Source organism: Schistocerca americana, chromosome X, assembly GCF_021461395.2.
Source record: "Schistocerca americana isolate TAMUIC-IGC-003095 chromosome X, iqSchAmer2.1, whole genome shotgun sequence".
NCBI lineage: Eukaryota > Metazoa > Arthropoda > Insecta > Orthoptera > Acrididae > Schistocerca > Schistocerca americana.
In genome coordinates this window covers 117,893,908-118,038,086 of record NC_060130.1, presented here as the reverse complement: position 1 = coordinate 118,038,086, position 144,179 = coordinate 117,893,908, and the positions used below count along the sequence as shown (strand labels likewise).

Here is a 144,179-nt window from a genome sequence, read left to right as displayed (position 1 = left end):
GAGGAGCACAGAAAACTTTTATTACACCGTCCTACGGGAATGTCTTGCTTTGGAGCCCTCATCTGGCAGGCAGATCATTGTCAATCGCGCGAAAGCGCAGCTCGTCTCCTTAGCACGCCATCATTTACAGGGCGCAGGGCGCTGTTATACGCTCGTGTGCTCCAGACACGCTACAATCAGAAAGGCCATCTATGCACCACGTGCTCTTAGAGTGCAGGAGGCGCCGTAGGACGCAGGTAACCGACATGTTAACGGACGACGGTCGACACGTGGTAGAACAAGCAGACATAGCAGAAGTCTTCTATGGGCATTACGTTCACCTTTATTCAGCACTACTCCCTGATATGGCGACGGTAGACACCGTTTCTGCACATGTCCATGGTCCAGTTCCACCAGACAAGGTACCGATTTTACTGGGAGAAGTGACAGAAGAGGAAGTGCTCGACGCCATTGGTAAAGGTGTTCCCCGCAAATCACCAGGAATCGAGGGACTACCATTAGAGTTCCATCGAGCCTTTAAACAGCTGTTGGTATCGTGTTGGGTTGAAATTTGTCAGGAATTGATGTCTCCAGGTATACCGTTGCCTGCACCGCTCTTGAAAGGACTGATTGTTCCCATCCATAAGCCGATAAGCCGAAGGGACCGAATTATGTCCGCGATTATCGCCCCTTAACGTTACTGAACAGCGACTTCAAGATCTCTTCGAGGCTGCTATCAGAACGTATTCGCGGCACACTATTGCACGTCCTGTCCAGCGATCAAACGTCCTTGGGGGGGGGGGGGGGGGGGGGGACACAACAACATCAGAACTGCAGAACTGCGTTATGTCGTTACTGAGATCTCATCTCCCTTGCACGGGTGAGACGTTTGCCGGCATCCCTGGCGTCTATCGACTTTAGCCAGGCTTTTGGCCCTGTGGGCCACACTTTCCTCACGGCCATTCTAGGGCGTATGGAATACCGCGACCCCTTTATCACAGTGTTGACACGCCTTCTGCATGGTGCTTCTTCTCGAGTTCTGGTTAATGGAAGAATGACGGCACCCATGCCGATCCGCCGATCAGTACGACAGGGATGTCTATTATCTACATTGTTATTTTCATTGGCCTTAGAATCTTTGTTGTGTGGTCTCCGAGACAGGCTCACTCGGATACAGTTTGGCGGCTCCATCTATCGCTGCACCGCATATGCGGATGATTTGATGATTGTCATACGTGGACTGGATTGCAACCTACGGTAGCTAAATCAACGTTGACAAGTCCGTCGCCTTGAGCATCGGGATTGGGCTACCGCAGGAACACATTCCCCCTTACGCTTCAGTGACACTGTCTTCTGCTTGGGCTTAGATTTCATGAACAACATGCGACGCGCGACGATGCTCAATAACCGACGCCGGAATTGTATATCAGCGCTTGCGGCCCCTCAACATCGTTCAGCGGGCGCATTATGCCAATGTATACCTTGCAAATGGTGGTTCAAATGGCTCTGAGCACTATGGGACTCAACTGCTGTGGTCATAAGTCCCCTAGAACTTAGAACTACTTAAACCTAACTAACCTAAGGACAGCACACAACACCCAGCCATCACGAGGCAGAGAAAATCCCTGACCCCGCCGGGAATCGAACCCGGGAACCTGGGCGTGGGAAGCGAGGACGCTACCGCACGACCACGAGACACGGGCTATATACCTTGCGTCCCGCATACCGCATGTCGCCCAAACGCTACCCATTCGGAACGCCTTGGCCCGTAGCATTTTGGCAGCGCCGGTATGTTACTGGACATCAGATACGTATCTCTTACCATTCCCAAGGAAAAAGGTGGTCTCGGCCTAGTTAACGTCCATGACAGGGCCATTGCCCTCTATCTTAGCTCACATTTATGTCTGCTGCGCCGTTGTCCTACAAGCCTCAGGAGTTTGCTTCTGACGGCGATACGACCTGCTTCATTAAGAGCGCCGGTGCCGCTACAGGACATCCCAGCGACCCTCTTCTATATAGGACGTTTCTATTTAGAACAAAGTTATTCCAGAGTAGCGCTCACGACACCACGACTGACCACAACTCGACGCCTATATCACGACATGCTGCAACGCCGTCCCCTAAATGTGGTCGAACTAAAATATCCTGATGTACGGTGGCGCGTGGTGTGGGAGACTGTACACGATGCCATGCTTGATTCCGATGTTGTTTCCCAATGGTACGTAGTCGTCAATGGGAAGCTGGTGACGCAAGAACGTCTCTATAATATCCACATGGCAGAATCTCCCTATTGTGTGGGTTGTAATACAGTAGATTCTGATGTGCACCGCCTCAGCTGTGGAGAGGTGGAGTCGGTTTGGCACCTAGTGCGGGAGATGCTGGCTTATCTCTTGCGCGTTACGCCGCAGCATATATCTGCACGCACGTTATTGTTTCCGGATGAGACATTTTACCCCAAGACTCGGACCAACTCCGTCACCTGGATACGTGGACATGCGGTCCATTACCTCTATTGTGACGGACACAAGAATTTACTTGACTTCTGGCTCTATTTGCAAGAAAGACATCATGTTATTGCCGGGCATGCGAGATATCGACGATGCTTCGCAAACTACCTATGGAGTGCCTTTCACAGCCTGCCGTGTAGTTGGAATGTTCTAGGCAGTGGTAGATGAGGTCGGAACGAAGTGCAAACGATCATACATTGAACTATCTTTATCAGCGGTCACAGTCGCTCGAAAGCCTGACTACGAAGTGGTAGCTTTATTTTCATCTTATTTATGTCTACTATCTTCGATGGTGTCTTCATTCTGTTTTAGTTTTCCAGGCTTGAGTGTCTATTACTGTTCGCACATTGATATCTAAATAACGAGAAAAAAAAAGAAAAAAGCCACCCTACTAGAATTACCCTTCCCCCCTTCCTTTCATCGTGTTTTTGTGGGTTGGCGCACACACGTTAGTCCCGTATAGTATAGTTTCCTCACATTTTAGATTGGGGAAGGGGGGGGGGGTTGGTTACGTATAGTTAGGAAGGCAACGCCCGAAGAGCTAAGAGTTCATTTTTGTTTGGCAGGGACGCAAGTGGCGGTGCCCCATAGGGATGGATATGATTTTGTTTTATTTATTTTTGTTAGATACCCAACAAAAAAATGGTAAAAAAAAAACAAAAAAAGAAAACAAAAAATAAAGAAAAAAGGGTAAGGCGACCGTTGCCACAAGCGGGAAATCCGGGTTCGAGTCCCGGCTCGGTAAAAATTTTTATGTTGTCATTCCATTATATAGCTGATGGTCGTCCATATTCGCAACTGTGAATGTATTTCATAACGGCTGCAGTCGCCGCACTACCTGTTCCTACAAACATGCATGTCCGAAGGTACATTGCATCATAATTCGTATCGTATCTAATCTTTAAATTCAGAATATGAAAAATACCCAGAATCGTATGACATTACGTCATTATGTTAGGTGGTATGTGTTATACTGTACTCTAGCTGCTATGGTTTCCTGTGTGATTTGCTTCAGAGGTCGTATTCATGAAATAGGACTACAGTAGAGCCCCTCTAATCCGTCACCTGTGGGACCGGGACCATGGTCGGAACGAAAAAAGGTCGGATTATACGAAAAATCTAATATTTATTGCAAAAAATATAAAAAGACACTTAGTACAAAAAATTAAACGATTTAAGAACTAAAAGACATCTATAATAATATTAAAAGATGTTTTTTACACAGTGTTAAACAATACATTAACTAAAAAAGTCTACACACATTATAATATGTATTGGTTTTAAAATGAAAAACGACAAACAAATTACAGTACTGTACTGTACTTAATAACGTATAAACGATATATACTGTAAACTAAAAAATGTTTCTAGCACTGTATATAAAAAAGAAATTTCTTACAAAGAAATAAACTACTATATGTATAAACTAAGAAATGATTACACTGTATGCATTGTTTTTACAGTAAAAACGAAAACAAATTACTTGGAAAAAATTCAGTGATACATTTTTGTTTAGCATATGTTATTCTAGATTTAGCTGCAGTGTCCCTCCATTTTTTTTTTTCCACAAAACGTCCATCGGAGTTGAAGTTGGATTCTGCTCGATGTATTGAAGGACGATGTGAAAAGCGTTTTTTGAGTCGTTGTGTGAAATCCGGGTGGGGGGTTCGTCTTCGTTCGATAACGCCCTGATCCATTGGTTGAATGAGTGAGGTCACATTAGGAGGCAGAAAGAGGGCTTTTATGTCCCCTTTCACCAAATCTTCATCAGATGGATGTGATGGTGCGTTATCCAACAGCAGTAGAGCACGCACAGGCAAATTTTTTTGCTTCAAGTGTTTTTCGACCGATGGCACAAACTCGTCGAAGAACCAGGGTTTAAAAAGGTTGCAGTCCATCCAAGGAGATTTTTGATTGCGGTAATAAACCGTCAAGGAAGATAAGTTTATATTTTTGAATGCCCTTGGCTTCTTAGATTTGCCAATGACGAACAAGCGGAGCTTGTGGGTACCATCTGCGTTGCTTCAAGGAATGACTGTTATTCTGTCTTTTATAAGTTTCGTTCCTACCACGGATTCATTTGAAGCTGCGAGCGTTTTCGTTGGCAACATTTTAAAGTTCAGCCCTGTCTCATCGATATTATACACTTGGCAAGGTAACAGTTCATTTTCTTCTACAATTTCTTGAAACTTAACAGAAAACTCCTTAGCAGCTGCGGCATCGGCAGATAGTTTTTCACAGGAAATAGAAACAAATCGGACACCATGACAAGTTTTCCAGCGATCAATCCAGCCTTCACTGGCACCAAATTTACTTTCGGCTTCCAGTTTTTTTGTGCAAAACTATCGCTTTTTCTTTGAGAATTGGCCCGGATATTGGAGTTCCTTTCCTTCTTTCTTGACATCCACAATGCGTTATCAAGCAGGTCAAGTTTAGGCTTTTTAAATGTTTTGCGATTCTTCAGAGTGTTTTCACCATCAATCGTGACTGTATAGGATTCAATGTCTTTCCGATTCTTCCTCCAATCCTTAATTGTCGTAACACCTACATTCAGTTCCTTTGCAATTTTTTGGAGCGATTCTCGTTCGTCCAGTCTTTGTAGCACTGCTAATTTTTCATTTAGTGAAAGAGTTACGTGTTTACGTTTGAATTCAGACATGTTGAAAAACAGACAACTGTACACACAATAAATGTACAGTAATAAGTACTATAAAGAACACGGAGGAAAGCAAACAACGACGTTTTTTAACCCCAACAAAGGATAAAACTGCACAATAACGTACAGTATAACAATATGCACAGCTATAGGCATCGCAACAATGGCCCGACAGGCGTCCAGTCAGTGACAAGTCGGCACAGGCTCGCGAGACTGAGAATGGTCAGACTAACCGGAGTGACGGACCATCCAAGGTCGGATTAGAGAGGTTCTACTGTATTTCTATGTTACACCGTATTCTGGCCGTGTTTTAAGGGAAAACGTAAAAAGCAAGCTCCAGCTACCGAAGCCCAGTACATTGATAGCCATGGAGAGAGTCATCGTGTAGGAGGAACGAGGTGCGATTTTCTCATAGAGTACTTGCACTACACATGTTCTTATTGGTTTGGCTCAGCATGGCGTAGCACGACAATCACTGCTAAAAGGCTATGGTGCATACAGGTATTTTATGTCTTAGATCGCAAATATTGGGAATGGCCAGGCATTAAATGCTCGTCGCATAAAGTCGGATACCTACTTGTTTCAGCAGATCCAGAACTAAGAAGATCTCGTTGAAGGTGCTGTGAGCAAAGAATGCTACGCCGAGGGCACATATATTGTAGTGTGTGTAATATCTCTTTATATTCGATGAATTATTCTGATACAATTCTACCCTTGAATGACGCTTACAAATTTTCTATCTTCATACTCGCAGAATCCATGCGCAAAATAGTTCCATACAATAGCTATGCCATGAGCACATAATTATTCCTGGTAGTACTCTCTCTGGTGGTTGTTAGAAGAAAAAGCTTCCGAGATTGTCTTCGTGCCGATTAGCCTGAGCTTTGTTTTGAAGAACTGTAATCTGATTATTGAGATTTATGACAGAAGATAACTGATACGAACTATACTATTAAAAGGGAAATATATATATATTGCTCCTTCATAAAAAGGTATGTATTTGACATTTGAGAATTAATTATATTCATCGATATATTGCGTAGTTGTTAATCAGAAGAGAACTTCCGAAAGACTGGATACGAACCTGCATTTAACAATCCAAGAGCTCCATTACTTCTTCGGAAGGTTAAGCTTCATCAAAGCCAAATATCCGCTTGATCTGAGGTTTCCCGACTGATTATACAACGCTCCCAAAAATTACGAGGCATTTTATTTGTACAGATTAGCAGACTGCCGCAAAGCACGAGCCTCCAGAGAAGAAGAATCATCGCCTGATTTCATTCTAACAAGTAAAATTTCTGAATCATTTTGAGTGAATGAGCTATGACTGTGTTTCATATTATGAATGACTGATTGTTCGAACGAATTGAGAGCTACATAATCACGTAGATAGGAGGAAAAATTACATGTGATTTGTCTTATGATCATCGAACTATGATACATACAGATGGTTGGTTGGTTGTTTGGGGGAAGAGACCAAACAGCGAGGTTATCGGTCTCATAGGATTAGGGAAGGATGGGGAAGGAAGTCGGCCGTGCCCTTTGAAAGGAACTATCCCGGCATTTGCCTGGAGCGATTTAGGGAAATCACGGAAAACCTAAATCAGGATGGCCGGTCGCGGGATTGAACCGTCGTCCTTCCGAATGCAAATCCAGTGTGCTAACCGATACCTACAGACAAAATGGCTCTGAGCACTATGGGACTTAACATCTGAGGTCATCAGTCCCCTAGACTTAGAACTACTTAAACCTAACTAATCTAAGGACATCACACACATCCATGCCCGAGGCAGGATTCGAACCTGCGACCGTAGCAGCAGCGCGGTTCCGGACTGAAGCACCTAGAACCGCTCGGCCAGAACGGCCGGCCCTACGGACATGGAAAAAGTATCGATACTGTTTGGTATCGAGTATTTTTATCTCGATATGATACTTTTTTATTAGATACTTTTCAACTGATACATGTACTCATATTAGTACTTTGTAGCAGATAATGTGTCGAATGATCCTAGTAATGATTTATTACATTTTTGTTATATACCCAAAAGTTTAGCTGCGCGACTAAGTACCAAGACATTCAACAATTGAAGATATGAACACCAACATGCCAACAACTGATTTTGAAATATCCTGCTTGCTTCACTCAAGAATCAAAAATATACATATTCAGGATCTATGAGTTTGTACTAGAGCAGTATCTTAAGTAAGGAGTTCATCACCAACTAATCTTGCTGCTTCCATGGCAGCAGCAACAGCAAACCAGATTGTGATCTTCTCTTGGAACAGTATATGACTTTCGGAGTCATCTCAAGATATTAGCAAACAGCAAGCAAAAGAAAAAGTATGGAGCAATCGTCTCTTTCGAACTTTCTCTGGATGACATGGACTGAGCTTTTATTTGGCAACACCCAAATTCTCATTGTGGACTAATTCTTTAGAGCAATGAGAGGACATGGAAGTTGTATTCCCAGTTGTATTAGCTTTAGGGGAATTCTGTATCCACTTGTAATACACACAACTATGATAGAAGTAAACACTTTATTGTATTTACTGACTATACATGCGATACTCACCCAACATACACAACAGAAATCGCAACGCCAGTTATAACCAAAGAACATAAAACATTAGCCACATTGTCCAATACAAAGAAAATTTAGTTTTTATATCACAGCTATCCATGAATCAATGATTGCGCTTGGTACGTATCGATTGTCCATTTTAGTCAGCCATATTAGCCCCCCTCCCCCATTTGGGAGAGCTGTAACTCAGCAGTTCATATGTGTAGCATATTTACCGACATGGTCTATCGATTCTTCAAGTGGACTGAACTTGAAAACCCAGGGCTCCCTGGACCATGGTGTGTCGACAAAGTATTTGTCTGCCAGACTGCATAATCGCAATTGGCTTTTTGGTCTGTTCAGGGAGATGAATCTCTCTATCCTTGTCTGACAAGTCATGAGGAGAATATAACAACTGGACTCTTTTATTGCATGATTCATCCAGACATGTTTCGGGTTATGCTGGCTTAAGGCGGTCAACTGACACTATGTCATGTTTACCATTTTTTTCAACTACAAATGTTTTGCCACATCTGTTAATGACCCTTTCCCCTCATCTGTTGAGGGGAAAGAGGCGTTCTAGCAGCGTCGTCTCTTATGCATATAAACTCACATTTCAACAAGTTTGTCTGGATGAAAATTTTGCCTCTCTTCGTGTCACGATTGATTGCTAGATCTGACGATTGCATGTGCGTTTGTAGAGTGAGTAAGAATGTGGCATATTCCCTAACCGAAAACCTGGAACGGGGAGAGGCGGAGAAAAATTTACCCGGTACTTTCAGTTGCTCTCCATAGACTAATCGAGCAGAGAAACGCCGTAAGTGTTTTTTAATTACTGTACGCAGGCCTAGAAGTACAGCAGGCCAAGGCAGCTTTCAGGGTGCAGTGCATCATTGCGGGCGGAATGGTAGCTCGTAGTTCATATGTGTTTGCATCCACATAATCTCAAGAGCTCCTCAAACAGCTGGTATTCAAACTGCCTACTCGTCAATAGTGATAATTTGAGGAATGCCAAACCTGGCGAACAAGTAAAGCTCAATGCGCAGGCGACAGACACTGATGAAATATTCAGTACGGGGACAGCCTCGGGCCACCTAGTAAATCTATCAGCCATGGTAACCAGAAAACGAAAGCCGTCTGAAGGGGTAACAGGACCTACAATATCCAAATGGCAGTGTGAGAATCTCCTTGAAGGGAAACGGAAGTCATCCACAAGAGCAAAACTGGGGCGAGAGATTTTACAGCTTTGACATCGCTTGCAACTTTGAGCCCATCAACGGCAATCCCTTTGTATACCCAGCCAAACAACTCTGTCTCATACTAACTTAGAAGTAGCTCTTATCCCCAGGTGTGTTAGGTTGTGAACGACGTGGAACACTGAGCGGTGCCACTTTGCTAGGATAAATTGATGTAACTTGCTTCCTGAAATGTCACACCAACTCCCTTGTCTCGTGTCGTGTAGTGGCAGGTGCTCAAGATGTAGGCCCATCGATGCAGGATCTGCCTGGCATTGCTGAAGGAAGCTGTCCGCATCTTGTTCTGCTGCCATGTCAGACCAGTTAATGATGGAAAATGCAGCCCAGTTGCACGACAAGCAATCAGCCACAACGTTATACTGCCCTGCGATGTGTTGCACGTCTGTGGAAAATTGGGCAATGAACTGTGCTTGGCGAATGTGACATGGTGAGTTGAGGTCAGTAACATGATGGAATATGGATGTTAGAGGTTTATGGCATATGAAAACTGTAAATACTTGTCCCTCTAGGAATGGTCGGAAATGTTTGACAGCTAGATATATGGCTGCATCAACAGGCTTTTGAAAAAAAAAACACAGGTTGCCATTTCGCTACGACATGTTGTAACACTGCACCCAGTGCTGTCTGACTTGCGTCAACCCATAAAGCGACTGGTGCTTTCTGAACAGGATGTACCAACAAAGAAGCATTCGCGAATGCAATGTTAACTTGCTATATGCAGCTGTAGATTCAAGAGTCCATGGAACCTTCCTGCTACCGGATGTGTTTTTACCAGTGAGCGGTTTGTTAAGCGGCTGCTGCAGCTCTGCAAAATGTGGCAAGTGTCTTCCGTAATAGTTCAGCATTCCCAGGAAACGTGTAAGGCCTTTAAACGTAGAAGGAGGGGGCATGTTTACAATATCTGTCACTTTTTCGGAAGTAGTGAGATACCATTACGTGGTATGGTGTAGCCAATAAACTTCACGTCTTCTCTTGCAAAAACACGTTTGTCCTTATTAATGACAATACTGTAGCAATCTAGTCTTTTGAACAAAGTATACAGAAGCCTAACGTGCTTCTCTTTGGTTTTTTAAAACACTAACACGTTGTCCATGTACCAGAACACAAATGGAAGGCCATGTGGGACCTCATGCATAAAATGCTGCCAAGTTTGCAACTTTGTACAGCGTTTCACAGGCCAAAAGGCATAGTATTGTGTTCAAGAACACCAAAGGGTGTAGTCACGTTTGTCTTTTTTTGTAGAGGCATAGGTATTTGTGAGAGCGCCTTAGCGCAGTCGACAACACGGTCTGAGGTAGTGGAGGCCTCTGTTGTCACCGCCTACTCTCCATGATCTGTTTTTCTTCCTTACCATTTGCAATGGAGCCGCCCACGGACTACGTCATCTTGATATGGCTCCATCAGCAAACATGTGATCGAATTCATGTTTTGCTGCGGATAATTTATCGGGAGGCAAGCGCCGAGGTCGGAAGGCTACCGGTGATCCAGTGTTGTCCTAATAAAACGTTGAGTGGCGTTGCTCTCGGTCAACATTGGATCCGTCAGTGCAGGAAACCCACGCATCAGCCAAAGTTGCCCGACGCACAGGCGGGCTTGGAGGAAGGAGAGGGGGAAGAAGCTTGGCTGCCATGGGCAGCGCAGGCGCCCTCGTTGTTCACGAGTACCTTCCAACTCTTGCGATACAGAAATTTTCCTCCACAGTTTATCGTTTTCGTCTAGTAATTCACGAGAGGTCGATCTTTCCGCAGAACACAGTCGCTGTATTTCAGAAATTTGTGCTTCAAGTACCTCTCAGGTGTCCCTCAACTGCGAATGTTCGGTTGATTCGTGGGAATAGTTGACCGGTGTCTTCTCACGTAATGCACACGTGTGCACTCTGCATTGAGACTGTAGGGATCTCGACTGTTGTGTAACCAACGCGGAAGACGCGCGTAGCCCGGAAATCTTCGCGTGACCGAATGCAGCGGAGTCGCGCAGCACGTATCCAGACGTGGTAGTGAGTTCGAGAGAGAGAGGTATTGGCACTAAGCATCGCTGCACTAAATCTGACACAATCGAAAAATATCGGAGAAAATCAGCTCCTAAAATTGACTCAGTCATTTAAGTTATGATAAATGTCCATGTAGGACGGAAGTTGTCATCTACTTCTAGAGTTAGTGTTTTCTTCTCGTATGTTCAGATTGCAGAATTGCTGGCAGCTGTGAGAACAGGAACATCTTCACTTTTACCAGAATCGTTTGGCATTTTTGGTTAAAAGCTGATTTCTGAACTAGTGTCCACTACAAAAAGTGCGTCAGACTTTCTGTTTTTGATAAATAATCGAGTGGAGTCCGTAAGAGCTGAAACCGTTGCATTCTTTCTGTCCTGTAGACGCTGTGAAGAATTCTGAAAATTGCGCACGCCTACCAGCACCCGTCGCTTCAACTTTGGTACGCGCAGGGGCTTGTACTCTACCTCACTGCGTCAGCAAAACGCCTGTGCCGCGCGGGGTAGCGCCAGGCCACGGTTCGCGTGGCTCCCCCCGTCGGAGGTTCGAGTCCTCCCTTGGGCGTGGCTGTGAGTGTTCTCCCTAGCGTAAGTTACTTTAATTTAGATTGAGTAGTGTGCAAGCCTTGGGACTTACGACCTCAGCAATTTGGTCCCATAGGAACTAACCACAAACTTCCAATTTTCAAAACACCTGTCTAACCAACACCAGTTTCCGCTTTGCTGCCCGGCCAGGGTGGTCGAGCGGTTCTAGGCGCTACAGTCTGGAATCGTGCGAGCGCTACGGTCTCAGGTTCGAATCCTGCCTCGGGCTTGGATGTGTGTAATGTCCTTAGGTTAGTTAGGTTTAAGTAGTTCTAAGTTCTATGGGACTGATGACCTCAGCAGTTAAGTCCCATAGTGCTCAGAGCCATTTTTTTAACCGCTTTGCTGGTTGTTTTCGCTTTGAACCCCATTGTTGTCGGTATGCCTTTGTAGCCTAGAACTTAGTCTGGCTAGTTCGTTCATCATCACAGATGGCTCTGCCTTGGAGCCTGAGTCCGTGCCACCGCAATGCATGTATCGGGGCTCTCTGTGGTAACTGTAGTCACCTCCATAACCTCATTCACAGCGGCACAGCTTGTACTATCCGTGCATGCAATTGTGACTATATTCACTTCACATCCCAATTCGTCACGGGAGAGATCTGTAAAAGCACAAAGAATGGTCCTTACGTTTTGTGGCAATCTTCGAAGTCAGAAAATTTTTAAAGCCTGTTCTGATAGCAGTTTGTTACCCGCCATTGCACGAAACGAGTGAAGTGCTTGGGATGGGGAATCACTGGCACACACTAAGTCTCAATAATCCACTGTAATCTCGGTTCTGACGGCAGGAAAAAAGCCTGGAGTACAGTTCCATTACACTCAGCATAAGATTGTTGATGTAAAATATCGTCTAACTGTTCGATCACATTTAGCTCCAACTCTAAGATAATCAATGGAAACTGTTCCATATCAGATATGAGTCCATGAAATCGGAAAATGGCCTCCACTTGTGTTAACCAAAGTTGCACCCTAGTAGGCCAGAAAGCCGGGATGTTCATATTGTAGTTCTTGTTGCTAGTGCTTAAGCCTGTGCTGATACCCTGAGCAGTTGTCTGCGGCATAATGTTGTTGGCAAATGATGGGTTGTGGCACTCCGTCTTCATGTCTGTTGTGTTGGGTTCTATTGTGTTGCACACTCGGTTGAGGAGAATGTTCCGTATTGTTGCAGACGAGGTCACCACTTTAAGGGAATTCTGCACCCACTTGTAATATGTACGACTTTGATAGTAATCATTACTTTATTGTTCACACATCAAAAAAAGTTTCGCATCATCGCAGTTCCCGGAACTCCTGAAGATAGACGTTGACTGAAGATATTGTATCACAGACAGTCCTTTTGACTGTTCACAGATGTCACTAAACCCGCCAGATGTAAAAACCATGCATGAGCAGCGCCTATTAGACAGAGGGGGTCCAACAGCCGATCAGTTCCAGTAATTCCACCAGGAAGGAGGTACATGGCTCGTATTGTCTGTAGTTCAACCATGCCTAGACGGTGAATACCACGGTTTGATAGTGCCTGCACTTTGTGCCAGGAAGGGCTCTCAACAAGGGAAGTGTCCAGGAGTCTCAGTGTGAACCAAAGCAATGTTGTTCGGACATGGAGAAGATACAGAGGGACAGGAACTGTCAATGACATGCCTCGCTCGGGCCGCCCAAGGGCTACTACTGCAATGGATGACAGCTACCTATGGATTATGGCTCAGAGGAACCCTGACGGCAATGCCACCATGTTGAACAATGCTTTTCGCACAGCCACATGACGTCGTGGTATGACTCAAACTGTGCACAGTAAGCTGTGTGATGCCCAACTTCAATCCCGACGTCCATGGCGAGGTCCATCTTTGCAACCACACCAAGCAGCGCAGTACAGATGAGCCCAGCAACATGCCAAATGGATCGCTCAAGACTGGCATCACGCCTCTTCACCGATGAGTGTCGCATATGCCTTCAACCAGAAAATCGTCGGAGACGTGTTGGAAGCAACCCGGTCAGGCCGAACGCCTTAGTCACACTGTCCAGCGCGTGCAGCAAGGTGGAGCTTCCCTGCTGTTTTCGGGTGGCATTATGTGGGGATGACGTACACTGCTGGTGGCCATGGACGGCACTATAACGACTGTAAGACATGTGAATGCCATTCTGTGTCTGACAGTGCAACCATATCGGCTACATACTGGCGAGGCATTCGTCTTCATGGACGACAATTCGTGCCCCCATCGTGCACATCTTGTGAATAACTTACTTCAGTATAACGACGTCGCCCGATTATAGTGGCCAGCATGTTCTCCAGACATGAAGCCTATCGAAAATGCCTGGGATACACTGAAAAGGGCTGTTTATGGACGACGTAACCCACCAACCAAGCTGAGGGAACTCCGCCGAATCGCTGTTGAGGAGTGGGACAATTTGGACCAACAGTGCCTTGATGAACTTGTGGATAGTATGCCAAGACGAATACAGGCATGATCAATGCAAGAGGACGTGTTACTGGGTATTAGAGGTACCGGTGTATACAGCAATCTGGACCACCAGCTCTGCACGTCTCGCTGTATGGTGGTAAACATGCAATGTGTGGTTTTAATGAGCAATAAAAAGGGCGGAAATGATATTTATGTTGATCTCTATACCAATTTTTTGTACAGGTTCCGGAACTCTCGGAACCGAGGTGATGCAAAACTTTTTTGATGTGTGTATTTACTCACTATACCTTGAATACTCATCCAACATCCACAATATAAACTCATCACCATAGTCATTACCAAAGAACATAAAAACATTAGTCATATTGTCCAGTGCAAAGATAAATTTAGTTTTTATATCACAGCTATTCATGAAACAATGATTTCATTTGCTACATATAGAGGATAGACAAAATAATGTGAACAGTGATAGTAATGGTTGTATTTGACTGTCAACATCGCACGTAAGGAACGTGTCACGCTGGACTGTGCTAGTTCAGTACAGACTAGGTATCAGCGCAGGTTGTTTGCGAGTAGTGCACACTTAGTATTTGCATTCAGAGGCTGAGGTCGACGTGCAATGAAAGACCTAACAGAGTTCCAGAGAGGGCAGATTGCGGGGGCCCAATTAGCTGGAGCATCAGTAACCAAGACACTAACTGACTGAATGTTTTAAGAACAACTGTTTCAACAATCTTGCCAGCCTACACAAAATATGGAAAGACATCACCGTTTTAAACGTAATAGTGGGCGCAAATCAAAACTAAATGACTGAGATCATCGTACACTAATACGGATTGTGTCAAAACAACAAAAAACTAGGGCAGCTAAAGTGATTGCAACCGTATGGGATTAGCCGAGCAGTCTAAGGCGCTGCAGTTATGGACTGTGCGGCTGGTCCCGGCGGAGGTTCGAGTCCTCCATCGGGCATGGGTGTGTGTGTTTGTCCTTAGGATAATTTAGGTTAAGTAGTGTGTAAGCATAGGGACTGATGACCTTAGCAGTTAAGTCCCATAAGATTTCACACACATTTGAACATTCTGAAAGTGATTGCAGAGCTCAACAACCATCTTCAGGACCCCGTGTCTATTGACACTGTCCACCAATAACTCCACAAAGCGAATATTCATGGACGAGCTGCTATGCCGAAACAATTAGTGATGACAATCAACGCAAAGAAACATAAAACATGGTGTCAGGTGCATAAATCCTAGACGGATGATCAGTGGAAATACGTTATATGGTCCGACGAGTCAACGTTTTCATGATTTCCAACATCAGGCCAGGTTTACGTCTGGAGAACGCCAAAAGAAGCGTACAATCCTGATTGCTTGATTCTAACGGTTAAGCATGGAGGTGGAAGTGTGATGGTGTAGGCAGTGTCCCATAATTACTCTCCAAGGCCATGTTACAGCCAACGATTATGTGTACATTTTACGCGTTCAGGTGCACCCCATGATTCAAATGTTGTTCCCCAACAATGTTGCCATATTTCAGGACAATAATGCACCCATTCACACAGCCAGGACAGTATAATCGTGGTATGAGGAGCATGCAACTGAACTGCAGCGTCTTCCTTGGCCAGCACAGTCCCTGGACTTGAATATTTTCGAACGCTTGTGGGTGGTAATGGAGCACATACTCCGGAGCAGAGATTATGCTTACCTCGTCACTACAGGAGTTACAAGATGTTTTGATCAGAGAGTGGCATAACATTCCATTGGAGACTATACAGTCATTATGTGCCAGTATTCCAAAGAGAATCGCAGCTGTATTATGGGCAAATGGGGATCCATCCCCTTATTAATACACCATTCCCAACCAAGTACTAGTCATGGACTGTGCGGCTAGTCCCGGCGGAGGTTCTAGTCCTCCCTCAGGCATGGGTGTGTGTGTGTGTCCTTAGGATAATTTAGGTTAAGTAGTGTGTCAGCTTAGGTACTGATGACCTTAGCAGCTAAGTTCCATAAGATTTCACACACATTTTTTGAACCAAGTACTGGTGTTCACATTATTTTGCCTATCCCTGCACGAATGTCTATTTTAGTCCGTCACATAGCCGATTAGAACCTGAAAATTGCAGCAACATCTTTGCCCCCCGAATGTTTATTTTCAAAGGCAAGCAGGATATCTTCAAAGTCAGGTAACAGATTATCAGCGAAATTATTGTATAAAACATTGTTTGTGAATGACTGTACTGAAGAAAAATAGAAAGTTTAGGTAAGATTTAATTTATTTACCTTTGGGCACTAATGAAAATAAAACATTGCTTGAATAAATTGAGCCGTGGCGCGGCTGTCGGGCGCAAGACGCTATCGATTACTCCTCTGGTTGAGGTTGGCACTATGTGCGATCGCGAGCGCCTCCTGCCGGAGCGGGTCCTAACGAGGGAGTGAGTGCGAGTACGAGAGTCTGGGGCGGAGAGCAGGGCAGAACGGAGATTGCGGCCCCACTCTGAGGCGACAAGAGAAGAGTTGTTGTGCACGGCCGAGAAGGGAGCGTTGAGCAAGGCGGCAGTCAGCATCGCTTTCCGGCGGACAGAGAGTTGTAGCAGTCCAGCCAGCAGACACCAGCTCCGGGAGCAGTGCTCCGGTTTGTGGACGTGACGTGGTTCGTATTTTGGCGCAGTATAGTTTGCTTGGTACGCATCTGCTGCTACCTTTATGCCCACGTGTGTTGTTCTGTCCGTATGTGCATTGAAAAGGTTACGCTCTGGCTGGAATAGTGGCTTGTGCTTTACGTTCATGTACCCTGACTCATTTGCTTTGCTGCAGGCAGCTGTAATTTCAGAGATTTTTTTTTTTGTCGCGATTGTCTTGGCCCGGTGCTGCCTAGTATCCGAGAACAAGAAAGCTAACATGTGACCTGTTGTTTTGGGTTTTGGAGTCCTGTTTGGACAACCTAGTTATCACGCACACAAAAGAATTGCTGCCGAGTGAGGTCAGTCCTAATCTTTTGGAACTGAGCTTTCAGAGACTGGCTCGTCTGCAAATTAATTAATTTAACCTTTGTGGTGTGTTGTTTTTTGCTTTCAATGCTGAATTTCTTGTCATTCATTTGTGTATGTTTCGCCATTAATGATAACTGTGAGTAAGATAGCAAGGTCTTGAAGGGCTTGCGTATCGTGACTGTATTTTTGCAACTGTTTATCGGTCTGGTGAAAACTTATGCCAAGTTTACTAATTTCCGCCTGTGGTCCGGAAGTTGGTTTGAAGGTAAATCCATTGGTAAATCTTTACTGGTCCTAACTGTTACTGATCTTCTGTTGAACTAATGCCATTATTAAATCTTTTCTTGTGTACTATAAATTGTATTACCATAGACAAGGAGACAGGGCACATTCTGTGGTCGAGGGGTAGGCACGGTTGCTGCTTTGCGCGTGGCGTCTTGTCGCTCGCTATCATTTCCCGCGTTAGTACGGGCGGTGTGAGATTTGTTTGCTCGCGGTTGTATGGCCGCTAGTCAGCTGTGCCTGCTCCCACTTCAGGGTGTGCCGTGTTTCGTAAGGCGTACGCAGACTTTCAGTCACTGTTACTCCTGTGTTGCTGTCGGTCGCTTACCAAAACGTTAGTCTGTTTTAGCACGGTGGCCACTGGGCCGTGACAATGTCGGTTGATGACCAGCGTTGGGGCGGTCATCCGCTCTGAGTGGCTTTGGTTGCTTGGACTTGGCAGTTACCTTCTGGTTAAACAGATCAAACTTGTTTATTTGCTGTAAATTCCTAAGTAGTTTGTGAGAATAGTTGTAACCCAGCTTTTCATGATTTTACACAATTCAAGCATTTTGGTAAGGCATTTTCCTATCTATGTTTTATTTAAATGAGAATTCTTTATTGGGGTTATTCACCTGTCGAAGCTTAACATAAAATTTGTAACTTATCTTTCATGATTTTACTTAATTTAAGCATTCTTGTAAAGCAGTCCTTTATCTACGTTTTATTGATTGGTAATTCTTTATTGGGGTTATTCACTGGTTGAAGGTTAACATATGTTTGTGACCAAGTTTATGTCGTTGCTTAATTGAGATTTGTTAAGAGCCTCTATTGCGAGAAGATCATTAAAGCTTGGGTGCTTGTAATTGTGAATACTGTTGTCTGTCTATGTTGTGGGCTACCCTTCCACTTCCACAGCCAAGCTGTCCTATCTACCAGTTCATAAATGATCGCATTATCACGTTTAATAGATGTGAAAGTCGAATATCTCTCTCTATTTTAGATAGATTTTTGAAAAGAAGATGGAGATATAGGAGCATTTGTCGCTGTTTATATATATTTTGCAAGTGGCTCTTTAGCTTCCTCAAAGGTAGCGATAGATGTCGCTGTCATCACGATATCGTGAGTAGTAGGACAAGGGTGATGCCAGTCCAATTTGTTAGTGCAGGTTGCCTACATCAGAGGCAGGTATGCACTCAAGGGGCAAACCTATTCTCCTTTGATTGACAGGTACTTAACCTATTGTTCTCCTTTGATTGACAGGTACTTAACCTATTGTTCTCCTTTGATTGACAGGTACTTAACCTATTGTTCTCCTTTGATTGACAGGTACTTAACATATTGTTCTCCTTTGATTGACAGGTACTTAACATATTGTTCTCCTTTGATTCACAGGTCCTTAACCTGTTGTTCCATTAAGTTCTTTTCCATGTCACCACTATTTAGTTTTGATTGACAGATACTTAACCTATTGTCCACAACTGTCTATTAGGAACATTACGAATGTCGGTTGTGGACAGTTGGGAATGTGGGTCTCATGGGAGGCGTGCAAGGGATAAGTCACTACAGTCCCGCTGTCCTCTGTGCCCTCAGTAGCTCAGATGGATAGAGTGTTTGCCATGTAAGTAGGAGATCCCGGGTTCATGTACTGGTCGGGCCACACATTTTCAGCTGTCCCCATTGAGGTATATCAACAACTGTTGGCAGTTGAGGGTTTCGAATAATTTATAGGGTTTTTGGTAGGTATTAGGAAAATAAGACGCATTAAGCCATGTGTTCTCTCAAACCACCTATCACCAATCAGTATTGTGTCATCAGTTACAGTTATAGGATGCATACCCAACGTGTATGGTCTTCCCCTGTAACGCCGAATGTTCTATCTATCTGACCAGGGTCGTTAATTTCTTCAGTTAATTCAGCTACTTTCTTACCGACTTCATTAACTAACTCATTTAACGCATTCACCATTCTCAGAAGAGTCTGGTAATACGCCTCTAGTTCCCTGCGCATACCTCCAACTTAATGCACAATAGGCTGAATTTTCGCATCCACGTACAGGCGAAAGTTGTATCTGTGTACACCCATTCTCTGATTGAAAGGTAGACATACGCGTGAATTTGTCCATGGTGTGGCCTTTACTGATGTATTATCCTCTCTTAACATGCTATATATGCAAAAACTTTTGAAAGTTTTGCCTGTACCTACCATCACTCAGTTTTCTTGTTTTATCAATAACGAGAAACCCATACTGTGAATGAGTCAAGCAATTAGCACGTATCTTTACAAAATCATTTAACGACATGTCAGTTCCGACATGTGCCTAGTAAATGTGTTTTAAATTCAGATTGTCTTGTCTGAAGGCTATAATGAGGTTTGCATTATCCCCAACCAACTGTTTCAGGGTTCTGGAATATGTTTGGCGTAGATAAAATACATCAGCAACCATATGACGACCAAAACAGAAATATTTTCGAATTTGGTCTTGGTTTTCCACAGCAACATCATCAAATATGAAGACAGTGTTTGGCTTTGCTTTTCCAGATGGAGAGATATCAGCACTTTCACAGAATGTCGTGTATGTAACACCATCTACACCATGCAATATCTCATGTAATAGCTGACACTTGGGTTGAAAGTGTTTTTGAGAATAGCCGGCCGAAGTGGCCGTGCGGTTAAAGGGGCTGCAGTCTGGAACTGCAAGACCGCTACGGTCGCAGGTTCGAATCCTGCCTCGGGCATAGATGTTTGTGATGTCCTTAGGTTAGTTAGGTTTAACTAGTTCTAAGTTCTAGGGGACTAATGACCTCAGCAGTTGAGTCCCATAGTGCTCAGAGCCATTTGAACCATTTTGTTTTTGAGAATACACAAACATGTTCAAATCCGACTCCATCTACATGTGTTAGCAGCGTCATGAAGACATCAGTCTTCCTGTAATTGGATGGACGTACAATAATTGCTTGTATATTATCAGGAAGGAGAATTCTGTTCTTCTTCTTCTTCAGGTTCAAAAACGGTTCAAATGGTTCTGAGCACAATGGGACTCAACTGCTGAGGTCATTAGTCCCCTAGAACTTAGAACTAGTTAAACCTAACTAACCTAAGGACATCACAAACATCCATGCCCGAGGCAGGATTCGAACCTGCGACCGTAGCGGTCTTGCGGTTCCAGACTGCAGCGCCTTTAACCGCACGGCCACTTCGGCCGGCCTTCTTCAGGTGTTCTTCTGTTCACAGGACGAGTCACCGACGACAAAGTCCTTGTGAGGAGGATGTTTCACCCACTCTACCATGATACTAACTATGCCAGGTACTGGCAAGTAGGTGGCATATACAGAAAGATACACTTGAAGGGACAGTAATAGTATGTGTAGCCAATATAACTCAGTTCAAATGCACTGATCAGGAGGTGTACTCAATTGTTTCCAGTCACCTCCACATTTGGAGAGCGTTTACTCGGTTGTCTATATGGCTGTGTATATTCATGTGTCACGGATGGCTCCCAGGACCCTGTCCCCCTGCTGGTGCACCAAACTTCAAAAGAAAACTGAATGATAGTAATTACAGGCGAAATTTTCAAGAGTTTTTGGATATATAGCACAGTAAGAGAGGTTAGTACATCAGTATACGCTGCACCATGGACAAATTCGCGCGTATGTCTATCTCTCAACCTGAGAGAATGGGTGTACACAGACAGAACATTCGCCTGCACATGTATGCGAAAATTCAGGCTATTGTGCATTAAGTCAGAGGTATACACAGGGAACTAGAGACGTATTACCAGACTCTATTGAGAGTGGTGAATGCGTTGAATTTGTTAGTTAATGAAGTTGGTAACAAAGTAGCCAACTTAACTGAAGAAGTCGAGGCTATTGAAGGGAAAATGGATGTAGAGTTTCTTGTTGTTGAGAAGGGGGAGCAGGTACATAGTAAGAGGAAGAAGAAAATGAGTGGATATATAAAGCCTAACGCTGCAGAGATGTCTGATTAGTACACACCGAGATGTCAACAAAGCAGAAATTGATTCATGTGTGGAAAGCAGTTCGTGAGAAATTACGGTTGCTGAGGTTAGGGTATATGGATCGACAGCAAACACTAAGAGAGACCTTTAAGCCGGTTATTGAATCTCTCTGACAGCTTTCAGCAAAAACACACGATAACGACGGTGTCGCCATTGAGGAATTGAATTATCCGTCATGCCCCTGGTCAGATAGATAGAACATTAGGCGTTAGCAGGGGAAGACTATACATGTTGGGTATGCATCCTATAACTGTAACTGATGACACAATACAGATTGGTGATAGGTGGTTTGAGAGAACACCCGGCATAATGAATCTTATTTTCCTAAGACCTACCAAAAACCCTTTAAATTATTCAGTTAATGATAGGGAAATGTGTCGTGAAATAATGCACATGATTGATGTACATAAGATCGCGAAAAGCCTGAGCAACAAGAAATATAAAACCATTATAAAACCAATACTTGAAGGCGAAAACGGCAGCAACAACAGCAGCAGCAGCAGCGGTGGTGGTATTGACATTGAGCATGAAGCAGTGAACAATCGAATCCTGCAGTATATATATTATGACGACCCCAACGAACTAATAGATCGACTACAGCTGCTCATGGCATCAGCTGTTGCAGGTAATACAGCTCATTCGAATGAGGTTGCTTCAGTAATCTCTGGGCTTAGAGATAGAGGTATCATCAAATGAGTATGGAGACAGTAGTTCGAGAACTGCACAAAGCAGCATGAAAAACATATCCTCGTAGGCATGTTATGATTAAGGGTTCGGATGACTTATGGCAAGCTGATCTTGTAAATGTGAGTGAATATTCACATGAGAATAATGGATTCAAATATATTTTAATGGTTATTGACACATACTCCAAATTTGCTTTCACATTACCTGTTAAAAAACAAAAACGGGTAGAAATGTCGCAGATGTTTTTGAGCGTTTGCTACAGACAGGGACGAATCGATGCCCAGACAACCTACAGACCGATCACGGCGGAGAGTTTTACAATAGATATTTCAAGACCGTGATGCAGCGGTATGGAATACATCACTACTCAACATTCACTCACCTGAAGGCAAGTATTGTGGAGCATCTGAGCAGAACAACAAAAGGTCGAATATGGATGCGTCTTAACCTTCACGGCTCATACAAATGGACAGATATCCTCCCAGAAATAATTGCTCAGTATTAGCGAAACAAACATACCACAATAAAAACGAGACCAATCGATGTTCATGATAATGGACTCATGGATACGGTGTACTATCGCAATAAAATGCTGGATCCACGCAGACAGAAACTTAATGTAGGTGATTTGGTGCATATCTCAAAACACTAGGTGACATTTGAGAGATCATACCTACCAAACGGGTCAACAGAAATATTTAGTTTCAAAGGGGCAAAGAACGAATCCTAGAACTTATATATTGAAGGATTGTAAAGGTGAAGAAATTGCAGGCTACTTCTACACCGAGGCGTTGCAGAAAATCTCAGAACTGGATTTTTTCTCGTGGAGAGAATCATAAGACGTCGGGGAAATAAAGCACTAGTCAAATGGCTTGGTTTTCCTGCTACAAAAAACAGCTGGATTGCTGCTGACGATTTGCTATATAATGGAGGTGCATAGTTCACAACAAATGCAGTAGCATAACCCTTTGATGCACATAAGATTAAACTTTCCTCAAAATCAGCAACTCTTCAACACAAAGTAATAAAAAAGACCACTAATGCTTATATGAAAGTTTATTTTCAGACATTAATTTCACATAATTACAAAAGTGTAGGTGGTATTCTCACAATACCACTATGGCATAAATGCCTTAAAATGCTACACTTGCACACAAACATATGCCATACCATATTATAATCTGAAGTGCAATGTCACTGCTTCCAAAAAAAAAATGTAAAAATAGTTTATTGCCTGTGATAATCTAAAAAACAGTTTTTCTTGTCTCGGAGACACAATGCAACACCACATGTTTCACAAGACCACCATGAAAGCTGCTGATTTGATGATGAACTGCAGTTGGCAAATCTTTTCCATGTTTCTCTGACTGGTAGGTGCTTATTCTCTGTAATCGCACTTCCTGCGGAATCTTGAGCTTAAATTTGTTGATTGTTGCCTTGAACTTTTGCCTCTGTTTTGGTGTGTTCGGTGGCAGAAGTCCATCGACCACATTTAATCTAATGTCTTTCAGGCTCATCAAGTTTCCGTCACTTCTTTCAGAAAATATTATATATGAGTTGAGAACTGCTACATCCACAAAGTGCCAGAATATACGTAATACGATCTCTTACTCTTCCTCTTCAACCCATAGCAAGATTTCAGCATATCACTTTTGTCTACATACTCCATATGGTCTTTGACAAGCACTGGGCAGTTCACTGACAGCTCTGTTCCATCCTTCTGTCGTCTGGTTGTAGTACACTTTTCATCCGGTGCATGAAAATTGCTCAAGAAATGTATCCCTTTCCTATCCATCCATTTGAGACAGAGAATTCCTCTTGGGTTACTCAGGCAATCTGAATCTCCTCTTTGTATTCTTCCCAATAGTTTTTGTTTTAAATATTCCATCAATGGAACTGAGGTAAAGTAATTGCCGAAGTACACCTCATAACCTATCATTTATAAGTCTTTGCAGAGTGTTTTTACAGCTCGTCCTCCTATGTCTTTCTCAGTGGCCTCTCCTAATTTACCAGCTTAAATTTCGAACTGACACACATACTCTCTTTGGTCTGCACGCAACCAGACTTTATAAACTCTCTTGATAGACTTAGCTGGCATGTATTGCTTCAAGGACGATCTGCCCTTGAATTTAATCATTCCTTCGTCAATGGACTGTTGTTAAGTGGGCTTGTAGTAATCCCTGAATGTTTTCGATAAGACGTCAAGAACAGGTCTCACTTTATACGGTTTGTCATAGTTATGAGAGCCTTTCTGAAGTTGTGTATTTGAATCATTAAAATGAATGTGGGATAGGAGCCATGAAAATCTGTTGACAGACATGTAACTGCTAATTTACGAGTCTCGGAATTTCATGTTAGTCGACCAGTAATCTCTGAAACTAGGTAACCTTTACATTTCCATAAGAATATTAATTGTCAAAAATGATGTTATTTCAGTACAGTTTGTGGGAACTCGATTTATGCCACCACTCTTCTGCGTTGCATACAGATTGGTTTCGTACACAATTCTTTTATCTAGGATGTCAGGAAAGAGCAAACGAAAAATTTCAGCAGGATATTCTATGTCATCAGACTTATGGCCCAGTCCGTTCTGCAAAAAGGAATTTCTGTTTTGTACTGTTTACTTGCGCTCATATTTTATCACTATCTATCCTGTATATTAGTGGCGAATCATCTAAGTCAGACTCCGAATCATCTGTCATGTCTAGAGGCACATGAACAGTAGTGTTACCCACTGAGTTATTGTGATTTACAATAACTGGAATGCATGGAACTGGATCACCTAGACCTAAATCACCAACAGAGATGGATGTATCACCACTTATTGCTTCAGGGTTCTCATCAAAACTCAAAGGTGATGAAACTGCTTCATTCGTTTTAGCAGTTTCTTCATCATCAGATGATAACAGATCATCATCTTATTCCTCGCTGGGTATATTTGCGAAGAGTTCCTCCACAAAGGCTTCATCAATTTCACAAAATTTCCAAAATGTTCTCTTTAGCTTCGCCATATCTAACAATGATATACAAAATAATTACAGTTATGTAATACACACATACATATATTAACTAAGTTGTACATATTGTTTGTATGATACTTTGTAAATGATCAAAAACATGATACATCGTAAATCTTATTTTTGGAAAATACTGTTGATAGTTGTAACAGGTTATACCGATACTGGTATTGTAGCGATAGCACCCATGATTCCTAACATAAAACAAAATGCGTTCATAAATTCTAAATATCAGTGTTGGATATTATTCTTGTGTATATTAACAATAAATAATGCAAACCACTTACATTTAGCAGTATTAACAACAGATATATAGGTATTTATTCCACGTGACATCAACAGCTGCAGGCATAGCACTCACTAGTAACGCACACTTCAGAACAACTGCTAAGAGAACAGCAGCCATGAAATTTACGATGTAGTTCCAAGAAACACCGCTAGATGGCACCTGCTGGCAGCTACTGAACGTGGTAGCCAGGCAATAACACTATTTTGAAAAGGCACAGAAGCTTATAAAATGGTGGTATTGTAAGAATACCACTGTGGAGCAAAGAGATAACTTTCATGCTAGGAGACACATTAGAGGAGGTGGTGGTATTGTAGACAAACTGCCAGTGGAATTACACATCCCTGGGTATAACTACTGTGGACCTGGGAAAAATCTTCAGAAACGCTTGGCATGAGGTGATGAGGGGGTTAATCTGCTTGATTGAAGAGTGTATGGAACACGACATTGCATACACTGCAAATGAAGATCTATCAACGATACGGAGAAGAAAGGATAGTGATATAGGTCAACGCATCGTGGCATTTGCAGTTGATAAAACCATGTGAGGAAAAATTAAGTTGGGTTTAGAAGTGATGAATTTCAAGCGAGTTATGAATGCTGCTTGTTGTGCACTAAACAAGAACAAGGACAAGGGTGGGAAGCAGAACTGTTTGAAGAACTGTATCCTGACAGCGATGTATGCAGCTAAAAATGTACTGAAGCAGAAAGATGCGAAAAGCAGAGAAGCACCTAGATTTCTACCAATACCCAAGACATCTGGCGGTTTTATTTCATTTTTCATCCCGGTCCTCTCCGCGCTCTCAGTAGTAGGCTCCCTAGCTGGTGGTACTCCAGCTATTGCTCGAACTGTCAAGAATGCACAAAACTCCCAAGAGCAGTTAGAAGAGGCAAGAAGATATAACCGCATGATGGAAGCCGTAGCCATCGGAAAAGGACTATACTTGAAACAATACAGAGAAGGGCTTGGTCTATTCATAAATTTAAAGTCTATTAGCAGTCCTACCAGATCGACCACTCACAAATACCGATCTTCTTAAGTTTGATAGAAACAAATTCAACGTACCAAGATTCTGTGGTGCGTTTATGCGGGATACACTACCAAAGACTATGTGGAAAACTGGTAAATGTGGCATTGTGAATTTAGATGTTGCTGGAGGCCCCGGTACCCATTGGGTATTATATATTATGAAAAATGTGGATACCGTCTACTATTTTCACCTACTTCTTTACGCGGCTCTGACGGTGTACATGGGAGCAGGCGGGCCACGTGTGGACCTTGGGACAGGAGAGCACGTGGTGTGGGAGTGTTTCCAGCTGTCTTGGACATCTAGTCATGACAACTACTGCTATGGACTGGATCGTGATTCAAGTGTGTCATATTTAGTGCTTCTCGATACACTGTAGTGGACTCTGTCTTGCAGTGTTATTTGCTGTTATGTCTATCCTATCATACAGTAGGCCTTACTCCTTCAGAATGTAGCAGAGAGAACAAATTTAGGAATCCTATAGTGCTTGAAAAAACCAGTCGCGGTGCCAAATTTCTGACTGATAACAATCTCAGACGTCTAGCCATGACAACTATACAGATTGGAAGTAGTAAGGCTACATATGTGCAGCCCCACTCTCCATTGTGGCCAGATGTAGCCAAGATGGCAGCGATGACGTCATCCAAGATGGCGGCCTGTAGACTTGGCAACAGCGCATGATGTCAGCTGATGACTCAAGTACTGTTATCAAAGATGACGGCTTTTGGAAGGAAAGTGCCACGCCCCCCTGCGATGCCCCACTGGTGGGAAGTTCAAATTCCATCAGGACAATGCAACCTCTACTAACCTACGAAAATGGCGGGAAGATAGGTCACTTGAGCTACCTCCACTAACCTAAGTCACTCGACTGCTACGTCTTCCTAGGAATTGAGGGAAGTTTGAATTTTGGAGGGAAGGTAAGTCAATTGGTCTACCTCTACTAACCTAAGAAAATGGCAGGAAAGAAAGGTCACTTGGGCTACCTCCAATAACCTGTCACTCGACCACCACCTCTTCCTAGGAATTGGCAGGAAGTTTGAATTTTGGAGGCAAGATAGGTGAATTGGGCTATCTCTACTAACCTAAGAAAATGGCGGGATAGAAAGGGCACTTGTGCTACCTCCACTAACCTAAGTCATCCGACCACCACTGCTTCCTAGGAAATGGTGGCAAGAAGACTATCTGTGCTGGACCTCAATATTTATTTTGCATGCACTATTTATTTAGACAATTGGAGGTAGTACCAGTAGTCACCATGGGGTCCAGAGTCCAACTGACCTAGTACACAGTACTGGCACCAGAGGGCACTGTGGTCCGATCTGTGACATAATTCAAGATGGCGGGGGAAAATGGAGGGAAACAGTGTGGTCGCCATGAGGTCCGGAGTCCAACTGATCTAGTACACAGTACCGCCACCAGAAGGTGCTGTTGTCTATACCGAGACGTAACCCAAGATGGCTGTTTGGAGGGGAAAATGACTCACCCTGCGCCGGGCTGCTAGAGAGAGGAAGGATTATACTTTATTTTATTATTTATTTTTGGAACAATTTATTTTAAGGATGCATTTTAGATAGTATATTTATCACAATGATACAAAACACATGCTCTGACATGCTTGGGGTCACGCCACACAGCTCACAGACCTGTAAACTCCTAAATAACCGTCTGCAGACACGCAAACAACGCCTAAATTAACCAAATAATTTCAGTAGACAGCACACAGACATGCAAACTCCACCTAAATAATGCAGTACACTGATGTGCAGACACGAAATCAACTCTTAAACTGTCCAAACTGTTAATATTCCAGTGTAAGAAATATATTTCCAGCGCATGACAGACATCCTTCTTGCAAGTTTCTCTACGATAAATTATGTTATCAAACCGTAAAACGAGAAAACTACATCCTTAAAACAGTGGCTCTGTGTGATACATGCACAGTATAGCTTTCCAGATATGTATAGCGTCAACTGTCCACATCCGATCACGGTTCAGAAATTATACTATGCCCACATCAGTCCTATATAAAATGATCGTTAGAATGCAATGGAGAATACCTCTTACAAGGAAACAGATAAACGCTTAGTAGCGGCGTCCGACATGTGAAATTACAAGTAATAGCGCCACTAACTTTGTAAACAGCACATCTGTCAAGCAGATGTATACACAGGGGATTGCAGTATCTCACAAACATCTATCGCTAACTTAGTTATGAAACTGAAGTATCAATTTTACACTCAAGATGCGACAGGGGAATGGAGTACATCGCATAAATCTTCGTTCGTTCAGAGGTATGCGTCACGTGAGATGGAAGTCCTCTGATGACCGAATGGTTTACTGTTAACGATTGCAAGTAGACACTGCTCTAAGATCCACATAGGAAAAGGGGTTGTATACGAATCGAACGCAGGCTATGTCACACATCTGATGCATCCTGACGGAACATCAGGAAAACAATGGTCAAATGACCTGTAGCAACTTTCCCCTCTCTTGCCGAATGTGGTAGATATAGCTTTCTCCGACTTCTACTCAGTTCCCACTTACATTGGAACAATCACATGCACAAAGCTGTAGGAACGGTAGTGCAGAGTCTGAGGGGTAGTTGCAAGACACATAGGGGCTACCTAAAACCATGTTGGAATTATACTGTAACAGATAGGTTCGAGAAAGGTGGCTCGTTTCGAGATATGAGAGTGCCAGAAATATGATATGGCATCGAGACAGAATGCGTTACAAATACTGGAGAAATATCGAGTGGCGGTGGCGTGAGGGGGTTGCAAATATCTGTTTCATACCACGCTCCTTATCCGCATCAATTTCAAAATTCGATAATTTTATTATAAGGGTGCACCATTGGAGACGTGTAACTGAACTGCTGGTGCGATAATATACACTCCAGCGATCACCATCTTTATTCAGTTCGTGGTATTTGTCTGGAAAAACCAATTCATTCGCAGGTAATGCCATACCTCGATTTATAAAGTCAGTATAGCTTTTAGCATGGGTACTTGTGTGCACCTGTAGAACCAAGACCGCTTGTGATGGTAATGTTCCTTTTTTTTGTTTTTTTAACATATAGCGATTTGTAAGACGATTACGCTTCTCTTTCTAATACATGGTGGTAGCATTCGCAAGAAAAACTTATGAGACATGTCCACCCATCGCTGATTTTCTCTCCGTATTATTTTGAATCGTCTGCAATCATTTATCGGTGATTTATTATACTTAGAGGCAGGCGGTGTATGATAGGTTCGCCTTGAGTATCAAACGTATAAAGCATGTGTTTGTGTTCTGAGATGTGCAAAGGAAATGACTACGCCCAGTCGTACAGAAGGTATGGATTTGACGTGGAGTACTGTGACAGCAAAGGTAAGAGTATGTCAAGTCAAAAGTATGATACAGATATTTCTTTTTCCAGAGGCACAGCCGTCAGCAGGGTGTATTTACGATACTTCGCTCATTGTCATATGTCGTTCAACAGAGACCGAAATTGTAACATTTAGTTGTAAGTACCATGATAAAACATATGTGACCGGTTTTTTTTTTCCTAGGGCGATTCCGTCTACGTGTGCTTGGTGTGTGGTGCCGGTGACCTGTGCAGGAATGATTCACATTTATCATTAATGGTAGGAGCCGTCTGAATGGAGAGAACTGGTGGAGTGTAGGAATGTAGCTGACTTAACCGTCTTGTCCTCTAGACAGCCGATTAGCGAACTAATACGGAGTATGTGTTGGATAGCTTTTGTTATCAGCTGGAAATTTGAGAAGATTCAATATGGACATGTTTGCGCTGGGCCATTATTCCCTCCCATGTAAACTGTTTGGTTGACTGCTTATTCGCATTTGACTTCTTTATTTAGTTGAGGGAACATCGCTTGTGGTGCCTGCATCTAGGAGGTGAAAGACACGTTTGCCGGTTCTCTAGACATGGGAAACACTTTAGCTGATTTGGAATCTGTTACAACACTGACATCACTATTTTTGAGTGGAAATATCATTTTCCTTTACTTGTTTCGAGTTCTCACATAAAGGTCTTAGCAGACGGGATAAGTTTCTAGTTACTCAGTGGTCTAGAGCACGCTGCACCTCGCTGAAGTTTGGGTTTTGTAGAGAAATAATTACCAGTCTATATCTTCGGAATTATGTTGCCCAAGCGATCGGTAGGGTACTGCTGTGTGCTTGATATCGAGAAGTACCGAGAAAATGGTATAATATTACGGCAAACCATGCGAAAATACATGTGTTCTTGTAATCCCAGAGTCGAGATGGCTGTATAAAAGCAAGCAAGCAGATCTGGGCCAGAAACAGTAACGCGTTTGTGCCAATCGGGAACGAAATTTGTAGAACAGTTCTGAGAGTGACTTTGGTCCACTGAGGACGCACTGGTCACCAGTTGGGAGTGGATGACCTACCTCGCAGGGAATATCTAGTGCCGCGAGTATAAATACTGTGCTGTCTGTCATTGTGGTATGTGTACAAATGATGTAAAAGGGGCGATTTTTGTATGGTGTAGGACATGAATCGTATGTTTACTTCATCGACATGGTATGCGGTGATACGTTGCTGGCTTTGAGGTCAGTTTCATGCTCTAATATTGAAGCTCATGTCCTCAGTGGGAGAGCAGTGTAACTGAGAGAGTCTTTCTGTATTTGACGATCTGTAGGTCCCTTTGCAAGATTTAATTGTTGGTGCAATATGGCGATCTGTGTACAATAGTTTTTTTGCCACTGAAAGCCACATCTGCAGAAAGAAAAAGAAAAGGTAGACGGTGCTTCCACACTGGCGGCATCAGTAATTCGGGGGGGTAAATTTGATAAGAACCAATCATTATGCCCAATTCATTCAGAAGACATCCTTTGTGCCAGGATGTAGGAGCATCTACAAACTGATTTGAACAAGATGGAGGCAAGGTATGTACGGAAAGTTCTGAGAAAGCAAGTGTTCAAAGACAAGTTGAAGCACACCACCTGTCTCTGGTTGGGATGCCGTCATTCATCCACCACTGTGGCATTAGGGCATCTCCAGATCTGTAACTGTAAGATACCGAAAATTTTGGCCATATTTTTCTCTTCTGTAAGATAGTGCTTCGAATTCTGTTTGCATAATTCTTCTGATTCCCCCTCTCCTCATCTATACTTAGAGAGTGCTCTCTTTCCAAACAACAAGAATGCTTTTATGATTAACAGTGTTTTTGCAACCGTGCACAGGCTTTTGGCGGTGAGAATGTTTAACGTTTCTGAGATATATATTGATAGCAAGACAAACATTTCACGCAATGCATCAGCCACACTGGGTACGCGTGCATGGATAGACGCAGCTCGGATGTCCTGCTAGGATCGCTACGAACAATGCACCCTGTGCTATTCTGTGATGTCAGTATCTGCAGGTATCGCATGAGCAATGATAAACACACTTGCTGCCCAGAGGCATCTCACATGTGGGACAGGCGTGAGTGTGCCTTGGAGTTCTGTGACGTCAGTGTAAGACTCGAAGAACTCTAACTGTATACCCAAAAATAGACCCAACTTTCACCTACATCGGCGTTAGAGCGGTGGCGGCTTGTGGCGGTAGTCTGCAAATAGGTCTTCGTTCCCATCCAGTCGCGTCAGCATAGGTGCCTAGATGATCACGTATTGTGTGAGGAATTTCTGAGGTGTCAATTATGAAAGGGATGCCGCCGCCTCATGCTTGAGGGGCCCGAACAGGCACCTGTGTGTGGCTTGCCAGCTGATGGCCGCATCACTTCACACAACCCATGTGCCACCTGTTTGGTAGTAGTCGTGTCCTCCATTATGATGCTACCTGGATGAAACGATGCTATGAGAATAGTATTCATTGCCGAACCCTGCATTTAGTCTCGGACCGAGGGAAAGGCTTTTTATTGCACGCAGAGGATAGGAACATGAGTGTAGGAGAACTCGTATGCATTGTCCGGTTAATTCTTAAATTGTGTTCCCTTTTTGTTTTTTCAGTCAGTTTCTGTACCCCTTTTGTGTCTACGCCACTGGCGGCAGCCTATCTCACCGTGGCATTGGTGCGGCACTGTGTGTAAGCAGAGTCCATGAACCACAGAAGCAATCTGCAGTTCTAAACAGGTATGCTTGCAGTGCTTCTGCAGCTGTGTGTTGTGTAAAGTGTCCCCTATGGTAGAGATGGTGAAAGAAGAAAACTGACAACTGGCAGTGCTGTTAACAGCTTTCAGCTGTGAAGTGCAAACAGCCGCAGGCAAAACGACAGTTGTCTATACAGCTGCAGCAACACAGATTACACAAAATTGTATTACATGATTGGTTGAGGTAGACACGTGAAGTAGGCATGCCAAGCCCACTGCAGCTGTCAGGGATCTTTTTTCACTGATTATGCTATAGACTATCATATTACGCAATATTATTTATTGCCTACTGATAATGTGACATGGCAAGTAAACCGAGAACTTTTTATGCAAGGACTTCATTGCAAAAGACTTCATAGTTACCAATAGACAAAACTGAAGGTTGTCCATTATATTGACAGATCTACTGAAATTAGTTTCTTATTGTACAAACTGGTTGGACTGTAGTCTCTGATTAATACTGCATGTCTTTGTCATCATGTATGTTGAACCATTTATTTTGCATGACTTCTTGTGTTGTGTAAACAGAATTGTAGAAATGGCTTCGAGATCAATGGAAAGGGTGTTTATTTTAGAATTATTAGAAGTGTATAGGGTCTGCCGGTCTTATGGTGTATAAGATCAAATGAGTATAGTAACCATCAGACGAAAACCGACCAGTACAGTCAGCTGTTGTCAAAATAAAGGGAAGTGTGTATAGAAGCAGATAAACTTCAATTAGTAAAGAAATTGAATTCATTGTGGATGAATTACAGGGAGGGACTTAAACGAATTACCAACGCAACAAAAGGTGGAGCTGCAGCTGACACGTTCATGGATCCAACATTGATACTTTGTTGACATTAACTTTTCACATGGGCAAGAAATCCATTATGATTCAAATATAACCACAATTTCAGCTTTAAATTCATTCATACCCCTTTCTTTCCTTGTTTGTAATGTTTAAAGCTTTATATAATAGCTGCACATTTCCATCATGATTGGGATTTAGGATGTAGTGATATTTTTTGTCTGGAAATGAATTTCCTTCTTAAATCACTCTTTCTTCCACCTCCACCTTCACTTTTCTTTCTGCGAGCACAAAGTCTGCCCAAGGTCCAAATAACTGCTGCAGTCCATACCTGCCACATTTGCACTTTTCAGGTTTGAAATGAAGTTTGCGCAGTATCATTTTGTTTTCTGGTGGCAACCATCAATATATCCTACAATATTATCAATATACACTCAATCTTGTTAATAAAGATAAGTATTGACAGCTGAAGGTATTCATACTTTTCTTACGATACCACTCACGAGTAAAGTATCGATATGCAAATATTCTTTGTTTGATACTGTGTTCCTAATGGTATCCAATGAATAAAGTGAAGCAGAATTATGAAGAAGTTGCCAACTTTCTAACATATAGTTTGTTTACAAATCCTGAATGAGAGCTGTCTAGGTCTGGATCGTCTCGCGCCAGTAGAAGTTGGTTGACTCTGGCCACAATTGTGTTGTACCTGGCCCTTGACATCACTGGGGACATAAAAATGCAGTACCTGTGTGTGTTGGTGTCTTCAGTCCAAAGGTTGGTTCAAAGCAGCTCTCCACACTTGCCCACCCTTTGCAAGCCTCATCATCTCCAGATAACATCCATTTATTTGCTACTTACTTGATGCCTCAGAATGTATCCTTTCCAAGCTATTCCTTGTTTTAGTCAGACTGTGCCATAAATTTCTTTCTTCTCCCAATTCAGTTCAGTATCTCCTCTCTTGTTTGAACTGTGTACCATCCACATTTCACTTGTGTACAAGGCTTTATTCCAGAAATATACCTTCAGAAAAGATTTCATAAACTTTAATTTACATTCAGTGTTAACAAATTCCTCTTTTTCAGAAACGCTTCCCTTGCAATAGCCAGTCTGAATTATATATCCCTTCTACTTTGGCCATCATGTTATTTTACTGCCCAAATCGCAAAACTCATCTACTATTATTTGTGTTCTCATTTCCTAATATCACCTCCACAGCATCGCCTGATTTAATTCAACTACATTCTGTTACTGCTTATTTTACTTTTCTTGATGCTCATCTTATAACCTCTTTTCAAGACACTCTCTAATCCATTCAACTGTTCTTTGGCATCCCCGGCAAAACCTCAATTTTTTTTATGTCCCCTCCCTCAACTGCAATTACTTTTCCCTATGTCTCATTTACTAATTGTTGAATGTACAAATCAGGGATAGGCAACAACCCTTCTAAACTACTGCTTTCCTTTCGTGTCCTTCGACTCTCATAACTGCAATCTGGTTGTTGTACAAGCTATATATAACCAATCACTCCCTATGCTACCTTCAGAATTTCAAATATTGTTTTCCCATAAGCATTATCAAAAGTTTGCAAATGCTATAAAAGTGTTTGCTTTTCTCTAATCTGTCTTCTAATATAAGTCGTATGTTCAGTATTGACTCGCTTGTTCTTATATTTCTCCAGAACACAAACTGATCCCTGAAATTGGCTTCTATCAGTTTTCTCATTCTTCTGTAAATGATTGGTGTCAGTATTTTGCAATGATGACTCATTAAGATGATAGGTAATATTGACACCTGTCAGCACCTGCTTTCTTTGGAATGAGAATTACTACACTCTTCCTGTGGCCTGAGGGTATTTTGCCTAGTTACTGTATCTTGCACAGCAGGATATCAATAATTATGAGCAAAAATTATCTACTCCGAGTGCCTTGTTGCCATTTTGTAGTTTCTGCCAATCTCATTTTTTACATCTTCATTCCATTTCACTTGCTTCATTTGTTGCATTTTCATCAGTTAAATTCAATATCTCCTGGGTTATCCAAGGCTTTCTATTAGCTCTTGTCTTTTTACCAATTTGATCATCAACTGCTTTCATCATTTCATCTCTCAAAGCTACTCATTCATCTTCTTCCGTATTTCTTTTCCCCGTTTTAGTGAACCAGTGCCTAATGTTCCCTAATTTCTTACCTTTCTGCAATGTATTAGGTTTTAATCTACGGTCCATGACCAATAAGTTGTGGCTGGAGTTCATATCTTCTCCTGCAAACATCTTACAGTTTAGAGTTTGGTTTCTAAATCTCTACCTTACCATTATACACCGGTGCACAGAACTTAAGGGTGAAAGTAACATATGCATGATTTGTCACTACCAAGTAAATATGGCCAGTATCAGTAACATGGGAAAGGTGATTGCAGCTTATTTCCATTTTGGGATGCCTAGCAAAAAAACTATCTGCCTGCAGGACATCACAGGTCCAATTTGAACCAGTGCATGCACACTACGAGTCTGACGAATATAGAAACAGTAAACAAAGCCAGAAATGACTTAAATTTATTCTTAAGGAAATTATATTTGGACATATAATTAGTTAGGCTGTTAAATAATTTAACTTATAACTACTCAGGAGGACATCGTTATCAGGAGAAAGAAAACTGGCATTCTACGGATCGGAGGAGCATGGAATGTCAGATCCCTTAATCGGGCAGGTAGGTTGGAAAATTTAAAAAGGGAAATGGATAGGTTAAAGTTAGATATAGTGGGAATTAGTGAAGTTCAGTGGCAGGAGGAACAAGACTTTTGGTCAGGTGAATACAGGGTTATAAATACAAAATCAAATAGGGGTAATTCAGGAGTAGGTTTAATAATGAATACAAAAATAGGAGTTCGGGTAAGCTACTACAAACAACATAGTGAACGCATTATTGTGGCCAAGATAGACACGAAGCCCATGCCTACAACAGTAGTACAAGTTTATATGCCAACTAGCTCTGCAGATGATGAATAAATTGACGAAATGTATGATGAGATAAAAGAAATTATTCAGGTAGTGAAGGGAGACGAAAATTTAATAGTCACGGGTGACTGGAATTCGAGAGTAGGAAAAGGGAGAGAAGGAAACATAGTGGGTTAATATGGATTGGGGGAAAGAAATGAAAGAGGAAGCTGTCTGGTAAAATTTTGCTCAGAGCATAACTTAATCATAGCTAACACTTGGTTCAAGAATCATAAAAGAAGGTTGTATACATGGAAGAATCCTGGAGATACTAGAAGGTATCAGGTAGATTATATAACGGTAAGACAGAGATTTAGGAACCAGGTTTTAAATTGTAAGACATTTCCAGGGGCAGATGTGGACTCTGACCACAGTCTATTGGTTATGAACTGTAGATTGAAACTGAAGAAACTGCAGAAAGGTGGGAATTTGAGGAGATGGGACCTGGATAAACTAAACCAGAGGTTGTGCAGAGTTTCAGGGAGAGCATAAGGGAACAATTGACAGGAATGGGGGAAACAAAAACAGTAGAAGAAGAATGGGTAGCTCTGAGGGATGAAGTAGTGAAGGCAGCAGAGGATCAAGTAGGTAAAAAGACGAGGGCTAGTAGAAATCCTTGGGTAACAGAAGAAATATTGAATTAAATTGATGAAAGGGGGAAGCATAAAAACAAAGTAAATGAAGCAGGCAAAAAGGAATACAAACATCTCAAAAATGAGATCGACAGGAAGTGCAAAATGGCTAAGCAGGGATGGCTAGAGGACAAATGTATAGATGTAGAGGCTTATCTCACTAGGGGTAAGATAGATAGATACCGCCTACAGGAAAATTAAAGAGACCTTTGAAGAAAAGAGAACCACTTGTATGAATATCAAGAGCTCAGATGAAAACCCAGTTCTAACCAAAGAAGGGAAAGCAGAAAGGTGGAAGTAGTATATAGAGGGTCTATACAAGGGCGGTGTACTTGAGGACAATATTATGGAAATGGAAGAGGATGTAGATGAAGATGAAATGGGAGATACGATACTGCATGATGAGTTTGACAGAGCACTGAAAGACCTGAGTCGAAACAAGGTCCCTGGAGTAGACAACATTCCATTGGAACTACTGATGGCCTTGGGAGAGCCAGCCCTGACAAAACTCTACCATCTGGTGAGCAAGATGTATGAGACAGGCGAAATACCCTCAGCCTTCAAGAAGAATATAATAATTCCAATCCCAAAGAAAGCAGGTGTTGACAGATGTGAAAATTACCGAACTATCAGTTTAATAAGTCACAGCTGCAAAATACTAATGCGAATTCTTTACAGACGAATGGAAAAATTGGTAGAATCTGACCTCGGCGAAGATCAGTTTGGATTCCGCAGAAATGTTGGAACACGTGAGGCAATACTGACCCTACGACTTATCTTACAAAATAGATTAAGGAAAGGCAAACCTACATTTCTAGCATTTGTAGACTTAGAGAAAGCTTTTGACAATGCTAACTAGAATACTCTTTCAAATTCTAAGGGTGGCTGGGGTAAAATACAGGGAGTGAAAGGCCATTTACAATTTGTACAGAAACCAGATGGCATTTATAAGAGTCGAGGGGGCATGAAAGGAAGCAGCGGTTGGGAAGGGAGTGAGACAGGGTTGTATCCTGTCCCCGATGTTGTTCAATCTGTATATTGAGCAAGTAGTAAAGGAAACAAAAGAAAAATTTGGAGTAGGTATTAAAGTCCATGGAGAAGAAATAAAAATGTTGAGGTTCGCCGATGACATTGTAATTCTGTCAGACAGCAAAGGACTTGGAAGAGCAGTTGAACGGAATGGACAGTGTCTTGAAAGGAGGATATAAGATGAACATCAACAAAAGCAAAATGAGGATAATGGAATGTAGTCGAATTAAGTCGGGTGATGCTGAGGGAATTAGATTAGGAAATGAGACAATTACAGTAGTAAAGGAGTTTTGCTATTTGGGGAGCAAAATAACTGATGATGGTCGAAGTAGAGGATATAAAATGTAGACTGGCAATGGCAAGAAAAGCGTTTCTGAAGAAGAGAAATTTGTTATCATGGAGTATAGATTTAAGTGTCAGGAAGTCATTTCTGAAAGTATTTGTATGGAGTGTAGCCATGTATGGAAGTGAAACATGGACAATAAATACTTTGGACAAGAAGAAAATAGAAGCTTTCGAAATGTGGTGCTACAGAAGAATGCTGAAGATCAGATGGGTAGATCACATAACTAGTGAAGAGGTATTGAATAGAATTGGGGAGAAGAGGAGTTTGTGGCACAACTTGACAAGAAGAAGGGACCGGTTGGTAGGACATGTTCTGAGGCATCAAGGGATCACAACTTTAGCATTGGAGGGCAGCGTGGAGGGTAAAAATCATAGAGGGAGACCAAGAGATGAATACACCAAGCAGATTCAGAAGGATGTAGGCTGCAGTAGGTACTGGGAGATGAAGAAGCTTGCACAGGATAGAGTAGCATGGAGAGCTGCATCAAACCAGTCTCAGGACTGGAGACAACAACAACAACAACAACAATGGATGGAAAAACTTAAGCAATGCTGTTCTGTAATAAATAGTGTGGATATTACAGGTGTTTTATGGGTGTTAGCTGTGAGCATATTACAAGCACACTAGAGGCCTTATTGGCCGCTATTGGTATGGTCAATGCACGACCTTAACTGTTGGCTTGTCTCATTATCAGAGGGGTGGTACATGCACTGTAACTTTAAAGGCAACACTTGTAATGTACAATTAATTCTAAATCCTTTTAAGTAAATACACAAGTCACCGAATAATATTATATATTACTAAAATGGTTGGAAAAGTCCACAAGATTAATGATATTGATGAAACCAGAGTGTTATATTTTAAATCAAATACATATTTATTGAATGCTTGTCATTCAGGTGTGAATGGTGGGGGAAAAAGCAGTTAAACAGTAATTACTATATGTAGTGTGAGCAGAGCACTGAATACAGAAACATGGGCAAACAAAGTTCATTTAACTGCACATTAATTCACAAAACTGAAAAAACACTCAAAGGCCGAAAGTGCAGATCCTCACTATCAGTCATGATTTTTGTTGTCCTGAATACACATTAATACAAATATGTAAATGATTATAGTTCACACAGTCAAATACTGTAAACAAAGTTCTTAAAGTCATGTAAAATCAGTCACTGAAAACACAGTCAAAGACTCTAAGTCCAGTGAAAAGTTCAAGTCTCACTCATGCTCCCAACAGTTATTCCAAGTCCAATGAAATCTACATGGCTACTCAACCATACAACCTCTCAACACACACACACACACACACCAACAGATGCACAAAAGATTTAGTTCTCTCCCTACTCCCCCTCAAGTACTCTGTGATGGCACACACCACTGAATGATAACCACCATTTACATCTAAATATAATTATACATACATGGAAGATACTTAAAAACAGAAAATTATGTTTATTTAGTGACCTCTTGTTAAGATAAGACACTACTGAACATGTGGTGGAAAAAAGGTTCACACAGCTTACTTTCATCTGGTTTTACAGTTGACAAAACCTGCATAAAATTATAAATAAATATGAAATAGTAAATTGTGAGTACCAGTCCACTAGGAATAATAGTTAAGGATCTGGGAAACTCGTGCGGCCTTCATACTATCTGTAACTATGGACAATTTACAGTACTGTCACATTTGCAAGTAAACTTTTAATGAACTTGTCTAATTCCTTGTACTTGCGCACAATTTGTAAAGTGGCTTGTTGTGGTGTTTACATTTCATATGATCATATTGTTCCACTGGTTCACTTGTCACTAATTTTATAATCTATTGTAATTAAAATAATTTCAACGATCTTATTATTTATCCTAGAATTGTGCTTGAGGTTGCAATGAGTTTGCCTCATCACTTCAAGTTTTCTGGTGAACTTGTTTTTTCTGAACCATGTTTGTCAGGTCAATAACATCCACTGTCTGACAAGGAAGTCAAGCACCTAGAAGACATGTTTGAATGTGAATGTAACTTCATACATGTACGCACCATTGTGGGTATATAAAAATTAGTTTCAAATCTCTCCGACAGGAAAAACGACCACCAGAATGCATTAATGTTGTTCGTGCTCAATGTGCTTCACTTTTTTGTCAGGCAGTGTACTTTCACTAAAATTAAAATATGCATCTTTCATTTCATACATCTTAGTGACAGTTCTGCTGTGTCCGCCCCCAGTCAAGCAAACACTCTCCAGCCTCGGGAAAATCTGCTTCTGACACTCAGACATCAGCTTACCTGCATGCCTTGTTTGTTCAGATAGCCACCGCAAGCTTTCAAAACACTCATCACCACCTCTCAAATGTCACAACATTTATTCATGCTTATTGTGTCACATTTCCAAGTGCAGTTTGCAAGGAAGTCATTAGCAAACAGGATGTTCTCACAAATATGAACACTGGGTAACTTTTTTAAACTGAATGGGAATATGACCTAATTTCTTCTAGCTACAAAAGTACTGGCAGCCTTTTTGGTGTGTCCTACAGAGTTTTTTGCTAGTGGTTGAATTTATTTGCTGGATTAATTCACATTCAATCACAGAACTGAAGTATGTAAAAAGCTCAACTCACTGTTGACATGTATGTAATTTGGTGAAGCTCACACAAAGCATAGCGGTCTTTTTTCAAGACCCAGTATTGCATCACATTCTTGCAAGGAGGGGGGGGGGGGGAGGGGGGTGCATTTCATAGTAACAGTTTCCTCTTTTCCTTATTTTGTCTAAAGCTCATAATCATATTTATTGAAGTATCTACTACTGAGACTTTGGACATTCTATTGGCATGCGTCATTAAAATGCTGGTGATATCTGCAAAATTAGCCCCCTTGGTCCTTCCCCTACTTTGTTGTAGGGTCATTCCATTTCGCTTTTGTTGAAATTTATAGAGAATGTACCTAATGGACCTGCATTAACTTCAGATCAATCTGTGACTTGGTGTAAGTACTAGAGCAGATTTTACAAGGGCCACTTTCTTCAGAAATGTAAACACATGATAAAAAATCAAGTCTGGCAAGCCATTGTTACTGATCTAACAGAGGTATGATCATGTAACTTCTCATGTTTATACCTTTTGTGCTTAACACAGAAATAATATTACTGAAGATCGGAAAGCAATGCCCATGGTACAATCTCTCTTCAAACTCGCCAAAGAATTCTTCTGCAACAAATTTTTCCCACATCTGAAAAAGGAATAGGTAGTGAATAAAATGCACTGGAACTGTACTTGTCAATGCATTGACTGTAAGCCTGTCAGAAAATTCCCACTCTAAAGTTATCAAAAGTACAAAATTTTGCATTTACTTGACACAACATTTCTTAAAATGTCAATCATTTGTCATGAGGGTTGGAGACAGGCAACTCCACTAATGCACTGCAGATGGCATGATGTGCATATCGACACCCCTCGTGTAAATATCTATGACTACAGTCAGTCCATGTGTGGTCACCTAAGCCTAGTGTAATGGTATTGTACTGTTACTGAGTTGGCAGACATGGTTTTGTGTGTAGAAAAGCAAATGTAAACTACAGAATCTGATAGGCTACATCACGCCAAGTATCCACATATGAGACATCAAATGCACACCATGTTTCCAAGACAGTTAATAAATGCACACTGTGGTGTCACTGCCAGACACCACACTTGCTAGATGGTAGCCTTTAAATCGGCCGCGGTCCGGTAGTATACGTCGGACCCGCGTGTCGCCACTGTCAGTGATTGCAGATCGAGTGCCGCCACACGGCAGGTCTAGAGAGATGTCCTAGCACTCGCCCCAGTTGTACAGCCGACTTTGCTAGCGATGGTTCACTGACAAATTACGCTCTCATTTGCCGAGACGATAGTTAGCATAGCCTTCAGCTACTTCATTTGCTACGACCTAGCAAGGCGCCATTATCATTTGCTATTTATCTTGTGATGCACGTACCGTCAGACCGATGTTCACCAATTATGGATTAAAGTTAAGTATTCCAGCAGCTACGTAGTTTTCTTGCTAGTATAACTCCTTTAACTGTTCCAGACCTCACGCCAGCCTGCGTGAGCTTAAACGCGTGCCTTTCGGCTACCCGTCATTGTGGATTGGCTGTCTTGCCAGTCCGCAACACACACCATGTTTCCAAGACAGTTAACACACCTGTGTGATTCAACAGCACCCGTGTACACTGTATTTCTGAGAAACAAACTGCTCATGTTAGTGGAAATGTGCAACTTGATCTTCATGTGTCTATGTCATTCCATTACGGAGCCTCAACTCAATTCACACACTGTTCGTTAAATGTTGGATTGAACATTTCCTAAAATATGTATAGGAAAAGAGGACACCATTTTATGACCAGTTCGTTCATCCAGTCTGACATTTTATTCCCTCTAGTGTGATAAACCTTAAACAAGGCACATGAAAAGAATTCTCACTGCCCACGATATTGCTCAAACAGATACTATAGAACTTTGTGTAACAATGTCATGCCTGTGTATAATCTGGTGGATGCCACTTTGAACACTTTTGTGATTGTAACACCTTGTGCAGATCAATAAGTTTATTATAAAAAAACGTGATCACTTGAATAATAATAATAATAATTATTATTATTATTACTATTATTATTATTATTATTATTACTATTATTATTATTATTACTATTACTATTATTATTATTAAATCATCCTCCTCGTCCTCCTCCTCCCTCGTCGTCGTCGTCATCCAACTGGTTCAGTTGGACCAGAGGACCCAGTCCGTTCCATGTAAACACAGCCCACACCATTATTTGGAGCTACCGCCATCTTGTAAAGTGCTAGTTGATAACTTTGGTTCATGGCTTTGTGGCAGCTGCATTACATTCAGACCCCACCATCAGCTCTTACCAACTGAAATCAAGTCTCATCGGACCAGGCCATGGTTTTCCAGTTGTCCAGGACAGAGAGAGAGAGAGAGAGAGAGAGAGAGAGAGAGAGAGAGAGAGAGAGAGAGAGAGAGACACCTCCTTGAAAGAAATGAGTGTACAACAGTTTTGTTAACTTATTCCTTTATTCTCATAACTATTTCTCACAATTTGGAAGATTGTAGGCAACATTCAGCCCCTACATCCCTAATCAAATTGGAGCACAGAAGGCACTAACAAAATTAACATCATGTCTACATAATTACTCTGCAAGCCGCCATGTGATGTCTGGCATAGGATTCTTTATACCAATACTAGTCATTTAATTTCTCTTATCTTCAGGGTCCTTATGCGAAATGTGTATTGGTGGCAGCAGACTCTTTCTACAGTCAGCTTCAAATGCCGGTTCTCTAATTTTCTCAATAATGTTCCTAAGAAAGAACTTCGCCTTCCTTTCATGGCTTCCTATTTGAGTTCCTGAAGTATCTCTGTAATACACTCTAAGACAAAGAAAACAATCTGCCACAAAAAATTTTCCTGATAGGATGTAAATCAGTACGCATAAAAACAAAAGATTACAATTTCAGAAAATTTGGATGATTTATTCCAGTGAAAGAGCTTCACAAATTGAAAACATCAACATGTTGGTCCACTTCTGGTCCTTATGCAAACAGTTATTTGGCTTGGGATTGATTCATAGAGTTGTTTAATGTTTTCCTAAGGGATATTGTGCCAAATTCTTTCCAATTGGTGTGTTAGATCATCAAAATACCAACATGGTTGGAGGGGCCTGCCCATAATGCTCCAAACATTCTTGATTTGGGAGAGATATGACGACCTTACTGGCCACAGTAGAATTTGGCAAGTACAAAGACAAGAAGTAGAAACAATCACCATGCGCGGGTGCACATTATTTTGCTGAAATGTAAACTCAGGATGGCTTGTCATGAGGGGCAACAAAATGAGGCATAGAACATTGTTGACATACCGCTGAGCTGTAAGGGTGCAGCAGATGACAACCAAAGGGGTCTCGCTCTGAAAAGAAATGGCACCCGAGACTATTACTCTTGGGTGTCAGGCTGTATGGCAGGCGACAGTCAGTCAGGTTGCTACCCCACTGCTGCCTGGGGCATATGAAGACACATCTTCACTGGTCATCAGTGCTCAATTCAAAGTGGGACTGACCAATTAAGACAATTTTACTTCAGTCCATGAGACTCCAGGCTGAAGAGATGTCTGGGGACACCCAGGACCATTGTGGGATACCAACCTGACTACCTTGGCCAGCAAGGTCATCAGATCCCTCCCCAATTGATAATATATGGAGCATTATGGGCAACATCCTCCAACCATCTCAGGATTTTGTTGATCTAATGCACCAACTGGACTGAATTTGGCCAATATGTCAGGAGGGCACCCAATATCTCTATCAATCAATGCCAAGCCAAAGAACTTCTTGCGTAACATGTTATTGGCTTGCCCAATTTGTGAAGCTCTTTCTGTTGAATAAATCATCCAATTTTTTGAAACTGTAATCACTTGTTTGTCTGTAAATGTACATAACATCTACAGATTTCCATCCCATTTGGATAATTCCTTCCTGGTGTGTTATCTTTCTGTCTTAGAGTGTACTTGCATTTTAATCAAACTACCCAATAAAAAATCTAGCAGCTCACCTCTGCATTACTTTGATTCTTTCTTTAATGCAAGCTGGTGGAGATTCCACTGGAGCAGTACTCAACAATAGGTCACTCTAGTCTGCCCGGTTAGCCGTTCGGTCTAACACACTGCTTTACGGGTGGGAAGGCGTGCTGGTCCTCAGCACAAATCCGCATGATGGATTAGTGTCGAGGTCCAGCGTGCCGGCCAGTCTGTGGGTGGTTTTCCATCTGCCTTGGCAAGTGCACACTGGTTCCCCTTATTCCACCTCAGTTACACTATTTTGGCAATTGCTGCACAAACACTGTCTCCACATATGCGTACACCATAATTACTCTACCATGCTCACATTTGGCATTATACTCATCGGGTGTTAGGCGTTCCTGGAGGGGGGGGGTCCACTGTCGGCTGAACTGCACAATAACCCTGGATTGTGTGTGGGGCGGCAGTGGGGTGAGTGGACTGCTGTAGCCTGTTGTGGGGTTATGAACCACTGAGGGCTATGGCGTGGACGAAGCCTCTGTCATTTCTAGGTCCCCAGTTCAATGCAATGCAATAGGCCACTCTAGTGTTTTATAGTTCGTCTCTATTACAGAAGAGCTACACTTTCCTAAAATTTTCTCAATAAACTGAAGTAAACCATTCACCTTCACTACTAACATCCTTACATGTTCATTCCCTTTTGTATTACTTTGCAATGTTATGCCTAGACATTTGTATCAAGCAGTGCACTACTAACACTGTATTTGAACATTATGGGAATTTTTTCCCCACTCATTTGCTTTAACTTACACTTGTTAACATTTGGAGCAAGATGCCATTCATACACAAACTACAAGTCACCTCTTATCCTCCTACCCATTTAATGACGACATCTTCCCAAACACCACAGCCGTAAATTGCTACTCACCATCTGTCAGATAATTTTTGTGTATAGATAACAATACCAGTTTTATCACACTTCCCTGGTGCACTCTTGTTGACGCCCTTGTCTCTGGTGAACACTTGCCATTGAGCAAACATATGGGTTTTATTACTTAAGAAGTCTTTCAGCATTCACATATCTGGGAACCTATTCCATATGCTTGTACTGTCATTAACAGTCTTCAGTGGGACACCTTGTCAAATGCTTTCCAGATATCTGGGAATACGCAATCTGTCTGTCACTCTTCATCCATGGTTCACAGATTATTATGTGAGAAAAGAGCAAGCTAAGTTTTGCACAAGTGATGCATTCTAAATCTGTGTTTATTTGTGGACAAAAGCTTTCCTGTTTGAAGGAAATTTATTATACTCGCACTCAAAATATGTTTACGAATACTGTAGCAAAACAATGTTGTCGATACTGATCTGTAATTTTGTGTGTGTATTCTTTTATCCTTCTTATACAAAGGAGTCACCTACACTTTTTTCCAGTCACTTGGTATGACTGTGCTGGGAGAGAGATGAATCATAAATGCAAGCTAAGTAAATCACCAATACCATAGAGCATGCTCTTGATAACTCAATTGGGGTTTCGTTTGGTCCTGGTGACATTTGTTTCCAGCTACTTCAGCTGCTTCTCTATGCCCAGGGAGCCTATTACTGTGCCCTTCATACAAGAGTGTGTGTGACTGTCAACTGTTTGTGTGTTTGTCCTCTCCTCCTGTGTGTGTGTGTGTGTGTGTGTGTGAGAGAGAGAGAGAGAGAGAGAGAGAGAGAGAGAGAGAGAGAGAGAGAGAGAGAGAGAGAGAGAGATCTTGAATGTGAAATTTAAAACTTCAGCTTTCCTTTTGCTGTCTTCTATTGCCACATCAGCCTGGAAAACATGACCTGCACACAAGAAGAATGTCACTAATTGTAAATTTTTTTGTACCTGCATTATTTATCAGTTACAGTCATTCCATTATATTGTTGCTGACTGCCATCTGGAGATGTGAGACTGTATGAGCTTGTGATTGTGCACATTTGTCCATAAATGTTGTCTATATGTATTTGTTTTCATTACACAATAAAAAATAAATGTAGCAGTTAATCTATGCTATTTATGAAAAACGTGACATCAATTTAAGTTATTGCCAGAATTCTCATCATTTTCTAGAGTCATTAATTCCATTAGTTATGAGGTCAAAGCACTGATGACAAAGTTTGGTGTACTGCAAATCCTGCCTGCATCAAAGCACAAGACAGGGTCTACACATTACTTGGCATCATAATGTGATAACGGAACCACACTGAAGTTCTGTTAATTTCCTGTGGATAACAATCAATTTCAAACAGTCTTGGTATAATCAGATTGAGAAATGGTATGTAAAATGAGTAAAGGCATATTTTCTGAGGAAATAATGCCTCTGTTAGGATCCCTATGCTCAAAGTAGCTTATGCCAGGATACAGTCATACAGCATATGACAACATACTGTGGTGCCACCAATAGGGTGCAATCTGTTTTTAAGCCACAAAAAGCACAGTGTGAATAACACACAACATGGCACCCAGAGCTCATTGTGGACCCATCTTTTAAAAACCTTCAAATTATAACGCTGCCACAATTTATTCCATAGTTTGTGATGCCTGTCAAGGGAAACTATCACAGCTACTAATAGTATGATATGTGCTACAAGTACAATACAGTAATTAACATGACCTACTAAAATAACATAGAAGTGTTTTCTGTACTAACTGATTAAACTCTTCAATGTTATATTTCAGTTTACTGGAGAACCACCACTTCTAATAGGGAAATTCCAAATTTTGGAATTGTGTGCTTATGAAGCACATGGATTTTCAGTTGAGGCAAAGACAGTGGTGTGACTGAAAAATGTACTGATGAAATTTAGGAACTGTGAGCATTAGAATAATCCATACAATACTTAAACAATTGTTAATTTGTTGTATTGTTTATACCAGTAGTGTATTTGCACTTTAAATGCCTCTGATAATCTTCGATGTTTCTATAAAGAGAAAAATTCATTCATTCAAAAAACCCACCATTTCTTGTATTTTCTTTCAAATTTTTTATTTTCAGTACCAAGTAAACCTTGGCAAGTTCAAGTGTAGATCTCATGTTTATATGGATAAGAACCTACTTGTTCTTCAGTTCAGATTTAAAGTGCTCGAGTCATCTAATGAAATCAGTCTCTCATATTGTTCTGCAATGAGATCTGGAGCCAAGTCTGTAAAAAAGTAACTTGGGGTGGTACTTAGTTCACTGACGTGTTCCATGAAAGATAGTTGATTAAAGATTTATGTACAACCTACAGGGTATTTATAATTAAACTTTTGCTAGTTAAGAGGACCTCCATGGTAAAAAAATGATTGTAATCCAATGAAACTTCGTGAAAACATTTTTAAGGACATGTGGAAGAGAAATAAGCAATAAACTACTGAGAGAAACCCATTTTTATTTCCACATAGGAAGGTAGCATCTATTAATGGTGTACCATATTTACATTCCAGGTTACAAACGTTGCTCAGTGTCACGACAGCCTGGAAGTTTGTACGGATACCATTTCCAAACTGTTCATAGCATTTTTTGAATGGTGGACCATGGAATGTTCTACTGTCATGACACAGCTTGGGTACTGATTGGAGGTCACACAATCTGTGGCACAATTGGCTATTGGCCTCTCCCAGGATTAATTCCCAAATAGCCAGTTAATTCTAACTTCTGAATCCTGTTCTTCAACCCCAGTGCAGAAAGAGGACCTCTGCATATTCCTTTAAGGGGCTCCGGAAAGGCTCAAAATCATGAAAAGTTCAATTTTTACTTTTTGCGTTTTCTGAATCTGCAGACTATTACCTTTTAATAGATATATAATTTATTAAATTCCGAAGACTACAACTATTTTTAATTTTTTTTTTTTGAAATGTGTTCTACATGGGTGTGACCCACTGTGGCGCTGTTAAACTGCTGTCAAATGGTGTTATTATTAATATCCGTGTTCATCAGGTACATTTTAGTGATGTGAGATAAAGTATGTGTTGTGGCTAACCTGTGATGGTTCAATATATATCGCTGGTGTGATTGTCGATTGTTTCATGTTTATTTACTCTGTTGTTATCTCGAAAATATTCGTAATTAATTCTGTTTCTTGAGTCTCTGTTTTGTTGAAGTATAATAATGAGTAAAAGTAAAGTTATTAGAAATCCTCTGAAGGCTTTTAAGAAAAGGAGAAATGTTGGAAAGCCAAAGGTATGTGTTATTACTGTAAACTATAAAGACGATAACCAAGTGAGTGAACCTAACCTCTCAAGTACACCTGCCCATAGCAGTCAAAGTGGGAAAGAAAATACTTCACAGAAGAAGCTTGGTTCAATGAGTGAAAACTATGAATGTTTTATGGGCGAATCGGATGTGAATGAAATATTTGATGTGTCTGTTCTCAAAGGAATTTTTTCAAACTGTATAAGATGTATTCATTGTAGTGAAGTTGGTCTGGAACTCTCCATAATAAAGCACGTAGGACTTGCTAGTGAAATACAACTGAAATGTGATAAGTGTTCATACATGACCACCTTTTGGAACAGTGTTGCAGTAACTGCAACTGAAGAAAATGGTAGCAAAATCTACGAACACAACATTAGATTTGTTTATTCCTTGCGTTCAGTTGGTAAGGGTGCTACTGCAGGTGCAATTTTCTGTGGCATCATGAATCTTCCAAATCCCCCAACCAAGTTTACGACCTATAATAAATTAATAGGGTCTAAAGTAGATGATGTCTGTATAGAATCTATGAAGAACGCTGTGGAAGAGGCAGTAATGGAAAATAATGGTAACAGAGATTTGACTGCAGCGTTCGATGGTACCTGGCATAAACGGGGACTTACATCTCTTCATGGCGTAGTATCTGCCACTAGTATGTATACAGGGAAAGTTTTAGATGTAGCAGTAATATCAAAGTATTGTAGATGCCCACAAAAATATAAAGGTACACATGAAAATAATTGCAAAGCTAACTATAGTGGCAGTAGTGGAGGAATGGAAGTGGCTGGTGTTGCCAGTATATTCCAGCGTTCTGAGGCGTGTGATAAAGTGCGATATGTTAATTACCTTGGTGACGGTGATTCTAAAAGTTTCAAACATGTTCAAGGACTGAAGCCTTATGGTGATGATGTTGTAGTGCAGAAATTTGAGTGTATTGGACATGTACAGAAGCGAATGGGAACAAGACTTCGGCGACTGAAAGCTTTGTACAAAAAACAAAAACTCAGTGATAGTAAAGGGTTGGATGGGAAGGGAAGGTTGACAGTGTAATTGACAAAATACAGAACTATTATGGAATGGCTATTAGGCAAAATACACAAAGTGTCGACGAAATGAAGAAGGCTGTTTGGGCTCTTTTTTTCATACTTCTTCAACCGATGAAAATCCCCAACATAGCTTGTGTCCCAAAGAAGAAGACAGTTGGTGTAAATATAACAAAGGATTGCTAACTGGTGAAGTGTACACTCATAAGCATAGTCTGCCTCATGCAATAATGGAGGTGATAAAACCTATTTTCAGAGACTTAGCAGCACCTGAACTGTTGAAAAAGTGTATTCACGGAAAAACTCAAAACCCCAATGAAAGTGTAAATAGTGTTATATGGTCGAGAATCCCCAAGACTGTATTTGTTGGAATAGAAACACTTCACTTTGGTGTGTATGATGCTGTTGCGACTTTCAATGATGGCAACATTGTAAGGTGCAAGGTATTTAGAAATATGGGAATGAAGATAGGTTCTAACATGGTACGAGCGATGCTTGCTTTAGACAAGGAACGCCTTCGGGCTGCAGACAGGGCTGTAAAGAGTCTAGAAATACAAGCAAGAGTAAACAGGAGGAGGAACAAGAGGAAGCTGGAGGAGGAGTTTGCAGAGGATGAAGATAATCCATCCTATGGACCTGGAATGCACTAAAAAGTTAATCCAGTCTTTGTCGCTCGATTCCCAAAACTTTTATTTTCTCATACTAATTACATGTTTTTTTAAGGATCTTCCAAACATATTTGTTTCAAACTTTCAGTAAATGTTACACAGTACCTTCTGCATAATTTAACACAGCCTTTTTCCAAAAAACTGTATATTTTTGAATATATAAATAAAAAATTGCAAAAAAATGTTGTGAATTTTCATTACAATTGAAAAAAAATCATCTTTAATAACTGAACTAAAATTTTGTAATATCCCTGTGTTAAGTTGTAGCCCATATTCCAATAAATAATCTGTAAAAAGTTCAACTTCCTACCTCAAATACTTTGTGAGGAAAGATGTAATTTATAAGCGTTATTTTAACATTGCAAGTATAGGGTGTTCCGGAGCCCCTTAACGTGTTCATTCCGTTCCTCCAGTCCATGTTCTCCTGCTATTTTTCCTTCTTTTCTACTATTGAATTCCAGTCTCACATCACAACATTTTCGTCTCCCTTAAATGAACAATTTCTTTCATCTCATACTTTTTCCAATTTCTTCCTGATCTGCAAAATTAGTAATCATGTACACTTTTACTATTGTGGTAGGTAGTCGATTTGTCTATGTTGACTACGATAATCCATTCACTACTGTACACATGGTAGGTTACTTGCAATTTCATTTCCTTGTTCTTTTTTAGATCTATTCCTGTATTTGGTTTTGTGTTGATAATACTGTACTCACAAACCAGACATTCTGTCCTTCCTACCACCATACTTTAACAGTTCCCTCTACACCTAACCTCAACCTACCTTTTTCTCTTTTCAAGTTCCGTAACATAGCTACATGATTAAGGGATCTGACATTTCACCCACTGACCTATCCAACACCAAATCCATTTTATTTCTGTAAATTTCCCCCCCGACACCATCCTTTTGTAATTCCAATCTTGAGAATTCTCCAACAGCTTCTGCAACCTCTTTAGACCACTGATGCATAGTTTTTCAAGTATAATGACCCTAAGAGAACGTAACTGTCTTCTGCTGCAAGTATAATCATCTTGGAGATCTTCCAAACAATATCAAATCCCAGATCCTCAGTCAACTTTTGAAACAACTCTGAAGACAAAAGGTAGCCAACATACTCTACTGATCATTGTTAAGAAGAGAGAGGCTATTGGAAAACAGCCACAGTCACAGTGTTCATCAAGGACAATCCACTGCAACAGGAGGAGAAAGACAGTGGGAGCTCGACAACAGATTGTGAGGTCTATGTGAAAGTATGTACTGTGAGCTGTGCTGCTTAAATGCATTGGTTCTCCAACACTAAAAAGGAAACGGTCCAGTCCGGCATTTCGAAATCTGCCCTGGAAATTTTTATACAGGATGAATACACCAAAATAGACACAATGTCAAAATTTTAGCTGCTAAGAAACACACAGTATTTTTTAAAAAGTTCAAAATTGCCAAACTGGTGGCTCACCTGATGGCTGGAGAAATGTATACCCGTGCTGTAGCTGTTGCAGATAGGGAATACACAAGGCGGGCACATATCCTTGGTTGAGGGCACACTGATTGTAGTTTCTCTTACACAAGTGTTCACAGTTGCCATTCGATCGAATTTGCAACTCATTTAATATCCATAATAATTAGCAGTTGGCTTTGAGGTATTGCTAAATGTTACCGATGGAAATAAAACTGAATTAATTTTCTTTGTGATTTCTTCATATATGCTTCCTAATAGTATCTGCGTGTGCATATTCCAGAGTTTCACAGTAATGTGGAATCTAATTAATTTTTTTAACCTTGGAAAAATAGAATATGGAGAACGTGGTGTGCCATCAAAATCACCTTGTGTTATTCATTAGTTAATTTCTTGGACATTCATTCAAATGCTGTTGACATTTTGTTAGAAATTGTTGAAATACAAATATTAGAAGACACAGGAAATAACTCTGATTCTGTGAATTTTGTTCAAACGATGATTGTTGAGCTAATTAAAAATCTAGAACATAAATAACTTACCTTCCAAGCCCACAGAAAACATTGCGTAATAGCTTTCAGTGACAAAGAAAAAGCTGTCAGTTTTTTTGTTAAATGAAGGGGGAAGAAAATGCTTGAAGTTAAGTAGTGTGCAAAGCTAGTTTCATTTCATAAAATCTGAACACGAATTGTGTAACTGGAAGATAGATTTATATGAAGTACAAAAAATGCACCAAAATGAAACTCGAAAAAGTGTGAAATAACAACTATTTGAAAGATTTAGAACTACTTGTGAGAACCTGTGCACTGTTACCCACAGAGATCTATGAGATTGGGCACTCTGAATTACACGTGAGATGAACATTATGGATTTACAGGCTTCTTCAAGCTCGGTAAACACATTCAGGAAATTATATGAAAAGAAAGACACAAAATTACAAAGTGTATCTCAAGAGGTCGTCAACAGGTAACTGTATCTGTATTCAGGAACCTCAAGGCAAATTAGGACCAATAATTAAAAAATAGCCTTTAGTTGCAAAAATCTTAATTGATGTCCCAAAATCTGGAAAAATGGGAGAGAATAATTTTCTGTGTTCCATCCAAAACACCTTCTTACCAGTTGTAGAAATTAATCTGTTGTTTTTGTTGCACTCTTCACCTGGGCATCATAACAGCTTTGTCTTTAGAAAGATGACAAAAAGACTGTTAATGTAATTCAGATTCCACCCAGAAATAATAGTGGAATTCAGCCTCCTGATAAAGCATTTTTCAGAAAATGCTATTGAAAATGTGCACACAATATGAAAATGTAGAAGCTGTTGATCTCAGTGGTATAGGATGTAGATTTCACACTAAACATGGACTACACTTAAATGGGCTAAAGGGGCAGCTTGTGGTGGAAAATATAAGCAGACATATTGTCAAGAAATGGGGGACTAGACATACAATATTGAAGAAAACAGATCCACCTTCCCATTTTCTCTGTTCACCAAAACTTCAATCATCTCCCTCTTATGCAGAAGTGGTCCACAGCTCACTGAAAAACAAGATTCAGACTCCAACAACTCAAAAGACGACTTCAGGCTCCTATACAAATATTTTTATGGACAAATCCTTACCAAGCAAGAATGAGGTTAGTGAAGTAATAAAAACGCCTTTAGGGATCTGTAATATTAACATAAAAAAAAATCAGTACTGGTAATCAAATTGCAGCAACAAAGGTCTTTCTGTTTGCCATCAAAATATTCAGTCAATACGAAACAACATTTTATATGTAGAGATTTCACTGAATACAGAACTCCACTTCATCAATGTTCTATGCATTACAGAGCACTGGCTAAATATTGACCAAATTGTCTTTGTCTATACCAAGGCACATACTAGCAAATTATTTCTGTAAAAACAGTTATAAAAATGGATGTACTGTAATTTTCTTCAAGCAAGGTCTAAAATATAAATCTATTAATGAGTTTCAGCATCTCAACACAAAATGGGACTTTGAGCTGGCATTCATTGAAGTCAGTGAGGCATATCAGTTGTAGCTTGTATTTATCACTCCCCAAATGGAAATCTGAGTCATTCCTAAATAAGCTTAAATATGTGCTAAACAGAAGCCGTCTAGAAAAGAAATCAGTAGTGCTGTGTAGGGACTTAAACAGATTTTCTTGGAACCAGCAGAAGAAAAGAGCTATTCCTCAACCTCGCAGATACTTTCAACTTAAAACAGGCTATGACAACCCCACCAAGAGCCACAAAAACTACCCTGGATCAGATATTTGTGAATACAAACTGTACTGCAAAATGTATAAGTACAAGACTTAGTGACCATGAAGCTCAAGTTGTTACCCTCCAAAGATACTTGTCCACAACTCATGGTCAAACACCCACCACCACCACCACCACCACCACCACCACCACCACCACCACAAGAAGCTACCTGCTGTCCACCCAGAACTACAAAAGAACTGTGACAGCAAGAAGTTTGAACACATATAATATTGAAACCTTCAATTCCCTACTATCAGGAGAAAGGTGGGAATAAATTTACAAATATGACACCAATAAAAAGTTCAACAAATTCTCTAGAATCTTCAGTGATTGCATCCTTCCTCAAAATATACGTAATAAGAGACACTACTCCAAAAGCAAAGAGATGGATAACAACAGGCATCAAAATCTCAAGTATGAAGAAAAGAGAATTACTCATATACAGAAAAACAATAACAACTAGATTCAGAAATATCTTCAAATCTGCAAAAGAGTTACATGCCAGAGGGGTAAAAACCTGATAAGGTCACAGCAGGGTCAGAAAATAAAATGCAAACAGTATGAAAAGTAATATACAGAAGGAAGTCAATAAAGTGTCCCCTAAAATGGAAAATACCACTCTGAACCATGAGAACAAGAGTGTAACTGATCCCCAACACATTTCAAATCTTTTCAGGTGTTACTATGTAGATATCACAAATAATTTAATAGTCAGTGACAAAAAGGATGCTAGAAAGAAACAGAAAACCAAAGTGCAGACATGTTTGTCTTCAATCTATGTTTGCCGAACAACTCCAGACGAAATTATTTGTGCTGCATCAACTTTTAAGAAAAATGTCATTAGGAATTGACAGTATTCCTGATTGCATCATAAGGCAATGTATTACAAGCATTTCTCTGGCTCTTGCAGATATAGTCAAGTCATCTTTTCTGACAGGCACATTTCCAGACTGTTTAAAAATTGCTAAAGTGGTCCCTGTTCATAAGAAATGAGACAAATCAAACATAGAAAACTATGGACCAGTTGCCTTACTATCGGGCTTTAGTAAAATCATACAAAAAGTAATGTTTAATAGGTTAATGACATTTTTAAAAGAAAAAATTCTCACTGATACTCAGCATGTATTTAGGAAAAATAAATCAACAACTAGTGCCACCTATGATGTTATACACAATGCCTTGCAAACACTGGACAAAAATGTGCCCCTGGAATTTTTTTTAAGGTTTAAATAAAGCCCTTAACATACTGGAGCACAACATACTGTTGGACAAACTCCAAGTATATGGGCATTACAGGAATTGCACTAAAACGGTTCACATTGTACCTGACACTGACAAACAGGAAACAGAAAATACAAATAAAACATGAACTAAAGGAAAATACTAGGCTATGTTTCTCTGATGCAGAAATTCTAAAAAAGAGAGAGAGAGAGAGAGAGAGAGAGAGAGAGAGAGAGAGAGAGAGAGAGAGAGTGTGAGTCCCTCTGGTATCCATTCTTGGGCCAATCCTCATTCTCCCACATAGAAACAATTTAGACCTAAACATTGAGTTCAAACAAATACTTTTTTTGCAGATGACACAAACATCCTGATTATAGGAAACACATCAAGTCAGCTTCAAGCAATTGTAAATAAAACTACAGCACAGCTAAACAGGCGGTTTGAAGGGAATAAACTACTGATAAAGACATACAAAAAAATCCTAAATTTCTGTTTAAAAGGTGATTCAAACAACCTTTAACAAAATTTCATCTTCTATTGAAACAAAGTTTCTAGGCATATTGCTTCAAAATAACTTCAAGTAGCATGCACATAGACACAAAACAAATGGAACAGTAAATAAAATATGTTATAGTCTACAGATACTCTCTGTTAAAGCAAGTTTTATCACTGTCTGAATTACCTACATTGCTCAATTCCATAGCATCCTACTGTACAGAATTATATTCTGGGGTAAGACCATCTAGTTCACTTATTTTCCTAACCCAGAAAAGAACTGTAACAGCAATGCAACATGCTCGACAAACAAATTCTCACAAATCCCTCTTTCAAAAGTTGTCTGTCCTCCCTCTTCCCTGTATGTACATAGTTGAAATGTGTAAGTATGTTAGAAAGAATTTAAAAGACAAATGAAAATTTTAACACCCATGAGCATGACAAAAGACAAAAGGAAAAACTACATCTTCAGTCAGTAAGGACATCAACCTACAAAACTTCCACAATAAACAGTGATATATTAATTTATAATAGTCTTCCACATCATATCATCATTCATACTCTTTTGTAAAACCATAAGAATGTTCCTATTAGATGATTGTGTCTATTCAATAGCAGAATTTTTAGAACATTTGAAATAAAAGACTGGAAACAAGACAATGCAGCTGCTGCAAGTAGCACACGCTCTTTTGTGGATAAAGTTAAAATTTATGTATCTACTGAGATAATACTGTATTTCTACTGTGTTGTGTTGTGTTTGTTCTGTGTTCTACAATTTGGAAAGATGTTTTTGATGAATGAAAAAAATGGTCAAACAATATAATTTCCAATACCTCTTTGTTATTTCAGATTCATCAGTGGTTCAGTATTGTTCAACTTCAGTCATTTCTGCAATGTCAATCTGCATCACCACATGTCACAAATTTGATCAAGTATGCCTGGTATGTAGCAAATATGCAGAACAATTGTCACAACCATTTCTTACACCAGTTCAGTTCCATATAAATGAAACTAGTAATTACTGTGATGTTCCTCAATGAATTAATATTTCGTTAGTTGTGCCTAGTCTATGGAAAACATTTGTTTTCATCACCCAGTAAACAATGGACATTTTTGTGATTATTACAGGGAGTAAACAAGGAACTGTTTCATAGTTAGTAAAATATACATTATTCAAAAATCATAAGAACTGTGCTACAGGAATTGTTATAAGATACTTAATGTCAACAAATGAAAGTCCTAATCGATGGAAGCCATCTGTAATGTAACATCATACACTGCCTTTATTTTGTTTCCTCTGCTAATAACTTGTGTAACAAATACACTTGCAACTGTTTAACTGTCAATATGAACTGCAAGTTATTCAAAACACTAATGATTTGAGATAGGTTTGGTATGGTTTAAGTGCTGCAAGTTTGTGTGTATGCAATGTGGACTTCACACTACATTGCATTATGTTCTTATTTCATGGCTGCATCTGCTTATTTGCCAATCCGCACTAGGAAGGAAGGGCTGTACAAACCATTGTTATAAGCAGTTCTTTGTATGGCAAAAGTGAGCAGCTTTAATACTATATCTCTAAACATTTGCAGTGCACCTTAGCAACTAAAATTTTGACAGTGCATTTTTTCATTGTATTCTTTCTGTGTGAAAAATTTCTGGATAGGTTTTGACATTTCAGATTGGACCATTCCCCTGTACTCAGAGAGAAGTTGAGCTCTGTTGTTAATCATCTACTGGACTTGTTTGTGCAGCACCAGAGCAGGTTGTGTACATTGAAGTCTCCCAATAGTTGAAAAAGGTGGAAGCAACTGGTCCACTGTTTGAACTAATTCTGGTAAATGTCTTGTGAGAAACTGATGTTGCATATTGTTACGAGTTTCTTATCAATACATGTTTTTATAGCATTAATGAATTCCTTTCAGAGGAGTAGAATACTTTTGTTTGCACAAATAGTATTTATATGTACTTGTAATCTATATACATTTTTGTTTACAATTTTTTGAACAAAGTTATGAGAGGAAGTGCAAAATATGTACACAATCCAACACAAATCCTTGTGTTTGTCTATGGAGAATAAATATATTGGTACATAAACTGCAACTGGTTCTGATCAGTGTCTAGAAGAACATTTCATGTTAGACAGGGGCCTACCAGTGTGTAGACATATCTACAGAGCTTGTAGTTTCTAATGGGAGAATGGTGATCTGGAAACTGTCTCCTGTAATACAACAAAGTCAACACGACAGGTTGCAGTCAGTCAGTTTAATTCTGGTAAGTGACAATAGTAGCTACTAAAGTTCCAGTGTAGTGTTGGCACTGTTTTGGCATATGGTCATTTGGATGAAACTGGGGAGAATATAGACTCTGGGAATATTTTATAGGCATTTTTATGCAACCTACATTGGAAGTGCAAAATTTGTTTGTTTTCTGGTTGTCAGGTGGGGTAAGGTTGGAATTAGGTGATGGCCACTGAGGCAAATTTCAACTTGTGATTTTTCATTTTATTCTGGTATGGCACAGGCTCATAGGACACTCCTTCTGCCTTATGCTCAGGGACAGAAGATGTGCACATTGATTTGCATCCTGCAGACTGTGGCTCTTTTAGTCAGTTTGCCAGTCCACGTACATCTCTGCCACAAGCACTCGGCTGCCCACAGGCGGGCACTGGATGTGCAACACAGTGATATGAGGCATCCCTCCCCAGACAATCCACACTTCTATTAAATTTGGAAAAATACTGTGGTTCCACACTGAAGGGAACTACTGATGCTTTAAACTGAAAGACGTGTTGTGGTATTTTAGCCAAATCATAATGCCAACTTTGGGAGCCAGTTTTGGGTGAGACAATCCTCATGTCTAGTCGCCTTTTATGAGAGGCAAGAGTTACCACAGATTTATTGTAACCTTCAACTTCACAGGGAGATCTACTGCAGAGTGGAAGTTCCATTCCATCAAACAAAATTTTAAGAGCCTTCTGCCAGCTAGCTACCATTATGGTGAAGCCTTTCAATACATCTGAGAGAGAGGGGGAGAGAGAGAGAGAGAGAGAGAGAGAGAGAGAGAGAGAGAGAGAGAGAGAGAGAGAGAGAGAGGGGGTAGGCCCAGAAAGTTAAGAGTACTGAACCTCTGATGCTCAAAGCGATTTCTTTTCTGATAAAGTTGGCAGCACTGGACTCAAAGACAAGGTGTTGGTAATAGAATGCATGTATACTTGTCTCAGTCAACTGGAAACTTTTGTTGTAATGTCGTGTTGAACTGAATGTGTGTATTCCAAATTCCACCAGCTAAGAGGTGAGGCACATAAACCCATTTCTTCTTACCAAGAGAAATGCACTGTGTAATGGGACACCCTTTTCTAACATTACCTTTATTTTTATAGAAATAACCTATTCCATTTATACTATCTATTCTTGTATAGGTGAACATTATCTCAATTGTTTAAATAAAAGAATTTCATATAATTTTATATACAATGTATTATATTTCAGGCTAAAATGTATAAAAAGAAATTAATTTGGCAGTACTATGTATGTACTCTTCTTTTAGAAATATTTGAAATTACAAAATATCAGGCATACTTAAAATTCATATTATTAATTGCACAATCTAACACTAATAATTAAATTTATTTCTGGATTCATTTATACGATAATGATATAACTTGGTTATGATTCTTCTTTCGTCAAGAAATTTTGTAAGCTCTTTTAATTTGTAAACTCTTTGGAATATTGTGAGTACTGCAGAATGTGAGGAGTTGTGGGCATGCCTCTGATGGAAACAGATGTATTTATATTGAAGTGTTGGCAGAAGAGCCAACACTGTGTTGCTAGAGGAGGCCGAAATGCACGCGTTTAATTACACGCTGACTGGCGTGAGGTCTGGAACAGTTAAGGGAATTAATACTAGCAAATAAAGTACGTAGTTGATATAATACTTAACTTTAATCCACAATTTGTGTACATTGCTCTTGACGGTACATGTTATAATCTCAATATCAAATGCTATGGCGCCTTGCTAGGTTGTAGCAAATGACATAGCTGAAGGCTATGCTAACTATCATCTCGGCAAATGAGAGCGTAGTTGTCAGTGATCCATCTCTGGCTAAGTCGGCTGTACAACTGGGGCGAGTGCCAGGGCGTCTCTCTAGACCTGCCGTGTGGTGGCGCTCGGTCTGCAATCACTGACAGTGGTGACACGCAGGTCCGACGTATACTAACGGACCGCGGCCGATTTAAAGGCTACTAGCTAGCAAGTGTGGTGTCTGGTGGTGACACCACATATATGATCGACACTAACAATGTAATTTGTAATATTAAGTGGAAATTGTAAAAACAGTGTGATATTTAATAAACTGACAAAAAACAAAATTCAAGAAATATACACGCAAATCTTCATCAGTTATTTAGTCACGTTAAATCAAAATTTCAGTTGCCAGAATGTACCCCTACACGCAAAAACTGGAGCCAACAATAACAATAGAAAATGAGGATAAATAAAAAGGTTTTCTTTTGTATATCTTAAGTCTCTCTAAGCTTTTGAAAATAGTGAAGAGACAAAGAATTTTAATGGTTATATGTGTGAGGGTAAGATTACAACGGTTGCAAATTTTTTACTAAATGAAAAATGTTTATGGGAATAGTGTGATTAAGCATACAGGAGTGCACGTGGGGTGTGTAGTTTACAGCAAACAGAATGAATGTTCATGATGAACACAAGAGCCAGTGTTCCTCATCATGACTCGTGAGATGGTGATGTTTCTTATTGATTTTTTGCTCCTTGTGGAAACAATTACTGCTGCAAGGTACTGTGAAGCCCTAAAGAAATTACAGAGGTAAGTACAGGACATAAGGGAAATTTTAAGGAAGGGCATATGCTTCCTGCCTGACAATGCGAGTCCCTGCAGAGCCAGTACCGCAAATGTAACTCTTTGATTCATCCGGTTGGGACATCAACCACTCTGATCACAGCTGTAATCTGGCACCTTCAGAAAGTCGTCTTTTGAGTTCTCTGAATATGTTTATGGGTGGAAAAAGGCTTTTCACTGACAATAACATCCACAGGGCCATCAAACAAACTGTCAAAGAACCTGTCATCAGAAAGGTCATCCCTCGGCTCAAAAAGTGCACTGAGAACAAAAATGACGTAACTCCAAAAGTAATATTTGAAGTACATCTGTAAATTATAAATTACTCTTTAACTTATTGCCATTTTGAGTTTTAAACAACTGAGTACTCAATTTCTGGACATACCTCATACCATGGTTGACAGGAATGGAAATTGAGAACTTGTAACATTGCAGCATGTCAGCAATCATGCATAATTTAATGATTATAAAGAATTCGCCTCGATTGAAAATAGAAACTGGATGTTGACCTAGGTTTTGGCATGGTACACACGTACCATTTATTTTAAATTTTATAAGAGTCTTTTGCCCTTTTGAGTGTTCTCTATTAATGTTGGACCATGCCTCTTTAGGCAGTTTGTAGTTTTGGTGCGTTCCGAAGAAGGCGTGGTTATCCATGTCTAAACCTAGGTCAACATCCGGTTTCTATTTGCAATTGAGGCAGATTCTTTATAATCATTACAATAATGGAAATCATCTAGTGACAATAGTTTTCAACATAATTAATCAAATGCTCTGGTAACAACTTTTAAAATTCTTTAATAATCCAACACAATATAAAAACTGATTATCATAATGACAAAAATACCAAGTACCATACCAAAAAACATTCTTGTCTAATCCGACTATTTTTATATACTTTTTTAGTATTTGGACTTGGGAGCCAGCCAGTCCAATATTAATGGTGTGAAGTATGTGATAATACAATCAGCACCTAAAACAATTTAAAAAAATATTAGTTTAACAGAAGTAATAACAGAAACAATATATAGGCCTACTACAGAGATCTGTGAAACACCACAGTTCTATGCAAGTTATATCCCAGTCCACAACTAATGTCCCTTATGCCAGGAGACATACTGGTACTTACCATGGGCATATCCTAAGGGAATCCCATAGTCCAACCAAAGAAACTGTAACTTAATAGTTAATAGTAGGCTAAATAACACTATAAGATTTCAGTTTTTGTTATGGAACATTTTTTTATAATATGAATACTTAACACCATATCAACATACTGCTAAAAATTTAATTTTGTCACTGGGAGAAAATCTAGTAATCGTGATTGTGATAATTTAAGGAAATGACAAATACATTGATCAGCCAAAGCATTATGACCACTGCCCACCTTGAGATTGAATGCTACCAGGTGGCACTGTGGACACATGATCCAGTAAAGGAAATATATAAGTGGAGCAGATGCAAATGGTGAATCATTCTAGTGACAAAATGATGCACAAAAGGGAAAATCCACTAAAATAAGTGACTTTGACAAAAGGCCAATTGTTATTGCCCGGCACCTGAGAACAAGCACCTCGGAAACTGCAAAACTGGTTAGCTGTTCACATGCATCTACGGAAAGTTGTTGAAGGATGATGAAACCACAAGTAGCCAACAAGGTGTTTTGACATCCGCATCTCATTACAGAATGAGGAGGTAGGACACTTGGCCACTCTGTGAAGCAGGATAAGCAGCAATCTGCGACAGATCTGTTGACACAGGAAAATGCTTGTGCAAGCACACCATATTGGCCTAAAGACATCGTCAGTTACAACTGCAGTGGGCACCAGATCATCCAGATTGGACCACGGATCAATGGCAATGACCCACATTTCTTGTTACATTAGGTCAATGGTTGTGTCCAGACACATGGCCATCCAGATGAATGCCTGCTCGATGCTTGCACTGCACCACTGATGCAGGGCATTACACTATGGGGGACATTCACCTGGACTTCCATGATACTTGTGGTAGTATTCAAAGGCACCGTGATAGCTGTGGACTACACGAACATTATTGCATAATGCCTGTAACCCTCCATGCTTGATGTCTTCCCCAATGGCGATAGGATTTTCCAGCAGTATAACTGTAAACGTCGCAAGACTGGATTATGCTAAGGTGGTCTGAGGAGCCCTACAGAGAAATCACATTTGTGTCTGTCACCACATTTGTCAGATCTGAATCTGATCAAACACATCTGGGTCACTATGAGGTGCCATTTCTGTGCCCAAAAACAACCAGTTTGTAATTTATGGGAATTGTGTGACCTGTGTGTAGACATCTGGTACCACATAACTTCAGAAACCTACCAGGGACTTGCTGAATTCATGCCCTGCAGAATCGCTATTGTACTGCATGCTATTTAATGAGTGATCATAATATCTTATTTCATCAGTAGTGTCGGGCTTACCCTACTTAAGAACACTGTAAATTTAGTCTTCTAGGTAAGGAAGAAAATTACAAGATTACTTTGGAAGGCTGCAGCTGTTTCAGTATCTTTATCATTACAAATACATACTACATGGTAGAATCATACATTATTCCATTAGTGTAAGAGTCTAACATCAGCAACTTCAAAAACGCGCGCGCGCCCACACACACACACACACACACACACACACACACACACACACACACACACACACACCAAAGATGTCGCAATAATTTCACTTGTCATTTAAAAACAAACAATAAGAACTCCAGGTTGGAATATCAACAATATTAGGGAAAGGATAGACTGTTTCTCACCATAAAGATGACCCACTGAATTGCAGACCAGCATGTAACATGGGTAATAGTATTTTCATTGAGCACATCTGCAACTCAACAGGTCATCTTTATGGTGAGTAGCAAGCTATCTTTTTTCCTAATATTGCTGTTCATTTTCATTAATTTTGACAAAATTATAACAAACTACTAATTACTGCATTTCCTAGTTGCAGTAACACTTCACTTTTGTTTGATTAAAATGTTGTGTAGTATTTTCAACACTGCATGGGAGAAAACTATCCCTTGCACTAGTTTTCAATTATAAACGCCTTTGAAAAAAGGTTCTTCTTCAATGTGCAGTTTTATCATGGTTACAATACCACATAAAAATTCTATAAAGTTCAAAGAACACCATGTGGCCACTGGTATAGGAACTAGGCCTAAGCACAATGAGAAACTCAGACAGGAGAGTACTGCAAATGTTAGAATAAGGAAAGGTTCTCATAAAAGTATAATTAAAAATAATGTAAGTATATTTCATCAAAATATTGGGAGTTTAAAGAATAAAATAGATGAGATTTTGGTTTGTTTAGAAGATTTAGAAGCTGAGGATGAAATAGAAATACTATGCCTGTCTAAACATCACATTGTTACTGATATGGATAAGGTAAATGTAAGTGGATATAAGCTCTCTGCACATGTAATTAGAGAAAATATGGAGAAAGGAGGAGTTGCCATATATGTGAAAAGTTATCATTGTACAAAAAGTATAGAAACAAAAAAGTTTTGTGTAGAGAAAAATATAGAAGCATGTGCCTGTGGGCTTAAATTAAATAAAGGCACATTTATAATTGTAACTGTATATAGGTCCCCAGCGGGAAATTTTCATCTACTTCTGAAAAATTTGGACTCCTTGTTGTGCTATCTGTCAGACAGGGGGAAGCAAATTATTATTTGTGGGGACTTCAATGTAGATTCTCTGAAAGAGTGTAATAGGAAAAATGACCTTGAAGTATTACTCGGTTCTTTCAATTTGACATCCGTTAATGATTTTCCTACTCGGGTGGTAAAGGATAGCAGCTCACTGATAGATAACTTCTTTATAGACCAAGATAAGTTTAACCAGATAAATGCTCAGCCTGTTGAGAATGGTCTTTCTGATCATGGTGCACAGCTGGTTACAATATATGACATAGCTCCATTCAGCAGTACTAAACAGTCCTCCAAAGTAGTACGTTCATTCAACGATTTAACAATTGCAAATTTCCGGGAAAGCCTACAGCTGGGATGAGGTGTACCGCGAACCTGATGCCAATTTAAAATATAATTTATTTCATGACACTTTTGTAAACGCATTTGAAAACTGCTTCCCCAAGAAAATAGTTAAATATACTCTTTATTGTTATACCTTTGCATAAAAACGGGGGTAGATCTGATGTCAACAATTACCGTCCAATCTCCCTTCTAACAGCTTTATCCAAAATTTTTGAGAAAGTAATGTATTCAAGAGTAGCGTCACATATCTGTAAAAATGAAGTACTAACAAAATGTCAGTTTGGTTTCCAGAAAGGTTTTTCAACAGAAAATGCCATATATGCTTTCACCAATCAAATTTTGAATGATCTGAATAACCGGACACCACCCATTGGGATTTTTTGTGCTCGTGCAAAGGCTTTTGGTTGTGTAAATCATGAAATTCTGCTAGACAAGCTCAAGTATTGTGGCATGAGTGGGACAGTGCACAAATGGTTTAATTCGTACCTAACTGGAAGAGTGCAGAAAGTTTAAATACGCAGTTCTCATAATATGCAAAGATCAGCTCATTCCTCAAAGTGGGGAACTATCAAGAATGGGGTTCCACAAGGGTCGATCTTGGGTCCTTTGTTGTTCTTAATATATATTAATGACTTGCCATTCTATATTCATGAAGAGGCAAATTTAGTTCTCTTTGCTGATGATACAAGTATAGTAATCACACCTGACAAACAAGAATTAACTGATGAAATTGTCAATAATGTCTTTCAGAAAATTACTAAGTGGTTCCTTGTAAACGGATTCTCACTGAATTTTGATAAGACACAGTACATACAGTTCCGTACAGTAAATGGTATGACGCCACTAATAAATATAGACCTTAATCAGAAGCATATAGCTAAGGTAGAATATTCAAAAATTTTAGGTGTGTCCATTGATGAGAGATTAAATTGGAAGAAACACATTGATGATCTGCTGAAACGTTTGAGTTCAGCTACTTATGCAATAAGGGTCATTGCAAATTTTGGTGATAAACATCTTAGTAAATTAGCTTACTACGCCTATTTTCACTCATTGCTTGCATATGGCATCATATTTTGGGGTAATTCATCACTGCGGAATAAAGTATTTATTCAGAATAATAGCTGTAGTCCAGCCAAGATCATCCTGCAGACATTTATTTAAGGATCTAGGGATATTCACAGTAGCTTCTCAGTATATATACTCTCTTATGAAATTTGTTATTAACAACCAAACCCAATTCAAAAGTAATAGCCGTGTGCATAACTACAATACTAGGAGAAAGAATGATCTTCACTATTCAAGATTAAATCTAACTTTGGCGCAGAAATGGGTGAATTATACTGCCACTAAAGTCTTTTGTCTCTTACCAAATAGTATCAAAAGTCTGACAGATAACCAACAAGTATTTAAGAAGAAATTAAAAGAATTTCTGAATGACAACTTCTTCTACTCCATAGAGGAATTATTAGATATAAATTAAGAAAAAAAGAAAAAACAAAAAAAAAAAAATAAAGAAGTTGTTGTATTAACTTAATTATGTTGTTAAATTAACTTAATTATGTCATGTATTGGAAAATTTGACTCGTTCCACATCATTATGAAATATCGTATTCATGATCCATGGAACTAGTATTAATCTAATCTAATCTAATCTGGCATTTAGGCATTTCACTGTTGTGGGGAAAACTATTGTTTGATCACTATCATGCTGAACATAGTTTAAAAAATGTAAATATCGTTTTCCAAAATATAACTATAGATGATTTGCTTTTTTTCCCTCAAGGTCTTCCTCAGTTTTATACAGTAGATATTCTGTTTCTACAAAATGAGAATTTTTATGAACACTGACTCATTTACTGCCTCTGAAAATCTCACTGAACTATTTCTGGTGGCAGCCAGCCATTGCTTGTGAATGCTCACATTTCTTCTTCTAACTCTAAACAACTGTTCTCAGGTAATTCACTCTACACCACAAAATATAATCTAAATCAAATCTATTTTCAATTGACTTCACTCTCAATTAATGCAAGTAGTCCATTATTTATGAAATTTAAAATGTTCAAATGTGTGTGAATTCCTAAGGGACCCCCCCCCCCCCCACACACACACACACACACACACACACACAAGGAATAGAAGCTCTGGCAGGAGGAGCCGCGCAGGCAGTGACATGGCCACCTCAAACCGCTCAGCCACTCTGCGCGGCATGAAGTTTAAAAATTACAGAAAATACAACTCTGTGCATCATACAAAACTTCATCAGAATGATTATAGGGGAGGGAGCAAGAACACTTAAAAAATAGAATAGGTTGTTGTTAATCACAGCTACTTTATGAGCAACATTTATCCTCGCACTGTCTTCTCTTAAAATTACACTGCTAGAAAGTAAGATTCACTGCAAATTTTATCAAAAGCTACAGAGAACACTATTTTAAATAACTATGACTTTTTTGCACTGGTGACTGTGCGTCTCTAGTTAAAAAAGTGCTATCCTGACATTTGTTATTGGCCTTTTGACACTAATTTAATTTGGGTATCAGCTGATGTGTCACCCCTGTGGCTAACACTGTGTAAAATTATAGCACATCATATATAAAGTGCTCAACTATGAATAAAGTTTAAGCTTACTTATGTTGCTCTAAAGGTCATACTGCAGTTTTTGATTGCCACTGTTTTAGTCCTACAATGTTCTTTGTGGTTTTAACACTATGCTTTATCTATGTAGGGGATGCCTGCCACTGAAGTCCCACAGCTTGCAAACATTTGTACAGTACACTTAACTGAATCTTCATGCTCCTATAAATTTCAGTACTTTTTAAATCTTGTGTCTAGAAACTAAATTTGTACCTGTCTGACAAGACTTTTACAAAGAGAGAATTTTTATGCTGCTGTTCCAATGGTATTTGCATGTTTGTACACTGTTTACGTTCTGAACATTAACAACCTTTACAGATTACAGGACAGTAACACAATATTAAACATTTTATTAACAATTTAAGGTTTGCCACTTTCATACTTGTAAATCATAACTGGGTAGCCATATGCTCAAAGTATCTCCGATTTCTTGAAGAAGATGACTTCTCTCTCCCTCTCTCTCAACTGCACTATACATTTTTCCATCTATTTTTAATCATCATCTATGGACTGAAGTAGACACACTGCTTACTAGTGTATTATATTTGATCTCCCCTCCCATTTCTGCAACCCCCCCCCCCCCCCCCACATCATTGTGTCACCTTGTCCTCAACACGTGGGCCCTCTCAATGAGTTACCTGCCCTTACTTTTTCACATTCCCAACCTATCCCTCTCTCCTCCCCAATGAAGGAACTGTTAGCTCAAAAAGCTAGGGCAGTATATCTGCATTTATGTCTACCTATCAGCAGTACTGACAATATGTCTCCTAAAGGAAAATACTGGCCTGTAATTCTGTCTTAGCTATTTTACAGTTTTCTCGCATGAATCTCCCTTTTGATATGAAACATTACACCTGAATTTAAAAAACAAAAGACAGAAAAATGTCTCGCATATCATTCTCAGTCTGACGTAATAGCAGAAAAGCAAGAAGTCAGAACTTTTCAACATCCACCTCACCTTTATGAAAGAGTTGATATTTTTAAACTAGCTACCTTCTGGTACAGATTCTAAGTATAATATTAGCTTACACACAACTACTTAATTCTTTGTTAAAATAATAACAATAACATTATTAAAAATAATAATATTTTGTATGAGCTTCACTAATATTATTACACATTACGAGGAAGGTTATTTGGAACTGCTCATTTTAGTGGATGGGGGTGGGGCAGGTTGGTTTTGTAGCACATCAGACAGTATCCTATTAGGTGAAACTCAACCGTTTGAACAAACTAAGAATAAAATACGAGGGCAGTTCAATAAGTAATGCAACACATTTTTTTTCTGAAACAGGGGTTGTTTTATTCAGCATTGAAATACACCAGGTTATTCCCCAATCTTTTAGCTACACAACACTATTTTTCAACGTAATCTCCATTCAATGCTACGGCCTTACGCCACCTTGAAATGAGGGCCTGTATGCCTGCACGGTACCATTCCACTGGTCAATGTCGGAGCCAACGTCATACTGCATCAATAACTTCATTATCCGCGTAGTGCCTCCCACGGATTGCGTCCTTCATTGGGCCAAACATATGGAAATCCGACGGTGCGAGATCGGGGCTGTAGGGTGCATGAGGAAGAACAGTCCACCGAAGTTTTGTGAGCTCCTCTCGGGTGCGAAGACTTGTGCGAGGTCTTGCGTTGTCATGAAGAAGGAGAAGTTCGTTCAGATTTTTGTGCCTACGAACACGCTGAAGTCGTTTCTTCAATTTCTGAAGAGTAGCACAATACACTTCAGAGTTGATCGTTTGACCATGGGGAAGGACATCGAACAGAATAACCCCTTCAGCGTCCCAGAAGACTGTAATCATGACTTTACCGGCTGAGGGTATGGCTTTAAACTTTTTCTTGGTAAGGGAGTGGGTGTGGCGCCACTCCATTGATTGCTGTTTTGTTTCAGGTTCGAAGTGATGAACCCATGTTTCATCGCCTGTAACAATCTTTGACAAGAAATTGTCACCCTCAGCCACATGACGAGCAAGCAGTTCCGCACAGATGCTTCTCCTTTGCTCTTTATGGTGTTCGGTTAGAGAACGAGGGACCCAGCGGGAACAAACCTTTGAATATACCAACTGGTGAACAATTGTGACAGCACTACCAACAGAGATGTCAAGTTGAGCACTGAGTTGTTTGATGGTGATCCGTCGATCATCTCGAACGAGTGTGTTCGCACGCTCCGCCATTGCAGGAGTCACAGCTGTGCACGGCCGGCCCGCACGCGGGAGATCAGACAGTCTTGCTTGACCTTGCGGCGATGATGACACACGCTTTGCCCAACGACTCACCGTGCTTTTGTCCACTGCCAGATCACCGTAGACATTCTGCAAGCGCCTATGAATATCTTAGATGCCCTGGTTTTCCGCCAAAAGAAACTGGATCACTGCCCGTTGTTTGCAACGCACATCCGTTACAGACGCCATTTTAACAGCTCCATACAGCGCTGCCACCTGGCGGAAGTCAATGAAACTATACGAGACGAAGCGGGAATGTTTGAAAATATTCCACAAGAAATTTCCGGTTTTTTCAACCAAAATTGGCCGAGAAAAAAAATGTGTTGCATTACTTATTGAACTGCCCTCGTATGTCCATGGCATATTTGAAAATAAAATCAACTGTGAATAAAGAGAGTTGTCATTGTAAATTATTATTGAACATACATAATTCCTGAACAACAACAACAACAACAACAGCAACTACAACCACCACTATTTTGAGAGTTAGCGTCAGTAGTCTCTTGATTTTTTTTACTCACAATTCATATTTATAATGTTAAAATGTTGTATATCCAAAGCAACATACCTGCTCTTCTCATTGCAAGTAATACCTCTTCTAATGCTTGTTTCAAATCCAACGCACCAGCCTTTGCAGCATGATACAGCATTGCATATTCTCCTGATACCTATAAAGAAGGAATCTGAGAGAACATATTTCAATAGAGGAAAGGAAACTAGGATCAAGAAACATACAAAGGGGAACCCAGAAGTAAAGATAATTATCATCCTGCAAGCAGAGGATCAGAAGAGCAGAAGTGGGAGACTATTCTGCTACAGATCTCCACAATACACTGTTTTTAATTACTGGCAAACAAATTTCTGTGGAAGTATCTGTAAGGTACAAGTACTTGCCTAGTTTTACTGCTGTAGAAATGACAAAACTACTTCCTAACACCCAATTTTATCAAAAATTTTTATAAGCAATGAGACCTAATCTAATACGTGTGACCCAGAGATTGAGGAACAATCACACCTGAGGAAGACTACTTCATACTGTGTCCAACGGTAACTGATGCGGGATCGATGAGCTGCTCCGTGCTCATGTGATATACTTGTAAATGCACTGTGCATGAATTCTGGCATTATATTCCGGTCACTAGGTTTGTGGGGAATAAATAGAGAATAAATAGTATTCATTTTTTGCCATGCAAAACTGGTAAGAATCAATGTGGAAACTATATTCTTTTTCTGACATAAAAGGAATAGTCCACCATGATTTCTCCCCCCAAGATACCACAATTACACAGCTTTACACCTTTCAAATGTTAAAATGGTTTTATGGGACACAGCAGAAGCAAATGGCCTGCATTGTGGTGCATTAAGGATTGACTGCTACTTTACAACAATGCTTCTGCTCACTCAGCATTTGTCCCTAGCTGTTTTTGGCCAAAACTAAAATCACAACTGTTTTAGACCCGTTCTAATCACCATATATGGCTCCCTGCATGTTTTCCCTGTTTGTTAGAAGAAAAAATAAGTCTCAAATGGGAATTGTTTTCATGACATAGATGTTGTGAAACAAGATCCACCAAACATTTTAAAAAGCATTATGAAAATTAGCGCCTAGTGCATAGCACAAGTTCCTTCCAGCAGAATCTGTCAGTACCACCCACCCCCAAGCAGGAAAGGAAGTACTGGACTTAATCATAACAGAATAACAATATATTTCTCCAGCAACATATTGTCTGTGACCCATTTAGCATACATAAATATTGTAAATGAGGTATTCAAAAATTTACCCACTAATTTAACTTCTTTTGAAACTAACCAGATGGCAGATTTCACATGATCATTAATAGCGTGAAGTATCACATAATCATAAGGAGTCACTTGTAAACAGCTACAGGAGTATGAACAGTATTTCTGCAGTATGGGAACAGGTGAAAGAAGAATGCTGTTTATCATAGCAAAAGACAGTTGAATTTATTGGGCCTGTTCACGGCAGCAGTTCACGTTATGCTGCAGTTTTTTGAAGTGCGAAAGCTTTGTTCTTCATGAGTTTCTCACCACTAAATGAGTAGGTGATACATTGTGTCTAATAATTAATAAAGCTTGGTTATGATCCTAAGATTTGAAAGTCGCATGTAGTGCCACATGAAAGGCATTGTTACGAATAATGAAACCTATTTTTATCATAATAATGTTACAACCTCAGCGGAAAACAGATTGCTCTATTGTCCTCTATTTTAACTGTGTGATTAGCATTAAGACTTTTACCAAGAGAAATATTTTAGAAACAAAAAGCTACATAAATATACATGTTAACCTGACTGTAAACCACTAGAAAATTTTAGTAATTTAAGTGACCTTGAGACAACACAAATTAAGTTGAATAAATAGTAATATTAATTCCCTGCATAATTAAAGCATAAAAATGTAAAAAAAAGAACCAATTAGAAAACTTCCAACAAATTTCTACAATAGGTGAAACTGACTTTCCTCACCTGGAAAACAAACAATGGGTATTCCGGATGGTTCTCTTTTGTCTTCTTGACGATGTCCAAATATGGTAGCCCTGGTTTGACCATTAACATGTCACATCCTTCTTCTACATCACGTGACTTCAGGCACAAAAATAGTGAAAGACATTCAGTAACAAATAGAACAGTGAATACAATAAAAAACATAGTAAATTTACTATTCTTCATTATGCGTAAGGTTGTTTTCGCAGGATATATCAAACTGATATAAAACTGCAACAAATGTGTTACATACACAGGCCCTTGCTGCTAATCCTTGACTGCCAGGTGGCAACTGGTAGCATTTTCTGTCACTGAACACAGGAGCTGATTTTGTAACAGAACGGAATGGTCCATAAAACCCTGATGCAAATTTGGCAGAATACGATAGAACAGCAACCCGATTACCAAATCCAGCTTTGATAAGATACTCCTTAATAGCACCAACACGGCCATCCATCATGTCAGATGGTGCAATTATATGTGCACCTGCAGATCAATAGAAAAATTGGAATTGCAGTCTTTTTAATCTGTCACATGTGATACTGTTAAGTAATAATGATAGCCTTATGTAAACTTCAAATAAAATAAATATAACTCACAGTCCTTACCATCACCATCTCAAGCTAAACATCTGCTTGACACTGAGGATACTTGACAAGTACTTGCTCTCTTTGACAAAGGTAGGAGAAGGAATCTGCTGTGGCTTTTCATAAGGAACTATCATTTTGTTCACCGAGTGTAGTGATATATCGAAAACAAAGTCTACATCTGTGTGGTCACACCAAGATTGAAACCATGGTTCTCCAATTATGAATCCTGTGTTTCATCGCTGTACCATCTCTCACAGTGCCATGATATCTGGAGGAAAAAAGCTGCTGGCAGCAGTAGCCTTCACAAGATGAACAAATAAAATATTACAGTTTAAGATGAAGTCTACTTTGGGTTAAATGGTTAATCTACTAGCTACAAGCAACAGTATGGGCTACTGCTTGCTGCCAACAAAGCAAAACATAGTTCCATGAAGTCAGAATGTAAGCAGTGTTTCATAACATACGAAATGTTTCTGAGCAGCTACCAGTGAATTCAGCAATTGCTGATACAAAGAAATAGCTTATACTCATTTGTACTATGCTTTGAGGGACTGATATATCATTTGGTGCAAATGCAAAGAACAAGAAATCAACACAAATTATCCATAGAGAATTTAAAAAAAAATCTTTAGAGAGCTGGACTGAAATTTTTATGTGCTTTGAATGTGACCCAAAAGCTGACAAACTGGTTGAACTAAGAGGTACCAACTCCCACTTACGATGTTTCCCTCCCAATGTGCCAATGTCAGACAACAGCATTTCATCATACATTACAATCTATAATGGACATCGGCTCTTTTCCTTTACACACCTGCCATTAAATCTAGCTTTGTATGACAGTTAAAATCTAACAGTTTACTAATAAATATACCTGATTGCTGTTCAATCTCTCCTTCATGATATGAGGGGCAATCTGGCCTAAGAATCATATTGTAATTTAATCCTTGATTTTTCATTGTTCAGCAAACATGTACGTTAGTGAATTGTATTTAAAGAGCTTTTTGGTACAGTTTTTGTTAATGGGAAAGGAAATAAAAATGTCAAGCCCTCATGAAGATGATATTCAGTAAATAAAATAATTTTAACCATTTTCTCCTCTGGTCATTGCAAGTAACAACCACTTAAACCCTCACTCTTAAGAAAAGGAGAACCATTTCTTATAAGGATTTGGAACTTCTAAATTATGAATAAGATCTATTAAGATTAGTAAATGCAATATGTGCTGCATAAATTACTGTCTATATATCAGTACCAGAACCTTGAATACCACCCTACTACCAACTGACTGTTCATACCTTGCATACTACTGTCTCCAGGCACTATTCTAGAATCTGTGTATGAATGCTGTTGCACTATATGGTAATCAATGTGTAAAATTCTTTGCTGCTAGTCAGCTATGGAGATGTTTATTTGCTGACGTATTCTCCAGAACTTAGGAGTGATACATGGAAACAGATTCCCACAATTATCTGAAACACGAACGACACTACAGTGGTCAGTACTACATTATCAGTGTAAAGTCTTAATTACATTCATTAATGTAGAATCAGAAACAGAATTATAAACAGGCACTGGGTCCACTTGAAACTGTTGCATGCGTTCCTGCATGCTTGCACAGAAACTTCACACAGTCACTGGACCTCTTTTCAGACACTGTAATGTGACGTGTTCAAGAAAGACCTGAGAAACAAACCTGCTAGCAATAAGCAGACCTCAGACCTCTGTCTATTTTCCAATGGAAACTGCTGTAATAATTTAAGAATTTTACAGTATAACGCAGTTCTTCTTATACCCTGCACATATAAAAGCTTTTACAATCTAATGTTCTTTATATTTGTTTGTAGGACAGCACTATTACCCTCTGTGCATGGGTAGCTCTTTGTACAAGGGAATGCAAGAGTAGATTTATAGGCCTGCTCACTACTTACATTTTCCAGGAATATTTACAGGCACATTTATTTTGCAGTCATCAATTACTTTTTCCAATAGTTTCCTATTTGATGACTTCAATGGATGCAATGCTATGTCACAGTAACAGTGCAGTTACAGTGTCTGAAGCTGTTGTGCTGTGTGCCAACATTGGTAATAAATTGCATGATGACAATGGGAACTGAACACAATGAATCAAAAATCAGTTGTCGGCAAGGCCATTCCATGTCAAGACAAAGTTTAGAAAAAGTTCCTGAATGACCATCGTGGATTTTCCTGAAATTTTGTATGAACATTCACACATGTTCCCAATGAAAATTGGTACAGTTTACTTTCATCAATGTAATACTTGCAGAGATATAGTCATTTGTTTGGCCCCCATAGTACAGCTATCAACAGTGCACACGAGTTTTCAGAACTTTGACACAAATAATAGCCCCAGCAATATTTTCTTGAAAGGTAATAAACTAGGCCATCTTGTACAACTTTTTGTGTTCTCTTAAATGAAATAATAAAAAAAGATTTACCTAGCAATTTGCATGTGGATAATTTGAAGCAAAGTCTGCTGAAAAAATAGCTCCTTGAAAAAATGAGAAGTTTATCTTTTCATATATTTGGAAGTAATTGCGGGGTACACCTGAAACTTTGCACATAATAACTTACCAATACAATGTTTAAAACTTCATTCTCCTACTGCTTTCCAATGTTTACAAATTGAGGGAAAAATTGTCAATTTTTCAAAACACCAAAAATGGCTTTTTTTGGCCCACTTTTAGAAAAAAAAGTCTTCTGTAAACTTTTTTAAAGCCTTTTCAATAGAAAGACCATGTTCTACACCACCTAAATGACTATTTGGTTTTGTAATGTGGGCAAACAAGAACCTAAAAAAAGTCTGTAAAGATGGTGGTTCACTGAAAATGGGCCCATATTCTGCTGGTACTCAAATCTGATATCTCTTACTATGTTCTGCAATTGTTTACTATCCTCAGTGGAAGATACTATCAAAAGTCCTGGTGACTATGAAATGAACTCGAGTCAGAAAAACTGCATGTAAGGAGGCCTTTTTTTTTTTTTTTTTTTTTGACATCTCTACAGCATTCAGCTCTCCAGATTTCGTTTTATAAAAAATGAAATGGAATAAGGAAACCAATAAAAAGAATATTTTCTCTTTCTTGTGGCTCTAATAATCTGAGGTAATCATATTTGAAAAGTGTAATTTTTTGGATTCTGTCTAATCAAAATGTCTTCCCGAACAAACCCATCAGTGACATCATCTGCCCTGGCTGTATTCTACAGTAAATTAATGAAACCCATAAATTAAAAAATAAATAAATAAATAAAAAAAATCAAGCACCCTGATGCAAGCATACACTTAGAGAGACCTTTCTAGCTTCTGACACTTATAGAAATGCATCATCAGTTTTGGGTTCTATGTAAAAAAAAAAAAAAAAAAAAAAAAAAAAAAAAACCCAACCTTGTCAGGTCTGGGAACCTGCGGTAAAGAAACTCACCTGTGGCTGCTGATGCACAGCTATTGGGTGTAGCCCCTGCAGTGATGGGGTTATGGGTTTTTTCACTTTAAAAGGAACCAGCAGTGGTTAAACCAATATGGACCAAATCAACACATTTATACTATGATCAGCCAAAACACTGACCACTGTCCATTGTGATGTCTGATGCCACCTGGTGGCGTTGTGGGCTCGTGAAACGCTAATAAAAGAATGTAAGTGGAGCAGACACAGATAGGGAATCACCCTAGTAAAGATATGTGCTGCAAACGGGGTAACCCATTGAGATAAGTGACTTTCTCAAAGAGTATAGCCTGTGAACCTGTATCTCTAAAACAGCAAAGCTGGTAGAATTTTCATTCCTACTCTTGTGAGCATCTGCAGAAAGAGGTAGAAGGATTACTACCACTAGGTGCAAACGGTTTGATGTCCATGAGCCTTCACAAACCGTGTGGTTTGGAGGCTTGTTTGTTCTTAAAGTAGGATAGATGGTGATCTGTGGCATCTCTGCCAAAACAGCACAATGCTAGTGCACAAAAAAGTGTTTCTGAGCTCACTGTTAATTGTACATTTTTCAACATGGAGCTCTGCAGCAGATGACCCCAACATGTTCACATGTTGACCCAAAGATTACAGTGGGCACAGGACCATCGAGATTCGGCTGTTGATTGACGGAAATGTGTCGGCTCTTTGCATAAATCACACATTTTTGCTACACTAGGTTGGTGGTCGTCGCCACAAGTGCCGCCACTGAGGTGAAAGGTGGCTCGAAGAATGCAGTGTGCCATGGATGTGGGCTGGTGGAAGCAGCATTATGCTATGGGAGACATTCTCCTGTGCTTGCATGGGACCTATGGTAGTAACCGAAAACATGCTGACAGCCGTGAACCATATTCATCCCTTCACATTTGATGTCTTCCCCCATAGTGATGTGCTCTTTCAGCGGTATAATTGTATGTGTCTCTGAGCCAGAACCATGCTACAGTGGTCTGAGAAGCACTATAGTGAACTCACGTTGATGTCTCTGTGACCAAATTCGCCTGATGTAAATCCTGGGGAACCCATATGGGTCACTATCAGGCACCATCACCACGTACACATACCAGCGGCTCATTATTTACTTGAATTGCATGACCTGTGCATAGACATCTAATGCCACATTCCTCCACAAACCTACCAACAATCTGTCAGATCTCTGATATGCAGAATCAGAGATGTATATTATTCCAAAGATGGACAAACATGTTATTAAGCAAATGGCCATTATGTTTTGGCTCATCAGTGTACAATTTTCCATGTGTACACTGATACTCCACATTAACTTAACTATGCTAACACAATGTACGCTATACTTTAGACCAGAATTAAACTAGCCCTTCAGCAGCATTACACAATAGAAAACACATACTAATAATTCTCTACAACTTGAATCCATTCCAAAAAGAAGTCGGGAAGACTGCTGTGAACTTCACCTGCAGTCTATTTACACACTGTGTACTGCAGTTGTTATGCAACAATTACTACCATAATCTCCACTACTTCCATAATACACAGTTAAATTGTGAAGTTTATAACCAGTTCGATTTTGTAGTTATAGAATATAGACATACTGAAATATGTCATGACAAGTTGTGAAAAAATAAACCCCTCTTTTGAAATTTTGAGTTATCTGGACTTTATCTCACTTCCTCCTCACTGCTTTTAATATTGCCCGTCCCAGAAAGCACTAAATAACTGTAGAACATAATAAAAGATGTCAGATTTGAGTACTAGCAGAATATGGGCCTATTTTGAGTGCACTTCCACTCTGCCCTGCCACTTTTAAGAAAAAATTGCCAGAGGTATTATGTCTCAAATTGCTGAAAACTCATGTGCACTGTTGACAGCAGCACTATGGGGTCAAACAAATGACTACAGCTCTGGAAGTATTGAATTAATGATTATGAAACTTTACCAATGTTCAATGGGAACATATGTGATTGTTCATAAAAAATTTAATCAAAACTCATGAGGGTCATGTGTGAACCTCTGAACCATTTAGCATGAAATGACCCAGTACCCAATCAGAATGTTTGTTCATAAATAAAGGTAGCTTGTATTCTGTTCTATAAGATTAGAATTTACCAACACTGACAAAATTTTTTGGTGGAATAAGATATACAAGTAGCTTATTGCAATGACGAACATGTATCTGGGGCTATGTTAAATGTCAATTTATTGCGGCAATAACATTTTTCCGCTGAAATTCATTCTCTTCAGCAACACACATCCAAATTGTAATATTGCAACTTAACCTATGACAGACTACATTATAGAACAGTTTGTCAGCACACATGGTCTTTTTCCAGATCTCCGTATTAAAAGGAAAAGTAATTAATTGGTATCTTCTGCCAAAAGTAATCATCAGATTCAGTGATTCTGACTAGCTACTGTATACTATCACCTGACTGACCACGATCAACATCAGCACGCAACTCAATGAGTGCACTTCAGTCCCCATCACCCTACCAGTTCAGATAGCAATCAACAGCTGCATATAGTATCTGTCTTAAACTTTAACATAATTATTACTAAAATCATGCTAAAAATATTGGCACAGATCAACTAAATTTTCCTTCTTTCATAGAAATGTATCAGACTTGCCAATATGCCCACGTATATCTCATTAAAAAATAAATTAATTAATCAATTAATTAATAAAAATAAAATAATAATAATAATGTTTAATGCATCAGAATAATGTTAATTGAGCAAATGAAGCAACAAATTCAAATACTTGAAAGTAATGTTAGCAACGAACTAAGTTTATTTTCTTCAGGTAATTGAGTTAATAACACACATCCACATCTGGTTTAAGGTCCAAGCAGCACAAGCAGCCGCATGGGACACCAAGCTAAGAGGGGTGCCAAAGGTGCCCCTAGCACATCATTTGTACAGGGGCATTCCATACTTAGCAGCAAAAACAACCCACTTTAACACTTTATGGATTTAGATTTATTTTTAAAGATATTACCAAAATCCCAAGTACCAGCAACTAACGTTTAAGGAAGAGAGGGAAGGGTGCCAAGGGCAAATAATATGGGGCCAAGGGCAAATAATATATCATTCATATGGAAAAATATGAGGCAGCAGGATGCAGAACTATGTTGCTTGTCTACATCTACATCTACATGATTACTCTGCAATTCACATTTAAGTACTTGGCAGAGGGTTCATTGAACCACAATCATACTATCTCCCTACCATTCCACTCCCGAACAGCGGGCGGGAAAAACGAACACCTAAACCTTTCTGTTCAAGCTCTGATTTCTCTTATTTTATTTTGATGATCATTCCTACCTATGTAGGTTGGGCTCAACAAAATATTTTCACATTCGGAAGAGAAAGTTGGTGACTGAAATTTCATAAATAGATCTCGCCGCGACGAAAAATGCCTTTGCTTTAATGACTTCCATCCCAACTCGCGTATCATATCTGCCACACTCTCTCCCCTATTACGTGATAAAACAAAACGAGCTGCCCTTTTTTCCACCCTTTTGATGTCCTCCGTCAATCCCACCTGGTAAGGATCCCACACCGCGCAGCAATATTCTAACAGAGGACGAACAAGTGTAGTGTAAGCTGTCTTTTTAGTGGACTTGTTGCATCTTCTAAGTGTCCTGCCAATGAAACGCAACCTTTGGCTCGCCTTCCCCACAATATTATCTGTGTGGTCTTTCCAACTGAAGTTGTTTGTAATTTTTACACCCAGGTACTTAGTTGAATTGACAGCCTTGAGAATTGTACTATTTATCGAGTAATCAAATTCCAACGGATTTCTTTTGGAACTCATGTGGATCACCTCACACTTTTCGTTATTTAGCGTCAACTGCCACCTGCCACACCATACAGCAATCTTTTCTAAATCGCTTTGCAACTGATACTGGTCTTCAGATGACCTTACTAGATGGTAAATTACAGCATCATCTGCGAACAACGTTAAGAACTGCTCAGATTGTCACCCAGGTCATTTATATAGATCAGGAACAGCAGAGGTCCCAGGACGTTTCCCTGGGGAACACCTGATATCACTTCAGTTTTTCTCGATGATTTGCCGTCTATTACTAGGAACTGCGACCTTCCTGACAGGAAATCACGAATCCAGTCGCACAACTGAGACGAAACCCCATAGGCCCGCAGCTTTATTAGAAGTCGCTTGTGAGGAACGGTGTCAAAAGCTTTCCGGAAATCTAGAAATACAGAATAAACTTGAGATCCCCTGTCGATAGCGGCCATTACTTTGTGCGAATAAAGAGCTAGCTGCGTTGCACAAGGACGATGTTTTCTGAAACCATGCTGATTACGTATCAATAGATCGTTCCCTTCGAGGTGATTCATAATGTTTGAATACAGTATATGCTCCAAAACCCTACTGCAAACCGACATCAATGATATAGGTCTGTAGTTCGATGGATTACTCCTACTACCCTTCTTAAACACTGGTGTGACCTGCGAAATTTTCCAATCTGTAGGTACAGATCTATCGGTGAGCGAGCGGTTGTATATGATTGCTAAGTAGGGAGCAATTTGTTGTGACAGTGCCACGAGATTTAAAAGTGCCGCCACGTCAGTACGCAAACATGGCAATAGAGGCGCTCCGCAGCTCAGCCGAGCGCAGGAGCGCCACCTGGCTATGAACGGCACCAGCCGCATGTCACGGCACGGCAGTCGGATGACAGATACGGAGTTAGTAGCATGTAACCCGCTATTGTTTCTACTTTGGTGTATCCACGCAATTTATTAGTGATTAAAGGTTATAACACTATTGTATCAGTGTAATCTGAAAGGAACCTAATCTGTATACAATCTGGACCTGAAGACAGACTTGCCCGTATCAAGCGATTTGAGTTGCTTCACAACCCCTAAGGTATCTACTTCTAAGAAACTCATGCTAGCAGCTGTTCATGTTTCAAATTCTGGAATATTCCATTCGTCTTCCCTGGTGAAGGAATTTCGAAAAACTGCGTTCAATAACTCCGCATTAGCGGCACAGTCGTCGGTAACAGTACCATCGGCACTGCGCAGCGAAGGTATTGACTGCGTCTTGCCGCTTGTGTACTTTACCTACGACCAGAATTTATTTGGATTTTCTACCAAATTTCGAGACAATGTTTCGTTTTGGAACCTACTAAAGGCATCTCGCATTGAAGTCCGTGCCAAATTTCGCGCGTCTGTAAATTTTAGCCAATCTTCGGGATTTCGCATTCTGAACTTTGCATGCTTTTTCTGTTGCCTCTGCAACAGCGTTCGGACCTGTTTTGTGTACCATGGGGTATCAGTTCCATCTCTTACCAATTTATGAGGTATGAATCTCTCAATTGCTGTTGCTACTATATCTTTGAATTTGAGCCACATCTCGTCTACATTTGCATAGTCAGTTCGGAAGGAATGGAGATTGTCCCTTAGGAAGGCTTCTAGTGACACTTTATCCGCTTTTTTAAATAAAATTATTTTGCGTTTGTTTCTGGCGGATTTGGAAGAAACGGTATTGAGCCTAGCTACAACGACCTTGTGATCACTAATCCCTATATCAGTCATGATGCTCTCTATTAGCTCTGGATTGTTTGTGGCTAAGAGGTCAAGTGTGTTTTCGCAACCATTTTGTGTGAAAAAATATTCTTGAACTGGCCCTATACACATGCTACTGTATAGTACCTTTGCTCCATTGAATGTAACTGTACATCTTCATATAAAATGACAATATCACTTACCAAAATGTACATAAAAGCTTATAAAGCTACTCAAATTAAATACTACCTCTTGGTTTCGTGCACACGAGATGGGTCTGCTGTATATAAATTTCTTAATTAGGCCTACGCCATTATGTGGGTGGAAAAGCAGGGGGAAAAACTTAGCAGACTCCAAAGTAGCACAACAACCAACAAATTACTTAAACTGTGAAAAGCTTTTCACATACTTTCTGGAAGAAACACCTAAATATCATACTTACAGATTGTCTGGTTAAACAGTTCACTTACCAGCATTCGCGTATGATACTGCAACTTCTGCAATTCTTGCAATACTTGCTTCATTATCAAGGACACCATCCTTCATGAGCCCACAATGTCCATGACTAGTATATGAACAAAGACAGACCTATTAAAAGAGAACACCACTGAAACATAGAAGTTGTTGTATTTCAACTGTTGCATCACACACAACTGTTGTGTGATGCATTGCACTTTCAATGAGGAACTCAACAAATAACTTCAAGGTACTTACATCACAAGCTATGACCAAATTTGGAAACCAGTTCCTCAGTCTTGGTAAAGCCATCATCACTGGATTCTTTACTGAGTCTGCATGACTTGCTTTTTCATCCTGAAAAAGTTAACCAAAAAGGTGCTTATATTTGAACTGTGCCTGGGTGAGCATGATAGATCTAATTACATTACAAAGGCCACACAAAACTAATAAGGAATATTCAGTACAAAAATCCACAATAAGTTAGCAAATAAATGAAGCCACTGGATAAAACACATCAAGCAAGATGGCAACAGGATTAAGGCACTTTACTCATTTTGGGGGACCCAGGCTCTAATTCCTATTTTGTTATCCAGGCTTGTATTTTACACAGTTTCCTAAAATCAGTAAAGGTGAATTCCAGAACAGCTCCTTTCAAAAGGACATATACAGTTTCTTTCCCTGTCCAAGTAGGTTGGGGGAGATGGAGAGGAGGTGGTGGTAATGTTTGATTCAGGACAATCAACAGCATTGTTATCAATGCCCTGATGAATATAAATACATGGATTTTTTGTGAACTGAGCAAAGAAGTCCCTTCTTACTAATAACATTACTGTAATGGTATACCATGGAAATATAGGAGCAATTTTTTCATAATGTGTGACAATGTTAACATTTGGGAGAGAATGAGTAGAAGCCCCTTTGGGTCGACCTATGGAGTAACGATGCACCACACCACACACTTATGTCCATGCAGCCAAACTCTATACAGTCTCAACTTGGGCGCATTTCACAGCATTCCCTCCACCATTCTGAATCTAATATTAAAAGTGGAGTAATATTATAAAAAAAGAAAATTTACACATATTTTGTTGTTATAAAAACTGACAATCACGATACTCTGCGAACTATGGATGAAGAGTAACAGGCAGGTTCCATTTTCCTAGATTCCAAAAAGCATTCGATATGATATCCTACTTCAGACTTAATGAAGGTAACAGCATATGGAATAGGTTCCCAGACAACTGAGTGGCTCGAAGACATCTTAAGTAACAGAAGCCAGTGTGTTCTCATCAGCATATGCTCGTCAGAGACAAGGGTATCATTTGGAGTGCCTCAGGTGTTGTGACTCGCCGATCTTTCAAAGTGTCGCTGCACAGTTACGCGCGTCCTCTACATGCGGCGCTGTCTGCCAGCCAAGCAGCAGCAGCGCCACCTAAGTGACCAGCTAGCCAGCGGCCGCTAGCCTCGGACTCAGTTATGATTTGACTGTTAAAGTGTACACACGTCATACTCTGTTTACTTGATCTGTGACTTTCATGTATTGCGTCTTCCTTGAAATATATTTGTTCAACTTGAAGTTATAACAATTGGCGACGAGGATGGGATTTTTCTTTTCCATCGTTGACCCACATGTTTCCATGGCTACTTTAGAGCAGCTATTGCAAGGTCTCATAGAACAGCAAACGCTTCTCACAAATGCAATTCGTGATTTTGTCGTGGCATCAAATGTGGGGCGTCTCTCGTCGTCGTCTCTACCTACTTTTCCTCCTTATGACGAGATGGCGGAAGACTGGTCTGATTACGAAAAACTTCTTCGACAGCACTTCTTGGCATTTCATGTCGCAGACGAACAAACATGTAAGTTTCTGTTCCTTTCATGGATTTCACCCCAAATGTATTGGTTGTTGTCGAAATTGGCTCCTTTGAAAGATCCTGCATCTTTGTCCTTTGCTGAAATGTGCTCACTTCTGTCCGTCTATTTTCAAAAGCAAACGCATGTGGTAGCCTCTCGTGTTGCCTTTTATTGTTGTCAAAAACAACCGAATCAATGCTATCATGCTTGGGCTGCTGAACTTCACGGCCTCAGTAGAAAGTGTCAATTTGTTACTGAAGTTCACAAAGAATCCTATGCCAATTCCATGGTACGGGATGCTATTATCCGATCGGCACCCGACAAAGAAGTTAGGCAACATGCCCTTTAGTTGGCAAAACCGACTCTAGATGAAGTCCTATCCATCGCTCAGTCTTTTGAAATTTCTCGTGCCGCTGGAGCGCAAATAGAAGCATAGGGCGATGCCAGGGAAATACAACCTCTGTGCGATGTTGAAGCGTGTGGCGTGTCCCCACCGGCCGACATGGCCACAGTATGCTCCCAAGCACAGCCTCGGCCTAACCATAAACAAACCTCTAAGAAACTGCAGCAAAACCCACGGCAACTTCCTTCATGTCCGCGGTCTTTTACGAAACATTCACAAGAAGATTGTCCACAACGTTGGGCCGTGTGTCACAAATGCAAAAAAAAAAAGGGTCATGTGTCATCGGTTTGCAAATTCGACCGCATACATGATGTTCATGAACATGATGCTGATTCTGATTCTGTGTTGTCTGTCAATTGTACTTCTTCCCTTTCAGGGAAGTTGTTCCTCACTGTCCAAATACTTGGTCGAGATGTTCACATGCAGGTGGATACTGGTTCTGCTGCCACTATCATCAATTCTCAGACGTATCTTCAGTTGGGTTCTCCAATCCTGTCACCTGTCACTAGGCAATTACGGACTTACAATAAACAGAAAATTTCTCTCTTGGGACAATTTGATGCTGAGGTATCTTACAAATCTGTCATTCGCACTGTTCCCGTATTTGTGGTCGACCATAGTAATGCAGAGAATCTTTTTGGTTTCGATGCCTTTTGCGTTTTTGGGTTCTCCATAGATGACTGTCAATAATGTCTCTGATGCTATTCCTTATGCTCAACTGGATTCCTTGTCGACGACATTTTCATCCCTTTTGTCTCCTGGGTTAGGCCGTGCAAACGACTTTGAAGCTCATATCACGCTCAAACCCACTGCTCGGCCTAAGTTTTTTCAGGCTCAGCCCATTCCTGTGACCCTTCGTGATCAGGTCAAACGGGAGCTGGATCATCTCACTGCTTTAGGGGTCTTGCTTCCTGTCACTTCCAGTGAGTGGTCCTCTCCTGTCGTTGTCGTTGCTAAGCCAAATGGTGATATTCATCTCTGTGGCGATTTCAAAGCCACTGTAAATGCTCAATGCCTTATCGACACTTACCCTATGCCTCGACCTGAAGAATTGTTCACTAAACTTGCTGGAATCCAGTATTTTTCTAAACTTGACCTGTCAGAAGCTTATCATCAACTTCCTCTCGATGCTGCTTCCCGGGAGTTTCTGGTCCTTAACACGCCTTTCGGCCTCTATCAATACCAATGATTGCCATTCGGGGTTGCCAGCACCCCTGCTCTCTTTCAGCGATTTTTGGAACAATTATTGCTCACTGTCCCTGGGTGTATAAATTACCAGGATGACATTGTTGTCACTGGCTCCACCACTGACGAACATCTTCAAAATCTCCGCACACTTTTTCATGTCTTACAGACTGCTAGTCTGAAGTGTAATCATCAGAAATCAAAATTTTTTCAGGCATTTATCACGTACTTGGGGTTTCAACTCTCGGGATGGTATTCGTCCGCTTCAGCAAACTGTCGCTGCGATCGATGCAGACACCTTTGAGCCAAATAAAACTGAAGACCCTGAGTAGATGTAGCCTTTGAGTAACATTTAGATTTTTAGGTTTTGGAACATATGGTTATGAACTGAATCAGGGCCTGGAGCCATATCGTGAGATGGGGCAAGACCCATAAGCCCTTAAGCAGTTCCTAGTCAGTGAAAGGTTCATTATATAATTTGGCTTTGTGTTGAGTGAAACGTTATGTTCCTGCAAAAAAATAGGTAGTCACGTAAGAAGAGGATGCCAATGTTGTCACGAACTGTACTGCAAGGTGTATAGCAAGAACCGAAGCATCAGTACAATGACTATCTTGAAGGATAAGACCTGGAACAATTGTCGATCTTAGGTTGGCATGAAAAAATGTTTATCTAATTTTTAAAGACATGTATTTTGCACTTATTTTTGGTAGATTTGGATGTTACAATATTTAATCTTACTACAATAGCCCTGTGGTCACTAATTCCTGTATTCATCATGAAGTTTGGTATTTGATCAGGAGTGAGTATCGCTGAGAGGTCTAATAGACCTTACATTTTATGCAAGTTCCTGAAGTGACCACTCAAAATAAACTAGCAGCAGGAATGGCTAAAATCTTCTGTGCCAGCCTACAAAGATTTGGAAAGCCACTGTATGATTTGCCTGTCATGTCTGAAAATACATTCAGACATTCTCAGGTGTGTAAGCCTCAGAAGACCTGTCTTCAAATCGCTTTTCTTGGACCATGGACTTTTATTCATTTAAAGACATTGTTTCATTTTGTCCAACTAAAAACAGAATCAGATAGGTATATTTAATAAAAATCACAGTCACATGACTTATAATAATTAAAATGTCAAAGCTGAGTACTTTTCCCCCTCTGCTATCTAAAAGTGCACTAGTTGGCACATTAACATAGACTTAGTACCTCCTATTTACATTATTTGAGACAGAAACATGTTCACAGTGTTCATACATTACCACATTACTTCTCAGCAATTACATAAGCTCTTGCCAGATAACGTCCACATCAAACCAAACCAAATTAAACAATATCAACAAAAACACACCATGAATATTGTTTCCCTTCATTCAGTGGTACTACATACATAGCTGTATTAATGATATTCTTCACTCAACACACAAAACCTCTGTGGGCATACTGTCATCTCTGTGGATTGTGCTCACCATGCACATATTCACAAAAGAGTCTTGAGCCCCCTGAGGGGAAGTGGGTGAAATGTGATTTTTTTGTTTTGTTTTTTCTCTCATTCATTATTTACAGTGCTTTTGCCACCATGACTCTGGAAGCATCCAGGATGTCTCCTGCAGTTTTCCAGGCTGTGATGGCAATGCAGTATTCATCATTTCACCCAAGATTGGTTGGTTGGTTTGATTTTTAAAGGGACCAAACTGCATGGTCATTGGTCTCTTGTTCCATTGAACCAAGTCCATGGGAAAAAACAGAAAACCAACAGGACACACCACAGGAATTCAAGATGGACAAAAAAAAAAAAAAAAAAATCACACGGAGCTGAACACACTGGGGGCAACAGAAGACAAGAGAAGCACAGACACACAAGAAACAGGCAGAGGAGCTTAAAACAGCAGAGCCGATGTCTTGGGCTGGCCAATCACGAGGATAAAAAAGGATGAGCCAGCCACTCTCCAACACATTAAAATCTCTTGCCTAAAAGTACTAGGTTAGAAAGCACAGGGAGACAAAGGACAGGAACTAAAGCTTCAACCGAAGAATAAAAACCAGCATCACGTAGAAAACGTAAAACCAAGTTAGCCGTGGAGGCATTGTCTCCTAAAATTGAAGGAAGTGTGTCAGAAAGATTAAAATTCCATCTCAGAACATGTAGATGTGGACAGTCCAACAAAATCTGGACTACTGTGAAACGGGAACCGCAGCGACAACATGGTGGGGCCTCATGTCAGAGAAGATAGCCATGAGTCAGCCAAGTGTGACCAATGCGAAGGCGGCAGAGGACCACTGAGTTCCTGCGAGAAGCCCACAGAGAAGACTTCCACTCATGTGTGCTCTCCTTGAGAGCGGAGTTTATTGAGTGTAATTACGTTGCGCCATTCAGTATCCCAAATCCTGAGCTTCCAGCCGCTTCAGCCACAGTGTGTTCCAGGTAGCATGCTTTCCCTCCATTGTGTGCTTCCATCTTTGCGCTCACTATACGAATGGATATTTGACACCCAAAATCCAGCACAGTAGCTGAGGTCAGGTTTGGGTATAGCAATCTCCAGAAGTGGCTTATGAGTGGCCTGTTTGGCCAGCCTGTCAATGAGCTCATTTCCCAGAATTCCAACATGCCTCGGGGTCCATACAAAGACCACTGAATGACCAGACCGTTCAAGGGCATAAACCAACTCTTGGATAGTTGCTACCAGAGGAAGGCGTGGGTAGTACTGATCAATGGCCTGTAAACCACTCAACAAATCACTGCAGACCAGGTAGGACACACTGGGGCAGGAACAAATATCTTCAAGGGCACGAGAGATGGCCACCAGCTAGGCAGTGAAGACAATGCAGCCATCCGGCAAAGAGAGCTGTTTGATATGTGCCGAGTGTGCATAGGCAAAGCCTACGCGACTATCAACCAGTGAGCCATCAGTATAGATGACTTCAGAACTCTGGGACGTGTCAAGAATCGATAGGAAGTGACTGCAGAATGCCTCAGGAGGAACGGAGTCCTTATGGAAACACAATACGTCCAGCCGTATTTTCGGTCGAGGCATACACCACGGAGGTGAATGTTTATGGACCCACACAAGACGCTGTAAAGGACAGGACTCGAATTCAGACAATAGGGAGCAGACACACACAGCGATCGTTATCCCTGACTGAGGTCGCCGTTCCAGGACATGAGCCACCATGTTTGCGAATAAAAGGTGGTAATTCGGATGCTGAGGCAAACTATGGACGTGCACTGCATAGTTGGCGAGCAGTTGGCGGCACCTGATGTGCAATGGACTCCAGCCTCCACTAGTAGACTGGCCACTGGACTCGTTCGAAAAGTGCCCGTCACTAGACTAACCCCACAGTGGTGATTAAGCAACTTCAATGCTGCAGGCGCTGACGAACCATACGCTACACTCCCAAAGTCAAGTCATGACTGAACTAGGGCTTTGTAGAGCCACAGCAGCATAGAGCCATCGGCCCCCCAAGTGGTGTTGCTCAGGCAGCGGAGGGCATTAAGATGCCGCCAGCACTTTCACTTAAGCTGACGAATGTAGGGGAGATGTTAGCTGGACGTCGAAAACCAGTCCTAAAAAGCAATACGTTTTGACTACACGTAGTGGATGGCCATCAAGAAAAAGTGCAGGGTCAGGATGGACTGTCCGTCGACGATAGAAGTGCAAAACACAGGTCTTGTCGGCAGAGAAGTGAAACCCATGAGCAAGAGCCCATGGCTGCGCAGTCCGAATGGCTCCCTGTAGTCGGCGTTCAGCAACACCAATGGCTGAGGAACTGAAGTAAAGGCAGAAATCGTCAGCATATAAGGAGGGCAATACTGATTGCCCTACAGCTACTCCTAGGCCATTTATAGCGACTAAAAGTAGTGGAACGCTCAATACAGAGCCCTGCGAGATACCATTCTCTTGGATATGGGAGGAGCTAAAGGAGCCTCCAACTTGAACACGGAAGGTACGGAGGGTGAGAAAGTTCCACAGAAAAATCGGGAGTGAGCTATGGAGGCCCCACACATGCAGCATGTCAAGGATGTGGTGGTGCCAGATCGTGTCATAGGCCCTCCGTAAGTCAAAAAAGATGGCTACGAGATGTTGGCGCCTGGAAAAAGCTGTTCAGACAGTAGACTCTAGGCACATGGAGGCTCAGCGCAAAACCACCCTGGGATGGAGCCAGAATGCCCCGAGACTCCAGGAGCCAACACAACCTCTGGCTCACCATTCATTCGAGTAATTTGCAGAGAATGTTAATGAGGCTAATGTGGCAGAAGCTGTCCAATGCAGCAGGGTTCTTCCCAGGTTTCAACACTGGGACAATGATACTATCTTGCCACTGGGACGGGAACAATCCCACAGCGCAGATGCGATTCGAGAGAGAGAGAGAGAGAGAGAGAGAGAGAGAGAGAGAGAGAATCTGACTCAGTGAGGCCACAGACAGATGTTTGAGAAATTGAGAGTGAATATGGTCAGGACCTGGAGCTGTATCAGGGCAATGGGCATGGGCACTGAGGAATTCCCACTTGAGAGTGAATTTGGTCAGGACCTGGAGCTGTATCAGGGCAATGGGCATGGGCACTGAGGAATTCCCACTCAGTAACAGGAGCATTGTATGGCTCAAGGCGGCATGACACAAAAGACAAATGCTGTTGTTCTGCTCACTCTTTCAAGGAACAAAAATCCTGTTGATAGTGTTCAGATGCAGGTGGGGAAAAAAAAAACTCCTGAACAGGCCATGAAGGCCCAACAGTACTGACTGGCCTCTGTGTCATCCTCAGCTCATAGGCATCACTGGATATGGAGGACCATGTGGTCAGTACACCGCTCTCCCGGCCGTACGTCAGTTTCCGAGACCAGAGCCACTACTTCTCAATCAAGTAGCTCCTCAGTTTGCCTCACAAGGGCTGAGTGCATCCTGCTTGCCAACAGCACTTGGCAGACTGGATAGTCACCCATCCAAGTGCTAGCCCAGCCCGAGAACCGGTGTTAGCACTGCGACAAGGCCGTTGGCCTTGCAGATGTAGAACTCCGAGCAAAATGCTCAGTGATTTCACTGGAGTAGGTGCACACTACCCCATTTACTGAAATCCGAGCAGGGTCAGGTAACCATAAAGGCGGTGAATCCGAGTCCACACCTGGGAGACAGGGGTACAAGAACCAATGGAGCAAACATATCTTTCCCAACACTCTTGCTTCTGTCTTTGTATCAGGTGGCAGGCATGGGCTCGGAGCCACTTAAAAAGAATGAGAGTCTCCAATGATGAATGCCCCTTATGTCATTGGAGGGCCCACCTTCGCTCTTTGATGGCCTCATCAATTTACGGCAATGACCAAGGCACAGTTTGACACCGAGGGCACCCAGAAGAAAGAGGAACTGCCTGTTCTGCAGCTGATACGATCGACGCAGTGACTCGCTCGACCACCACATTAATAGCGCCATGTGCGGGAGTGTCAACAGTGACAGCAGATGTGAAAGCCAGCCAATCGGCCCTGTTAAGGGCCCATCGTGGCAGACGTCCAGAAGTGTGATACTGGGGTAGTGACAGGAAGATTGGAAAGTGGTCACTACCACACAAGTCGTCGTGAACCCTCCAGCAGACAGATGGTGAAAGTCCTGGGCTGCAAAGCAATAGTTCAATGGCCGAAATAAGTGCCATGAACCACACTGAAGTGTGTGGGGTCTCCTGTATTTAAGAGGGAGAGGTCTAGCTGAGAGAGAAGGTTCTCGACATCTCTACCCCGGCCAGTAATCACGGAGCCACCCCACAAGGGCTTATGGACATTTAAGTCCCCCAAAAGTAGGAATGGTGGGGGAGTTGGGAGATCAGATCAGCCACTCTGTTGAGAGGTACTTCTCCATCCGGAGGAAAGTAGACATTGCAGACTGTAATATCCAAGGTCATCCTTATCCTCACAGCAACAGCCTCTAAAGCTGTATGAAGAGGCACTGATTCAGAATACACAGGGTCAGCTGCTGCCACCGGCAGAGGGCTAATGGCTAGGAACATTGCTTCGGAGGCATCGGCAAGAGCTAGGTCCTCAGGTGACACTAGAAGCTCCACCTAGTCATCAGACGCAGAGCTTGTAGGTAGCGGTGGTGCGGGTGCCACCACAATTTCCTTGGTCTTAGGGGTTGTCAGTTTCGATTTCTCGCGCTGTTCCTTGGGTTGCTCTAGCTGGGAGGGCTTCTTTGATTCAGTCTCTGGGACTGACAGGACCGCGAAGCCCTACGACCAGCAACCTATGGTTTCTTCAGCCACTGGTGGGTATCTGCTTTGCCACTGGTAGGAACCTGGGAAGGGAGTGACTCAAGGGTCCCCTTTTCTAGCGAGAGAAGCCAAAGAAGACTTACGTTTCTCTGGCTTAGAAGTGGGGACTGATGTCCCTATGTCCCTGATGGTTGGGGAAGGGAAGAGGGGGGGGGGGGGGGGGAAGGTGCTGCTCCCAGAGAGGGAAGTGCCCTCCCACCATCAAGGGGGCAGGAGTGGTTTTATGGCTCTGAGAGCTGACTGCAGTTGGTTCAACGGATGGGGCTGTAACACTAGTGACAGTGGCGGCATAAGATGTTGCCATGCACATGGGATGGAGCCTTTCAAATTTTCTTTTAGCCTCAGTATAGGTCAGTCGGTCCAGGGACTTCTATTCCATTATTTTCCTTTCCTTCTGTAGAATCCTACAGTCTAGCAAGCAAGGGGGATGGTGCTCTCCGTAGTTAACACAGATAGGAGGTGGGGCACATGGAGTATTGGGATGGGATGGAAGCTCACAATCTCAACATATGAGGCTGGAAGCACAGCAGGAAAACATAAGGCCGAACTTCCAACAGTTAAAGCACCGCATCGTGGGAGGGATGTATGGCTTGACATCACAGTGGTAGACCATCACCTTCACCTACTCGGGTAATGTGTCACCTGCGAAGGCCAAGATGAAGGCACTGGTGGCAACCTGATTATTCCTCGGACTCCGTTGGATGCACCTCGTTGCTCTAAGTTGGCGTGCAGCTCGTCATCGGACTGTAAAAGAAGATCCCTGTGGAAGATAATGCCCAGGATCATATTTAAGCATTTATGGGGTGTGATAGTAATAGAAACATCCCCCAGTTTCTTACAAGCGAGTAGTGCCCGTGACTGGACAGAGGATGCTGTTTTTATCAAGACTGACCCTGTCCACATTTTTGGACAATCCCTCCACCTCCCCAAACTGGTCCTCTAAATGCTCTACAAAGAACTGAGGCTTCATGGACACAAAGGATCCCCCATCAGCTCTCGTACATACTAGATACCGTGGCGAATAAGTCTCACTGCCATTCTTAGCCTGTCGTTCCTCCAATGGTGTGGCTAGGGAGGAGAACAATTTGGGGTCATATGTATTTGCATTAAATTGAGCCATTGAACACAGACTGCTGGCGGCTGGCCACAAGCAATAGATGACGTACCACACTTCACTGCGGGTCATCCGCCATGATGCCACCCACTCCGACCAGGGGCTCTCCCCACGGGCACCACCCAGCCACACCGAAGACCACCTGGCAGGATGGCCTTTGCTGGGAGTCCTGATGCCCCAGGTAGATGGGCATCTACCCCTCGGCATACGTGGGGAGTTAGCAGCTCAGGCATCAGCAGTGCGATCCCTGTGTTGTCAGGGGGCTACCACCAAGGGTGTACATGATGACCCCACCACAATGGGCTGGCTACTGTGCTGGATTTTGGGTGTCGAATATCCATTCGTATAGTGAGCGCAAAGATGGAAGCACACAATGGAGGGAAAGCATGCTACCTGGAACACACTGTGGCTGAAGCGGGTGGAAGTTCGGTGCAAGTCCGATTGCATGACGATAGTGAGTGTGCCAGATCTTAGGGCATGATGGATTTATGATGCATCACGTAGGGCGTCCTACCCCAAATGGTATGCACTATCAGAAAATTTTGAAAAATGGAGGTCAAACCCTTTAGGGGACCATCACATTAAGGCTGAAACGTTTGAGACTCATTTTAGTTGCCTCTTACAACAGGCAGGAACACCTTGGACCTATTCTAACCCCCGAACCTGCAGGGGTAGTGTCACCAAGAAACAGGCTGTTTGTTTGAGTGCTTCAAGGTCTCTGGTGCCACAGCATTGTGCTGCATTAAACTTTCAGTATGACTTACACAGCCCGATTGTCGTCTCTATGTTCAAACCTAACTAATGGAGCATGTGGTATACATATCGTTCTAATGAGCACCTACTTCAGAAGCTTTCTTTAGGGGTCTCTTCCATGTAATCAGTTAGGGAAGTGGACATTTGAGTACAGATCAGTGTCCACTTCCCACTCTGCAATAGCTGTGGTGGCAGATAAAACAGAAGAAAAGGTCCATGGTGACAAATGACTGTGGCTGGGATGAAATGCACTGCTCAACATCTGTTCAGAAGACAGGTGTTTTCTGGTACAAGAAACCCCCAAGAGCACCACTCCTGGAGCAGCTGTTGTTGAAAGCCCAAAGAACATTATATGCATTAAAATCCTCCCTCACCCCTTCCCCCTCCCCCATCAGGAACGAGCAGATGAGATGCTTATGAGAGCCTTCGTATCAAATGGGCTACTCATTTGGCCACCATGTACACTGTGCAACACATTTTCGAAATCCAATAACTATCTTTCATTACAAGGCAGATGTTTGAAATTTGCTCAAAAGGCCTACAATCTTCCTCTGTAATGGTGCGAAGGCTTGGTGCCCTTTGATGTTGCCCTCGGGCTTGGCAATGCTTTAAACAGCAAGGACTCGCAGAGGAGGAGGAGGAGGAGGAGGAGGAGGAGAAAGCTCAGAAGTTGACGTGAGGTGTAAGATAGGTTAATGATGTCACATTGGCACCAAATTTCACCACAATTGTACCCAATGACACTGAACATGTCACGTGATGGGAAGGTCACCACACTCCTCCTTACCCACATTTCAGCCCTTCCTTTCATGCCTCTGTGACAGAAGTCAGAACCACCATGGCTAGTAATTAAATACATGGTTTCATTATGGGTGGCCACAGAAAACATTTCAGACACACCACTGCTCAGAAGTCACAGAAAAGGCCTCAGTGGGTGGCATAAAGTGCATCAATGAAACCACCCCTGCCCTTGGGGTGCTGATTCCTTCACATTTTGTAGTTCAAAATAACAGTTCACAGTGAATGAGCAACAGGACAATGTTTTTGACAACCTTAGACACTGCTGACTATCCTTGGCAATTCAACCTTCTCTAAGGACAGTGTGAGGCTGCAAACCCATTGAACATAATCTGCCCCCTTTGGAATGTGCCGCGGCGTGACGTGGCTGTAATGCCATAGCATAGAGGGTGGAACCACTAGGGACCTTTCAAAATCTTTTTCTGATAGCTGAATGTAATCTGAAGCAGCAAAAAGTGCTTTTTCAGCACTAATGTTTTGCGGCCTCTTGTGATGTGATCGCTGGGAGCAGGGGAGAGATTTGGCATTGATGTGTGAATAAAAGGGGATAGGGTCCCTCTAAGACTTCCAGTTCCGTCTGTGCACTCTTGTTGGCACTTTAAAAATGAGCGTGTCCAGAGGCAGTCATTCACTGTTTCCTTGGCAGTGGTGCGACAGGAGGGCTGAAAAGCATAAACACTCTTTGCTGCTTCAGATCACATTTCATCAAATGGTTTTGAAAGGTCCCTTGTGGTTCAACCCTGTACGCCACAATTGTGCCCAGTAACACTGTGGACTAAAAATGATTATCGGGCTACACTCCAAAGGGGTAAATTACATCCAATAGGGTTGCAGAACCGCAATATCCTTTGAGACAGGTTGAACTGTCCAGGGGTTGCCAGCAGTGTCAAAGGTTGTCAAGAACACCATCTTGTTGTTCGCCATACTGTGAACTGTTGTTTTCCGCTGCGAAATGTGTGGGTCACTGCCCCAAGGCAAGTGTGGTTTCCTTGATACCATTTATTCCATCCCAAGGCCTTATTATGTAGATTCTGAGTGGTGGTGTGTGGAAATGTTTTCCTTGGCCACCCTTATGGAAACCACATGATTTTGATCTCCATCATAGGGGCATCAAGAGGAAGAGTGAAATGTAGGTAAGAGGGGGTGTGACAACCTTTCCATTGTCTGATATGTCTACAATGGTGTTGGACAGAATTGTGGTGAAATTTGGTGCAAATGTGATATCATTAACTCTTCTTACAACCCACATGAACTTCTGAGCTCTGGCCTTTTTTGCACACGTCAACACCTTGCTGAGAAGCATCATCAAGTCTGAGGCTGATGTCACAGGGTGACATGTTTTTGCACCATTATGGAGGAAAGTTGTATGCACCTTTGAGCCAAATTTCAAATTTGTGCTTTGCAATGGGAAACAATTATGGGGTTTTGAAAAGTGACCCTTTAATTGTGTTGGGCAGTGGATATGTGGGTGACATGCTTTCTTTTCTACAAATTCTGCAGCACTGTCAAATGATCCATGGATGAACAACTTTTTATACTATACACTTTCCAGTGAACTATGGGGGAGATATCAATCAGGGAGGGCTTTGGTTCCCCTTTCCTGTATATCCTTGTAATATGCAACAGACAGAAGAGGGGTGGGATGGGATGATGGAGAAGGTGACAAGAGGGGTGTGCAGGGGGGGGGGGAGGAGGAGGAGTAGGAGTAGGAGGAGGAGGAGGAGGAGGAGGAGGAGGAGGCGGTGAGAGGGGAAGGGGGGGGGAGGAGGAGGAGGAGGAGGAGGAGGAGGAGGAGACGGTGAGAGGGGTAGGGGGGGTAGGGGGGGAGGAGGAGGAGGAGGAGGAGGAGGAGGAGGCGGTGAGAGGGGTGGGGGGGGGGGTGGGGGAAGAGTAGGAGGGTGGTGAGAGGGGAGGGGCAGAGGAAGAGACAGATAGCGAGTGTGAGAGGAGAAGATTAGGACATATATCAAATTCCTATATAGATTTAGTAATTGTGTGAAGCATTGTCAGGTTCGCTAGTTACAGCATAAAATTATAACAATGCAGGATACTGTGATGGCAGAGTCAGAGAAGAGAAACAAAAAATCAGTTATCACTTTGTTGGAATGGGAAATTTCAGATTACTGAGATATACTGTAACTCCTATGATCTTTTCTTGCTTTTTGTTAATTGAATTATACCATTGAGTGTTTTGTAGTATATCTTTCTCCTGTTTTTTCCCAAAACAGTATTTAATATTGAATTGTGAAGCCTCTATGCAAGAGGGGCTGACAAAATGGTATTAATAAACATGTTGTTGTTGTGGTCTTCAGTCCTGAGACTGGTTTGATGCAGCTCTCCATGCTACCCTATCCTGTGCAAGTTTCTTCATCTCCCAGTACCTACTGCAACCTACATCCTTCTGAATCTGCTTAGTGTATTCATCTCTTTGTCTCCCTCTACGATTTTTACCCTCCACGCTGCCCTCCAATGCTAAAGTTGTGATCCCTTGATGCCTCAGAACATGTCCTACCAACCGGTCCCTTCTTCTCGTCAAGTTGTGCCACAAACTCCTCTTCTCCCCAATTCTATTCAATACCTCCTCATTAGTTATATGATCTACCCATCTAATCTTCAGCATTCTTCTGTAGCACCACATTTCGAAAGCTTCTATTCTCCTCCTGTCCAAACTATTTATTGTCCATGTTTCACTTCCACACATGGCTACACTCCATACAAATACTTTCAGAAACAACTTCCTGACACTTAAATCTATACTCGATGTTAACAAACTTCTCTTCTTCAGAAACGCTTTCCTTGCCATTGCAAGTCTACATTTTATATCCTCTCTACTTCGACTATCATCAGTTATTTTGCTCCCCAAATAGCAAAACTCCTTTACTACTTTAAGTGTCTGATTTCCTAATCTTATTCCCTCAGCATCACCCGACTTAATTAGACTACATTCCATTATCCTCATTTTGCTTTTGTTGATGTTCATCTTATATCCTCCTTTCAAGACACTGTCCATTCATTTCAACTGCTCTTACAAGTCCTTTGCTGTCTCTGACAGAATTACGTCGTCATCGGCGAACCTCAACGTTTTTATTTCTTCTCCATGGACTTTAATATCGACTCCGAATTTTTATTTTGTTTCCTTTACTGCTTGCTCAATATACAGATTGAATAACATCAGGGAGAGGCTACAACCCTGTCTCACTCCCTTCCCAACCACTGCTTCCCTTTCATGTCCCTCTACTCTTATAACTGCCATCTGGTTCCTGTACAAATTGTAAATAGCCTTTCGCTCCCTGTATTTTACCCCTACTGCCTTTAGAATTTGAAAGAGAGTATTCCAGTTAACATTGTCAAAAGCTTTCTCTAATGCTAGAAACGTAGGTTTGCCTTTCCTTAATCTTTCTTCTAAGATAAGTCATAAGGTCAGTATTGCCTCACGTGTTCCAATATTTCTACAGAATCCAAACTGATCTATCCCGAGGTCGGCTTCTACCAGTTTTTCCATTCGTCTGTAAAGAATTCGCGTTAGTATTTTGCAGCTGTGACTTATTAAACTGATAGTTCGGTAATTTTCACATCTGTCAACACCTGCTTTCTTTGGGATTGGAATTATTATATTCTTCTTGAAGTCTGAGGGTACTTCACCTGTCTCATACAGTTTGCTCACCAGATGGTAGAGTTTTGTCAGGACTGGCTCTCCCAAGGCCGTCAGTAGTTCTAATGGAATGCTGTCTACTCCCGGGGCCTTGTTTCGGCTCAGGTCTTTCAGTGCTCTGTCAAACTCTTCACGCAGTATCACATCTCCCATTCCATCTTCATCTACATTCTCTTCCATTTCTATAATATCGTCTTCAAGTACATCGCCCTTGTATAGACCCTCTATATACTCCTTCCACCTTTCTGCTTTCCCTTCTTTGGTTAGGACTGGGTTTCCATCTGAGCTCTTGATATTCATACAAGTGGTTCTCTTTTCTCCAAAGGTCTCTTTAATTTTCCTGTAGGCAGTATCTATTTTACCTCTAGTGAGATAAGCCTCTACATCCTTACATTTGTCCTCTAGCCATCCCTGCTTAGCCATTTTGCACTTCCTGTCGATCTCATTTTTGAGACGTTTGTATTCCTTTTTGCCTGCTTCATTTACTGCATTTTTATATTTTCTCCTTTCATCAGTTAAATTCAGTATTTCTTCTGTCACCCAACGATTTCTACCAGCCCTCGTCTTTTTACCTACTTGATCCTCTGCTGCCTTCACTACTTCATCCCTCAGAGCTACCCATTCTTCTTCTACTGTACTTCTTTCCCCCACTGCTGTCAATTGTTCCCTTATGCTCTCCCTGAAACTCTGCACAACCTCTGGTTTAGTTTATCCAGGTCCCATCTCCTTAAATTCCCATCTTTTTGCAGTTTCTTCAATTTTAATCTGCAGTTCATAACCAATAGATTGTGGTCAGAGTCCACATCTGCCCCTGGAAATGTCTTACAATTTAAAACCTGGTTCCTAAATCTCTGTCTTACCATTATATAATCTATCTGATACCTTTTGGTATCTCCGGGATTCTTCCATGTATACAACCTCCTTTTATGATTCTTGAACCAAGTGTTAGCTATGATTAAGTTATGCTCTGTGCAAAATTGTAACAGACGGCTTCCTCTTTCATTTCTTACCCCCAATCCATATTCTCCTACTATGTTTCCTTCTCTCCCTTTTCCTACACTCTAATTCCAGTCACCCATGATTATTAAATTTTCGTCTCCCTTCACTATCTGAATAATTTCTTTTATCTCATCATACATTTCATCAATTTCTTCATCATCTGCAGAGCTAGTTGGCATATAAACTTGCACTACTGCAGTAGGCGTGGGCTTCGTGTCTATCTTGGCCACAACAATGCGTTCGCTGTGCTGTTTGTAGTAGCTTACCGGCATTCCTATTGTTTTATTCATTATTAAACCTACTCCTACATTACCCCTATTTGATTTTGTATTTATAACCCTGTATTCACCTGACCAAAAGTCTTGTTCCTCCTGCCACTAAACTTTACTAATTCCCACTATATCTAACTTTAACCTATCCATTTCCCTTTTTAAATTTTCCAACCTACCTGCTCGATTAAGGGATCTGACATTCCACGCTCCGATCCGTAGAACGCCAGTTTTCTTTCTCCTGATAACAACGTCCTCTTGAGTAGTCCCTGCCCAGAGATCTGAATGGGGGACTATTTTACCTCCGGAATATTTTACCCAAGAGGACGCCATCATCATTTAACCATACAGTAAAGCTGCATGCCCTCAGGAAAAATTACAGCTGTAGTTTCCCATTGCTTTCAGCCGTTTGCAGTACCAGTGATAAACATAGATCAAAATTAAAATTTATATTAAATAGAGAATGAAGATAGAAAGGAAAGGATGGGTGGGCATTTGTGGTTGGTTGGTTTGTTTAAAAAGAGTGGGCGGGGGGAGGGGGGGGGGGGGAGGAATGGGGGGCACGGAAGGGACCAAACTGCTAGGTCATCGGCCACTGGGAATTTGTGACTTCCAGGTGTGCAGGGCATTGTGGAAATGCAATTGTGAAAGTTAAAAACTTGTGCTGGACCAGGACTCTAACCCGGATTTACCACTTCTCATGAGCAGTTGCCTTAACCTCTTTGGTCATTTGAACATGGTTCCTGACCGACTCAAATTTCCAACCATCAACTTCCTACTCGTAAATTACTGCGTGCTTAGAGCTTATGGACACTCAACGGCAAGTTACCAGTGCACAAATTACTGATTCCCATAGAAGTTCAGATGATATTAGTGTATAGATCAATGCCATTGTTACATGTGTTTTCAAATTGTTGCAAAAAGGCAATGGTCAGTACAATAGCTACCCCTTTCTTAGAGCACAAATTATCAAAAATTCCAAGTGTGTTTTCATGAATGTCTTTTCATTTGACTGGGCAATACATTATTTGTTTCAAGAGATTGTGGAAGGTATTCATGTCCGCAGCTCGTGGTCGTGCGGTATTCTTGCTTCCCACGCCTGGGTTCGATTCCTGGCAGAGTCAGGAATTTTCTCTGTCTCGTGATGACTGGGTGTTGTGTGATGTCCTTAGGTTAGTTAGGTTTAAGTAGGGGACTGATGACCATAGATGTTAAGTCCCATAGTGCTCAGAGCCATTTGAAAGTATTCATAAAAACTACTGGTGACGAGAAGACTCTGTGAAAAACGCTTTTTACTGAGGAGACAATGGTATATTGCTAACTCTGAAGGCGTTCGATACAGTTCCGCACTGTCGCCTGATAAACAAAGTAAGAGCCTACGGAATATCAGACCAGCTGTGTGGCTGGATTGAAGAGTTTTTAGCAAACAGAACACAGCATGTTGTTCTCAATGGAGAGACGTCTACAGACGTTAAAGTAACCTCTGGCGTGCCACAGGGGAGTGTTATGGGACCATTGCTTTTCACAATATATATAAATGACCTAGTAGATAGTGTCTGAAGTTCCATGCGGCTTTTCGCGGATGATGCTGTAGTATACAGAGAAGTTGCAGCATTACAAAATTGTAGCGAAATGCAGGAAAATCTGCAGCGGATAGGCACTTGGTGCAGGGAGTGGCAACTGACCCTTAACATAGACAAATGTAATGTATTGCGAATACATAGAAAGAAGGATCCTTTATTGTACGATTATATGATAGCGGAACAAACACTGGTAGCATTTACTTCTGTAAAATATCTGGGTGTATGTGTGCGGAACAATTTGAAGTGGAATGATCATATAAAATTAATTGTTGGTAAGGCGGGTACCAGGTTGAGATTCATTGGGAGAGTGCTTAGAAAATGTAGTCCATCAACAAAGGAGGCGGCTTACAAAACACTCGTTCGACCTATACTTTAGTATTGCTCATCAGTGTGGGATCCGTACCAGGTCGGGTTGACGGAGGAGATAGAGAAGACCCAAAGAACAGCGGTGCGTTTCGTCACAGGGTTATTTGGTAACCGTGATAGCGTTACGGAGATGTTTAACAAACTCAAGTGGCAGACTCTGCAAGAGAGGCGCCCTGCATCGCAGTGTAGCTTGCTCGCCAAGTTTCGAGAGGGTGCATTTCTGGATGAGGTATCGAATATATTGCTTCCCCCTACTTATACCTCCTGAGGAGATCACGAATGTAAAATTAGAGAGATTAGAGCGCGCATGGAGGCTTTCAGACAGTCGTTCTTCCCGTGAACCATACGCGACTGGAACTGGAAAGGGAGGTAATGACAGTGGCACGTAAAGTGCCCTCCGCCACACACCGTTGGGTGGCTTGCGGAGTATAAATGTAGGTGTAGATGTAGAATTAAATTAGAGCAGCATGGAATTTATTTGGAGTTATTCCAGAGCTCTCCCTCCTATTTGAGGTTTTTTAGGGTCAAAGTGACACCACCTGCCAACAGACGGCAAAAAGAGGATCATACGAAGGAATGGAAGAGCTAGCAGGCTGAGGCAGGAGGATGGCAGCCTTGGCAGCAGTGTCAGCAGCCTCATTCCCCTTCAGATCGACATGACCAAGAACCCACATGAACATCACAGTGGCTCCCTCAACAGTGAGCAAGTGGAAGCTTTCTTGGACCTGTTGCACTAAGGGATGAACTGTTTACAATACACAGAGGCTCTGAAGGGCACTGTGAGAATCTGGGCATATGACAATCAAAAAGCCTGTGTCACTGGATGTATTAGGTGGCCTGAAAGAGGATGAAGAGCTCTGCTTTAAATCTTGAGCAGTGTTCCGAAAGCAGACACCAATTACAAAGGCAAACCTGACACAATGGTCAGTTGGTTGTTTTCGAGTATAAAGGGACCAAACTAGAGTGTCATCACTCCCTTTTTCCTGATGCAAGCAAGGCTCAAGGTACAAAAACACCAAAGTACGTTTGAGAAAGTAAAAGGGGGAAAAGGAATGGGGAACCACACCTAAAATGAAAACGAATGGAATGAACAAAAAACGGGCAAAACATACATCACAAGGAGAAGTAGAAGAGGGTATTAAAGCCATAGAGCAGATGATCTGGGCTGGCTGATCACAATAATAAAAGAGGATGACCCCAGCCACTCTACAACACATTGAAACGTCCACCCCAAAAAGGCAAGGCGAGACGAGCACATGTAGGGAAAAGACTAGCACCAATGCAAACAAATGCAAAGAAAGTGCGACATAGTTAAAATGGAGGGAGGGTGGTGGCCTTGGAGAGAAAGCTAAATGCCCACCCTTAGATGGTATAACACCCCCCCCCCCCCCCCCCACGAATAAAATGTAACACTAAATCTGCTGTTGAGGCATTTGCACCCAACACTGAAGGCAGGGTGCTGGGAAGGTTAAAAATACACCGCAGAGGGGCTAAAAGTGGGCAGCCCAACAAGATATGGACGACAGTCATATGTGAGGCACAGTGACACTGAGGTGGGTCCACACAATGGGGAAGGTAGCCATTTGTTAGCCACGTATGGCCAATGTGGAGTCGACAGAGAACCACAGAGTCCCTGTAGTCTCCTTAATGGCACGTAGTTTGTTGTACATACCGAGATTATGCCATTCCGTCTTCCAAAGCTGAAAAACCTGGCAGCATAACAATGATCGCAGGTCAGTTATGGGAATGCCAATCTCCAGAAGTGGTTTCCGTGTAGCCTGTCGGCAAGTTCGTTTCCTAGGATTCTGACGTGGCCTGGGGTCCACACAAACACCACAGAACGACTGGACTGTTCCAGGGCATAGATAGACTCCTTGATGGTTGCTACCAAAGGATGGCAGGGGTGGCACTGGTTGATAGCTCGTAGGATGCTGAAGGAGTCAGTACAGAGTCCCGGTCCCAGTACATGTCAAGAATCGAGAGGAAGTGATGGCGGTGAGCTGCAGGGTTAACTGAATCCTTAGAATCATGTGAAAGGTTCAGACGAAGCTTCGGCCTAGGTGTACATGAATGAGCCTTGCGTATAAGTGGTAAAGGCAAGGACTCCACTTCAGACAGAAGAGATCGGGGAGATGAACCGCCATGGGTGGGAAAAGGAGACAGTAATTCAGATGCTCAGGAGAGCTACGAATGTGTGCAACATAACTGGCAAGCAGTTGTGCATGCCTAACCTTCAACGGAGATACTCTGGCCTCCACCAGAACACTGGTCACCGGATGTGGTGTCACCGCCAGACACCACACTTGCTAGGTGGTAGCCTTTAAATCGGCCGCGGTCCATTAGTATACGTCGGACCCGCGTCTCGCCACTGTCAGTGATTGCAGACCGAGCACCACCACACGGCAGGTCTAGAGAGACTGACTAGCACTCGCCCCAGTTGTACAGCCGACTTAGCCAGAGATGGATCACTGACAACTACGCACTCATTTGCCGAGACGATAGTTAGCATAGCCTTCAGCTACGTCATTTGCTACGACCTAGCAAGGCGCCATAGCATTTGATAATTAATATTGTGAAGCATGTACTGTAACGAGAGATGTTCTACAATTGTGGATTAAAGTTAAGTATTATATCAACTACGTACTTTATTTGCTACTATTAATTCCCTTAACTGTTCCAGACCTCACGCCAGTCAGCGTGTAATTAAACGCGTGCATTTCGGCCTCCTCTAGCAACACAGTGTTGGCTCTTCTGCCAACACATCACCGGACTCCTCCTGAAAGCTCCCGTTGCCAGTCGAATGCCACAGTGGTGCACTGGGTCAAGTAAACACAATGCCGAGGGTGCCGCCGAACTATAAACCAGACTCCCATAGTCAAGGCGGGATTGAATAAGGGTCTGTACAGCAGCAGCAGCGTAGAGCAAGCTGCATCCCTGTTGGTGTTGCTCAGGCAGCGGAGGGCACTGAGGTGCTGCCAGCACTTCCGCTTTAGCTGATGAAAATGAGAAAGCCACGTCAATTGGGCATTGAAAACCAGTCCTAAGAATCAGTATATCTCCACTACAGTGAGTGGATTGTCATTAAGGTAAAGTTCTGGTTCTGGATGAATGGTACGACACCGACAGAAGTGCACGACACACTACTTCGCGGCTGAAAACTGGAAGCTGTGGGCTAGAGCCCATGACAGCACCTTGTGAATGGCTCCCTGTAGGCACCGCTCAGCAGCACCAGTACTGGAGGAGCAGTACGAAATGCAGAAGCCACCTGCATACAGAGAAGATGTGAGAGACGGCCCGACAGCTGCTGCTAGACCAATAATGGCCACTAAAAATAGTGATACACTAAATACAGAGTCCTTTGCGACCCCATTTTCCTGGATATGCGAGGAACTTTGGGAGGCACCAACTTGGACATGAAAAGTATGGAGCGATAGGAAATTTCAGATAAAAACTGGGAGCGAGCCCCGGAGACCACACTCATATAATGTGGCAAGGATATGTTGTCTAAAGATCATGTCGTAAGCTTTTCGTTAATCAAAAAAGACGGCAACTAGGTGTTAGCACCTGGGAAAAGCTGTTGGGATGGCAGACTTGAGGGAAACTAGGTTATCAGTGGTAGAGCGACCCTGGCAGAAACCGCCCTGGCATGGAGCCAATAGGCCATGTGACTCCAGGACCCAACCCAACCGCCGACTTACCATACATTCTAACAGCTTACAAAGAACATTGGTGAGGCTGATGGGCCGATAGCTATCCACATCAAGCGGGTATTTGCCAGTTTGAGCACTGGAATGATGGTGCTCTCTTGCCATTGCAATGGAAGGACGCCATCTCACCAGATGCGGTTGAAGATGACGAGGAAATGTCACATCTAGTTGGACGAGAGGTGTTTAATCATCTGACTGTGGATCCAATCTCACCCAAGAGTGGTGTTGGGGCAATGTGCAAGAACACTGAGGAGCTCCCACTCTGTAAATGGAGCATTATAGGGCTCACTGTGATGTTCAATGAACAAGAGGGCTTTCCTTTCCATCCACCATTTGAGGCTGCGAAATGCTGGGGGATAATTCTCCGACATGCAGGCTCGAGCATAGTGCTCAGCAAAGTGCTTGGCAAGTGTGTTTGCATCAGTAGATAACACGCCATTGATGTTAATGCCAGTGAAACCTGTCAGGGTCAGGTACCCACAAACACGTCTGATCTTCGTCCCGATTTTGGAAGGTGACATATGGCACCCAATGGTGGAGACGTACATCTCCCAACATTCCTGTTTCCGTCTTTTTATATGTTGACGAATGCGGGTATGGAGCCATTTAAAAGCTATTAGGTGCTCTAGGGACACTCTTTAATGGCCTCAGCGATTTCCAGCGACCACCAACGTACTGACTTTCGCCGGGGCACCCTAAAGACATGGCTAAGCCATGTCTCCGCAGTATCCTTTCTTTCAGGAGTGCTAGTTCTGCAAGTTTCGCAGGAGAGCTTCTGTAAAGTTTGGAAGGTAGGAGACGAGGTACTGGCAGAAGTAAAGCTGTGAGGACCGGGCGTGAGTCGTGCTTCGGTAGCTCAGATGGTAGAGCACTTGCCCGCGAAAGGCAAAGGTCCCGAGTTCGAGTCTCGGTCGGGCACACAGTTTTAATCTGCCAGGAAGTTTCAAGTGATCATGTTTTCCGCCACAGAAATGATCGTTCTACTGACTTGCTCAACTCCCACATCAACGGTACCGTATGGGAGGATTCAACAGTGACAGCAGAGGATAAAGCTTGTTTAAAGCCCATCTTGGTAGATGTCCAGGGAAATGATGCTGGAGGAGTGACAGAAAGATGGGAAAATGGTCACTACCACACAATTCATCGTGGGCTCTCCAGTGGACAGATGGGAGAAGTCATCGGCTGCAGAGGGATAAATCAATGGCCGAGTAAATGTGTGGGGACCACAGTATTTAACAGGCAGAAGTCGAGTTGATACAGGAAAGTTTCGACATCTCTGCCTCAGCCAGTAAGCACGGTGCCCCCCACAAGGCATTATGGGTGTTAAGTGGCATATGGGGAGGGTTTAGAGAGTTGATGAATAAGTGGAGCCAATACGTTCAGGGCTACTGCACAATCTCGAGGAAGATATGCATTGCAGACAGTTATTTCCTGTGTCGTCCTTATTCTGACAGCCACAGCTTCAAGACGGGTTTGAAGGAGGCAAAGGTTTACTGCATACTGAGTTCAGGACATAGACACAAACTCCACCTGACACACTATTATAGTCACTATGGTTCTTGTAATATCCCCTATAGCTGTGGAGGACAGGGGTTCGCATTGCCAGGAACCAGGTTTCCTGGAGGGCAATGCAGAAAGCAGGTGTAAAGCTTAACATTGCTGTAGCTCAGCCAGGTGGTGGAAAAAACTGCAGTAATTCCACTGGGGGATGAGGTTATCGTGAGGCTGGCAAGAAGTACGCAAGGAGGTAAGTTACACCCCCCCCCCCCCAAGGTTCACCTGCTGCCACCTACTGAGTATTTGCATCCATTCCTATTGTAGATGAGGCATCAGTGAGATACAGGTCCTCAAGGGACGCTAAGATCTCCACCTCATCCGCAGGTGCAGAATTGGTAGGGAGTGGTGGTTTTGGGGCCACCAGAGGGTCCTTTTCCTTAGCAGACTTCTTTGTTTGCTTGAGCTCTCACTTCTCTTTAGGGGCTTGCTGGGAGGACTTCCCTGAAGTAGCTTCAGGCATGGAGGAAGACCATGCAGCTCTTCGTCTAGCAGCGTTTGGCCCCTTTAGCCACTGGTGAGTGTCCACTGTGGCATTAGTGGAGACCTTTAGGACCCCTTCCGCACAAGAGGAACCAAAGGAGGCTGTTGCTTCTCCAGCTGGTGGGGGGAGGGAACCAGTGCCCCTGCGTTTGGAGGGGCCTTGCTCCCAAAGTAGGTACTTTGGGAGCAACGGAAGGGGATTTTCCCCCTACCACCAAGGGGGCAAATGTATTCTGGAGACCCGGAGGGCTCACTGTTTGAGGCACAGGGTGTGGTACGACTGGTACTTGTAACGGCGATGGTAATGTAGCTGCAGCATATGTTGACGTCAACCGAACGGGGTGTAATTCTTCAAATTTATGTTTAACCCCTTGGTAAGTCAACTGGTCCAGGGTCTTGTATTCCATGATTTTCCGCTTCTTTTGGAGCACTGTGCAGTCTGGCGAGCTCTCCACAGTTGATACAAGTGGGAGGAGGCGCACATGGAGTACCTGGATGCAGTGGACGTCTGCAGTCTCGACATGTGGCACTGGAAGTGCAGCGGGAAGACATGTGCCTGAATTTCCAGCACTTAAAGCACCACACAGGGGGAGGGACGTATGATTTAACACTACAGCGAGATACCACCACCTTGGCCTTTTCAGGCAATAAATCACCCTCAATGGCCAAGATGGAAGGCACCGGTAGCAACCCTGTTGTCTTTGGGTCTCCTGTAAACGTGCCGGATGACATGAACTCCCCGTCGTTCTAGATTGGCGTGGAGCTTGTTGTCAGACTGCAAGAGGTGGTCACGATGGAAAATAATCTCCTGGACCATGTTGAGGCTTTTATGGGGAGTGACGGAAACAGGAATATCACCCAACCGGTCACAAGTGAGTAACACCCGGGATTGGGCTGGGGATGTTGTCTGAATCAAGACTGCACCCTTCTCATCTTGGACAGTGCTGTCACTTCCACATGATGTTCAACAAAAAATTGAGTAGGTAGAAAGGAGTCCCTGTCCATTCCTCTACAGACTAAATATTGAGGCAAATATGGCTCTCTTCTTTCTGTAGCCCTAAGTTACTCCAATGGTGTAGCGAGGGAGGTACACGATTTAGGGTCATATCTGTCAGCATTGTACTCTATCTTGCCCTTTTTAGAGACTGCTGGCACCGTATGGTCACAGCAAGAGATAACTTAGTCCGCTTCATTGTGGGTCATCCACCCTGATGCCACCCACTCCAATCAGGGGCTCTCCCCATGGGTGCCATCCAGCCACAGCAAAGGCCACCTGACATGATGGCCATTGCCGGGAGTCCTGATGCCCCAGGAAGACAGGCATCTACTCCTTGGCATACGTGGGGAGTTAACAGCTCAGGCATCATCAGTGAGATCCCTATGTTATCAGGGGGCTACCACCAAATGGGTACATGACGGCCCCACCACAGGTGACTGGCTACTGTGCTGGATATCGGGCACAGAGAAATCCAATATTGTCATGGAGGACAAGAGACAACGGAAGAAGATGACATAAGCTGGAAAGTGTCCTCACGCAAATAACTGAATTGCAAGTGGAGATGCAAAGCCATGACAAGAGATTCAGGAGATCGAATCTAAGGGCACTTGTGCACCATGTAAGGCGTCCTTCCCCATATGGCCCGCACTTCTGTAGAATTTTGAAAGTGGCAGGTCAAACCACAGAATGGGACCTGATCGCTTGGGGCTGTGTGAGACTCCTTTTAGTCACCACTTAAGACAGGCAGGAATACCTCGGGCCTCTTCTAACCCCATACCCGCAGTGGGGGTAACAGAGAAGAAGGGCACGCCCCATACTGGCGGTCAAGCGAGTCATTGAAAAAGAAGGCATAGGACGGGTGACCAGGCACAGCAGACAAATGGCACACATAAGCTGAGGATAACATCATGCCAGTATGACAATGGTCATTTGGCAGTTTATGCATAGAGATGAAAACCGGGCTAGTGGCCAAATGTATTCCACGAAGGTAAGTTGTATTAAGATGGCGCAAGATGGACAGACATACTGGTGAATAAATGAAACACCCATAGTCTAGTTTTGATCAGATAATGGACTGGTACAAACGGAAGAAGGTGGTCCGATCCACTACCCAGGAAGCACCACTGAGGACACATCTGACACTAAGTGCCAGGTACAGTGTGCGACCAGGTAACACATTTGCGAAGACCAAGGAAATTTTCTATGAAGCATGAGTGCCAGGAATTTCATAGTTTCAGTGAATGGATGAGCAACAGGACAAAGGTGTAAAGACAGTGCAGGAAGCCCACTGTACCACCAGAAATTCGTATAAACAGTTTTGTCAGTGGAAAAGTGAAAGTCATCGTCGATGATACAGGAGTAAAGATGATCAAGATCTCACTGAAGATGCTGCTCCAGGACCCAAGCCCATGGAGAACTGCAACAGATTGCAAAATCGCAAGCCCATGGAGAACTGCAGCAGATCGCAAAATCGCAAACGAAAAGCGTGCTGAAGATGCCTGGTTGAACACAGGCCATAATAGGGTTAATGGCTATAGCAAAGAGGGCGACACTCAGGTTGGAGCCTTGAGGCACCCTGTTCCCCTGGATTAGGTGTCCGACAAGGCTGAACCCACACATACCTTGAAAACTAAGTCTTTTAAAAATTTCTGACGGAAATGGGTCAGGCAGCCACAGAAGCACCACTTGTATAGAGTATAGAGCAGGGCTTAACAACTGGCCAGTTTTGAGCGCGAGTACTCGCGTCTGCTCAGGCACGTGCTCGCGAGCAGGTGCAAAGTCGCAGAGTAGGGAGGGAGGGGAAATGCGAGCGCACGTTTGAATAGGGCCACAGCTTGCCTATTGAAATCGCGACGACTGTGTAACACTTAAAGTACTACGATCAGATCTAACAGTCACTTTGCTGGTTAAGAATCTTGTCAAGTCGCCGTTGTGTAACCCCAACCATGCTTTCACAGTTGGGAGGAATTTTATCTGTTTACAGAAAAAGATGGTGTTGCAAAATGTTTAGTTATGTCACTAAACGCTGAATTCTTTTAGGAAATTTAATTTGCAGCGACATTATATGTCGTACCACGCGAAAGACTACGGAAGTGGAAAATATGATGGACCAGATCGTGCACAGGAAGTTATTAAACTTAAAAGAAAGCTATCCGAAGAAGACCTGGACGACGAAGAAAAATAAACTGAGGCAGCTCTCAGAGTGAGTTACAATATTGCTTTGCTTTTAGCAAAATCCCTGCACCCCTTCACTGATGGCGATTTAATAAAAGAATGTTTGGTAGTTGCAGCGGAACATTTGTGTCCATCTCAAGTTGAACAGTTTCGGATTGTGCCATTATCTAACATGACCATTATGCGTTGCATACAGAATATGGCAGACGACGTCCAGAGCAAGCTTGCAAATATCTGTAAAGATTTTATGGCTTATTCTTTAGCTCTGGATGAAAGTGTTGATATCACTAGAACAGCGCAGCTTGCCATATTTATTAGAGGTGTTAAAAGAGATCTTCAGGTGAGGGAGGAGCTCCTTGGTGTAGTAGCCATGAAGAACACTACAACCGGAGGTGATATTTTTAGTAGTATTGAAGAAAGTGTTGAAAATATAGGATTGTTGTGGAACTCTTTAGTTTCAGTGTCTACAGACGGTGCACCAGTGATGACAGGGAAATAATCAGGTTTCGTTGCGCTGTTGAAGGAGAAAATGCAAAAACTGACCGTGCCGAATGAAATATGGGGCGTTTACTGTGTGATCCACCAGGAAAACTTATGTGCAAAGAGTATCACTCTAAAAAATGTAAAGAGTGTTGTTGTTCGTACAACCAATTATATAAGGAAGCATGGGCTACAACACAGGCAATTTAAAAGCTTTCTTGAGGATGTAGAAAGCCAGTGTGGCAGCCTGCCTTATTACAGCGAGGTCTGCTGGCTTAGTCGTGGCGAATTATTAAATCTATTTTTTTGCCTATTAGATGAGATAAATATGTTCATGGAAATAAATAACATGTGTGTTCCTGAATTGAAAGAGCCCTCATGGAAATGTGATCTCGCATTCTTAGGAGATTTAACTAGCCATCTGAATGCTTTGAACATTCCACTACAAGGTAAAGATCTGCTAATTACTCATTTCATAGATCGAATACGAGCTTTTAAAATGAAACTGACACTTTGGGTGAGTCAGCTGGAAACAGGAAATATAGCTCATTTTCCTAAATGATCATCCATGCAAGATGTTCACAAAGACTGAACGTTATTACCAAAGTTTAATTGCCCTTAAGGAAGAATTTGATCAACGCTTTCAAGATCTGACAGCACTAGACAGTGATTTTGATCTGTTCTACTCTCCATATTCAGCGAATATTGAAGAGATTCGTCCTGAGCTGCAACTAGAAATTATTGACCTGCAGTGTGACAGAGAATACAGAGACAAATTTCAGAACAAGAAAAACATTTTGGAATTCTACAGACACTTTCCTCAGGATAGATTTCCTCATTTGCACAAACTGGCGGCTACAATAATATCAATGTTCGGTTCCACGTATGTTTGTGAACAACTCTTCTCTGCAATGAAATGTAACAAGACGCGCCTGAGAAACGCACTGTCTGATCAAAATTTAAACTGCACGCTGCACCTACGATGCACAAGAACAATTACTCCGAACATAGACGCAATTGTAAAGGGCAAAAAGGACAAGATAACCGAGAATCTCACACTTCAGTGACACCTTTTATTGTGTAATAGTTCACAAATTAATACGAATGTAGAGGCATACACTAAGCTAATAAAATTATGTGTACATTCTCCTTTATTTGTTTCAATTGTCGCAGTAATAATTCGTGAGTGATATCCCTGCAAATGGCCGCAAATTTACATTGACTGTCGGCAGCTGTTGTGTGCCCCACGTGACTCTCCACACTCTCAGCTCTGGTCCGGTAGTGGGGGTAGCATTGCTCGTGCTGCTCCGTGCTCACGCCTTGCTGCTCACAGCTTGCTCTGCGAGCACGTATGTTGTGAAGCCCTGGTATAGAGGATACCAGACCTCCAACAGGTGCCACAGACTTTCTCCAAGTAAAAATATACGGACAGCCTAGTATTTCCACAAAAAACTGTTCATGACATGGGTCGTCAAAGTGATGAGACAGTCAACTGCAGAATGGCATGCTCTAAATCCACACTGTGCAGTGGTTACTAGATTGCGAGACTCGAGTCACCATACCAGCTCGCCATGAATTATACATCCCATCACCTTGCACACACAGCTGGTGAGAGAAATGTATTAGTAGCTAGAAGGAAGGTGTTTGCCCTTACTGGTCTTAGGTATGGGTATGACACTGGCTTCATGCCAGCATCTGGGTAATGTGCCATCTGACCAAATGCAATTGTATGTATGAAGGAGAAAGTGCTTGTCCACAGGAGCTGGAACATCTGAATGTGAACAAGTCCGGTCCTGGAGTCGAAGATTGGGATGAAGTGAGAGCACAGTCTAGGTCCCTCACAGTAAAGACAGAATTGTAGCATTCACAATTCTGAGAGGAGAAGGGTATTACTCGATCTGACTCCATACAGTGCCAAGGAGGGAACGTGGGTTGATAAAGAATGGAGCTCAAAATCTCCACAAAACAGTGGTCTAATGTGTTGGAGGTAGCAATAAGGTCCACAATGACATCACCTGCTAAGGTCAGGCCAGTAATCGGGGAATGGGCCTCGGTCCCAGAGGGCCAATAGGGGTTGGGTCACATGATGGAAGATTGAGTGAAATCTTAAAAGAACTAGTAAATTAAATCCAGCTAGCTTTTTTGCTATCCCGAAGAATGCAACAACAGTTTGCAATTGTAGGATGATGGTTAAAAACTCAGATGGCACATCTCAGTGCATAAATAATGTTGCAGAATACCTCAGTCCACCAGGAGACACAGTGTGGTAAAGATTATGTTCTGCAGCAGTAAGGATAATGTTAGTAAGGTATTCTCTCTGGTCATACCAACTGGGGAAATGTTGTATGTCAAAGGTCACCAGTGAAGAGTAAAGCCTCTAGTTGGCCTTAGAAAGCTGCCAATTGGATTTACACGTAGGTGGGGTTGAAGTCAGCAAATGGATAGCACATGGGAAATGGTAGCTTGGGTACTTGTCAGAGAGAATGAACCACTCGAGACAAAGGGCAAGGTGGACATTGGAGAATGAGAGATCCAAATAGGAATAGCTGTGTGTAGAGTTTTAGTGGGTGCTTCAGTGTAAAGACAGAGGTTGAGTTGATTGAGAAGGTCAGCTAAGATGGCACCTCTCAGACAGGTTCTTGAAGAGCCTGGTGCACATTAAAGTCACTGAGCAGCAAAGAGGGGCTCGGGAGTTTACCAGCAAGCTGGAGAAAGTCTACCCTAGTGACAGCGGATTATGGAGGGATGTATAAGTTACAAAGAGAAAAGGTGAAATGATGAAGGAAAATTCCTTGCAGCAGGGTGTTCAGCGAGAGGGTCTGGCTATGAACGTCATCCCGAATGAGCAGTATGACTCCCCCATGAGATGGAATGCCATCCTTGGAAGATGGGGGGAGGCACCAGGTGGGGGTAGGGGCAGTGTGGGAGGAATGTGGCAGGGGGGGGGGGGCAGACAGGAAGGAAATGTGAGAGGTTAAAGTGGTTGCGAGCTCGCAATTTTGTTTCTTGGAGATAGCAAACAACCACACACCGTGATGGCAAGAGCAGCCAAATTTCTCCTTGTTGGGTCTAAAGCTATGAATGTTCCATTGGAAAAGAGTCATAGGAAGGGTTGTCACCTTGGTGGCTGCCAAGTGCCAGCTTTCGAAGGCTCATTGCTACAGGGGCCAGAGACTGGAGGATCCTGTTCCAAGAAATCTACAGAGGCATCGGCATTATCCCTGGTTCAGCCTGTGGATTCCAGGGTAGAAAAACAGTAGGCAGTGCACACCTGCAAAATGGAGGTCACATGGGTGAGGCTACCACACAGCGACACCATTGAATCGCATCTCCGAGTTACGGAAGGAGAAGGCTATTTGCCTTTATTCAATTTCTTAGAGCCTTTATGGTTGGCGGACAAAGATTCAGATGGTTGTTGGCTGGCGGTATGTAGAAAGTCTTTGTCCTTTCATCCTGCCAGTTGTGTAGCATGTGATTTCACCACCAAGGGCGAAGATCTGGTGGCTTCTTGTATAGCTGTAGAAGAAGGATACAGGGATGCTACCGTGATACTGGGCAATTTTCAACTGCAGTGCTGAATTGCATGCAAGTCTGCATGGTCATGTCCTTTATGGAGCAATGCACTGCAAGAACGGTATTAAAAGTGCTGGATGGTACAATGTAGGACTTTCAACTAGCCAACAACTTGCCAGCGACAGGATAAGATACTTTTTCCTTTACCTGGGTCTCCTGGATGGTCCTCTCATCGAGATACGAGGGACATTCATGGCTGAGGCAGTATAGTTATCATTACAATTGATACAGCAGGAGTAACAAGGGCAATCACCCTCGTGACCACCCCTATCACAAGTAACACATATGGCTGTGCTTTTACAGGATATGTGAGGGTGGTTGTAATGCTGACACTGATAGCAACATATTGTGTTTGGAATGTGAGGTCAGACCGTGATAACTTCATAGACTGCTTTGATCTTCAATGGAAGCACTACTTGATCAAACGTGACAAAGAGTGCATGCAGGCACTAAGGTCGCATCAACCTTCTCCATTACCCCAATGGCCGACAGTGACGTCCTGATCAGAGGTAAGTTTGAATATCTCCCTCAGTCAGACCATTAAGCAGCTGAATGTAAGTGGCCATGTGAAGAATTCAGCTTTTGATGGACCTTGACACAAACAGGATAGCTGTGGAGGAGCGAAGCTGTAAGCAGTTTTTGAGCCTGAAAATCACAATTGGCCTCCAGAAGCAAAATCCCATTACGTGAATGAGAGCAGGATTTCACAGGGCCTGCAATCGCATCAGCACCTTTCTGAATAATAAACGGAGGATCACCCACCTTAGGTCATTGTTCACACCTCATGACATGCCTCCCACTCTCCTGAAAGAGGGACCAATTGGCAATTGGGAAGGTAACAGCTCAGGCAATCACCCCTCCCTGGGCCTGGCTTGTACCGGGGGTATGTGTGAAACCTGTCGACCCGAGCCTGGGAATTACACATTACCAAATCATCTGTTACGTGTCAAACATTTGGGCCAGCCTTCAGTAGCTCACAGGGAGGAAGAAGAAAAAGAGAAACCTCAAACACCGAAGCAGAGGAATGGGAGGTGATGGAGAATGAAGAAAGAAAGAAAAACAGATGAGGGACCATTAAGATGTTGAGCCATTGGAACTGCAACATGCTCCCCCGAAAATATCTAAGGAGGGGAAAAAGAATAGGAGGAGGAAAGACATGCAGCATGGAAAGGGAAGAGGTACTGCAAAGTGTGAGGCCCCACGATAGCCAAGCATGGATTCACCAAAGAGCAGTGAGCCCCCTGGAGTGTTCCTATTTGAGTGGAAGGAAACAGAAAGCTGTTTTACACTATCACTTAACAGGAATTTAGCCAGCTTCTTTGGGGTACAATAATACAAGTTGCTCCTTGAGGTTCTATGCTAATACAACTTTTCACAATACACATTAGAGACTTTCCTTCATTTTCAGCAGATAACTCTGAAGATGCTTTGGTTGCTCCAGTATACTGAGTTTATGATATACAATTTTTTTCGTGCTGATATTTGCCTCCCTTACAACAGTTACGCAACTTCGGAAGCAGAAGTATAACAGATTTCTAGTACATAGGGTTGATAGTATTCCCTTGTGGAAGGCACATACTCATGTCCCTTCAGAAGCTGCTTACGGTTACATCTCTGATTATAATATTGCCTACCAGCACCATCATGAATTTCTTGATGTCATACAGGATGATATTTCAGGAGAACTCAGTTCAGATACAAATAATATTTTTATTCAAGAAGCTAGACTGAGATCTTTGTTTGGGCATCACAGTACATTACTAACTTATGAGATCTGTAGCAAACTATATTAACTTGTTTAAAGTTAACTGTACCATCCATTTAGTCTATGTAACACAGTGGAACAATCTTTATTATGCAAGCACACCATGATGGTTTGAAATTCATGTCAAACCCAAAAGACCATGCAGAAGGTCCATGAAATGTTGGATAGATACACTGAAATCAGATGCGAAAGGGAGAGGATTTCAGTGGGAAGATGTCCTGGAACAGAAGATCTACAATGATAGGAGGAAATGTCAAGCACTTTTACACTACGTCAGGGACACTGGAGTTGGGAAATAAGAATTATGATCCATAAACAATATCCAAAACATATGTTCAGCATTTGCAGCATAAACTTTGAACTTGTTTGCAAGGGAGTTTCAGGTTGTTAAACCAAACCACAGTTTTTTAGGCTGAGATTAAAGGATTTTCTTCAGGAAAAGTTCTGTTCCCCTAAAAACAGTTAATTATATTTGATAATTAATTTCTTGAGATGAACGGAATAGTTGACAGTACTAATCATATAAAAGTATTCTAGGTTCACTTGACTGCATTATCATCATTGTGCCACTGAAATAAACATGTGACTTTGACAAACTGTTGATGTAAGACTTGTTTACCCAGTACAGTCGTACTGATTTGGGTTTTCTCAAGCCATTCCAGGCAAATACCAGTATGGTTACTGCTTATAGATTGTTTGGGTTTTGTAAAGAAGAGAACTTCTATACCGTGTACTCAGTAAATAGGATTTCATTTTGAAATATCTTGGCTCAGTGTATTGTTGTCCTGATTTTTTTCTTTGTAATAAATTCTCTATACATTTTGGTGTACCTACCTCCTAGCAACATTGGAACATAGAACCAATGAAATAAAATAAAGAAAAAGCATGTAAATAGAATGTTAGCTAACCTGTATTTAAAATACTGATATTTTTTTTCTTGTCATTACAAGTAACTCTCAAGCAAAATGGGTGATTAACATCATCCCTAATGGACAATGTTTGCATTTACCATCCTAGTTGCTCAAAACATTTGTCCGCATAATTTGCGATGGTTCATTTGTCATATATGGTTCTGACACAGCACACACGGACAGCAACAAGACTGGTGATGGAACAAGATCTGTATTCTTACTGTTTTCACACCTGATGCTAGATTTAGGCAGTGGACCCTGTGTGCTGGAGCATTGCTTTAACTCTTCAAGGAAGATAACCTCTGATAACTCGTGGCTTTAAATAGTTTGACACTCTTGACCCGGCCCTCTCAGCACCCTCCTAGGAAGAGAGAGGGTCTGGTGCAGTTGAATTTACTGATATGATGTTTCTTCAAACTGAGTGCCCTTCAAAGATCTGTGAGCAATGACAGAAATGCCCTTTAAGCCAGTGATACGGAAAATATATGAAAAAAAGGTACCTCCACCAACATGTCCTTTATTCCCACAGATTAATGGAGTTTCAAAGTTGGGTATCTACATGTGGTACAATGTGAAAAATCAACAATGTATAATTTAACAAATAGAAAAGCAATAAAAATCATCCAACACATCTTACATAAATGGAAAACATTATAAATGTAGCTCAACAAGGATTAATGTAATATTGAGGTTTTAATCAAGTGAGGCTCAAAAGAATCTCTTGGCAGTGCCTCGTTTCTAAACTAAATAACCAACAGACCATTTGGGTACATTATATTATCAAATACGAGTAAATGAAGAGAAATAATGCAATCTCTGACTGGAGGCACTCTCACTGAATATGAATCTTAATTCAATTTAGGGATGAAACATACTACTACTGACAGAATTAAGTGCCTTAACCACTTAAGCCATTTTGCTTTATAATTAAAAGACAATGGAAATTTAAAAAAAATATTATGATGAACTAATACAAAAAAATATTTAAAAACTTGCAATTACGCAAAGTGTGTGATAAAGGTGCAGAAAGTTAACAGTATGTGGTAGAGAATATATGTGGCAATATTGAGTGGGAGAAAGAGGCAGGGACATCAGAGTGAAATATGAGAATACGAAAGGTAGTACTATGTCAGAGAAAAGTTTGGTAGAAGTGATGTGACATCAGTATTAACCTAATGACAAATTGGTCAAGGAAAATAAAATACAATGGTTTATAACAGACAATAGATATTGATGGCAACCAGAAATTATCAAACAGCTGAATCAAAAGTAGGAGAGTAAACAAAGAGTATTACATTATTTAACTGGTGATATGGCTAATCATTAATGAGGAATATTCTCAGTTTTTTAGTTTTCAGTGGACAAGTTATCTTTAGATCACTTCTAAATTATTACCTTAGGTAGGTGCGATAAAACTCCAAATAATAAAATTGACTTCAACCCTTTATCCACAAGAGGTTGAAGGGCATCTTTTAAATTTGAACAGCCATACCTAAATACTCCAGGCATGCTGGGCAATGGCACAACACCTTGCTCTTCTCTGAAAAATAAGAGTTACAGGTAATAACAGCTTGTATACACCAGGTTATTAAGTTTCCTGATAACTAAAATTGGTTGCGATATCACACAACACACCCAGTGAAAAACACAACTGTTTACAGATGAAGTGTACGTAAGTCAACAAATCCACACTGGGCATCTGTTCCACACAGCAGGAAACTGACATTCTCTGGAACACTGCTGCAATATTTGAAGCAACTATCACATTACCACAACTTTTTGTAGCCCTTTGATGTCTTGAATGACAAGTTGCTCGTAAAATTTATGTACTGGACCCACCTCCATGCATTGTTCATAGTTTATTTATGATAATGTACAATATATGCATCAATACACTAGTCAGACTTGTCCATTATCTAATATATGCTTCTCTGAATTTACGTTGCAGTTTTAACTTTTTATGAAGAAAGGTGTGTTAAATATGGTAAACTGAATTTAAAAATGACATTATTGTACACTTTAGGCTAAGCTAGAAGTCAAACTGTTACTGCAATCTTTATTTGGCATTCACATTCATTGGCTCTGCCAACTCTTAACTAAATTATCAGCTTTCAACCTAACTTTCGCCTCAGGCTATGCTACCGATCACTGTCATCACAATCAAGATTTCAAGGGTGGGAGGACAGTCCAATATCACACTCAACCCAACTTGTTTCTCAACAAAATACAGTTTCTAAAAATAAAGTCAGAGTTGGGTTTCTTTGCATTTAGTGAACCCAAAGTAAAAAATGGTTATATGTAATTCTGGCAAGAAATTCCTCTCTGATCAGAAAAAGAAAATGAGGCATTCCCTTATCCCAATATTAGGGACAACTATTTTTGTGTAGTATACACACTGTGTCACCAGATTTGGTCCAACACCACCTCTAGGCAGCTGATTCAACATTTAATGTCTGCCATAAAACTGCTGAATAGATAATCAGTAACATAGAAAAATACAAACATGGTTTGTAAATATGAAGTTGGAATACAATTTTGAGAAATTAAAAATTTTCAGTGCAAAACAATCTATAAGGCATACAACTGAACTGAGATATATGGATAGATATGTCTCATGTGCACTGTGAGCATCTTAAAATAATATTGCCAGTTTATCTGTGAAGGAGAAAAAGTAGCAAATTAAGCAAGGTCATTTAGTATAACATAGCTTTCTGGGTGGGCAAGGAAAAAAATAATATCTCAAAGCTTTTAGAAAACAGGAGGTCACCTCAGCTTTCTTGTGAGATAAAAAACAGCATCACTGACCCTAATTATAAAAGAAAGTTAATTAGGATTATACGTACAAGTTCATTCACATATGCTACACACCTTTTTACAAACAGAAATCTGCAATATTTTGAGCACATCTACTTTTCTCCAGTTGGGTAACACTAAACATAGATCAAGTTACATGTTACTCAGGTATTGACGGATTGTATGATAGGGCTCAACACTATCAGTTAGACAATGTGTAAACAAAATCTGTTAATGGAAACCTGACAAATGTAAAACATACAGAAGAAGGCCTGGACATACATTTAATAAGATGTATACCAAGCTGGTGAACGCCCAAAATAGCTACCAATACTTTTGATCTAGCCTACTTAAGCAGATCATATGAAAGCACCTATGCAGTGTACAAATTTAAAACTAGCTCCACTAAATAGATGCAAGGTGGAGTAGTATTTTCCTCTAGTCAGAACTGCCAGGGAAGAGTGGCAAATGGCCTACATATTTATACTACTGAACTACAGGTAAACAATAGACTATTACATAATTTTAATTCTTACAGTTTGGATTCTTTACATTATTTTCTTATGTTTATTAACATTTACTAGTATTTATTTAGTTATTGGATGGCTGCATAGAAAAAAGATCTAAAATGTAAATGCTGTTCTGTTTAAATCAGCTTCAAATGTGCACTAGTAACTGTTCACACTGCAGTACCATTCTAAATAACCAACTAGCGGAATGACACAGCCAACTCAATGCCTAAGACATGCAAAACAACTCGTACTAACACGTTATAACTTAGTGTGTACGAAGTTTAGGAAAACCTCTATGGGTTGAGCGAAACTGAGGTTTAAATTTGAACTTTAAGTGCGTGTAAAAACAAGCTTGGAGAATACTGGTCGCTTGCAAAATCAACAGCGAAAGGCAGGAAAGAGGAAAGGTGTCGCACAAACGATCATCTGCGCTCTATGTTCAGATTCAAAGCGTTGCCAGTGTAAAGGAACGCAGACTACGGTACCGTAGGCCTAATCGCGGAAAAGTGAAAGCTCTCGCGACTACTGGTATAATGTAAGATAAACAGAATTAAAGTACCAATTACTACTACGTGCAGAACCGCCACATGTCTCATATGGCAGGTATACATAAATTTTTTTCTTGTACACACTTCTAATTTAAACCATGAAGTCCAAACAAACGCTTCTATCCACATCTTGCGAGTACTAGCCGACGACGCTGCTGTAATGTTGAACAACGGTAGATATTCTCCACAAAAAATAAAACCACTGAATATTAACACGTTCACGATTCGTAATACTGCCGATGTCTGTTAATGATAATTCGTTAGTCGAAGGGAGTCATACGGAAATGTTAATGGTAAACTAGAAACTGATTCACTTTAAATAACTTACCCAATAAACAATGGAAACATTAAATTATTCGGCGTCAGTTCCACATTTGGTGCTTGCCAGCTTCGTAACACCGGGTGAAAAAATCCACTGTGTAATATATGACTAGGCAATGTCGATTTGCTCATTTCTGACAGTTAACAAGAATGCCACGTTTAATGAAATTAGTAATGTCGAAAAGAACCGGTCTGCCTAACAGCTGACCGAAGCGCGTCCGCTTGAATGCTTTGTCACTCAGAGATAAAGACTACGGTTTGTTTTATCTACTAAAAAGAAACAAGACAAGCATTTCTCAATTTCACGACAAACAAATCATTCAGCCAAGGATTCTACACTATCAATATTAGGTGTTGCAGTAGCATTCCGTTATCCCTTTCAGCTCCATCGATGATGTGCAGCATTATTGCATTTTTTACGCTTAAATTACTGTTTCTTAGATATAATGCGTCATATCTATTTCATAAGCGTTAAATATTCAGTGAACGCTACATAATACACCAGGATTATGAAAACAACTTTGCCTGATCCGTTCCAGCATATTTCCTGATTGTGCACAGCAGAAATCATTCTCATATGTCATCGACACGCACTCCTATCTCGAATGACATGTTGTCGCCCAGCTGGCTTCTCATTCAGGCTGATAAATATAACCGCGGGCTTTTGTTGTTATTAGTACTGGAAAGAGAGATTTAGTCTCGTACTGTGTATCAGGATCCTTTCGAAGTCCTACTTTCAGCCAGATTTTGTTTTTTGAGTACCTTCAGAGTTAGGTAATTTTGATGTACATTTTCAGGTTGGTTTAAAGTTCTCTTCCATCAATCTAAAAGCTGAAACTATAGCTTTCGTTGTACATATTTGTGCAATTACTTTGCTGTAGATGCGCTCTATCGATATCGCAATCTAGGACGTGCGTTGGCTACGCGCACCTCGGATGCGCACTTGCGTAGTCGTCCGAAATCGCACTACATCGTATAATCGATTTCAGGACAATCATGTGGATGGGCAAACTCACGGTCTAACATTTAAACTGTGGGCATCCACTTTACGTAGTTAAAACGAGAATGTGTACGTTCCAGATGCTATATCCCTATTGCTATAAACAAGATTGAAATCGTACTTCATTAGAAATTGTGTGAGAGAAAGATAAATCACAATCCATCTGTGTCCGCATCACTACAAACAGTCTGTACTGTATACAATATGTTTTACAGTTCAAACTAATTCCAAATGCAACGCATATTTCTCTGTCTGTGTTTGTACCATGATTCCGCTGTCATCAAAACTGTGAATTGCACTGTCAATAAATTAAAGCCGATTTCCTGTAATCACTCTCATTACAAAATTGAAGATAATACGTGAGGTATTCGTACAGAACTTGGTTCTAGTTAATAAAGATTATATTCAATCATGTTTTTATGTGTAGGCCGACTGAAAGATGAATGATTTTTCAGAAAATAATGGGGTGAAAAAGTTTTGCATGTCAGTTCCTCATACAATATTTTAAAGCGTTATGTCCGTTTGTAAGTGTTTAGAGAATGTTCTACTCTATTAAACTTCGAGATAAATGTTATCACTCGGCCTAGGGGCCCCAAAAATTGTGGCTTTCACACTAACATCGATTGTTTTCGACACATCCTTTCCTACTGTCCTCCTAAGAGTTCCAGGGAAAACTCATTCTCATACTATATTTGTTCAGATTAGTAGACTGTCTGGCTAATACTGCTCCAAGCCTTCCAGAGATATGCGAAATATACATCAGTACATATGAATCTCCTCATTGTTGCGAAATTACACATGACAAATTATGCATTATCTCCATCAAAACAGGTTTTTGCATACAAACAACACATCGAATTGAAATTGCCGTTGGGTGATACTATCATTCTGACCATGCAAAGGAAGTACTCTGCAACGGCACACACCAGACTCGAAATCGTAACCTCTCCTTCACTGGTTCCTGACGTTATCTCAAGACTGGTGGGTTATCATACCTGGGCAGACCACAACCTAATCACCATGACGTTTTCTGGGGGCATGCACTCGTGTTTTTGAGGCGCTCACACACATTGTTGTCGCTTCCCATACCAACAACGCTTAAACAACTTCATTATTTTCGTCAGAACTAGCTTTCAAAATATTCTACCATCTTCCATTTTCATCATCATTTTTCGAAGTTGGTGGAGTATTTCATGGTATAGTACTAAAATTCAATCCAATTCAAGTCAAACTCTTTATCTACCTGTCAAAAATATACATTGTATGGATGTAGTAAATTCACAGCCAGGGCTATTTACAATAAAATTTATTAAATTTAGAATGCTTACAAACTTACATGTAAATAGAATCATCTTACATCAATATACGTAAATAATTTTACTTTATCATTTTGCTTTTTTATTTTCAAATATTCTTAAATGTTATAGGTGTTATTATAATCTGTATTAGCTCTGCTTTGAATTTATGAAATTTTTTAATTTTCTTTCTTGTGACAGGCAATGAAACGTTCCAATTTGCTTAACAAGTGAACAAATCAATTACACCTGAATTCCTGTAATAAGAGCAGGAAAAAATGGAAACAAATACAAATTTGAGAAATTTTGCCTCATTTCGATCACTGGAAACAAATACACAACCGAGAAATGAAAAGCTAGCAAAAAGAACCAAGAATCTAGAAGTGAAGACTGCGAATTGAGAACTGAGGTTGCTTCTTGAGCAGAACAAAAATTCATTGGAATCGAGAACTTCACAGTTCTCAGTTTCCATACTGTCTCTCACTAAGTGCTCACACTAGATAAAAATTTGTCATATGATTACATACAACCAGATGTGATTTTTTTGAGATTTTTAAAGATGGTCCTGAGACCACTCAGTTATGTGAGATGACAATGGAAACTTTCATTAGCATAACTTACAAATGCAAGTCATTATAGGACCAGAATGATCCAGAAATTCACTGCTGTGACTGACAGTGCACAGAATGGTTGCAGATATAATCTGAAATGAGCATGACCAGTATGTATTATTGGGGTACCCATCAAACTGGCACAATTATACAACTGTTTTGAAAGTTAATTTTGCTACATGGTATTAACTTGTAGACCGATTTCAGTAAAATGATGATGTTATAAATGATCTGCAGCGTTTTTAACATCTCAACAGTACAGAAAATTTGCTGTAACGTGCCACAAAGCTTTATGTTTATTATGGTGTTATGTCACTCTCAGAAACTTTTAAATTTTCGCTTTTACATAAGAGACACTGTACGTAATATTCATGTAGACATCCTTACAGGTCGCCAGTGCTGTATAATTGCATCATTTATCAGGACTAAAATAATTTTTGAAAACGTCTTCTGTGACATATGCCCTCACAACACTCAATTTCTCACATAAATTAGGTAGCTTTCCAAAGTACCCTATCAGCAGTATTTTTTGTTGTGTGCAATACATTCTGCTTATTAATTATTATGTTATAAAGGAAACACATACACTTTATAATGTAATCAGCACAATCACTGTTTTATTCAATTATACCTAGCATTTTCTTCACTTTATCCCAAATTTAAACTCTAGAACTTGTCTAACCAGGTCCTGAATACCTTTGTGGGTTTTTGAAGACTGGAGACACGTTACATGGTTCATGCACAATATGAACAGTTGTACTGTCAGAAATTCTGAAAGAAAATCCTAAGTGTTTGAAGTTAACCTGTTGTCAAGTACCTGAAATCGCAAAAAAATGACTGAATATACAAGTTTTGGTTTCTAGTAAGTGCTAGCACAATAAATTGACATAAAAGTTTGGAATTTGATTCAGCTGACAATGTGCAATGAAATGGAGAGCACTGGCAAACACACCTAGATTAATACTTATGAGATCAAACAGTTACAAGGCTGGAGAGTCAGTAAGTGCACAAACTGTTAAATGTGGCCTTTATTTTAAAGGTGTAGCTGTTCCTAAAATATTATTTAACAACTACAGAAGCGAAGAGTAAATTCTCTAGAACCAAGTCGTAGCTTCTTGACACAGAATATGAAGCCCTAGAGTCTTTAAAACATGTGAATTGAGACAAAGTTGCTGAGAGAAAAATAGAAGGAAGTGAAAGGCCACACACTGGATGAAAGGCCGTTGGAAATATAAGGAATAATAATAATAACAACATAACTTCATCTCCTGCGCATTTTGTGAAATGACACAGACAGATCACTTTCAAAGAGGAATACTATACACAGAATGTAGAGAAACTTCTCATGGAAACAAAGATATGTCTTATTTATGTGCAATAACTATGAAGCTCATACATTAGAAATCTCTCAACTTCTATCATAATATTGTTCTTGTTCTTCACAAGGCTCACTTGTCAGTTTTCTGGCTACCCGACTGCAGTGAAACAGTTAAGACAGAGCACCAACAGAGGAAATCCATGCAAATACATGAAGGGAAATTGTCAATTGCAAAAATCACAAAAAGTTCTTAATGATTTACTTCAGATTTTTAAGTAATATTCTAATAAACATTCAGACTTTCATAGGCTACATATTTTTTAAAAAACAATGTTTTCTCTTAAAACTGACTGTGAGAAAGAAAATGCTGTGCTGTGAAGATGTGTGGTTTCTTTTTCTACCTCATAGCTGGATTTAGTTTCGATGCCAGGGGATTTACACCACTAGACAAATTGTTTCCCGCATATGTATTGTTTCTCTGAATACATAATTTCAAACAAAAACTGTATACACAACAATGTGCAGTTTTGTTTTCTTCTTTGCTGTCTGTTTTAATATATAATCTGTGTACGAGGAAATCTGAATCACCTGAAACTTTTTATTCTACCTGTTCACAGATTAAATCAATGTGAAATAATGTCATTCAAAGTCAATTCTATAAAATATCAATTTTGTTTTAATATCCACTAAACTCTACTCGCCCCATCCAAGTCGATATCGCGTTTTTGTAAAATTTTGGCTTCATAATTGATGTCATTCAATATTTGCTGCATGAATTCGAAAATGAATATGAAATCGAAAATTAGCATTTTTGTTTTGATATTTTTTGCTTCGCTACAGTTATCTTTACTGGAACTCTTCAGCACTATTTCTGATACTGCCTCGACTGTACAAAAAAAACGAAGTTTTATTGGAGATATTGTATTAACTCTACTAGACCATCTTGTCGGATTTAATTTTTTATGGTGGTTTCTGATTCGCCAGTGAATTTCGACAGTAGATCCCAACACTTCATTCTATTTCCGAAAAAATTATATAAGTCTTGCATTGCTGTGAAAAAAATCTGTACTTCCACACACCTGCTAACGCCCTCATTTATCAATAAATTCAAATTATGTCTGGCGCAACGTACATTCTCCGCATCTGACTGAATATTCTTTATCTGTTTTTATGTACACCATTATAAACACCACTCATCATACCGGCCCCATCACAACCTTGACCCACGCATTTTTTAAAATCAATATGTTTGTCAATAAAAAATAACTAGTAACTTGCTTCACTAACTCTGCTGCACCATGTTTGATGACCGCATAAAAGCCTAGAAGTAATTCTCTTACTTCTGCATCGATTGGTTGCCCATTTTCCGATCTGGTTATTACCGTATATCTGAGACCAATGCTTAGCTGATCTACCTTAGATATATCCTGTGTAGTGCCCATTATGATGACGGAAAAAGAGATGCTCTAATTTGTTCTAGAAGCTTATTTCCAAGTTTGTTCCCTAAGGACCCAATCATTTCATTGTGAATTGTTGGACTCAGATACCTTTTATGTCCTAAAAACAAGTAGGCTTGATTTTAAAAATCTTTCTGAATGTAAGCAACTGAAAAAATAAATAAAACAGAAAATGCTAAAAAAAATTCTTAGAAGTGAAAATGATTACCTTTGGGAATATCGAAAACTTGCTGCAAAATGTCATCATACTGGGCGAGAATCTCTACAATGGACAGAAAATTGCCGTGATAGCCTTCCACCTGACTTAAGTTCTCTCGATGTTCTCTGAAAGCCAATGAGCTTCTTGCTAAAGTATAATATCGATATCGAACAACCTTGTAAGAATCATTTTCCAAAATGACAATTCTTTATGAATTTCATTTTCAAGTTCCTTGTCGATACTATCATTCTTTCTCGAAAGTTTGTACACACCACATGCTTCCGTGTGGCAACTCGAAAAACTGTGTTATTTAATTCTTTCCGATAGGTGCTCCCAGTCCTGATTACCTACACAGCACACATTATTCCTTTGCGAAGCAAACAACCACCAAGATTGAAAATAAGCAGCATCTAGAATTCTGGAATAACACAGTCAGAGACGATTAACGTGTCTGTACTTAGAAACTGAAACATACTCCGATGTTGAAAAACACCTTTTTCTGGGGCTAGATCTTTAGGAAATGGTCTTGGAGGCTGTAACAGTCCCATATCAAGAATTAGACGTTTTTATTTACCACTCAATGTCCTGTTCGTTAAGTTTCCCAAGTCATAAGAACTTTTATTTACGTTTCAGAAGAGTATAGATCGACGGTTTTTTCCCTGTTTCCTATGCCATGCAAATGGAGTCGACGTGATCGGTGGCGTCGTCATGGTCGGCGGTATTTTTAACTGCAGTTATTGTCGGTTTTTCTTCAATAGTCTCCCCAACAGATACCACATTATCTGAGCTACAATCAACACAACTGTTTGGGCCGGAAGTACTTGTAGAAGGCTGAGTAAAAATTTTGTCAATTTTTGTTTACTCTTTCCCTTGGTTCAAATGGCTCTGAGCACTATGGGACTTAACATCTGAGGTCATCAGTCCCCTAGAACTTAGAACTACTTAAACCTAACTAACCTAAGGACATCACACACATCCATGCCTGAGGCAGGATTCGAACCTGCGACCGTAGCGGCCCGCGGCTCCAGACTGTAGCGCCTAGAACCGCACGGCCACACGGGCCGGCACTCTTTCCCTTTTCTTGACTTTGTTTTCGCTTAAACGCACCACTGGAGTTCTTATTTTTATCCATGATTTTAGTTCACTTCAACAAAAACTTTGCAAAACCAAGCAAATAGTCCTAATGCTTGGTTACCTGTATGTACTCGAGTCGAATACTCGCTATACTGCACGGACTTTTTACATTGTTAAGAATAAACCTGATGTGAACATTGCGCTATGTATACTTCCGCTTTTGCTGTTACCTCATTGGCCTTTCGTTTGCGTGGGGCTTAACGCACGTCCTCTCGAGTACAGTCAAGTAAGATGATAATAAGACAAGTTGCTCTGCAGTGTCGCCGATAAGACCGAAAAAAATCTCACAACAGCACAAACATTATCGGCACATGCGTGCTGACTGGCCAGTTGTGGCAGCTAACTCATAATTATATGAACACCTGCAGATGATTAATTTAGTAGAAACAACGATCGACAGAGAAACAACAAAATAGCAAATGCTAATTGATTTTAGGACAATGAATTAAAATACGGTAAAATTTCGGAAATACGTCCTTTAACAGTCAGGTGTAAAGCATATGTCACTCCAGAAAAAGTGAAGCCACTGAAGGCAGTACTTACCGTCATTAACTCATCCGATAATCTTTTAACTCCCTCGATATCTGAATCCGATTGATAGAGCCATACGGCTCACAACTGGAGTTGTTATTTGCTACTCTGATGACAACCCAATTACTAACACAATCCACAAAACAATCTAAGACCAAGATCCACATTTTCTCTTTTTTTTTTATGAAATTCAGAGTGCAATTGGTTACAACACTTCTTCGGGACCTATGATAAAGAATCATTCGCTTAGGAGAATTCCCTATACAAACAGTTATCATACTTAATGCCATATTAATGCTTGCCCGCTACGACGTGGGCCCTCTCTGCTGCGGAGAATTCTGGGATCGTGCGGAGCAAGGCCTTGGCAGACACGGGGAGAAAACGTCAGTGATTTGCAGGGCCTACAATTCCGCGCGCGATACCTATCGTTTTCGACGTTGGAAATGACACGCGGCAGCAACAATGTTCCCAATAATAGATTGTGAAGACTTCATATTCAAATGTGGTCACGCACTGTATTGTCAAACAGCCAGTAATTCAGCGCCAGTCACCGTTAGTTTGTAAAGACTGGCAGCCATAGCAACTCTGACTTTAACCGTCAACACCCGAGCCGCGGCAGGGTCCACGTCTTAGCGTACAAGCAACACACGCTATTATGTTTGCGTTCTGAAGGTGGGAGAAATTTTAGTGATTTCAGTTCGTGCCGATCGAAGTTAGTTGGTCAGTGTCCAAAAAGTTAAAATTCTAAAATTCTTGACTCAATTAAGATATTTAACTTTTTTGAAAGTCTTTCATGGAGATAGAGGGGCCTCTTGAACTTGGGTGGCCCGGGGCCCTGCCCTGCTTAGCCCTATAGCAACTATGTCACTGTGTAGAACACAAGTTGCAGAGACTACAACCCTTAATTTTCAGATTAGGCACATTTTTATTTGGACGGTGTGGTTAGTGAAAAAAGGAAAATGTGCACTTTTCTGCTACTTAAAATCCGCAAGTCCTTCGCGAACGACGTCATGCTTTGAGGGTTACACTGTGAGTCGCAATTTCTAGTCACGGACTTACTGACCTTTCTCTTCGAAGAAACTGTGAGAAGTGAGCGCCCTTCAGGATGGCAACATTGAGTATACAGGGTGGTCCATTGATCGTGACCGGGCCAAATATCTCACGAAATAAGCGTCAAACGAAAAAACTACAAAGAACGAAACTTGTCTATCTTGAAGGGGGAAGCCAGATGGCGCTATTGTTGGCCCGGTAACTGTAATAGTCACAAACGTATAAGTACGTGGTATCACGTAACATTCCGCCAGTGCGGACGGTATTTGCTTGTCATACATTACCCGTGTTAAAATGGATCTTTACCAATTGCGGAAAAGGTCGATATCGTGTTTATGTATGGCTATTTGTGATCAAAATGCCCAACGGGCGTATGCTATGTATGCTGCTCGGTATCCTGGACGACATCATCCAAGTGTCCGGACCGTTCGCCGGATAGTTACGTTATTTAAGGGAACAGGAAATGTTCAGCCACATGTGAAACGCCAACCACGACCTGCAACAAATGATGATGCCCAAGTAGGTGTTTTAGCTGCTGTCGCGGCTAATCCGCACATCAGTAGCTGACAAATTGCGCGAGAATCGGGAATCTCAAAAACGTCGGTGTTGAGAATGCTACATCAACATCGATTGCATCCGTACCATATTTCTATGCACCAGGAATTGCATGGCGACGACTTTGAACGTCGTGTACAGTTCTACCGCTAGGCACAAGAGAAATTACGGGACGATGACAGATTTTTTGCACGCGTTCTACTTATCGACGAAGCGTCGTTCACCAACAGCGGTAACGTAAACCGGCATAATATGCACTATTGGGCAACGGAAAATCCACGATGGCTGCGACGAGTGGAACATCAGCGAGCTTGGCGGGTTAACGTATGGTGTGGCATTATGGGAGGAAGGATAATTGGCCCCCATTTTATCGATGGCAATCTAAATGGTGCAATGTATGCTGATTTCCTACGCGATGTTCGACCGATGTTACTACAAGATGTTTCACTGCATGACAGAATGCCAATGTACTTCCATCATGATGGAATCCGGCACATACCTCGCTTGCGGTTGAAGCAGTATTGAATAGCATATTTCATGACATGTGGATTGGTCGTCGAAGCACCATACCATGGCCCGCACGTTCCCCGGATCTGACGTCCCCGGATTTCTTTCTGCGGGGAAAGTTGAAGGATATTTGATATCGTGATCCACCGACAACGCCTGACAATATGCGTCAGCGCCTTGTCAATGCATGTGCGAACATTACGGAAGGCGAACTACTCGCTGTTGAGAGGAATGTCGTTACACGTATTGCGAAATGCATTGAGATTGACAGACATCATTTTGAGCATCTATTGCATTAACGTGGTATTTACAGGTAATTACTCTGTAACAGCATGCATTCTCAGAAATGATAAGTTCACAAAGGTACATGTATCACATTGGAACAACCGAAATAAAATGTTCAAATGTGCCTACATTCTGTATTTTAATTTAAAAAACCTACCTGATACCAACTGTTCGTCTAAAATTGTGAGCCATATGTTTGTGACTATTACAGCGCCATCTATCACAAAGCGAAAAAAGTGGTCCAACTAAAACATTCATGTTTCTTTACGTACTACACGAACATGTAATAGAAATGGCGGTTCATATTTTAAAAAACACAGTTGATATCCGTTTCACCTATGGCAGCGCCATCTAGCGGGCCAACCATAGTGCCATCTGGTTTCCCCCTTCAAGCTAGCCGAGTTTCGTGTTTTGTAGTTTTTTTGTTTGATGCTTATTTCGTGAGATATTTGGCCTGGTCACTATCAATGGACCACCCTGTATATGGCTGACCCATAACTTGATAGACAGTGAGGTCGAAGGGCCCCAGAATGATGGCGCCATGCCTCTGCACCACACAGAGGAGGTGATGCCAGCTGGTGCAGATGAGGTGAGATTTCCACTGCATGCTGTTCACATTGAAGTCGCCTGCAATGGAAAGCTGACCCCCCCCCCCCCCCTCCCCGCCTCTCCAGGGTCAGCAGCAGTGTGTTGTCGGAGTCCGCCTCCCGGAGCAGTCCTCTGGATGGCTGGCAAGCTGCAATGAATGTGATCTTACTGACCAATCTGAGGACCACAATGCCTGTCGCCTCTGGGAGGTCCAGCTGCAGCAGGTGGACCTGGTAGTGGCATAGCGACATCCTAATTTAGACGGCTGCCCTACCGCCTGCAATCGGCTTGTCTGTACGGTACGAGCCAAAGTTGGCCACTCACATGGAGATTCCCGACTTGGGGCGAGTCTCGCAGATGAGGCAGGTGTCAAATGCCTTGTCATGGAGAAACTGGTGAAACTCACCTGTTGTGGCCACAGACTGTTGGCATTGTAGATGCAGACAGAAAGGCCACGAATATGGTAGTTATCCACGGTATTACTGTCTGGAAAGAACGACGGCCTGGAGGGTCAACGTGACAGCGGTGACCAGCACCGGGAGTTGGTTCGGGAGCGACTGTGTCGACCCTAAGGGCTGCGGCAGCAGTGGCCGTAGGTGCCTGTGAGGCTGGGACGGCAAGCTGCACCCGGGCAGCAGGCACCGGCCTGCGAGAAGCACACAGAACCGTCTGCCAGACTGTGGTGGTCGGGGGGCGGTCGAGAGGAGGAGTGGTGCTGGAGGCACCTGTCTGACTCCACGATTTTGGTGGTCCAGCCATAGCCCTTGGCCACCAGTTCGTCTTTGAGATGGTCCAGGTCTGTCTCGAGTGGGAGGTGGCAAAAGATCATCTTCAGCAGACGGAGAGGCTCCACGTTATGCAGGAAGCAGTGGTACCCCTCGGTGCGTACCTATGTCGTGAGCTCGGTGTAGGCATTGGTGGTCGCCGCGTAGACCTTATAAATGTCGTCACTGGCAATGTGGATCGATGTGATGCACACCATCCTCTGGATCATCAACTGGAAACCTTTGTAGACTTCCTGCCACTGGATGACGATCTGTAGGGGGGGGGGGGGGGAGGAGGTTTCCTCGCTGGTGGCGTTCTGTCGTTGCCGCCTAGAGCCACTTTGGACATCGCCTCAAAGCAGTTGCCTGCCTGGAACGGTTGTGGTCGCACTTGCTCGAGGACTTGGACCCAGGCAGTGTGTTTCCACTTTAGGATTACTGTGGAGGATGAGCAAAAGCAACTTTCTGTGCCCTCCTCTTCGACTGCCGTGTGGCAGAGGTGGACAGAGACGAGGAGTCGTTCTCGTCCATCACTGCAGGCCTCATGCGCGAGGACTGCGAAACTTCCATGTGGTTGTCTTAGTGGGACGCTCTGGTCAGGAGAATATCCACTGGGAGCGCCAGGCTTGTCTCAGATGAGTGTATGGCATCTTCCTTTGCCATGACTGGTTAGGCAGCAGCTGACACACCCTCTTGTGGAGTCGCAGCTGGCGGAGCTGATTGTGGCAGCACAGTGGCTTCTTCGTGACTATCTACCACTGGCAGGACAGTGACTACTTGAGTGGCCGCGAATGGCAGCACCGCCACGACCGCCAGGGCAGTGCAGCGGCCTCTTGGAAATTCAAGCCTGCCGTCCGTGAGTTTTCATCGCACGTTGATGTCGAACATAGTCGCTGGTCACATGAATATCACTGGACCGTGTATGTGGTCGTTTACCATCTGACGAAATGTGCTCTCTGTAATATACTCAGTTTTCTTCACTGAGCGTACCACGGCCATACTCATATGCTTATCAAACGACTGCGTCATTTTTTCCACTTTGGCTATTGTTTACGGAAACTTTTCTTTCGTTTCACAATCGGTTTCGGATTTGTAAGTAATTGTCCAATGTTTATCTAGAAAAGTTGCTACGTGTATAAAAAATTACAGCTGCTTTACATTTTGTGCGCTGCTGGCCCAATCTCATAAACTGCTTATCCATACAGAGAATGTTAGTGGTTCTCTTACGCTTCAGCGTTTCTGTACCGATCACATGCTACGTTCATGAACATGAAAACCATTGGTTATTTTCCTTTTTGTATAGAAATGATATGGACTAACACCACAGTATTAGAACTTTTCCTGCGGTATCATGTTGTTGTTGTGGTCTTCAGTCCTGAGACTGGTTTGATGCAGCTCTCCATGCTACTCTATCCTGTGCAAGCTTCTTCATCTCCCAGTGCCTACTGCAACCTACATCCTTCTGAATCTGCTTAGTGTATTGATCTCTTGGTCTCCCTCTACGATTTTTACCCTCCACGCTGCCCTCCAATGCTAAATTTGTGATCCCTTGATGCCTCAAAACATGTCCTACCAACCGATCCCTTCTTCTAGTCAAGTTGTGCCACAAACTTCTCTTCTCCCCAATCCTATTCAATACCTCCTCATTAGTTACGTGATCTACCCACCTTATCTTCAGCATTCTTCTGTAGCACCACATTTCGAAAGCTTCTATTCTCTTCTTGTCCAAACTGGTTATCGTCCATGTTTCACTTCCATACATGGCTACAACCCAGACAAATACTTTCAGAAACGACTTCCTGACACTTAAATCTATACTCGATGTTAACAAATTTCTCTTCTTCAGAAACGATTTCCTGTTTCATAGTGACCCGATAAAACTGAAGGCAGCTTTACCCAACCATAGAGACTGTACATTTCCCGCCTTACATGCACGAACTAACTGTCAAAATATCAAGAAAAGTTAAATTTTTGTAAACCATAACGAACGGAATACAAAATGTTACGACGCTGCAATTTTTATATCTTTGGCACCGTATATATATAATCACTGGACGATGGCATAAAAATAGGGAACTGTTTGTGAGACGGAAGAAAAGTTTAAATAAATAACAGACCAGTGGGAAAAATGACGCATTCAGTCAACGTTCAATCTTCTTCGCGATAAAATGCTACGCGCCGTATAGCGGAGATACTAAGTCGCGGAGAAGGACAACAAAAAGTCTGTCAGAAAAAGAGCTTTCGGCCAACAAGACCTTCGCCGAAATCACGAAAGGCATGAAACGAAAGAAGTGACGGAAACAAGATGAAATCGGAGGGAGTAGGCCGGTAGTGAAAGGCGAAAACCAAATGAAATTGGCGTGAAGACACAATGAGATAAAAGAAAAAATAAATAAAAACATTGTAATGTGGGTTGCAGGTCTGTGGATGGATAAGTGTGAATAGATTAGGTGAAGTTAGTAGGTGCGAACTGGAATAGAGAGGAGAAGGAGTGAGTGTTGGGGACGAGTTGGTAGGATGAGATACAAGTACGCGTGGCACAGGAAAGGTACAAGAAATAACACACGAAAATAAGCGAATGTGGCGTAGGAAGAGTGATCGATTTGAAGGTATAGGATTAATGATACTGGCGGGAGTAATGTACCACCACGATTAGCCCGCTCTTGTAGGCTGTTGTGTGCTGCCGAGACCGTTGATACAGTGCGGCTCGTAAGTAGAGCTTGCAGTACCGTTTGTAAAGTGACATCAGAAACACAGGAAAGAAGAGAAAAAAGGACGGACACTGAATATAGTAATCCATAAGAAAATAGTAGCAAAGGAAAACAGTGCTGCGTTACGGCATGTAAGAAAAGTCATCACACAAAATCAAACAGTGGAAAATCCAGGACGGAATGTAACAATTTTATGAAGAGGATCGTTGCTACTTACCATATAGCGGAGATGCTGAGTCGCAGACAGGCACAAGGAAATGAGCTTTCGGCCAACAAGGCCTTCGTCGAAAATTTGTGTGATTTATCGTGTAAATGAAATTTAACGGATTTCGTTTACTACTCATGTGGATGAGTATTTAGGGTTATTGTCACCTTTTGCACCATACAAATATCTTGTCTAGATCGTTTTACACTTGGTTTTGATCTTCTGATGACTACTAGAAGGTAAATAAAAGCATCATCTGTAAACAGTCTAAGAGGCCTTCTCAGATTTTCTCCTAAATCGTTTATACGAGGTCTATTCAAAAAATTCTGGAACATTCGTAATTTCGCGGCAGTGGTGTGTTGGAGCGTAATGCGGCTGGCATCCCTGCAAAAGCCTGTGTTTAATGTGTAACTGCCAGAAGTTTCATTGTTGTATGTCAGTTAGTTATTGTTCAGCGCTGTATTAAGTAGAATTTTGTATCGCACAGTTTGCGAATTTCGAGATGGCAGAGTTAGAGGAGCAACGCGTCTGCATTAAATTTTGCGTGAAAGTCAAGAAAACCTTTACATAGACACACCAAGTGATGCAGGAAGCCTGCGGTGATGAGTGCTTAAGCCGTACTCGGTGTTGCGAATGGTTCACGCGGTTTGAAAGTGGCCGGGGGAAGTCAAAGATGACTCTCATTCAGGGCGCTCTTCGACGTCTACCGACGACGCTCATATCAGGAGCGTCAACGGAACAGTGCATGGCAATCGAAGACTAACTGCCAGAGAGATTGCAGAAGAATGTAACGTTTGGGTTGGATCGTGTCATGAAATCCTGACACAGCATCTTAGAATGAGTCGTGTTGCCGCCAAGTTGGTCCCACAGCTCATGAGTCGAGACCAGAAAGACCTTCGCCTCGCAATGTGTTAAGAGGTTATGGATAGCGCAAATGAAAACGAGATGTTTCTTAAGAAAATCGTAACTGCTGATGAGCCGTGGGTCAACGGTTATGATGTTGAGACCAAGGTCCAGTCTTCACAATGGATCGGGAAAGGTTCTCCAAGACCAAAAAAGCTCGTCAGGTCAGGTCAAATGTCAATGCCATGCTGATAGTTTCCTTTGACATTGAAGGATTAGTTCAAAAAATGGTTCAAATGGCTCTGAGCACTATGGGACTCAACATCTGACGTCATCAGTCCCCTAGAACTTAGAACTACTTAAACCTAACTAACCTAAGGACATCACACACATCCACGCCCGAGGCAGAATTCGAACCTGCGACCGTAGCGGTCGCGCGGTCCAGACTGAAGCGCCTAGAACCGCTCGGCCACACAGCCGGCAAGGATTAGTTCATCATGAATTCGTGCTACAGGGACAAACTCTTAATTGATGGTACTATCGGGACGTGTTGCGACGCCTGCGAGAAAATGTGAGAAGAAAACGGCCTGAAATGCGGCGAGACAATTCATGGCTCTCGCATCACGCTAACGCACCCGTACATTCATTCCTGTTGGTGCGTGACTATGGCACAAAAAACGAAGCCACTGTGCTGCCTCATTCTCGATCCTTTCCAGACCTCGCCTCTGTGGACTTTTTTTATTTCCAAAGTTGAAAACCTCGTTGAAAAGACGAAGATATGCGACGATAGACGAGATAAAAGAGAATTCACAGACGGCGCTTCGCGCGATCCGGCAAGAGGCTACCAAGACTGCTTCTAGAAGTGGAAACGGCGTTGGGAGCGATGTATCAACTGTGGAGGAGAGTATTTCGAAGAAGACCATGCGCAATAAGTAAAAGGTAAGCACAGAAAAATTTTGTAGACAAAATTTTGAAATTTTTTGATCAGACCTAATATAGCTTATGAATAGCTCAGGCCTATTACACTTCCTCGGGAAACACCAGCTATCACTTCTGTTCATTCGGCGACTTTCCATCAATTTACTATGAACTGTGACCTTTCCAACAGGAAATCACCAATTTCATGTTTTAAAACATCAGCGCAGGTTTCATTCACCCATTTTCAGCAGACCGTGCATTGCACCATATCCTCCAACACACTTTCCACACAAATGAAGCAAAACCACTCATCTACAGCATTTGTAAACATGAGTAGTATTTTTGTTGCCTTTCCGCTTCTTTCTGCTTCTTCCTGTTGAGGTTCCAGGTTCATTAGTTGATCTCTTGTACCGTGCTCTTAATGTGTGTTTGGACTCTGCTACTCACTCCAACTGCCATCTAGTGGCAGCTTCAAACTGGCCACCGAGCGAGGTGGCGCAGTGGTTAGCACACTGGACTCGCATTCGGGAGGACGACGGTTCAATCCCGTCTCCGGCCATCCAGACTTAGGTTTTCCGTGAGTTCCCTAAATCGTTTCAGGCAAATGCCGGGATGGTTCCTTTGAACGGGCATGGCCGATATCCTTCCCAATCCTTCCCTAACCCGAGCTTGCGCTCCATCTCTAATGACCTCGTTGTCGACGGGACGTTAAACACTAACCACCACCACCACCACCACCACCACCACAAACTGGCCAGGTCAGACTGTCCAGTATAGTCTGCTCCCTGTCGGAAGAATTTGCAACCTATGTGCGGAAGTGGACCTCCCAGGTCCTTTGTGCACGCAGGTAGGATTAGCCGTTGTAACGGCCGAGCAGGTAGTTGCGAGACCCCGTAGCTGACGGGCGTGTATGTCTTCCAGGTAAGCCAGGAGCCGCAGTTGGCGCGCTACCTGTGCAAGTTGTAAAGTTTAATGTAATAAACACTTATACCAGACAACTTGTTCCGTCTAGTTATTGTGAGTGGAAACAAGGGGAGGACAAGTAAGTCCTCTCGCACTATACATTCACACCCAATGTGCCACCACGGGAAGAAGAGCCCGCGCGCACATTTTTTGGTCCTCCGGGCCGGATACAGTGACCACGCGGAATTTACGTTCGCGCGGATTTATTTTCCGGTATTTGTGAACTTCTAAAAAACCACGTGTGAGCTGCGCACGTGATCAGTTTCGTTGTTGCCTGCTATCGAGTGTCCCAAGGCCTGTTCGGGACTTCGACAACAACAGCCTTAACAACGACGATCGGGGACATATTTGTGAACATTTAATGTGTCTCTAATTCAAACGCGGGAGGCACAGAAACGCGTCGGCGCAGCATCGTCGGTGACGTCACCTCCTGCTCCCGCCGAAACTTCGCGTCGTCGGAGACTGCAACGCCTGCCACGCCAGCTGCCAGTGTCCGTGACGCCGCTGCTGTTCCAGTCCGTACTGCCGCTGCAGCCTGGTAAGTGCAACTGTTGGCTTCCTGCTATCATCTTCCTGGTCCTAAAATGGAGCCCTCAGAAAAAACAAAATTAGTCAAGTAGAGAGGTGTAGCAAAGGCCGCTCTCGCGCGCTTAGCGAGCTTTGTGCAGTCTGCAGACAGTGCCAGCATCGAAATGTTGGAATCAAAATTAAATCGATTGACTCGGATTCAGACTGATTTTGAGTCGTCTCAAACACGGCTGGAAATTGAAGACGAATCAGCAGATCACAGTAAGGACAGGGCAGAATTCGAGGATTCGTGGGACTTTGTTGAATCCACTCTCAAGGGTTCAATGAAGAGGTCACACCCAGATTCCGCAGCCTTTGGGCTCGAATCCATCAGGCAGCGTCAGTTCTTTGAAACTACCCGCTATTAACTTGCCAAATTTTGAAGGTGACTACCTTAAGTGGTCATCATACAGGGATACGTTTTTGAGTCTCATTATGAATAACAATTCAATTGATGACGTTCAAAAACTTCATTACCTTAATTCGTCTTTGCGAGGTGAAGCTAAGGACCTTTTGAAACATATACCTGTCACAGCAGGAAATCTAGCGATAGCCTGGGGACTTATTATGCAGAGGTATAATAACCCAAAAATAATTGCAGCCAGACATGCTAAGGCTTTGTTGGCCTTGCCTACAGTCGGCCACGGCGCAGCGAGCGATTATAGGCAACTAATTAATCACGTATGCAGCCATTTGAAGGCCTTAGAAGCTCTCAAACCTGATGTTCCACTTCATGAAGTTATTCTTTCGGAAGAGATTCTGTCCAGTATGCGACCCACAGATCGTCATGAGTGGGAGGTAAAGATGTCTGGGTCGACATTCACCACATTAAATCAACTAATAGATTTTTTGGAAACAAAATGTCAGGCCCTTGAGTTGATCAGGTTCAGGGATAACACCTCAAGGGATTTGCAAGGAAATGTTAATAATTTAAATCAAACAAGACATGTGAGGAGGGCTCATCTCGCTAATGCTGATGCTGAGGAATCATGTAATTTTTGTAGTGAACCTCATACTATCACTAAATGCAAAGGGTTTCAGGCACTAAATGTCGATGAGCGGCGGGCATATGTGACAAAAAATAAGCTTTGTTTTTTGTGCATCTGCTCTGGTCATTTCTCGACTAAATGCAGGATTTCTCCTTGTAAGACCTGTAAGGGGAGTCACAACATACTGCTCCACAAGCCTGCTGAACCAGGGAATGGGCAGAATAGTAAACCAGGAGGCCATTCCTTGGCCCATCAAGCTACAAACGGGAAAGCAAACATCCATTGTAATGTTTTGTTGGCAACAGCTGTGTCCACATTAAAGACAGCATGGGTAGACAGCAGGTTTGCAGAGTTCTGCTAGACAGTGCAAGTCAGCTATCCTTTATATCTAAGGGCATGGCGGAGAAATTAAAACTGAAACGAAGTAAACATTCGTTTCCTGTGAAGGGTATAAACAATGCCTTTGCAGCCTCAGTGTCTTACACTTGTGATGTTGAACTGTCGTCTAGGGTCAACGACTTTCATATCAGATCCACTTGTGCTATCGTTGATCATGTCACCAGTGACCTACCAGCGAGCAAGATAGACACAAGGTCCTGGAGTGTCCCCTGTAATCTTCCGCTCGCTGATCCAGAATTCAACAAACCTGCCACAGTAGATTTAATTCTTGGTGCTGAGGTTTTCTTTGACGTTGTTTGTAAGGAAAGGCTGGTGAAACCAGGTCATCCCTCACTGGTCGAAACAAAATTTGCCTGAATTTTGTCTGGTAGGTTGCCTTCAGTTTCATGCAACATGCCTCGTTCTACAGTGACCTCGTGCTTTGTTAGAGGTGACAATTTAGATGCCAAACTGCAAAGATTTTGGGAGTTAGAGGAACTGTCTACGAAAACGATTAGTAAGCAGGGTAAAATATGTGAGGCTCACTTTCAGCGCCACACGGCACGAGATGAAGAAGGGAGATTTGTGGTTTGACTACCAGTGAAACCTGACTGTAAATCATTAGGCGAATCACGACAACAAGCATCTCGGAGATTGGCGCATCTTGAGAGGAGGTTTAAAAGGCAACCGAATCTGCAGAAGGAATACGCTGCATTCATGCATGAATATGGTAATGAGATCGCTTTGCTGATGGACAGTTCCCCTATTCCACATAATAGCAAATTAAGGGATTTGCACCCGTTTGTTGATGCCGAAGGTATTTTACGAGTGGGAGGGAGATTAATGAATGCTGATGTACCATATGATGAGTGCCATCCTATTATCGTTCCACCTAAGCATCATTTGACAAAAATTCTCATTATAGATGAAAATGAAAATCTGTTGCACGCTGGGTCACAACTTTTGTTGGCTATGTTGCGTAGGAGGTTCTGGATCCCCAATGGGCGTAACACAGTCAAGGGAGTTATCAGAAAATGTATAAAATGCTTTAGGCTTAAGTCCAAGACAGCAGTTCAACTCATGGGCCAGCTACCTGCAGCTAGAGTAAACCAGTCTCATCCATTCCAGCACTGTGGAGTAAATTATGCAGGCCCTATTGCTGTAAAGCATGGTGGAAGGCGGAGTAAGGTTACCACCAAGGCTTATATTGCTTTATTCATTTGCATGGCAACCAAGGCCATCCACTTAGAATTAGTTAGTGACTTGGTAACAAGTTCATTTTTGGCCACCCTCAGGAGAAATTTATGCAAGAAGAGGGAAACCTTCTCACATGTACAGTGACAATGGTACCACATTTGTAGGTGCAGACAATGAGCTTAAACATTTTCTCTCCAACGATGTTACTGTTGAAGGTGTGGTGAATTATTCGACCTCAGAGGGAATCAGTTGGAGGTTCACTCCACCTCGTGCCCCTCACTTTGGTGGACTCTGGGAGGCAGGAATCAAATGCATGAAGTCGCATCTCAAACGTGTCATCGGCAATGCAGTGTTGACATTTGAAGAACTGACTACTGTGTTAATTCAGATAGAAGCATGCTTGAATTCACGGCCGTTGTGTCTTCTCTCTGATGACCTAGATTCTCCTGCTGCTCTCACTCCTGGTCATTTCCTAATCGGACAGCCCCTTTGTGCTCATCCTGAACCCTCTGTCCTTGAGGTTCCCGCCAACAGGTTGCACAGATGGCAACTTGTGCAGCAGTTGCTTCAGTCCTTTTGGAAGAGGTGGTCCACCGAATATATACATGATCTGCAGCAACGCAAAAAATGGACATCGGAAGGAGCATGGCAACCGCAGATCGGCGATCATGTGCTGGTCAAGGAGGATAATTTGCCTCCCTTGGTGTGAAGGCTGGGTGTCTTTGACCAGCTGTTTCCCGGTTCTGATAAGTGTGTGCGTGTGGTAATGGTGAAAACTGCTAATGGGCATATTAAGAGGCCTATAGCAAAATTGTGTCCCCTACCTAAGCAGTGAATCAGTTAAGTGTTCCCTCAGATCTGTGTAGTGGTATATGATACAGAGCCACTGAAAAAATTGCCATTTACTGGAATAACCTCATAATTCATAAAATCAGCTTGGGAGGCTGTGGATGTTTCTTGTGGACTAACTGCTGTTAGCATTGATTTCATGTTTTTATGCAGTATAATATTAATACTCTATTGTTTTGTGACCTGCATGTTAGTATCCATCGTGTTTCACATGCAGCATGTCAGTGGTGTTTGGTGATGTGGGCATCCCAAGTGTTAGTATATTCATGTTTTATGTGCATTGATATTGTGTCTAGTTATATTTTTATTGTTTACTTGTTTGGGTGTTGATATTTGTTAAAATGTTGGTTATTTGTAAAAAATGTTAGTGTATTCATGTTTTATGTGCATTGACTTGTACCTAGTTATATTTTTTATTGTTTATGTGTTTTGGTTTTGTTGTTTCTTAAAATTTTGGTATTTGTAAAATGAGAAAACTCATTTTAGAGTGGGAGTATTTTTGGACTCTGCTACTCACTCCAACTGCCATCTAGTGGCAGCTTCAAACTGGCCAGGTCAAACTGTCCAGTATAGTCTGCTCCCTGTCGGAAGAATTTGCAACCTATGTGCGGAAGTAGACCTCTCAGGTCCTTTGTGCACGCAGGTAGGATTAGCCGTTGTAACGGCCGAGCGGGTAGCTGCGAGACCCCGTAGCGGACGGGCGTGTATGTCTTCCAGCTAAGCCAGGAGCCGCAGTTGGCGCGCTGCCTGTGCAAGTTGTAAAGTTTAATGTGATAAACACTTATACCAGACAACTTGTTCCGTCTAGTTATTGTGAGTGGAAACAATGGGAGGACAAGTAAGTCCCCTCGCACTATACATTCACACCCAATGTGCCACCACGGGAAGAAGAGCCCGCGCGCACAATGTGCTTGAGGCCAACAGTTCAGCTTTCTGAACACCTTTATTTGGCCATCTTCTTTGGTTGATAACCGATTTTTGCAAAGTGCTTATTTCATGGACACTCACAGTGATATTTCTGGAAGGGCTAATTTGTTGTGGTTGTGATACCTTTGTACTCGTATCTACTCGGTTAGAGAGGCCAACTTCTATTTCTTGACGTGCATTCTCAGCACTGGGATTGGAAAGATGCAAGCGTACTGACGGCTCTTCAAGTGTTTCTTTTCTATGAATGTGCAATGGCTGTCAGCATCGGGAAATACATTTGTATCCATGGGTCAAATTCCAGTGTTTCGGAAACCATTCGAGGGATTTCCGAAGGTCCATGTTCGGTTGTAAGCTTCGGAAAACAGACAACAAACCTTGAACTGTGTCACTGGTGGCTCATTTGCTCGCAGCCATTTACACAGTTCTTCGTCATAATAGGTTTGCAATGGCTCGAATATTGCCACATCTAGGAGCTGCAAACGGTGTGTTGCGTCCCCGCAAGTTGTAAAAGTAAAACACCATGAAGTCTTGCAGTTCTAATAGATACAAGATTCTCGGAGAGTGTCGATTGGCCACCCAAAACAAGAACTTTTTCTCTGCTGATGGTTTGACATTAGTAACAAAATGTTCGAAGCATTTAATGAAGAGATCAGTATTACTGTAACCAGTGTCTGAAATCTCCACAAGAACTCACGGTGGAGCCCCAGTAGGGAAGTGGGGGAGGGGGGGGGGGGCGAAAGGGGGGGGAGGGGCCACATGATTACCTCTAGAACTCGTACAGCAGTACAGCAGACAACTGCGGTGTCAGTTCCTGCTTCGGTACTAGAAACACTACCCACTTGATGTTCGCCTTCTGTGTCACTATCTTTGGCGATTTACTTTGTACGGTTGAGAATCCCCATTCGTCAATATTGAAAACACTCATTGTATTTAGTTTATGCTCATCTACGATATTTTT

The 144,179-nt window shown here is 41.7% G+C and overlaps 1 protein-coding gene across 1 annotated transcript; it reads right to left on the bottom strand.

The window, feature by feature from the left end:
- Positions 1-61,683: 61,683 nt before the first annotated feature.
- Positions 61,684-121,706, bottom strand: LOC124556816 (delta-aminolevulinic acid dehydratase). Its single transcript, XM_047130832.1, has 8 exons — positions 121,388-121,706; positions 118,602-118,746; positions 82,593-82,691; positions 82,349-82,466; positions 72,558-72,790; positions 72,287-72,403; positions 70,369-70,468; positions 61,684-61,878 (listed from the first exon to the last, which is right to left on the bottom strand). Exons 1-8 carry the CDS (start codon positions 121,510-121,512, stop codon positions 61,808-61,810), a joined length of 1,008 nt encoding a protein of 335 aa, XP_046986788.1. The 5' UTR covers positions 121,513-121,706; the 3' UTR covers positions 61,684-61,807.
- Positions 121,707-144,179: the final 22,473 nt, after the last annotated feature.

Bases quoted from the DNA above. Each gene is read 5' to 3' on its own strand.
- LOC124556816 (XM_047130832.1), bottom strand. From the start codon at position 121,512: ATGAGCAAATCGACATTGCCTAGTCATATATTACACAGTGGATTTTTT. The intron at 82,692-118,601 runs GTAATAATTTAG...TAACTTTTTCAG, and splicing joins TTTTATCGCACCTACCTAAG to GATGAAAAAGCAAGTCATGC. The intron at 82,467-82,592 runs GTAAGTACCTTG...CTCTTTTAATAG, and splicing joins ATTTGGTCATAGCTTGTGAT to GTCTGTCTTTGTTCATATAC.